Raw genomic sequence first — 144,179 nt, forward strand, 5'->3', positions numbered from 1 at the left:
CATAGAAGAATTTCACCCATTCAGTGAAGGTTATTCGGCCATTACTAGACTCGACATGAACTAATTAGTAAGCCTCGAAGATCTTCTGATAACTGGAAGGCGACTATTCTTCCCCCAAGTTAGCACGACCAAAGATGACTGAGTTCAGGGGACATGAACTCGTCATTCATGGCCTCGATGATCGGAAGGCCCCCAATAAAATGAAGATCTAGCAAAAACATTCCTGCTTCCCCATGCCCAAGAAGCCAGGTATTGCTAACATGGCTCCATGACTCTAGTAATACCTTCACAATATTGAAGCACTGATCATAATAGCTTCTCGAACACTGGACCGCTGCTAATAGAGAAGCACATTGAAGATTTCTTCTATGCGACACCAACACCTTCGCAGTCCAAGAAGAGTATCCCTTCAAAAATTGGTGCTCCCCTTATATTCACAGGCCTTTTGCTGACCACATCAGTAGCCCCTTTGCTTGTACCATTCGTTTCCCTAGGGTAGGCAAGATTTCTTCAGAAGCTATGTTCCTGTGCATGTAATGAAGGAGTGCCTTCCCTTCTTCAGTACTAACGTTGCCATCATTGCCCTCGCGTACTTCAAAATGAACGGTAATGAAAGTGACATGGAGAGGCCACTCTGGTTCACATACTGGCTTGGTCAACCAAATGGGCTCACCCCTCGATAAAACCTCGCTGGTAAAATCACGAGTGTCGACTTCTCCCCCTCTTGAAAGCCTCTTCACATCAGGAACCCGCCAGGAAGAATCAGCCATGATATAAGATTCACTCCCAAAATCAAACTGTTAAGGCAGTGGATCAGCTCCAGGCACCAAGGGCTGTTAACAGAAGAAACAAGATCGCTCAACCCGTAGTCGAGCAGGAATTTCTTAGGCCCCTTCCCCCATTGCCAACCTTGCTAAACTTCATCTCTGGCACAATATTTTTTCCTTCTTCATCCCGTCAAGAGGATGCTCTCGTCTCGTCTCGCACTCAGCACACGTCCAATGAGGGTGACGACGTTAAAAGCACTCCCCAAGGGTCTAAGTAAGGGAAAGACCTAAAAGATCTCCTACACACGTCCAATGAGGGTGACGACGTTAAAAGCACTTCCAATGATCTAAGAATGGGAAAGACTTAAAAGAATCCCTGCACTCGTCCAACTCTGGTGATGACATAAAAAGTTGCTCAGATCGGTCTGATGAGGGGAACAACCTTAAAAGTACCCCACCTTCTAACCCTACTCCCCCTTCTTCTCCTGCTTCTCATTCTTCCTTGTCTATGTCTCCTGCAGGTTCAACCTTGATATGTCCGGACTTCGATTCTCTCGATAGAGAATTTGCGGAATCAAACATAACAAAGATGCAACAGACATGATTGAGAAAGACCCTGGCGAAGGCAGCAGGATTCTTCACAATTGCTGATGCCCTAGTAGCTAAAGCCAAGGTAGATCCACCTTCTTCAAAGAAGCGCAAGAAGTCGAAGCCCAAGATACCCCAGTGGCCCCCTGAGCCTGACTTCAATCAGAGATTGAGAGAGTAGAGAGGGAAAAGCTTCTATTCTCAGGGAGCTTGCCACATGATGCAAATTTCAAGAGTAATACCCACCACGAGGTAGATAAAATCTCAAATCAAGGAGGACGCTGCAGCCTCCACTGCAGAAGTCGAGCACCTTGAACTTCTACAGTCCGCCACTGCCCCTTAATCCAAAGGGTACTCTGCCTATCCTACGGCTCCCTGGGCTTCTTCCTAATCGCAATACTTTAAACAATCCTCCTATTCTCCAATTTCCTGGGACCCCTTTTATCTCATGCACTCAGCCCCTTCCAAAACCTCAAACTTCCGTGACTCGAACCAAGCCCGCCATGCAATCAAGTCAGCCAGCCAACGACAATAAACCCACTTTACCCTTAACCCAATATACCCACCAAATCAGTGGCAGGTCCGGGGGTCAAGAAAAGGTGAAATATGGTGTGATAGGACATCTACGGAAGCTTCCATTCTCAGTGTCTATGACGTTCTCATGCTCTAAAAGGATTACCGGATGGCTTTGATTCACGCTCTCTCTGACCTAGAAGTGTACGAGGCCAAAGTAGAACCTATCGAGGCAAACCAAGCAATTCTTCTAGAATGTATGCCAATCACCTTTTCAGAAGACGATCTGCAGCTAGGGGAAAAGTTTCATAATCGCCCTCTCTTCGTTACTGGCGAATTACATGCATGCCGCATCAACCGAATTATGTTAGATGAAGGGTCGGCAGTCAACCTCATTCCAAGGAGGACCCTTACTTGATTAGGGTTGTTGAAGATCTTACCCCGACCCACGTCACAGTTCAAGGGTTCAACCAATCAGGGGCGAAGCAGGCTGGCGCGGTACGCATTAGTTTTAAGATAGGTGAGCTATACAATTATGCCCAATTTCACTTAATCAACACCGACACTTCTTACAATATCCTCATCGGTCAGCCATGGCTCGATGAATAGGGAGTGTTTCCATCAACGTTGCATCAATGCTTTAGATAGAGCTGAGATGGGAGACAACATACGATCTATGATGACAAAAGGCCGTTCCCTGTGACCGAAATTTACTACGCTGACGTTAAATATTACTTTAGAAGCCGAGTGATGAATGTCACGAGTCTACAAGCAAGACTGTGTCCTTGTCTCATGAAGATGTTGAGGATGTTGGAAGGACGCTAGTGAACATGTTCAAGGAAGAAGAAAGGCAGGGCAGAATTTACCCCTAACTACTCTTCATTCCAACATCCCTACAATTATCCCTCAAGAAACTTCCTCTTGGTTTGAAAAAGAGTCTTCACCTTCTGCCCCCAATTCTGAGCCACCTTGGCTGTAAAATTAACCAGAAGTCATTTTTAAGATTGAGCAAGCCATGTCCCGGCTCCAAGGATCACCTATACACCGGACCATCAGAAAGTCCTGCATATCCCCATTGCACTCTTGAAAGTTGAAGCAGTGCGACAACTGTCACAAAAGGTTTTTCAAAGCCCGGTTGCTACAAGTATAGAGCATGCTCCTCAGACCGTTGTCCAGCCAAAAGTTTTACTTTTTCCTGACCTCCCAGGAGAGAAGTTTGGCGAAGGGAAACTTCCTCCCCCTCAAGGATAGGATCCTCTAGAAAACTTGAGGACCGAAGTCCATAGTCTTCAGAGTCAATTGAAGGTCATGCGTATTGTTTCAAGGAATCTCAAAGAGTTTTGTGCCGGAGACTAAAAGCTATGATGAGCTTGAAGTAAACACGACACCAATAGAGGCCGATTCCCCTCCTGATTGGACTATCTATCACAGCCAGGCTCACCAAGTCATGAGGAAAATGAACTATGAGCCTTTGCCCAATCTGACATTGAAAGGACAAAAAGCAACGACTCCCTATTTCGAAGCTAGCCAAGCCGCAGTAGCCCACCATGGGGCTAAACAAGGCTTAGGGTATTAGTCTCTTGGGATAATGAAAGTATCGAGAGGCATTCAGAAGAATCACATGAAGCGCAACAAAAGTAAAGAGAGAATGAAATCATGCAGTAAAGTCATCCAAAAAGAGAAGCGCTATATTCATCACTCAAAACTTTTACAAGTACTGAAAAAAGGGGGAATGACATGCTCAGAAACGATCAATCATCTTAATGATCTCTGCGCTGCGTGCTTCAGGTGAAGTCTCAGTGCCTTGAACACTTGCCTTCAGCTCTGCCACTGTTTGAGTTGCCTCTGTCATGAACACAGTTTTCGACTCAATTGTGCCATCGAGTTCGGACAAATCTGCAACGAAAGAGGCCTCCATGGCCTTCCTTTGAGCCATCTTCATTGCGAGGTCCATGAATTCTTCTTTTAGTATTCGTATTGCTTCCTTGACTTCGATCATTCTCTTAAAGCTTCCTTGTGCCTCTCTCTTGAGGTCCTGCTGGTGCCCAGTTATTAAGGATTTCTTCTCAATACAAGCATCTACTCTTCCAAAGAGGATCTCCTTCTGGTTTCTTCCCCATGATGCAGTACTTCCCACCGCCAGTTCTCTAACTCGTTTAGAGTTGCACTAAAACGAGAAAGCACCTTTAGCACCGTCTCGACCGCAGAAGTAGCGACGGACTCCCTCAGCCTGGCCAAACCTTCTCCCAGCTCGTCAAAAGGCTCCCTCAAGCCCTGAAGGCTTGCTCTAAACATGCCTTCAATCATGGTAGAAACACCACCGAAAACAGGCCGGGATGGTGTTATTGGGGCCACAACTGCGGAAGACACCTCGACATCAAGGATCGGGCTTGTTGAAGTGATAGCCATATGAACCACTAGCTCCTCCGAAAGAAGGGCAAAGCCTAGAGCTTCTTGCTCTTCAGGCTCATAGGTGGCCCTGGCCTCAATCTGCACGGGCTCTTCGATGCCAACCTCACCGTCTTGACCCTCTCTTATGGGGACCTCTATTGCTATCCCAACAAGTTGTAGAGGAACCTATTCCCCTTGCCCTTCACCCTCCTGAGCTGTCACCTTAGCATCACCAAGTTCAGAAATTGCCTCTTCTCTTTGGCCTTCCTCAGCCGACTCATCTCTGACAATGGCTTCCTCCATATGGCCCTCGCCTTCAACAGCTAGAACCGTGGCCACAAAGAGCTCAGTCCCCCCATCTTCATGACTCAGGACCATGGGAGCAGCAACCTCTTAGTGCTGAGGCACGTCATCAACTTCAGGCTCTTCTCCTCGAGCCATAGCCCCTGCCTCGATCGGGGCACTAAACTCCTCATGCATGGAGGCCACATCAACAGCAGGGTCCCTATCTAGAGCAGTTGCTTCAAGGATTTCATCCTTTTCAGTCTCCACCTGAGCTGCCTCAGACTCAGGAACTACCTTGGGACTTAAGGGTGTCTCCCCAAGATCTGAAGTTTCCTCCCCATCAGAAGCAACGTCAATATGTTCATATATGTCAGAGTCGTTCGCCTCAGTTTTTAAAGAAAAAGAAAACATTTTAGCAGAATCAGAAGATGGTTAAGAAAGCAGAAAGGGTGATAGTAGAAGAATTCTTAAAAGATCAAAAGAGGAAGGGCTACCTCTTGTTTCTAACACCACAGGAGTTTGTCCCTCTTCTGCCATCCGATACGCCCACTAGCTGAAGATGCTGCAAGGGTGCCCGCAGAAGTCGGGCGCTTTCTTTTCTCTCCCCCTCCTGAAATAGGAGCTGTCACCTTAGATCCACCTCCCTGAGAAGGCCCTCCAGCCAATTTGCTGTGAGGACTGCTCCAGATTAGGACGTTCAAGTCCTGTGGTGGACGCTTCTCATAACCAGGGACTTGTCACCCCTCATCCCATTCAAAGATCGAGCTAAGATTGTCGAAGACACTCTCAGTCATCGTCTTCATTACAAGGAACTCTAACGAGGCCTCATCAGCAACTATCTCGCACGGAAGCCCCAAAGCCCACCAGTTATAGGGATAATCCAAGGCAAACACCATGTCGGGAGCAAGAGCATCCGCTAGCGTCCTTTGCCGAGTGTCCTGGCACAAGTTACCATTCACCCCTTTCTAAGGGTGATTCTTATCCCAATAGCCCTTACTGGTGAACCTCCACCAATTCATGTATGCCCTGGTTGTTCGAACTCTCCTACAAAAGTGAGGCAGCACATATTTGCTGATCTCTATCATTTCAAGATGTAGGTGTTCGAGAATAAGCCCCTAGCCACTCGTACACATAATGCACAGGGAATAGAGTTCTAAATCTCCAGGAAACGTTTCTCCTCCTACGATGTCATTCCCTCCCTCTTTACTCTTATAGGCTTTTCCCGGGAGATGGCTCCCAAGTCATGGTATATGTTGCACAGGACTGACTGAGCAAGGGCATACTCACACCCTCTGGCCATGTCGCATGCCACATATAGTACCCTTGGAAGAATATCGTCCCCCCAACCAGGGAACACGAATTTGCATAAGAATAAGGCCAGGTTAGCGGCCAGCAAGACACGGTCATCGCCGGTCTTGAGTTGATATATGGGAGGTGTCTCCTTAGCAACAGCTTTCCGTTTTCCCTTCGGAGTACCCTGGCCGCTCTCAAGATAATCCGCGCAAAAGAATTTCACCCATTCTGTAAAGGTGACTATGCCATTGATAAATCAGCCTACAATCGACTGATAGGTCTCAAAGATCTTTGGAAGACTTGCCGGTGGCTCTTCACCCCCAAGTTAACACCACCAAAGATGACTGAGTTTGAGGGCACAAACTCGTCATACATAGCCCCGATCATCGGGAGACCTCTAATGAAGTGAAGGTCAAGTAAAGAGATTCCCGCTTCACCATGGCCAAGAAGCCAAGTATTGATTACATGGCTCCACATCTCCATTAATGCCGTTACTGGATTGGGGCAACGGTCGTAGTAGCTACCTGAACACTGGACTGCTACTAATAGCGAAACACACTCAAGAGTGCTTCCATACGAAGCCAACACCTTGGCAGTCCAGTGTTCAGGCAAATATTGGTGCTCTCCTTAACTCCGGAGGCTTTTGCCAACCACCTAAGTAATTCCTTTGCCTGGACCATTCGCTTCCCCAAGGTGGGCAAGTTCTCCCCTGAAGATATGTTTTGATGCATCCAATGAAGAAGTGACATCCCTTCTTCAATACAGATGTTTCCATCATTGCCCTCCCGCACTTCAAAGCATACGGGGTTAGTAATGAAAGTAACACTAAGGGGCCATTTAGGTTCGCACACTGGCTAGGTCAGCCAAATGGGTTCACCCCTTGATAAAACTTCACCCGTAAAATTACGGGTGCCTATTTTTGCTTCCCTTGGAAGCATCTTCACATCAGGTATTTGGTAAGAAGAACCAGCTGTTACAAATGGACTTAGCGGTTCACTTTCAAAAGCTGCTAAGGCACTAAAACAGCGCCGGTTGAGCCTCTCAAACACTTATCGCCGGTGATCTTCTCAATACTCAGTGTCAGTTGCATATTAACGAATAACATAAGGTGAGTTTGACAAACACTCAGCACTGGTCAAGCTTCTCAGTACCTAGCACCGATTGAGCGTCAAACAACTAGCGTCGGTTAAATTCTTTCAACAGCAGTGCTGGTTGAGTGCCAAAAACTAGCATCGGTTGAGTCTTTCAACGCTCAACACCGGTTAAGGTTGCCAACACCCCAGCGACGGTTGAGTTGTCTTAGGCCAGCGCCGACTGTGATCAAATCTCTCGCACGTGCCATGAATCATAGTCGTGACATATTGAATTTAGCTACGCCGACTGACAACTGTCTCCATGTCTTTTGGCGCTGCCTCACACAAAGCGATTGATAATCACACGAATTCCAAGGATGAAGGACAAACCGTCACCAACCGTACGCTTCCCGTGATGGTTCACCTCTTACAATAGTACGACCCACCTCCTGCGACCGTCGGTCTCCCGCCAAAATTTTTCCTATACGAACAAAAACCCACTGAAGAACTTTCTCGCCCGTGTTTTTTGCCTGAGTGTTACCAGAACCTCACCGAAAAACTCCTACAAACTTCCCCTAAGTTGTCAGAAACTTCTGCAACACCACGAGCAGTGCCCAAAAACTTCCACATTCACCGGGAAACCCTTAAAAATATCTATCAGAAAGGAAAACTGAACCCGAAATTTCCTCTCTTTCACGAATAACTTCCCAGAGGATTCTCCTCTCCTTGCTACTCTCTTTGCAACTTCGCCAATTCTGGGCAAAGTCCACACGCCGAAAGTTTTCTCCGCAAGACCCTTGTCAAAATTCTGTTGTTTGCCGAAGAATCTTCCTTGCAAATCTCCTACTGAAGTCTTATTGCTTGCCGGAACTTCAATGGGGCACACCCTATCCTCATTGTAAAGAACATTGTTGCTTAAGGTTTTACCCTTGGTGAAATTAAGGGAAAAAGGGATTTCACCCCCTTATATAGACTATGCCGCCCTACAATGCCCCTCACAAACTAAAAATTCCAGTTGTGTCGAAGGGAAGAACAGGTCGGTGCTTCATAGCCTCGGTCCATGTTGCACGACCCTAAACTTCATAGCCTGAGTCCATGCTGCATGACCCTAAACTGCGCAGCCTCGGTCCCTACTGCACGCCCCTAGACTGTACAGCCTCGGTCCATGCTGCATGACCCTAAACTGCATCGCCTCTGTCTGTGATACATGACCCTAAACTGCACAGCCTCGGTCCGTGCTACATGACCCTAAACTACACAGCCTCAGTCCATGCTGCACTACCCTAAACTGCACAGCATCGATATGTGGTGCAAGACCCTAAACTGCACAGCCTCAGTCCGTGCTGTACAACACTAAACTGCACAGCCTCGATCCGTGTTGTACGACCCGAAACACATGCCCCTAAACTGCACGCCCTCGGTCCGTGCTGAACGACCCTAAACTGCACAGCCTCGGTCCATGCCGCAAGACCCTAAACAGCACAGCCTCCGTCCATGCCGCACGACCGTAAACGACACAGCCGCGGTCTGTGCTGCACGACCCTAAACTCCACAGCCTCAGTCCATGCTGCACGACCCTAAATTGCACAACCTCGGTCCATGCTACACGACCCTAAACTATACAGCCTCAGTCCATGCTGCATGACTATAAACTGCACAACCTCGGTCCATGCTACATGACCCTAAATTGAACAACCTCGGTCCGTGCTACATGACCTTAAACTGAACAGCCTCGATCCCAGCTGCACCACCCTAAACTGCATAGCCTCGGTCTGTACTACATGACCCTAAACTGCACATCCTCGGTCCGTGTTGCACGACCCTAAATTGCGCATTCTCGGTCAGTGTTGCACGACCCTAAACTGCACAGCCTCGGTCAGTGCTGTAAGACACTGAACTTCACAGCCTCGGTCCGTGCTGCATGACCCTAAATTGCACAACCTCGGTTCGTACTCCAAGACCCTAAACTGTATAGTCTCGATAGGTGCTGCACGATCCTAAACTTCACAGCCTCGATCTATGTTGCACGACCATAAACTGTACAGCCTCGGTCGATGCTGCACGACCCTAAACTCTACAACGTCGGTCCATGCTGCACGACCCTAAACTACACATTCGCAGTCCATGCTGCACGACCCTTAACTACACAGCCTCGGTCCATACTGCAAGACCCTAAACTACAGAGCCTCAGTCCATGCTGCACGACCCTAAACTCCACAGCTTAGGTCCATGCTGCACAACCCTAAACTACAAAGTGTCAGTCCCTGCTGCATGCGTCTAAACTGCACAGCCTCGGTCCGTGCTACATGACCTTAAACTATAAAGCCTCGGTCCATACTGCACGACCCTAAACGACACAGCTTCGGTCCATGCTGCATGACCTTAAACTACATAGCCTCGGTCACTGCTACAAGACCCTAAACTACACAGCCTCGGTCCGTGTTGAATGACCCCGAACTGCACAGCTTCGGTCCTTGCTGCATGACCCTAAACTTCATAGACCCAGTCTGTGCTGCACGACCCAAAACTGCGCAGCCTCAGTCCGTGCTGCACGAGACTAATCTGCACTGCCTCAGTTCGTGTTGTACGACCCCAAACTGCACAACCTCGGTCCGTGCTGCACTACCCGAAACTCATGACCCTAAACTGCATAGCCTCGGTCCGTGCGGAATGACCCTACATGCTGCACGACCCTAAACTGCACAATCTCAATCCATGCTGTATGCTAAACTGCACTGCCTTGGTCCGTGCCGCACGACCCTAAACTACATAGCCTCAGTCCATGCTGTACGATGCTTATATGCACAGCCCGTGTCCATGCTGCACAACTCTAAACTACACAGCCTCCGTCTATGCTGCACAACCCTAAACTACACAACTTCGGTCCATGCTGCACAACCCTAAACTGCACAGCCTCAGTCTCTGCTGCATGACCCTAAACTGCACAGCCTCTATCCGTGCTGCATGACCCCAAACTGTACAGCCTCGGTTCATGCTACACGACCCTAAACTGCACATCCTCGGTCCGTGCTGCACGATCCTAAACTGCACAACCTCGGTCCATGTTGCACGACCCTAAACTGCACAGCCTCGGTCTGTCTTACAAGACCCTAAACTGCACTGCCTCAGTCCGTGCTGCACGACCTTAAACTCATGACCCTAAACTGCACAACATCGGTCCGTGCTGCACGACCCAAAACTGCACGACCTTGGTTCGTGCCGCACGACCCTAAACTTCACAGCCTCGGTTGTGCTGCACGACCCTAAACTGCTCAGCCTCAGTCCGTGCTACATGACGCTATACTGCACAGCCTCGATTTGTGCTGCATGACCCTAAATTTCACTACTTCAGTGTGTGTTGTATGACCCTAAACTACACAACCTCGGTCCGTGCTGCATGACCCTAAATTGTACATACTCGGTCCGTGCAGCACGACCCTAAACTTCATGGCCTCGGTTCTGTTGCACGACCCTAAACTGCATAGCCTCAGTGCATGTTGCATGACTTTAAACTGCACAGCCTCGTTCCGTCTTGCACGACCCTAAACTACATAGCCTAAACTGCACTGCCTTGGTTGTGTGTTGCACGACCCTAAACTGCACAGCCTCGGTCTGTGCTGCACAACCCTATACGCCACAGCCACGATCTGTGCTACACGACCCTGACTTGCATAGCCTCGGCCCGTGTTGCATGACTCTAAACTGCACAGCCTCGTTTCATGCTGCACAACTTTAAACTGCACAGCCTCGGTCCGTGCTGCACGACCCTAACTTGCACTGCCTCGATCCCTGCTGCACTGCCTCGGTTTGTGTTGCACGATCCTAAATTGCACAGCCTCGATTTGTGCTGCAGGACCCTATACTACATAGCCACGGTCTGTGCTGCACAACCCTAACCTGTACATCCTCGGTTCGTGCTGCACAACCTTAAATGTCATGGCCTCAGTTCCTGCTACGCGATCCTAAATGGCATAGCATCGGTTCGTGCTGCATGACACTTAACTGCATAGCCTCGGTAGGTGTTGCACGACCCTAAACGGCACAGCCTAAGTCCAAGCTGCACGACCCTAAACTGTACAACCTCAGTCCGTGTGGCACGACCCTAAACGGCACAACTTTGGTCCATGCTGCATGACCCTAAACTGTACGTCCTCAATCTGTGCTGCATGACCCTAAACTGCACCGCCTCTATCTGTGTTGCACAACCCTAAATTGCCCAGCCTCGGTTCTTGTTGAACGACCCTAAACTGTACAGCCTCAGTCTGTGCTGCACAACCCTAAACTGCACTGCCTCAGTCCGTGCTGCATGATCCTAAACTGCATTTCCTCGGTCCGTGCTGCACAACCCTAAACTGAACAGCCTCAGTCCGTGATGCATGACCCTAAACTATACAGCCTCGGTCCATGCTGCGTGACCCTAAACGGCACAGCCTTGGTCCTTGCTACATGATCCTTATACAACCTCACTCAGTGTTGAACAACTCTAAACTTCACCGCCTCGGTCCACGTTGCATGACCCTAAACTGCACAGCCTCGGTCAGTGCTACACAACCCTAAACTGCATATCCTCAATTTGTGCTGCACTACTGTAAACTGCACCACCTCGATTCATGCTGTACGACCCTAAACTGCACAGCCTCGATCCACGCTGCACGACCCTAAACTGCACAGGCTTAGTCCATGCAGCACAACTCAAAACTGAACAGCCTCGATCCATGCTCGGCGGCCCTGAATTGCACAGCCTCGGTTCGTGCTGCACAACCCTAAACTGCACAGCCTCGGTCCGTGCTGCACAACCCTAAACTGCACAACCTCAGTCGATGTTACATGACCCTAAACTACATAGCCTAGATCCGTTCTGCACGAGGCTAAACTGTACAGCCTCGGTTTGTGCTGCACGACCGTAAACTACACGGCCCCGATCTGTGTTGTATGACCCTAAACTGCATAACCTCGGTCGATACTGCACGACCCTATACTACACAGCCTCGATCCGTTCTGCATGACACTAAAACTCCATAACCTCGATCTAGACTCACGACCCTAAACTGCATGGTCCGTACTAGATGGCCTTAAACTTTAGTGGTGGTATGTGCTACATGACTTTAAACTGCACCACACCATGGTTGAAACTATCATACTTTATACTGTAGTGGTGGTCTAGTTGCATGACCTTAGAATGCATGGTCCTAGTCGTATGAGCTTATATTACATAACTTTGGTCTAGTTATGTGACCTTAAACCATAACACCCATCCTAGCCGCATGACGTTAAAAGGCTCAGCAACTACGGTCTAGCTGTATGACCTTAAACCATAATGCAGGTCCTGCTGGCATGACAATAAACTGCTTTGCCCAGGTCATGGAGGCATGACCATAAACGTGCCCCCACATACGCGCACACGCCTTTACGTGCACCTTCATGCACGCGTTTCCTAACCTACCTGATAGTGTGCACGCACCACCTTCATTACCTCCTCAGTGAGTCCATTCATTCCATCACCATACCTCATTCCCCAGTGAGTCTCACTCATGCTCACAAAAAGGCGAAACATACTGCCATCCATATGTGTTGTAAGTTAGTGGGTCATCATCGTCCACTCACATTCCATACATCATCCATATCTCATAGGTGGCCCCGTGCCATCTCCCCAAGTGAGCCAAGTCACCACCATACTCACTCCATTGCCTTCATAGACTGTCATCCATCACCATCACGGTGCAGCTGTATGACCTTAAACCATGGTGCACGTCCAAACTGCATGACGTTAAACTATTTCGCACAGGTCCCAGATACGTCACCTTAAACATGCCTTCACAAAGAAAAGAGAAAAGAATAATGGGCATAGTTTATACCTGAACAAGGGAACACTATGAGTAAAAATAACAAATGGGCATGGTCACGAAACCATGACTAAAAGAGCTTCGTGATTAAAAAAATAGGCACGGTGAAAACCAGAAAGGGCATCGTGAGAAAGAATGAAAAAAAGGGTGGACATGACCAAAAGGTCATGGGTAAAATCGCCTCTACGATGCTGCTTTCTAAGACCAAGCGAAAACCCGTAAAGGATGTTTGAATCAATGAACAGGTTGATGCAGCACTAGCCTCAACAAACGACTTCAATTCCTCACATAAAAGAAGAAAATCCCTGGTTACATAAAAAACAGGAACATAAAAACATGAGCTTTAAGGAAAAGATTCCGACAGTCTGAGTCCAGTTGCAAAAGGAATTGAAAGACAGAAGACTCACCAAGACGGCAAGACAAGTCTCATGAGGAAGAACATTATTCTCACAAGGTCACAATTACACTCTAAGCAACAAACATTACAAAGGAAAGAAACTGACAAAGAAAGGGGAGAACCTACCAGAGGCTTCAGCTCCCCTAGGCGACAGGTTCTGACCTTTAGGACTGGCTAACACTACCCCCGACTTGACCCAGTAGTCAAGACTCAAAGTGGTACTCTAAACATCAAAAGCAAACCTAGTGTAGCAGCAAATAGCGCCTACCAAAGCAAATCAATGAACCCAAACAAAATGGGAACAATGCCCTTCGCCACGGCACTCAATTGTCAGATGGGTCCGATTCTGACTGACGAGGTTTGTACAAAATCCTCAGATTCAGAATCACAAACAGTCTGCACGAGGGTGAGGACTTCGACAGGATCCCTCAAAAAATTCTTTTCTCCCTCTAAAGTCTCCATGGGAGGACCCGCGAACAATGCATTCCTACGTTTGAGCAGCCTAGTTACACCATTACGTGACTCTCCTTGGTGTTCATGTGGTTCTGTGGCTAGGAGAGAAAAAAGTAAAAGGCGAAGGAAACTTTCTAAATGATTGTCCTTCTTACTTCTCTTGAAGCACAACATTTGGTGGGGCAAGCTGTTTGAACGTATTTTTTAGCACCTTGGTCTTTGGTAGGAAGTAGGTTAATAAAGCTTACAAAACAGTGAAAATTCTCGACAATCTCAGAATGGTGCCAGAATTGGTCAAGATCATCATCAACACTTTAAAATACCATCTGCCATGTTTTGTCGGATTCTGAAATGTTTAAGGCAACGAACACAAAGGAACAGTTTTCGAAAAAAGGGCATTTAGCACCCTGAAACGGACCCTACCACTGGAAATACATTTTCGTTGCTTTAAATCACTGTGGGACCACTGCCATTTGATTCAGTACGGTCGAAGACCCCTATGGACTATGTTTCGGCTTAATCGGACACTTCAAGACAAAGATATAAGCAAAACATTGAAACATGAGGGGCTGCACACTATTTCTGTGTGGCCTCACTGCACCAAAACACCAGAAAAGGTGGTTGTTTTTACAGTCATGGGTAGTTACTTTCGGGGCCCGTAACTCACTTGTTCTGAAGTAGGATCACTCCCAAATTTAGTGAGCGTATTCGTCTCATCAAGACGAACAATTAGATATGTGGCACGCCCCAAGACGATACTCGATCAGGGAGAAAATCTAGAGAGAAGTTTCCAATCCGTGAAGAAATTACAGAAAATTTAACAGCGACATGCCTTGCTCGATGGACCAAATGACGACGCTCGCGCAACGGATCAACACGAAACTAATTCCATTATGTGTGTAAGGTCTAAGCTTATCGTTGGTCCGAACCCCATACATGATGGACGGTCATATTTCATGCATGAAGTCGACAAACTAACTGAAATTTCAGCCCCCGGATTCGAGATTCCAACCAAAACTCAAAAGTTGCGAAATCTTCGTTCAGGCTCCAAATCACGTCTCGTTTGTTGTCACGCGATCATGAAGCCATGCTTAGTGCACTAAGATGAAACAATTATAGAAAAAAATCAAGGAATGAGTGCACTATTGATCCGAAGTTTTCAAGATTCACACAAATTTCAAGTCTCATGATTATGGCTCAAAAACCTGATTCATGGCTCAAAGTTGGTATCAAAATGATCGCCATGTCTAGCGCTACAAGAAAAAGCTAATCTTTCAATGAAACAGGCATAAGAGAAACCCCGTGTCAGCCACGGAAGATCATGCAAGTTTTTGAGCAGCAGTAGGGACAGTTCTGAAATTCCACACACTATTAAACAGGGGCAAAATAGTCCTTTTGCACCCATTTTTAGAATTCTTTTAATTCAATTAAATCTTAATTTTCAATAATTGGGTCTAATTTTGATCAATCGACCCATATTTGGGCACAATTCTATATAAATAAGCACTGCCTCATTGTAAACATGACCCCTCGACCTTCAGTTGATGGTTGGATGATTGAATAAAAATTTTGATTCCTTGCTTAAGCCTAAAGCAGAAAATAAAAAGAATACGAGCCAAGGGAGGCCATTTCGAGCCAATTTTATTACTAGACGGCGTTCTTCTTGATCTAAGAGGGTGCCCACGCGAGTCAGCCCGAGTAAGTCCAGAACGCATCTTCAAAATTCCTCTCTCACCGGTTGGTAACACTTGCCCCCATTTTCGAACGAGGTTTCCGAGAGAGTGATCTCATAAACGTCCCGGGTCTCCCCCGAAATCCGAGACGTGCGTCGCCCGATCCTCTAGGATCCAGAGGACGCGATCGAGGCACCTAACCACACTTAGCCGACACGCTCAGATCTTTGAGACCGGTTAACAAAACTACCCCCGACTGGACCCGATAGACGGGACCTATAGTGGTATTCTAAGTATCCAAAGCATACCTGGTGTAATAGCAAACAGTGCCGACCAAAGGCCCTTCAACACACCATCAAAAAAATCCTTGAAACGTGGCTCAACACTAGAGGATACATACAAACCCAGACCAAATGGGAACAATGCCCTTCGACATGGCACTCAATTTCCAGACGTGCCTAATTTTAACTAACGAGGTCCGTAAAAAATCCTCAGTTTCAAAATCACAAACAGTCGACATGAGGGTGAGGATGTCGACAAGATCCCTCAAAAAATCTCTTCTGCCCCTGATGTCTCCATGGATGGACCCACGAATAATGCGTCCCTACGTTTGAGCATCCTAGTTACACCATTACATGAATCTCCTTAGCGTTCATGTGGTCTTGTGACTAGGAAGGAAAAATGTAAAAGCTAAAGGAAATTTTTTTAATGTTGTCCTTCTCTCTTCTCTTGAAGCACAACATTCAGTAGGTCAAGCTGATCGAACACATTTTTCAGCACCTTCGTCCCCGATGTAGAATAAAGAGGGAGCAGGTCAATAGAGCCTACAAAACAGTGGAAATTTTGACAGTATCAGAATTACCCCAAAATTTTTCTAGATCTTCATCAACACTCCAAAAGGACACCTACCAAGTTTTATCATGATCAGATATATTTAAAGCAGTGAACACAAAGAAACAATTTCGACAAAATTAGCCTCTAGTACCCTAAAATGGACCCTGTAACTAGAGAGATATTTTAGGTGCATCAAACAGCTATGAGACCATAGCCATTGGATCCGACATGGTGGAAAATTCCTATGGGTCGAATTTTGGCTTAATCGGGCACTCCAGGACAAAGTTATTGATAAAATACCAAAAAGGGGTAGGCTGCACACTATTCCCGTGTGGCCACCTTGCACCAAAACACCATTAAAATTAGATGTTTTACAGTCACGAGAAGTCAATTTCGGGGCCTATATCTCACTTGTTCCTAGTTAAATCACTCCCAAATTTGGTGAACGTGTTTGTCACAACAAGACGAGTGATTGCATTGGTGGTACGCCCCGTGACGATACCTGAGCAGGGAGGAAATCTAGAGAGAAGTTGCCGATCCTTGAATGAAGATGCAAAAAATTTAACAGCAGCATGCCTCGTTCGAGTGGCCAAATCACGACGCTCGCATATCCGATCGGCTTGAAATCACTTGCATTACGTGCGTGAGGTCCGTGGCTATCTTTGGACTGGACCTCACGTACGATGAACGGTTGGATTTCACACATGGAGGCATAGAGAATGCTTTAATTTTTTATCGTCGGATTTTGAGATTCCGGTCAAAAACTCAAGACAACAAAATCTTCATCCGGACATAAAATCGAGCTGCGTTTGTTGCAACATGATCATGCCCGCATGCTTAGTGTGATTCGGCCAAGACACTAAAGAAAAACATCAAGGAACGAGCACACAATCGATCCAAAGTTTTCAATATTCTTCCAAAATTCAAGTCTCATGATCATGGCTTAAAACATGATTCATGGCTCGAAGCTAGTATCAAATCGACCGCCATACCGATCCCCACAAGAAAACAATCATCTTTCGATCAAACGGGCATCAGAACAACCCCGGATCAGTCATGGAAGATCACGCAAGTTCTCAGGCAGTAGCAAGGACTACTCTAAATTTCATTGTTAGGCAAAGGCAAAACAATCTTTTTGCACCAATTTTTTGAATTTATTTTAATTCAATTAAATTGTAATTATCTTCAATTCTAGGTAGTTTTTGAGGGTAAACCCATGTTTTATCTCAATTCTATATATACAGGCAATGCCTCATTGTAAAAAGGGTTGAATTCATTTTTTTAGATCAATCAATAAAGTTTTGAATTTTTCTTGAGCTCATGGGTACATCTCGGAGAGAGAGAGAGAGAGGAGAGAGAAGAAAAGTGTCGGTACCCTTCAATACGGTAACTTTCTCTCTCCTCCCCTCTTTCTCTCTCCTTTTCTTTCTTTCTTCTCATCTCTCTCTTCGTCTCATCGCTATCTCTCTTTCTCTCTCTTCTTCTCATCTCTATCTCTCTTCCTCTCTCTTCTTCTCATCTCTATCTCTCTTCCACTCTCTTCTTCTGATCTATATCTCTCATTATATCTCTTCTTCTCATCTCTATCTTTATCTCTTTCTTCTCATCTCTATCTATCTCTCCTCCTCATCTCTATCTCTCTCTTTCTCTTCTTCTCATTTTTATCTCTCTCTTTCTATCTCTTCCAGTTATTTATATCTCCCTTTCTGCTCTCTGATTAATACAGTCGGTGAAGCCTAGCACTGATTGCATCTCCTCTCACTTATTTGTCTGATATAGTTGGTGAAGCCTAGTGCCGACTGTATCTTCTCTTTCTAATATAGTACGTGAAGCCTAGCGACAGCTGCATCCTCTATCTCTTCTTTATATAATACAGTCAGCGAAGCCTAACGTTGACTACATCTTCTCTCTCTTCCCTGCCTAATATAGTTGGTGAAGCTGAGCACCGATTGCATCCTCTCTCTCTTCTCTGTCTAATATAGTCGGTGAAGCCTAGTGCCCTTCTCTCTCTTCTCTGTCTAATACAGTCGGCAAAGCTTAGTGTGGACTGCTTCTTTTCTCTTTTCTCTGTCTAATACAGTCAGTGAAGCCTAGCACCAACTATATCCTATCTCTCTTCTCTATCTAATACAATCGGCGAAGCTTAATGCTGATTGCATCTTCTCTCTCTTCTCTATCTAATACAGTCGGTGAAGCTTAGCACCGACAGCATCCTCTCTCTCTTCTCTGTCTAATAAAGTCGGCAAAGCCTAGCACTGACTATATCTTTTCTCTATTCTCATTCCAACTCAGTCAGCGATGCCCAGCGTCGACTGTCTGTTCTCTCCCCTCACTTCTTAAACACAGCAGACGAAGCCTAGCGCCGACTGTGTCTGTCTCTCTTTTCTCTTTCTAACCCAGTCAGCAATGCCTAGCATCGACAGTGTCTCCTCTCTCCTCACTTCTTAAACACAGTCGACAAAGCTTAGCACTGATTGTGTCTATCTCTCTCTTCTCTTTCCAACCCAACCGACGATGCCTAGTGCTGACTGTGTCTTTCACTTTCTTTTCTCCTTCCTTCGCTCTTCTCTTACACTCTTCTCCTTCTTTTTTTGACTTCCTCTCTTTCTCTTCTCTCTCTTACTATCTTACTTCTTACTCTCTCTTTATGACTTTCATTCTGTCTATTATCCTTTCGTTTGATTTAAGAAGGGTTGAGATTAGCCTCTTATGATAGTCCTGTCGTCTTGCCGTAATGTCGTGCCAAAATTACTGTGCCCACTTTATTACCACGACAAACTAACCATCGTGCCTAGCTAGTCAGTATCAGTATTGATGTCTTGTAGTAATTCTGTGAGTCAGTCTGAGTCATCGAGCCTGTTTTACTACAACATCAGGCGAATTATTCACCCGCTTAGTCACTGTAATGATCTCCCTGCCTGGTCAACTCTTCCTTCCCCCATCTTTCTTCTTTCATTCTTTCCTTCTTCTTTTGAATGTACACGCCCGTGTATATTCACCCAAAAGGCTAGGTGAGGTCTACTGACCCACCTGTCTTATAACATTTGCCATATATGTGTGATTGTAGAAAACAAGAGAATACAACCAAGGGAGGCAATTCCGATCCAATTTTATTACTGGGGGGCTTTCTTCTTGATCTAAGAGGGTGCCCACGCTAGCTCGCCCGAGTAAGTCCCAAACCCACCTTAAATTCCACTCTCACCAGTTGGTAATACCTGCCCTTATTCTCGAACGAGGTTCTCGAGGGAGCAATCTCAAAACGTGTCGAGCTTGCCCGAAACCCGAGATGCATGCCGCCTGATCATTTAGATCTAGAGGGTGAGATCAAGGCATCTAACAAGTGACGTGCTCGGGCTGACTTGCGTGGCCTATGGCCAGTTTGGATTCACCTCCCTTGACCTATTTTTCATCTTACTAGCAAAACACACACACACATTAGAGTACAGACAAGTGGGTCTGAGGATCCTACCTTATCATAGGGTGAACACACACGTACATGTGTACTTAGAGAGAAATGAAAGGAATAGCATAAGAGGGTCCATGTCAATTCGACAGCCTTATGGCGTCTCCTTAGTGAAGGACTTTTAGTAAGATCGTACAGTGAGGATAGAAAGAATGGGGTGAGATAGAGGAAATTACAGAGAGGAAATGACAGAGAGAAGGAGGAAGGATTTGAAGGCTAGTATGTCTTTCAACTAGTTTTTCAGAGAAAAGTGGGACGGAGGATGGATTGGATTTCACCTAACTCTTAGTGGCAAAGAATAGAGATTTTTGTGAAGAGAGGAGAAAAAAATGAATGAAAGAAATGATGAAGGTCTACTTGGCTCTCGCTGAACCTTCAAAGTTTGACTTGACGGCTAGGTGTGCATAGTGACAAGACTAGCGCGATGATTGGTTTGGCGCAGTAGCTAGACGGGCATGGTAACTGGACCAGCACAACAGCTAAACTACTCGACGATCAGACGGATGTGACAACGAATCTGACATACTGGCTAGTCTTGTGCGGCAGCTAGATGGGCATGGTAACAAGTCCGGCACAACAGCTAAACTACTCGACAAAAAGACCGGCACGACAATTGTCCTAACACATGACTAGTTTGATGCAGCAGCTAGACGGGCATGGTAACAAGTCCAGCACAACGGTTAAATTGCTTGACGTCATAACTAGCATAGCAATGCAAGGCTCACCCATCCCTCTAGTCAAACAAGTAAAAGGAGAAAAGAGAGAAAGGAAATTGGGCCCAACAGTGTGTGCTGACGTGCGCAGCAGAAAGTGGGAAGGGAGAAAAATCGCACTCGATAGTGTTCACTACCATGCACAACAGTGAGAGAGAAAGAAGGGAAGATCACGCTGGGCATTTGCACTACCGTGCGCAACAGTCAGAGAGAAAGAAGGGAAGATCATGCTCGACATTGGCACTGCAGTGCGCAATAGTCAAAGAGAAAGAAGGGGAGATCACGCTCAGCATTTGCGCTACCGTGCGCAATAATCAGAGAAGGAAAAGATTGTCACGCTCGGCAGTATGCGCTACCGCGCGCAACAGACTTAGTGAGAAGGAGATCACTGGTTTGGCGCCTCGATCTCGCCCTCCAAATCTTGATGATCTGACGGCGAGTCTCGGGTTTCAGGGGAAGGACTTGAGATCGCTCTCTCGGGAACCTTGCTAAAAAACAAGCATAGGTGGACAAACCGATGAGAGAGGAATGTAAGGTGGGTTCGGGACTTACTCGGGTTGGCTTGCATTGGCGCCCTCTTATATCACGAAGAAAGCCCCCCAGTTATAGAAGTGGTTCGGAATCATCTCCCTTGGCTTGTTTTCTCTTGTTTCTACAATCACACACGCATGGAAAATGTTTCAAGATAAGTGGGTCAAGGGACCCCACCTTGCCTTTGGGTGAAAGTACACAGACATGCACTTTCAAAAAGAAGAAGAGAAGGATGAGAGAAATAAGATTGGGATGAGAAGGATTTGACCAGGTGGTGAGATCGACATAGTGGCTAAACTAGTAGGTAACTGACTTGGCGTGGCAGTGAAACAGTCTCGGTAACTAGACTGGCTCAACAGAATTACTGCTAGATGACAATACCAATACCGACTAGCTTGACGCTATGACTAGTCTATCGTGACAGTAAAGCGAGCACAATAACTCTAACTGGCACAACAACATTACCGTTAGACGACAAGACTATCATGGAGTGCTAGTCTCAAGGCCCCTTTGATCAAACGAAAGAGTAAAAGAAAGAAAAGAGAATAGAAGGAGAGAGAGAAGAGAACATGGAGAAGAGAAATAAGGAAGGAAAAGAAAAGAAAGAGTGAGGTGAGAGAGAAAACAGTGAGAGAAAAAAAGAAGAAGAGAAGAATAGAAGAAAAGGGAGAGAGAGAAAAAAGAAGAAGAGCATGAGAGGAGATAGAGGGAAAAGAGAGAGGAAGATAAAGAAAAGAGTGAAAAGCAAAGACAAGAAGTAAGAGAGAGAAGGAAGAGAACATAAGAAACAAACGAAAATGAGATAGGAAGACACAGATGGCGATGAGCTTCCGTTGTTTGTGGGAGAAAGAAGAGCATAGGGAGAACACAAGTGGCGATAGGCTTCCACCGGCTATGAAAGAATAAAGAGGAGAGAAAAAGAACACAGGTGGCGATAGGCTTCTATCGGTTGTGATAGAACGAAGAGGAGAGAGAGAAAGCACAGGCTTTCGCCAGCTCTGACAGAAGTGGGGAAAAAGAGAGAGAACACAGGCGGTGATAGGCTTCCGTCGGTTGTGACAGAAGGAAAAGGAGAGAGAGAATACAGGTGGCGATAGGCTTCCATAAGCTGTGATAGAAGGGAGAGAGAACACAGGCGACAATAACCTTCCGCCTACTGTGACAGAAGGAAAAGAAAGAGAAAGAACACAGGCGGTGATAGGCTTCCGCCAGCTGTGACAGAAGGCAGAGAGAACACAAGCGAGATAGGCTTCTACCGAATGTGACAGAAAGAAAATAGAGAGAAAAAACCCAAGTAGCGATAGGCTTCCGCCAGCTGTGACAGAAGAGAAAGGGGAATTTTGACAGAGGCCCAGCCCGCTACTTAGGTTATGGCCCAACTCACTATTCATGTCTCAAAAGCAATAACATGTCACACCAAACGATAGGTCTGCCATGCGTGAATAGAGAAAAGAGAGAAGTGTAGGGAAAAAGAAAAGTGATAACCAAAGGATGAAGAGAGAGAGTGATAGGATGGAAAGAGAGAAGAAAGAAGAGAAAGAAAGAGATAAAGAAAGCAAGAGATTAAGACGAGAGAGAATATAAGAGAGAGAAAGATAGATGAAGATGAGAAAAGTAGAGAGAAAGAGAGATAATGATGAGAGAAAAGAAGAGAGAAAGAGAGATGAGAGAGAAAAGAGAGATAAAGATGAGAGAGAAAAGAAGAGGAGAGAAAATTACCTTATCGAAGTGTATCGACCTTTCTCTTCTCTCTCCTCTGTCTCTCTCTCTCTCTCTCTCCAAGACGAACCCACGAACTTAAGCAAGAATTGAAATCTTTATTGAATGGAAGAAGTTTTTTTACAAATAGGTTTTGCATGTTTATATAGAATTGGGCCCAAACATGGGTGTATGCCCAAAAACTACCTAAATTGATGATAATTACAATTTAATTGAATTAAAATAAATTCTAAAATTGGGTACAAAATGGTTGTTTTACCCCAGCTCAATAATGTGTTTAATTTCAAAACAGTCCCTGCTGGTGCCGTAGAACTTGTGTGATCTTTCATGACTGATCTGGGATTACTTTGCTACCCAGTTGATCGAAAGATGATTATTTTCTTGTAGGGCTCGACATGACAATCGATTTGATACCAACTTCGAGCCATGGATAGTGTTTTTAAGTCATGATCATGCTACTTGAAATTTAGATGAATCATGAAAACTTCAAATCGATAGTGCTCTCATTGCTTGATGTTTATCTTTAATTTATTCCTTGAATCACACTAAGCATTTTTTCATGATCAAGTGGCAACAAACACAACTCGATTTCACGTCCGGACGAAGATTTTGTCATCTTGAGTTTTTGACCGGAATCAAAAAATTCGGTGACCAAAATTTACAGTAGCTTCGATGCCTCCACGTGTGAAATCCAACCGTTCATCATACGCGGTGTTTGGACTAGAGATAGCCTCAAACATTACACACATAATGCAATTGGTTTCACTTTAATCGGGTATGCGAGTGTCGTGATTTGGCCACTCGAACGAGCCGTGCTGCTGCTGAAGTTTTTGCAACTATCTTCATGAATCATCAACATCTCTTTAGTTTTTCTCGCTGCTCAAGTATCGTCACTAGTCGTGCCACATATCGAAGTGCTTGTCTTGATGAGACAAACACGCTCACCAAATTTGAGGGAGATCAACTAGGGACGAGTGAGATACGGGCCTTTGAAGTTGCTGCTTGGGACTATGCATATCAGCCTTCTTTAATGGAGAATGGTGTAGGAAGGTCGCACGGGGAATAATGTGCAGCCTACCCCCTTTTGATCTTTTACTCATAACTTTGTCCTGGAATGGCTGATTAAACTGAAACTTGATCCATAGGGATTTTTTACTGTGCTGGATCCAATGACGGTAGTCCCATAGTTATTTGACTCACCAAAATAGAATTTTAGTTACGGGGTCCGTTTCAGGGTGTCAGAGGTTGATTTTTCTGAAATTGTTTCTTTGTCTACGTTGCCTTAGACATGTCGGAATACTGCCATCCATCACCACTATGGTCCAGTTGTATTGCCCTAAAACTAAAGTGCACATCTTGGCTGCATGACATTAAAAGGCTTCGCACAGGTCTCAAAGGCACGACTCTAAATACGCCTTCACATGGAAAAACGGGCATGGTGTACACCTGGACAAGGGAACACCATAAGTAAAAATGATGGTGGGCATGGTTATGAAACCATGAGTAAAAGAGTTCCGGGGAAAACAAAATCCAGGTGCAGTGAAAACTCCAAAAGGGTATCGTGAGCAAAAACGGATGAAAGTCGTGGACATGACCGTGAGATCATGGGTAAAAGAGCCCAAAAATAATGGAAGTTGGTGAAAACGGTCTTCACGGTGTCACTTCCCCTGTTTAAGTGAAAACCCACGAAAGGGTGCTTGAATCGACAAGATAGGCTGACGCACGACCATTGCCTCAACCTACATTCAATTTCCAAACAGTCACAATCTTGGCTAATGAGGTCTGCCTAAAATCCTCAAAAGCCAGCATCTAATCGCAACACCAGATGGATTGCCAAGGAATGAGAGCCGCATAAGATCTCCCAACGACATGGCTCATCAGGGAGTGAGAGCGGCATAAGATCTCCCTAGTTCAACAACAACAATAGTACTTGAGGGTGAGGACGATGACCAAAGATCCATTTGGAAATACTAAGAACCAACACGAAGGCAAGAAACTGATGAAATCAAGGTCTAACCTGCCACAGGCTTCAGGGTATGCCTCTCCAAAACCCCCTATCCAACATGTGACCAGACTTTTGGTTGGGTAAGAAGCCCCCGCTTGATAGGACCCACAGAGATACCCTGAGCATCAAAAGCAAACCTGGTGTAGTAGTGAACAATGCCGACCAAAGGTTCATGTATTTGGCCTTTAAAAAAGGCTTGGTAGTCCCTTGAGGGTGAGAACTTTGACAAGATCCCTCAAAATTCCCGAATGATTGCACTTCTTAATTCTCTTAAAGCACAACATTCGGTGGGGCATGCTAACATGGGGCCCCTGCTCAATAAAGCCTAGCAAACAATGGAAATTTGGGTAGTCTCATAATAGCCCTAGAATCATCCAAGATCTTCATAAGGTCTCTCAAAATTCCCTTGCCAAGTTTCTTCGCATTCCAGGTCTCTCAAATGTCCCCTCCCAAGTTTCGTTGCATTCCGACATGTCTAAGGCAACGCAAATTGAGAAACAGTTCCGAAAGAATCGACCTCTAGCACCATGAAATGGCCATTATAACTAGAGCTATACTTTTGGTGTCTTAAATTGCTATCGGACCACCACGATTGGATCCGATACAGTGAAAACCCCCAGGGGTCAAATTTCGGCTCAAATGGATACTCCAGGAAGAAGTTATAGGCAAAAGAGTGAAACAGGAGGGGCCACACGCTATTCCCATGCGACCACCCTGTAACTCCACACCATGGAAGGGGCAACAAGAATAATGGCTTTTGATGCTCATATCTTGTCGGTCTCAAGTCGGATCGCACTCAAATTCGGTGAGCATGTTTGTCTAGTCAAGACGAGCGATTCGATATGAGGTATGCCCCGTGACGATACCCGAGCATGAAGAAAATCTAGAGAGAAATTACTTATCCATGAAGAAAGTGCAAGAAATTCACCAGTGTCATACCTTGCACAAGCGGCCAGATTACGTCACTCGTAAGCTCGATCGACGTGAAACTAATTCCATCGTGTGCATAAGGGCTCGGGCTATCATTGACTCAAACCCCGTACATGATGAACAGTTGGATTATTCCCAGAAAGCCGACGAAGTGACTTCAAATCCTGTCACCAGAATTCCAGATTCCGATCAAAATTCCAAAGTTACAAAATCTTCATTCGGGCATGAAATCGAGCTGCGTTTATTGTCCCATGATCATAATGACATGCTCATTGTAATTAAGTGAAGAAACCACTGAAAAACATCAAGGAACGAGTACACTATCATTCTGAAGTTTAAAGATCTATTCAAATTTCAAGTCACATGATCGTGCACTACAAACACGATCCATGGCTCGAAGTTGGTATCAAATCAATCGCCATGCCTAGCCTTACAAGAAAACAATCATCTTACGGTCAATCGGGCATCGGAACGACCGTGGATTATCCATGCAAGATCACGCAAGTTCTAAGGCAACACAGGTACTGTTATGAAATTCAACGAATTGTTAGGAAGGGGCAAATCTATCATTTTGTGCCATATTTACAAATTTCTTTTAATTCAATTTAATCTTAATTTTCAGAAATTATGGTTACTTTTGATCATCCACCTATGTTTGGGGCAAATTCTATATATGCGTACAATCATTGTACATGTAGAGGACGAAAACCTTTCACAAAAGAGAGAGTTTTTACGTAATACAAGTTTCTCTTTCTTCTCATTGTTGGGTAACGTTTGAGAGAGAGAGTGTGGTGAGAGAAACTTTTGACTGGTACCCCTAAGTTCGAGGAAAAACCTTCTCTCTATTCTTTTCTCCTTCTCCTTCTTTCTCTTTCTTCTCTCATCTCTTCGCCATCTTCTTCGTCTAAGTTCTTCGCAGGGTTCATGCACGGCAGCGGCAATGCCGTGCATGCTTCCCTTGAGTTCACGCAGGTCATGCATGGCGATGGCAACACCACGCGCGAGTCTCCTTCTCTTCCTATTCTTCTGTCGACCTCTTTCAGTGAGGCCTATAGACGGTGCCGCCTATCGCCATCCACAGATGTAGTTTCGACGTCTTAGTGAGGAACCCCGGTGGCGAAACTTGCTACCTCCTGCAGGGGTCCCTCTTCATTGCACATCTATAGTAGACGACAATACCCATCATCGCCCGCTAAAGGCCTCGGCAATGCCTATCACCGTCTATGAGCTTTCTTCGCGTATTCGATGCTCATCATCGTCCTTCTTGCATCCCACGCCTATCGTCGTGCCCCTCATGAGGATTATTATTGTGCGCTTCACAAACAGCTATCACCACGCTCTTCTTCAGAGACTACCTCCACCCGCTCTGGGGCGTGTCATCTCCATATGTTGCCATGGCAATGCCTAGCGACGTCTGTAAATCATTTCTCACCCTTTGACCATGAGCAGTAGTGTAGTGTCTTGGGTCACGACATTGCTACTCCATGGTCGTGAGTGGCAACGCTTAGCGCAGTCGGGATCCCATCTCTTTACCATCTTGTGCCTTCTTTTCACTTTCTTTTCTCTTCTCACTTGATTGAGATTTAGCCTAGCGCTGCCACATCGGTCTCGATTTCGAGTAGTATTACCGTCGTGCTGGTCCTAAAGACTATGTCGATCTTGCTATCACTCCGAGTCGATGACTTCTCAGCTGCCATGCTAGTCTCTCTTCTTCATCAAGTTTTCTTCCCTTTTCTATCTTTATTTTAACTTTACGCTTCATCACCCTTTCGTATGAACGGACAGTGCCCTAAGACAAGGGTGGGTCTCTTTGGCCCACTTGTCTCGCAAATTAACTATGGAAGTGTTGTGTAGAAAACCAGAGGATTGCAGGTCATGAGAGGTGATTCCGAACTACCTAAATCAGTTGGTGGGCTTTCTTCATGACCTAAGAGGGCACCCAGGCGAGCCAGCCCGAATAAGTCCCGACACCTTGAATTCCTCTCTCATCGATTGGTATACCTGCCCTTGCTCTCGAGCAAGGTTCTAAGAAAGCGATCTCAAATCCTGAATTCATTAAAAACCTGAGATACATGCCGCTAGATCATCTAGATTTAGAGGGCGAGATCGAGGCACCTAACCACTAGCGAGAGTGGAGCTAGTCTTCATGTCTTCTCTTTCTCTCCATCGCTTGTTTAACCAGAGGGCAGGCTAAGTCTTGTGCTCACGCTTATCTCATAGTCGAGCAGTACTGCCACCATGCCAGTATGAGTTATCGTGCCCATCTTACTACCACGTCAGACTAGCCATTGTGTCAGACTAGCCATTGTGTCAGACTAGCCATCGTGCCAGTTTGGTCGTCGAGCAGTATTGCCGCCATGCTGATCTGAGTTACTGTGCCCATCTTGCAACCACGTTAGACCAGCCATTGTGCCAGGCTGGTCGGTGTTGATTCTATCGTCGAGTAGTATTGCAATCATGCCGGTCTAAGTTACTGTGCCCATCTTTCTACCATGTTAAGTCATTCACCATACTGGTTTAGCCACTATGCCATCCAAGCCACTTGGTCAAACTTCTTCTCTTATCTTAATTTTTCTTATCTCTTTGCTTCTCTCATTCTTTACGGTAAAATATGTATCGAGAGTCCCTTGTCAAGAAGATGCCGTGAGGCTGTCGAATTGACACGGCTTCTCGTGTGTTATTTTTCCTTTTCTTCCTCTAGTACACACACACGTGTGCGCTCCCACTATAGTAAGGTGGGGACTCATGCCCCAATCGTTTGTACTTTTAATGTGTATATGCGTTTATAGGAAAGAAGACATAGGTTAAGGGAGGCGACTCCATACTGGCCACAGGCCTGGGGGGGCTTTCCAACATGATCTAAGAGGGCGCCCACGTGAACCAACCCGGGAATGTCAGAGACCCACGTGAGGTAAGTCCCACCTTATGACCCTAATTCGTCTCTCACCGGTTGGTACTCCTACCCACGTCTTCTTTATGTGGTTCTTGAGAGAGTGATCTCAGGTCCTGGGTCCATCTCGAACTCGAAACCATGCCACCAGGTCAACCTGACCCGAAGTGTGAGATCGAGGAACCTAACCAGCCATGTACGATGAGTTCATTCCTGAGAAGTTGTTCATTTTTGGCAGGACGCCTCTGAGTCGTGAGACGACTCCTCCTGGTCTCAAAGAGTTGTTTGAAGCTTATGAATTTTTGCATCTTCACACTCACAACAGTTTTGTATCATTTGCTCAGTTGATAAAGTACTTCTTGCGAAGCTACCAGATGCCACGGAGAATGCTTATTTGGTTATTGGCGGGAAGGGAAAGGAAGTTGTGGAAGCTACTCCACCTATTTATGTGCGTCGGTCCGCGGATGACTCTGTTTATCTGACCACTTACTTGACCTTGTTCGTTTGCAAGTTCGCCCTACCAGGTGGACAAGATCCAATTCATCCTGGCTGCTTCTTCGTGGCCTGTGGCATGGTGAGAGGGCACCAGTATGCCCTTACACAACCAGTATTATGTGGCGTATATCACAGGCTAGGGGCGATATCTAGGGGGAAGCCTTTGAAGGGTGGAGGACAAGGTAAAGCTGCCACGGGTAACTTCAAAATGCCCTTCCCACTCCATTATGTTTTTTGATGGCTTGCGGCATCTTTTCCCAACACATATACCAAGACTACTGCCATGGAGGAGACCCTGTGCCCGCAGCTTGTAAAGATCACAGGTTAGAAGGTTATTTTTTGCACTGCTAGCCATGCAAGGAGCTTATTTGGTGATGATTCCTTCTTTATGAGTCATCTCCCATTTTCGATTAAGACTTATACTGATCGTGCCTTCATTGACAAGCTTCGCAAAGTTCTTGATGGGGCTTGCATAGGGATTCCGGAGCTCATGTTTCTTTTGAGTGTCAGAGAAAGCATCCTGCGTTACAGAACTGTGCATAGTGCGAAGCTTGAAGGCTACTACCCACACCTCTTTGCTCGCCAACATGGGTTGGACCAGGGATGTCCCTTCCCTATCCAATTTGAGAAGCGATATGGGTGGGTAAATGCTACGAAGGGAGGAGAAGGACTAGGGACCCTTCGTGAGTCATGGAGGAAAATTCACATCCGAACTGCTTAAGCCACCTATTTGGCGATCACTGAGTTGAGCAAGTTTGTGGTTCCTCACATTGGTCGGGTGGGTCATGCTACTAAGGCATACTAGCAATGGTGGAGAACTGCCAATCATTAATACTGGGAGATCAAGCACACTTGAAAGGCGATGAACAGCTCCTGTCGGCAAGATACTAAGCAAGGGAGGCATTTCGATTCTCCGCATTTTCGAGAGTTGTTTGAACTGGACTATCCTCAAGGCTGGGAGCAGCTTGGGGTGCCCCGAGAAATAACAGCTGACGAGAATTCTCCATAGATGCTCACATTAAGAGAGAGGATAGGGAGCGTATTTGATAATCTCTACTCGATTTTTTAGTGAAGCGAGGTTCGAAAGGTTCCAAGAAGGGACGGGCAACCAGTATAGGATATGAACGCTCTGATTGGTAGCAGTCCTCCTGCTCCGATGACCAGGTCGGGGGAAGTTTTGGCAAGACTTGCATCTGTAGGGGAAAGGAGGAAGGGAAAGAAGAGACTGCAACCCATGCGGTGTCTGAGCCCTAATCCGAGTACGATTCTAACCCTGAACTAGAGCTTCTTGCGATGCGAAAGAAAGCAAGATTTTCTGAGTCCCTTCCCGAGGACTCAGTCAGAAGATGGTACTTCATGTCCCCCCTAATCTGAAATTGATACGACCCCTATTACTGCTGAAAGAATTCCAATCTCTATTGCTACCCTCCCAGTTCATGACGTTAGCACTTCTAATGAGGAGACCGTGTCGGAAGGTGTTCAGGTGATGGAAACTACTACCCCCACCCGAGAAGGAATGTCATCTTTATCTTCCTCCATACGAAGTGTCAGTTCTGGCCCTATTATAGGGGGTAGTCCTTCACAGACGGCGGAGGTGAGTGAGCTTTTGAGTGGGGCTGCTGAAGAGTCTAGAGGCAATGAAGCATCTAATCATCATGAGGAGGTTGCGCATAGTGAGGGCCTCAGCACCGCTGGAGAAGAGGAATGTGTCGTCGTAGGAACCTTGAAGTGGCGGTTCTTACTAATGAGGATGTGGGCAGTGAAGGCTCTAGCAATCCTCAAGGGGAGGATTTTGAAAGTTTAGTGCTCATGGTTGGTCAGATGCCTCGATCACGACTCTCGGATCTAGGTGATCTGGTGGCACGTCTCTCGGGTTTACAGGAAACACAGGACCTGAGACCGCTCTCTCGAGAACCTTGTTCTCAGAACAAGGGCAGGTACCCCGACTGGTGAGAAAGGAATTTCAATGTGAGGTGGGGACAAACCTCACTTGAGTCCGTGACTTACTCAGGCTGACTCGTGCAGGTGCAGTCTTAAATCACGACGGAAAGCCCCCCAGTTCTTCAACTGGATTGGATCGCCTCCCTTGACTTGTATTCTCTTGTTTTACGCAATGCTTTCACATGGTTAATTTGCAAGAGAAGTGGTCTAAGGGACCCAACTTATCTTCGAACGAATGTATCCTAGAGTGCGCATTCGAATGGCAGAAGGGAAGATAAGAAACTTCAGGTGATAAAGAAGAAGAATATAATGAGGAAAGAAAAGAAGAAAGTTTGACCGGGTGACTAGACTAACGCAGGGATTGGATTAGCACGGTGACTAACTCAAAGTGGTAGCAAGATGGATACGGTAACTCAGACCGGCGCGATGACAATACTAGTCGAAACTAAGGTCAATACCGATCAATCTGGCACGAAGAGGTGCGTAGACGGCATTGAACTTCATCACTCGTGGCTGGAGAGAAAGGGTGAAGAGGCTCATAGACGGCGTTGAGCATCGTCGCTCATGACAAGAGGGAGAAGGTGAAAGGAAGTCAATGGACGGCAATGAGCATCGCTGTCTGTGACATAGGAGAGAGAAAATAAAAAGAAGTTTGTGGATGGTGATGAGCATCACCATCTGCAATAGGAGAGAGAAAAATGGAAAGAGTTCATGGACGATAATGAGCATCGCTGCCTGTGATAGATTTTGAAATTGAGACAGAAGCCTAGCCCGCCACTCCAGTTAAGGCTCGGCTCACTGAGGAAGATGTCACACACAGCAATGACTAACACCATGCACAATGTAGAAGAGAGAGAAAGGAAAGTGCAGAGAGAATAAGGAAAGAAGGGAGAGAAGGAAAGTGAGCAATGAGAGACAGGAAAAAGAAGAGAAAGAAAAGGAAAGAGAGGAGAGAGAAGCATGCATGACGGTGCCAACACCATGCAAGTTAGAGAGAGAAAAGAGCAAGAAGAGAGGACTTCATGCACAGTGCTGCCATCGCCACATCTGAGAGAAGACAAAACCAAGGAGGAAGACAGAGAGAGCGGGTGCAGGAAGAAGAAGAAGAAGAAGAGAGAGAAGAAAGAAAGAGGGGGAAGAGGGAGAGAGGCATGCATGGAACTGCCATTGCCATGCATGTCCTCAAAGAAACAAAGAGAGAGAAGAAAGAAAAAGAAAAAGAAAGAAGAGAGATAAAGGAAGAGAGGAAGAGTAAGAGAGAGAAAGAACAGAACAGAGAAAGAAGGAAGAGAGAATTACATTATAAGAGGGGTATCGGCCTTAATTCTCTCTCCTCTCTCTTCTGAAGACATGCCTCCAAAATCAAAGTAAAACCCTAAATTTTTATTGATGAATTGAAGGTCCTTGAATGTTGATTACAATGAGACATAGCATGTATTTATAGACTTGGGCATCAAACATGGGTGATGCAAAAACTTGCCCTAATTGCTTAAAAATATAATTTATTTGAATTAAAAATAAATAAGAAAAATTGGTGTAAAATTAAAGATTTGCCTCTGCCTAACAATTATAGAAATTCCAAAATAGTCCCTGTTGGAAACTTGGAACGTTCTTGATTATCCTTGATCGATTCGATTTTTCTTCGACACTTGTATGACCGAAACATGATTACTTTCACATTGTTCTTGGCATAACGATCATTTTGATACTAATTTCAACCCATGAATCACACTTTAAAGCCATGATCATATAAGTTGAAATTTGCATAAAACTTGAAAACTTCCAATCGATAGTGATCTTTTTTCTTGAGGTTTTTCTTTTGTTTCTCTACTAAATGGCACTGAGCATGCCGTCACGATCGCGTTGCAACAAGTGGGACGCAATTTGGTGCTCGAACGAAGATTTTGCAATCTTGGGTTTTGACCGGAATTTGGGATTCTAGTGGTTAGAATTTTGTAGTGACTTCAACTAGATTGTGTGCGAAATCCAACCTTTTATCATATGCGAGGTTTAGACTAGTGATAGTAACAGACCTTATACACATGATGCAACTGGTCTCCCGTCCATCAGGTTTGCGAGCATCGTGATATGGCCGCTCGAGTAAATCGACGCGCTACTGAAAATATGCAACTCGTGTCTTCAAATCACGAACAGCCCCTCAAGATTTTCTCCATGCTTGGACATCCTCAGGGACGTGCCACATATTAAAACGCTTGCCTCGATGAGGCAAACAAGCTCCAAAAGTTTGAGCACGATCCGACCTCGGACGAGTGAGATATGAGCATAGAAAGTTATTGTTTGTGACTGTCTAGTTAATGGAGATTGGTTACAGGGTGCCCACACGCGAATAGTGTGCAGCCTCTCCTGTTTCGATCTTTCGCCCATAATTTCTTCCCGAAATTCCTGTTTGAGATGAAATTTTGCCCCTAATTTCGACCGTTTTAAATCTAATCGTAGTGGTCCCACGGCCATTTGATCCCCTTAAAGTAGAGTTCAAATTATAGAGATCCGTTTCAGGATGGGAGAGGCTAATTCTGCCAAAACTATTTCTTCATCTGCACTACCTTAGACATGTTGGAATGCGAAGTAACATGATAGGTGGCCTTTTAGAGTCCTTAAAATGATCTTGATTCGTTCTGGGGCCATTCAGAGACTAGTGAAAATTCCACTGTATATCAGGCTTTATTAGCCGACTTCTCTTTATTCCGCATCGAGGACCCTAGGTGCTGAAAAATATCTTAAAACTGTGGTTCTAAGGAGTGAAGGTCCTGGCCCTGAGGGAGCCGAGCATCCTGAGGCAGAGGTTGTGGCTCTAAGAAGTGGACGTTAGGGAGAGGACCCAAGGTGCTGAAAAATGTCTTCAAACAGTGGTTCTAGGGAATGAAGGTCCTGGTCATGAGGGAGCCGAGCATCCTGAGGCAAAGATTGTGGCTCTAGGAAGTGGACGTCAGGGAGAGGATCCTGGCCCTGAGAGGGCTGGGCATTCTATGGCAGAGGTTGTGGCTCCAGGAAGTGGATGTCAGGAAGAGGAGCCTGGTCTTCAGAGGGCTGGGCAGACTTCAGACTCTATATCACTGAACACAGGGGCTCGATCAGGATCTAGGGGGCATGATCTGAGTTTTGAGGTTACCTTAGCAGAGGTGGTAGCATCCGTGACCATTGTGCAATCCAAAATAAATTCTAAAAATAGGAGGAAAATGATGATTTTGCCTCTACACCCACAATTTTTGAAATTTCAAATTGGTGCCTGTCATGGCCACTCTTGCGTGCGAACTTTCGATGACTGATTCAGGGCTTTTCTAGCCACCATTTGGCGAAAAGAATATTGTTTTCTTGATGCCCTCAAGAAGACAGTCATTTGAATATCCATTTCGATCCACAGATCGAGTTTTTAGATCATGATCCTGATATGGTAAAAACATGGAAAACGTGCAATTTTAGATTTAAGATTCAACTCATTTCTTAGTGTTTTTTCGTTGATTTCTTCGTTTTAGCGTGATTAGAAAATTTCCACTAGCGTCTTGCAAAAAAAACGGTTCGATTTGGTGTTCGAATGACCATTTTCCAAATTTGGAAATTTTGGTTGGAGTCGGGTTTCAGTTGCAGGAATTTTCTGCTGTTCCTCCCTAATTTATGAGAAATCTGGCCATCCATTATGCACGAGATTTGACCTAGAGTAAACTCTCCACCTTTTGGTTGTAAAGGGTTCAACCTCACGTCGATACGATGTTCAGATGTCCTGACATGAGCGTTTGATCGAAGGCAGGTACTGCTTGAATATTCCTGCTATATTTGGAATTTATCCAGTGATCTTCTCTCTTTGATTTCTCTCGGCTTAGGCCATATCATCGTGCGTGCCATATGTCAAATCAACCGAGTCGTTAAGACGAACGCGCTCTCAAAATTTGGGTGTGATCCACCCCGATATGATGAAGATATGACCCTTTGAAGTTCGCCCCTCCGAAATAGTGAAGCACAATTTCCATTAATGGAAACTGGTTCGCCGAGGGTGCACTGTAATAGTGTGTGACCTACCCATTTTACGTAAATAAGACATAACTTGCTCAAGAAGCATCGAAATCCGTCGAGAATTTGTACCCGGGGGTTCTCAACCATTCTGAATCCAATGGAAATTGTTAGGAGGCCATTTGAAACTTCAATAATGGTGTTGTAGTTCAAAGTGCATTTTCAGTGCGAAAGGAGCCGATTTCTCCGAAATTGTTTCTTTATCTGCACTGCCTTAGACATGTCGGACTGTGACGAAACTTGGCTGGTGTTCTTAAGAGACCCTTAGCCACATTTATGCATGTTTTGAGGCCATTCTAGGACTGATAAAAATTTCACATCTAAATCAGTGCTTATTATCCTATTGCTACTGTGCTTCTATTTTTATTCCGTATCGGGAACACATGTGATGAAAAATGCCTTCAAACAGTATACTACAGTTTGGGGTCATATAGTTAGACCATTGTGAAAAGCAATTTAACATCATGCGGCCAGAACATGTACTATAGTTTCGGGTCATACAACTAGACCGTAGTGCAAAGAAGTTTAACGTCATGCCGCCAGGATGTGCACTATAATTTAGGGTCATATAGCTTGATCGTTGTGCAATGTAGTTTAGCATCATGCAGTCGGGAGGTGTGCTATAGTTTAGGGTCATACAGCTTGACCATTGTGCAAAGCAGTTTAACATCATGAGGTCAGGATTTATACTATAGTTTAAGGTCATACTGCTGAACCATTGTGTGAGACACCATGTATGTGGGGTGGACTCACCCGGGGATGTGGTGTAAATGGGACTCCATGAGGGATGAGTCTGAGGGTGAAGGTCTGACTCACTGGGGAGGAAACGGCCCAAACCATTTATAAGTAGTTTGTTTAGATGATGAAGGTCACCCAGCAAGGATGGTAAGCAAAGGTGGACTCACTGGGATTTGATGAGGCCGTATGACTCTCTAAGGATGGAAATGTGACAAGGGTTGAGGCTTGTCGATGCACACATGAACGGGTCGGCTAGGGAAGGTATGCGTGGAAGCGCATGCAAGAAAGTGTGGGTGCAGAGGCAATAACTAGGATGGTGATGGCAACATGGGAACACCTTCGGCAAGCTGAACGTTCACGGTGGGATGTGTGCATGGCAGTAATTATGGGTAATACTTCTTTAGGTATCGCCCATTAATGGGAGGCATTGCATCCTCGCCATCAGGATGAGCCAATATATAAGCTCCATTTGGTGAAGATTTTTTTATTATGAGGCGGTCTTCCTACTTTGGCTCAAACTTTCCCTTGCATTGCTCATGCATGACGATCGGCCTTCTTACTGCTCGGACCAAGTCACTCCGAGTGAATGAGCAGACTTTGGCTGACTTGTCAAAAACCCTCATCATCCTCCCCTGGTGGAGTTCAATGTTCTGTTGAGCTTCCAATCTCTTTTCATCGAGTGCATCTAATTCTTGGTAGCAAAGCTTAATCCTTTAATTTTTGGTCAGACCTCGATGTAGGGCAATGCGAAGAGAGGGAAGGTGAATCTTGAGGGGTAGCACTGCTTCACCCCCATAGATTAAGTAATAAGGGGTAGAGTCGGTGGCATTTCTTGTGGTGATGCAATAGGCCCACAAGGTTTCAGGAAGCTTCTCATGCCAATTTTTCTTTGTTTTTGATGCTGATTTCCTTAAAACACTACACAAGGTCTTGTTGAAGGCCTCAGCTAGACCATTCACTCGAGGGTGGTACATAGTTGAGTATTTCCACTCAAAGCCAAACTGGCTAACCAAGTGGTCAATGTGTTGGCTTCTAAATTGTGGGCCATTATCTGATGTGATCCGATCAGGGACCCCAAATTGGTAGATGATATGGTGTCTCACAAAGCTGGCTATTGATGCTCCGGGGACATTCTTGAGGGGTATTTCTTCGGCCCGTTTAGAGAAACAGTCCATAGCAGTTAGGATAATGGCGTGGCCTAATGCTGAGGGAGGGTCGATGGGTCCTACAGTGTCCATGCCTCATTGGGAGAAGAGCCATGATGCCACTGTAGGGTGCAGAGGCTCTAGTGGCGGTTTGAATGCATCTGACACACTTGACACCTCTTGGCAGAGTTTAACAATCTGTAACCATTGACTGTCAGTAATACCTCAACTTGTGTATCCGTTTGTAGTGTTTAAGACCAGATTGGTTAAGTCCGCAGATTTCAGCATGAACTTCTGCCAGTACCTACCTTGCCCCATTTGTGTCAACACATCAAAGGAGAATATCATCAAAATATCGTCGAAAGAGAGCATCCCCATCAAGGAGAGTATAATTGGTAGACATTATTTGTACATTGTTGCGCTCAGTGCGTTCATCAGGTAACCAACCATGCCTGATAAATTGATTATGGGCTCCCTCCAACCTTCGACCTGTTCAATCTCAGCACATATCAGATCAAAGAATTTATTCTCTTGCTTCTCATATTAAAAATCCTGAGCTTGTACCGCCTCTCTTTCAGGTTTGATGGCATCTTTGGCAGTGAGGAGTGCCCCAAATGGATAAGGAGGGCATTTTAGAAAGATAATTCTCTTATCATCCCCATATATCTCTTTAAATAACACAATGTCTCCATTCTGCTACCCATATGGGTGTAGGTCCTGTTCTTTGAATGAATTTTTCGGCACCTTGGTCCCTAGTAGGAAGCAAGTCAATAAAGCCTACAAAACAATAGAAATTCTTGACAGTCTTAGAATGACCTCAGAATTGGTCAAGATCTTTATTAGCACTTCAAAAGACCACCTAGCAAGTTTCATCGCGATCAGACATGTCTAAAGCAGTGAACACAAAGAAACAATTTTAAGCAAAATAGGTCTCTAGCACCTTGAAATGAACCCCATAACTAGAGCTATACTTTTGGTGGGTCAAACAACCGTGGGAAAACTACCATTAAATCTGGCACAGTTGAAAACCCCTATGGGTCAAGTTTCGGCTTAATCGGACACTCCAGGACAAAGTTATGGGTAAAAAACTAAAAAGGGGTAGACCGTACACTATTCGCTTGTGGCTTCACTGCACCAAAACACCATTCAAGGTGGCTGTTTTTACAGTCACGGGCAGTCAGTTATGGGACCTATATCTCACTCATTCCAGGCTAGATCGCTCCCAAATTTGGTGAGCGTGTTTGTCTTATCAAGACGAACAATTCGATATGTGGTACGTCTTATGACAAAGCCCGAGCAGAGGGAAAAAGTAAATGAAAGTCGCTGATCCATGAAAGAAGATGCAGAAAATTCAGCAGCAGCACGCCTCGTTCGAGCAGTCAGATCGCGACTCTCGCATACTCGATCGGGGTGAAACCAATTGTATTATGTGCATGCGGTCCGAGGCTATCTATGGTCTGAACCTAGCGTACGATGAATAATTGGATTTCACACATGAAGGTGTCAAAGCTGCTGTAAATTACGGCTGTCGGATTTCAAGATTTCGACAAAAACCTCAAAATGACAAAATCTTCATCCGGACATGAAATCAAGATACGTTCATTGCAAGGTGATTGTGATGGCATGCTTAGTGTGATTCAATGAGGAAATCATAATGAAACATCAAGGAACGAGCATACAATCGATCCAAATTTTCAAGATTCATCCAAGATCCAAGTCTCATTATCATGCCAAAAAAACATGATTCATGGCTTGAAGTTGGTATCAAAATGATCACCATGCGGAGCCCTACAAGGAAACAATAATCTTTCGATCAAACGGGCATTAGAACAACCTTGGGTCAGCCATAGAAGATCACGCAAGATCTCGGACAGCAACATGGACTGTTCTGAGATTCCACACATTGATAGGTAGGGGAAAAACAATCCTTTTGCACCCATTTTTAAATTTTTTTTCAAATCAATTATATTTTAATTATCATCAATTTAGTTAATTTTTGGGCATCCACCCATGTTTGGGCCCAATTCTATATAAGCATGCAAACCTAAATTATAAAGGACGCTCGGTTCATTCGATAAAAATTTCCATTCTTGCTTGAGCCTGTAAGTATGTCTTGGAGAGAGAGAGGAGAGAGAAGAAAAGGCTTAATACCCTTTAAGTAGGTAACTTTTTCTCTCCTCCCCTCTTTCTCTCTCCTTACCTCTTTCTCTCTCCTCCCCTCTTTCTCTCTGCTTATCTCTTTCTCTCGCCTTATCTCTTTCTCTCTCTTTTTATTTCTCTCTCTTTCCCCCATCACAACTGGTGCAAGCCTAGCGTCGATTGGTTCTCCTCTCTCCCATTTCTAGCACCAGGTAGGGTTCTCTCTCCTCTTCCTCCATTCCAGCATTGAGTGGAGTTTTCTTTCTCCTCTTCCTCATCCCAGCATCGATTGGATTTCTCTCTCCTCTTCTTTCATTCCCAACTGGGTGGGGTTTTCTCTCTCCTCTTGCTTCAACCCAACATTGGTTGGATTTCTCTCTCCTCTCTTCCTTAATAGTCGGCGAATCATATCGCCGGTTGGATTTCCCTCTTATCTCTTATCACAATTAGCGAAGCCTAGTGCTAGCTCGATCTCTCTCCCTTACTTCTCTCTAATCATAACCAGTGTAAGCCTACACAATCGGTGAAGCCTAGCGTCAGCTGCTTTCTCTCTTTTCCTTTGAAATTGTCGACAATGTTTAGTGCCGACTGTATCTTCCTTCCCTCTCTCTTTTATCCTCTCGTCTCTTCTCCCTCCCTTTGTCTATTCCCTACTTCTCTTACCTCATTCTTTCCCCCATAGCTGCAACTCTGCTATTCGTTCGTTCGACTAAGAGGGATTGAGGTTAGCCTCTCATGGAAGTCCTGTTGTTTAGCCATAATGTTGGTGTGCCAGGATTACTTGGCCCGCTTTATTGCCATGACAGATTGACCATCGTGCTTAGCTAGTCGGTATGGGTAATGACGTTTAGTAGTGATCCCAAGAGCCAATCTTGGTACCGAGCCCGTTTTGCTACCATGTCAGGCCAATTACTTGCTAGCTTGATCCTTTCACTCAATCGAACTCTTCTCTCCCCGATCTTTCTTCTCTTCTTCTTTTGAATGCGCATGCTTGTGTACATTCATCAAATAGGAAAAGGGTGAGGTTAGACCCACCCATGTTACAACCTTTGCCATATATGTATGTGGTTGTGAAAAACAAGAAGAATACGAGCCAAGGGAGGTGATTTCGAACCAGTTTCATTACTGAGGAGCTTTCTTCATGATTTACGAAGGGGCCCACGCGAGCCAGCCCAAGTAAGTCCCAAACCCACCTTTAAAATTTGTCTCTCACCGGTTGGTAATACCACCCTAGTTCTCGAACGATGTTTACGAGGGAGAGATCTCAGAAGCATCCCGGGTCGTCCCTCGAAACCCGAGACTCGTGCCACCTGATTATCTAGGATTCGGAGGGTAAGATTGAGGCACCTAACCAGCTTGGCGACTCCACTAGGGACTTACTACCCCTTAGTTAGATCGTTCTTGTTCGGCTAGTTTCTTCTTTTTTTTTATGCTTTTATTATCTTTTCACATTCATTTATGGCTGTTGGGTTTTGTAACCCATTAATCCGGATCGGCGATTTTCTTATCCCCGTATTCGAGAGTATCCCTAGGGAACAAGTGCCTTCGACTTTGTTCCCAACCATCCTCTTGAGCAAAGACCCCTTGTCTAGCTCCCAGGTCTTAACCTGGACCAGTGTGAGGAGGGACTTGAAGGTCCCTCACTCCCCATCTCTTCACTATGGTGGAAACTTCACAAAGGCACCCTGCATAGGCAGCACTTGCCCCACATAGCATACACTCAGGCACTGATAAGTCACTTGTCAGTCAGGTTCCTGAGGTACGTCGGAAGGCTACCCAATCCCATTCTGTAAAAGGCAAGCAAGTTGCCATTGCTTCTGTGGGTTGCCATAAGGCTACCCGCAACATTTCTTCACCACTGGTATCTATCCCTTGAGGCTCAACACTTCGAGGTGGAAACCCCATGGTGTCCACCCCCCACACACACCACAAGGCTCATGGGCCACACACTTGAGCCACACCTCGGGGCAACTCTCCTATTACCTCGAGTCCATGGCCAAGATCGAACCTTCCAACGCCAGGTCCTCCATGCGCTACTCATATGCATCTCACAGGTTGGGGTAACACCATTATTGCGCCAACCCAAGTACATAGGAGATGACTTCCTCATCCTCCTATTATGCACATACTAGTGTACCCTGTAAGATGCAGGCCTACACCTGTTCTCTTATAAACACTTGTTCATAGTTCTCGGCCTCCTAAGGCAAGATCACCGGCATGAGCCCGGGTGGACTTCCATGTCCCCCGAAATCCTTCTTCAAGGGGTGCACACGTGTCACCATCTCAAGCCTCCCATCGCCCTCGACTCAGGAGCCCCCTCGCCGTCGACTCAGGCCTCGTCATGATTCAACCCTACCCCTGCCTGCTCTTCCATCAAGCAAGCACCTTCAGCCTTGATATTCGAAGGTTTTCCCCAAGAGTACCATCCTGAACCAGCCCCATCACTTAGGTTGTGTCTCTGGAGCTCATAAGAGAGCACGAGGCATGGACCGCATGGAAGATCGAGTCCTTCATCCTCCACAGCTCAAGATGACTCTAGTTCTTGGCCCTCATTCATTGTCGCACTTGATGGAGACAGCTCTCTCCAGTACAAGAAGAGTTAACCATCCGCGACCGAGATCGCAGTTTGGCGAGAGGTCCATCAGAACCTCAAATCTAAATGTGATAGAGGGCTGCGAATTTTGACTAGGGAGGAGACCAAGGCAGGCAAAATAGCCAATTTTGACGACCTTCTTCACCTGAATCCCTTCTACCCCCCTTCGAATGATGAAGCCTGAAGAAGAGATCCATGAGCCTAGTGTTATGGTTAATGTCACAAAAGAAGACCTAGCCACTCAACATCCACGGTCCCATGACCGTCTTGAACCGGCTCAACAGCCACAGTCTCAAGAACGTCATGAACTGGCTCAATAGCCACAGTCCCAAGACCATCGAAAACCGTCCAAACGTGATCTGCGAACAAGAGTCGAGTTCAGTCAGGGCATGCTGACTCGCTACGAAATGACTTGCCACGTACGACCCTTTAAGGTCGCAAGCCTTTAGTTGCCACTAACGTTGACCTCCCTAGAGAAACAGTCAGCGTAATGGTCGTAAGCGAGCCCGGTAAGATGCAGAAGGATCGCAAGAACAAGTTTGAGGATATGTTACATGCGATGATGGAAAAGATCGATCGTATTGACGCTGCACGCCAATCGGCTAACCAAGAGGTGAATTCCCATCACTTTGATGGCATACCTCCATGGCAGCCCCCTCCGTCTACCACATAGGAAAATTTTATTCCTCATCCGGTCTCTCAGTCAAATATTGACACTATGATCACCTATTGCCTAAAGAAAAGACAAATTCTAGGCATACAGGGTTCGACACCTTATCAAAGACCATACCCCTCCTATATTGATCAGGCCCTGTTCCCCTCAGACTAAAAGAAAGAGAAGTATCCTCTCTTCAGTGGAACCACCTCCCTAAACAAGCATATTGCCCACTTTCAGGTAGCATGTCGGGAAACAACAGGTGACGGGAAACTTCTTCTCCACCAATTCGTTGAGACCCTCGATGGCCCATCAATCCAATGGTATGCCTGACTTCCTCCAAACTCGGTGCATACATGGGAGGAGATGGAGAAACTGTTCTATGAACACTTCTATGAGGTCGAGAGAGAGGTTCAAACCATCGAACTACTCACCCTGACTCAAGACCCTGATGAGCCTGTGGAACAGTTCATATCAAGATGGGGAAACTTGGCTTCCTTCCATCCAAATCGTAGAAGGAAGCAATCCAAACTTGCATGCGGAACATGCGACCTGAAATTGCTCTACATGTCAAGGCCTCCAATCCGACCTCCATGTTAGAGTGGATCTCTAAATCAGTTTGCATAGAAAGTTTGTCACGTCATCATGGTGGGACACGACAACCATCTACAAGTTCACTAAACAACGAGGGCAATGTATCTCTCGGAATAATACATGGAGCAGCCAACAGAAAGGGGTAATCAATGTATCTGTCATGGTCATTGATTCAAAGAATTCTCCCTCCCAAACCTTGGACCTCTCTAAAGGGGTAAGCATGGCAAAGGTAACATCTCAGGCTGGCAAGCAACCGCAGTTGTACAATCGGGTACCTCCACCAGCCAACCTTAATCGGGGTGATTATTTCACTAGGCATAGGAACAAGGTCTATCCCTTCAACAAGAGTGGGTCCCTGCGCTGTTTCGGTTATTATTGGAACAGAATATGATCCAGCTTCTAGAAATCAAGTTCCTTGAGCACTCTGACCTTAACACTCAGGCAAATTAATGTGCTTACCATCGGAGGATCTATCATCCCACAGACTACTACTACACAGTGAAGGATATTATTGAGGCCTTGATTCAGAAGGGTCAGATAAAGCTTGAAGATTTAAAGATGGACTTCAGGGCAACTGAGGCCTCCCATGCCGTAACCATCCAAGAGGAGGACGAAATTCCTGGTATCCTCTACGGCTTCTTCATTATAATGCTTCAAGATGGCATAATCCCATTAAAGCAGGCAAGACAACCCCTTCGCCTTGTTAAGGGGACCGAATATCGTTGGTGCCCATACCATCAGATAAGAGGTCATTACTTGTCAGGATGCACAACTTTCCTTGATATATTCATAAAAAAGATGCCAGAGTGTCAATAATTTTACAGCCTCTCCGTAAGTGATCCTCGAAATGCTTCCCCATCAGGACAGGAGGATCTCGCAAAGCAGGACCTTCTTATCAGTGATTTAGACTCTGCAGAACCCTCGACTTCCCACCCATGGATAATCTACCATAACCGAAGCAGACTCAAGTCTTTAAGATGAGAAGCGGTTCACCAGGGTAGAGCGGTTTGCCACCCCAGCGAGACGAATCAGACATCACTTCAGAAAACCAAAAAGATGCTCCGATCTCATCTCCCATTGAGCAAACATCCGATGAGGGTGACGACGTTAAAAGCACTCCTCAACAGTCTAAGGAAGGGAAAACCTTGCACCCGTCCAATTTTGGCGATGATGCAAAAATCTGTCCAGAGCGGTCTGATGAAGGGAACGACCTTAAAACTCCCCCACCTTCTAACCTCCTTCCTCCACTGCTTCTCATTCTTCCTCGTCTATATCTCTTGCAAGTACAACCTTGATATGTCTGGACTTCGAGGCTCTCGATAGAGAACTTGAGGGATCAAACATAACTAAGGCACAACATAAATGATTGAGAAAGACCCTGGCATAGGCAGCAGGATTCTTAACATTTGCTGACGCCCTGGCAGCTAAAGCTAAGGCAGATTCACCTTCTTCAAAGAAGCGCAAGAAGTCGAAGCCAAAGAAACCTCAGTGGCCACCTGAGCTTGACTTTGAGTAGAGATTGAGAGAGTCTAGGGAGCAAAGCTCCTATTCTCAGGGAGCTTTCCACATGGTGCAAATTTTAGGAGCAATACCCATCATAGGGTAGATAAATCTCATATCAGGGAAAACGCTACAGCCTCCACCGCAGAAGTCGGGCACCTTAAAGTTCCCCAGTCAGCCACTACCGCCTATTCCAAAGATTAGTCTTCCTATCCTACAGCTCCCTAGGCTCCTTCCTAATCACAATACTCCAAACAATACACTTATTCTCCAATTCCCTGTGACCTCTTTGAGCGCATGCACTCATTATCTTCCAAAATCTCAAACCTTCGTCACTCAAACCAAACTCGTTGTGCAATCAAGTTAGCAAGTTGGCAAAAATAAATGCTCTTTACTCAAACTTGTTCCCCAACCCAATATATTCACCAAATCAGTGGTAGGACCAGGAGCACAAGGCCTTGATCAAGAAAAGGTGAAATATGATGTGATAGGGCATCTACGAAAGCTTCCAACCCCTCACAGTGTTTACGATGCCCTCATACTCTCGAAGGATTACTGGTCGGCTTTGGTTCAAGTTCTCTCTAACTCAGATGTGTATGAGATTGAAGTAGAACCTATTGAGGTAGACCCGGCAATTCTGCAAGGATGTATGTCAATCACCTTTTCGGAAGACGACCTATAGCTAGGGGAAAAGTTTCATAATCGTCCGCTCTTTGTTGCTGGCAAATTACATGCGTGCTCCATCTATCAAATCATGTTAGATGGAGGGTCGACCGTCAACCTCATTCCAAGAAGGATCCTTACTCCATTAGGGTTGGAGTCCCATGATCTTACCCCGACCCATGTCACTGTTCAGGGGTTCAACCAATTAGGAGAGAAGCTGGTTGGGATGATATGCCTTCGTTTTAAGATCGGTGAGCTAAACGATTATGCTTAGTATCATGTAATTGACAACGAGACTTCTTACAATATTCTCCTCGGTCGATCATAGCTCCATGACCAGGGGGTGGTTCCATCAACATTGCACCAATGTTTCAAGTATAGCTGAGACAGGAGACAGCATATTGTCTATGCTGACAAATGACCGTTCCCTATGGTCGAAACGCACTATGTAGAAGCAAAATATTACTTCACGGATTTGGTCTCGCCCCAAAAGCCAAACGATGGAGATCACAAGTTTGCAATCAAGACAGTGACTTCATCTCAAGAAGATGTTTAGGATGTTGGGAGAACACTGATGAACATGTTCAAAGAGGAAGGAAGGCAGGGAAGAACATTACCCCTAACCACCCTTCATTTTAACATCCCAACCATCATTCCACAAGAAACTCCTTCTTCCCTTGAAAAGGGGTCTTCACCCTCTGCCCCCAGTTCTGAGCCACCCTTGCCGGAAGATGATCCAGAGGTCATTCCTGAGATTGAGCAAGCCATGAGGATAGAATTTCTGACTCCAAGGATCACCTATACACCAGGCCATCAGAAAGTCTTGCATATCCCCATTGCACTCTTAAAAGCCGAAGCAACGCGACAAACGCCCCGAAGAGTTTTTCAAAATCCAGTTGCTATAAGTATAGAGGAGGCTCCTCAAATCAGTGACCAGCTGAAAGTTTTACTTTTCCCCGACCTCTCAAGAGGAGAGTAGTTCGATCAAGAGCAGCTTTCTTCCCCTCAAGGGCAGGATCCTCTAGCAAACCTAAGAACGAAAGTTCGTAGTCTCTAGAGTGCTGGAGGTCATGCGTATCGTTTCAAAGCATCTCAAGGAGTTCGTGCCAGAGACTAAAAGCTATAATGATCTTTAAGTAAACGCGCCACTAAAGGAGGCTGAAGCCCCTCCTGACTGGACTATCTATAGCAACCCGGCTCACCAAATCATGAGGAAAATGAACTATGAGCCCTTGGCCAATCATACATTTAGAGGAGAAAAAGCAATGACTCCCAATTTCGAAGCTATCCAAGCTGCGACAGTCGACCATGGGGCAAAACAAGGCTTAGGGTATTAGTCTCTTGGGGCAATAACAGTATAGAGAGGCATTAAAAAAAAATCATGCAAAGCGCAACAAAAGTAAAAAGAGAATGAAATCATGCAGTAAAGTCAATCAAAAGAGAGAAGAGCTTTGTTCAACAGTCAAAACTTTTATAAGTACTAAAAAAAGGGGAATGACATGCTCAGAAACGATCAATCATCCTATTGATCTCTGTGTTGCGTTCTTCGGGGGAAGTCTCGGTGCCTTGATCAACACTGCCACCGTTTGAGTCACCTCTGTCATCGCCACAGTTTTTGACTCAATTGTTCCATCGAGTTCAGACAAATCAGCAACCAAAGAGGCCTCCATGGCCTTCCTATGAGCCATCTCTGTCTCAAGGCCCACGAATTTCGGTTTCAGTATTCGCATATTTTCTCTTATTTCGATCATCCTCTTGAAGCTCCCTTTTGTCTCTCTCTTGTGATCTTGTCGACGACCAGTTATCATGGCCTTCTTCTCAATACAAGCATCTCTCTTCTCATGAGTCCGCAAGATCAACTCTTCCAAGGGGGCTACCCTTCTGATTTGTTCCTCATAACATAACACTCCCGACCGCCAGCTCTCCAACTTATTTAGAGTTGCATCAAAATGAGAAAGCACCTCTGGCGTCGTCCTAACCATAGTACTCGCAGCAAACTCCCTTAGCCTGGCAAACCTTCTCCCCGCTCATTGAAAGGCAACTCCCTTAAGCGTTAAAGGCTTACTCTAAGCATGCCTTCAATCACGTTGGAAACACCACAAAAAACAAGCCTGGACGGTGCTGCTGAGGCCACCACTACTGAAGACACTGTGACCTCAAGGATCGGGCTTGTTGAAGTGATGCCCATCTGAGCCACTGGCTCCTTTGAAACAAGGGCAAATCCTGAAACTTCTTGTCCTTCAAGCTCATAGGCAGCCCCAACCTCAACTGGCCCGGGCTCTTCAATGCCAACCTCGCTATCTCGACCCTCTCTTAGGAGGACCTCTACTTCTGTCCCAACAGGCTGTGGAGAAACTTGTTCCTCTTGCCATCATCCTCCTGAACTATCACCTCAGCTTCACCAAGTTCAGGAACTACCTCTTCTCTTTGGCCTCCGCCAGCCAGTTCATCCCTAGCAATGGCTTCCTTCATTCAGCCTTCACCTTCAACAGCCAGAACCTCGGCCACAAAGAGCTCAGTCCCCTTATCTTCATGACTTGGGACCATGGGGGCAGTAACTTCTTGGTTCTCATGCACTTCATCAACTCCAGGCTCTTCCTCTTGAGCCATGGTCCCTGCCTCGGTCGGGGTACTAAACTCGTCATGCATGGAGGCCACATCAACATCAGAGACCCTATCAGTTGCCTCAAGACCTTCATCCTCATCAGTCTCCACCCAAGCCGACTTTGACTCAAGACCTACCCCTGAACTCAAGGGCACCTCCCTAAGATCCGGAGTCACCTCTCGATCTGAAGCAATGTCAGTAGGCTCCGAGCGGCCAGAGTCAGTTGCCTCAGTTTCTGAAGAAAAATAAAATAATTCAGGAGAAGCAAATGGTGGTCCAAAGACCACAAAGGGTGATACTCGGGGAGTTCCTAAAAGAGAAGAAGAGGAAGGGCTACCTCCTGGTTCTAACATCATGGGACGCTTGTCGCTCTAGCATCTCCGAGTACGCCCACTGACCGAAGATGGTGCACGAGTGTCAGCAGTAGTCAGGTGATCTCTCTTCTTTCCCCCTACTGAAGGAGGAGATGCTGCCTCAGATCCACCTCCCTAAGAAGGACCTCTAGCCAATTTGTTATGGGGACCACTCCCGATTAGGACATTTAAGGCATGTGGTGGACACTTCTCAGAACCATGGACTTGTCGCCCCTCATCCCATTCGAAGATCGAGCTAAGATTATCAAAGACACTTCCAGTCCTCGTCTTCATTGCAAGAAAGTCTGGCGAGGCCTCATCAGCTGTTATCTCACATGGAAGCCCTAAAGCCCGTCAGCTGGAGGGATAATCCAAGACAAATACCGAGCCGGGAGCATGAGCATCCGCCAACCTCCTTTGTCAAGTGTCCTAGTGCCAGTTACCATTCACCCCTTTTCCAAGGGTGATCCTTATCCCAATACCACTTACTGCTGATTCTCCACTAGTGTAGATATGCCTTGGTCGTTCGAACTCTCCTACCGAAGTGAGGTAGCAAATATTTGTTGGTCTTTATCATCTCAAGACATATAGACCAAGCGGTTCGTATATGCTCCGGTAGCCAACACTCTCAGAAAGTTCCAAGCTCTTCTTCCCTCCCCATATAAACCTTACTCTAACGTTTTTTGAAAAATACCAAGAAGAGGCAGCCTTGATCAAGCCCGTGCTGACGAGCGAAGCAGTGGGGGAAATACCCCTATAAACGGGCACTGTGTGGAGTCTGATAAGGTAAGACCCCTGCTCTGTTGCTCAGCATAAAGGTGAGATCCTTAATTTTTGTGGGAGCACCATCAAGTTCCTTGCCCAACTCATCAATGAAAGCACGGTCGGTGAAGCTCGAGACTGGAAAGGGGACCAGCCTCATGTTCAAGGAATCATTCTCAAATAGGCCCCGAGCCTCCCTTGGGGTGTGAAATATAACCCTCTGGTTAACGATCCTTATTAAGAAGGGCCATAGTTTATTTCCTGAGCACTGATGTTTGACATAGGTGTCAGGGAAATAGGCCCTTAGCCACCCGTACACGTAATGCATTAGGAATGGGGTTTTAAAATCCTCAGGAAAAGAGTCTCCTCTTACGATGCCATTCCATCCCTCTTTTCCCTTGAAGGCCTTTCCACAGGAGATGGCCCCCAAGCCATGATATATATTACACAGGACTGGCTGAGCATGGGCATACTCATGTCCTCTGGCCATGTTGCATGCAACATATAGTATGCTTGGACGAATGTCATCCCCCCAGCCCGGAAGTACAAATTTGCAGAGTAAGAAGGCCAATTATGGAGCCAAGAAGACACGGTCATTGTCAGTCTCAAGTTGATATATGGGAGGCGTCTCCTTTGCGACAACCTTCGCTTTCCCCTTCGGAGTACCCTGATCGCCCTCGGGATAATCCCCACAAAAGAAGTTCACCTAGGTGACTCTGCCATTGCTAGATCGATCGACAATCGACTGGTAGGCCTCAAAGATTTTTTGAAGACTGACCGGTGGCTCTTCAGCCCCAAAGTTAGCACCACCAAAGATGTCTGGGTTCCTGGGCACAAACTCGTCATACATAGCCCTGATCATCGAGAGACCTCCAACAAAGTAAAGATCTGGCAAAGACATTCCCGCTTCCCCCATGACCAAGAAGCCTATTTATTACATGGATCAATGTCTCCAGCAACACTTTTACTGTATTGGAGCAACGGTCATAGTTATTGCCCGAACACTGGATCGCTGCTAATAACGAATCACGTTCAAGAATAATTTTGTATGATGCCAATACCTTGGCAGTCCACGAAGTGTACCCCTTCAGGTATTGATTCTCCCCTTGACTCTGGAGGCCTTGTCCTTACTACCCTAGTAATCCTTTTGCCTGTACCGTTCGCTTCCCTAAGGTAGGCAAATTCTCCCCGGAAGCTTTGTTACGATGCATAAAATGAAGAAGTTACATCCCTTCTTCAGTATTGACATTGCCATCATTACCCTCATGCACTTCAAAGAAAATAGGATCAATAATGAAAGTGTCACTAAGGGGCCACTCTGACTCCCACACTGGCTAGGTCAGCCAAATGGGTTCACCCCTCAATAAGACCTCACCTGTAAAATCACGAGCGTCGATTTCTCCCTCCTTTGAAAGCCTCTTCAAGTCATGGATTTGATAAGAAGAACCAGCCATTATAAAGGGACTTAGTGGTTCACTCCCAAAAAGTTGCTAAAGGCACTGGATCAGCACCGGTTGAGTTTGTTCAACACTCAACGTCGGTTGAGTCTTTCAACACTCAGTGCCGATTGAGTCTGTCCAACGCTCAACGCCGGTTGAGTTTCTCAAACACTCAGCGCCGGTTTCCTTACCAATACCCAGCTCGAGTTGAGTGCTAACAACTGGCATTGGTTGAGTCTTTCAACACCTAGTGCTGATTGAGATAGCCGACACCCAATGTCGACGGATCTTTTCAAAGGCCAGCACCGATTGTAAGTAAATATCTCACACGTGCCACGAATCCTAGATGTGACACCTTGAAATCAGTCATGCCAACTGACAATTGTTGCCACGTCTTTCGGTGCTGCCTGACACATGTGCGACGACTAATCTTCACCCTGCCTCCAACAACCGTACACTTCTCCACGACAGTTCACCTCCTGCAATCATACGGCCCACCTCATGTGACTGTTCATATTCCACCAGAACCTCTGTTATACAGTCAGAAACCGACTACGTTTTTTGCCCTGAGCATCACCACAACCTCATCGAAAACTCTTGCAAACTTCCCATAAGTTCCTGAAAAACCTCTGCAACACCACGAACAGTGTTGGAAAGTTACCACAACCTCCGGGAAAATCCACAAAAGATTCTCAAAAAACTCTCAAGATATGTAAACATACTCACTGTTGTGTTTCTCGCTTCCTCTACCAGAAAAAAATTACACCCAGATCCTCTTCTGTTTCTTGAAAAAAACCCCAGAGAACTCTCCTTTCCCCGTTGCTTTCTCTGCAACTTCATTGAAATCTTAGCGAAGTTTGACCGCTGAAGGTCTTCCCTACAAAACCGATGGAATCCCGCTGTCTGCCGAAGAACCTTCCCTGCAAAACATTTGCTGAAGTCTCACTACTAGCCGGAACTTCAACTAGGCACCCTCTCTTCACTGTTACAAAAAAAATTTGCTTTCAGTTTTTTTTTATCCTTAGTGAAGAGTGAGGGAAAATGGGATTTTACCCCCTTATATAGACTACACTACCGTCAAATGCCCTCACAAACTAGGAATTCCAGTAGTGCCCAAAGGAAGCCACGCGACGATAGATCGGGCTTTGAATCAAGGCCCGAGGTAACTCTAATCTATCCATGCCCAGCGTCGGGTGAGTTTCGAACCACTTTAGCATCAGTTGACTTAGCACCTGGTGGATTCCAAACAACCCTAGCATCGGTCACCTTGTGCCGGGGGAGTTTCAAATCACTTTAGCGCTGGTTGACTTAGAGCCGGTCGTGTTCAAACAATGTCACTGCCAGTTGTGTTTTTAAGAGCTCAGTGCCGGTTGGACATTCATAAGAAATCATGATCGCTACACTCGACGCTGGCTGTATCACAAACAGCCTATTGTCACCTACTCCAAGATAAAGTCGTGATGTGCCATCCCTAGTGGACTTACACCCAAGCCATTACACCCAAACCGAGAAATCGCCAATGGAGTCAGGAAGCTGTCACTCATCCCCCTGTAGAAGTCACACCCATATTGCAGCCCATTATTGCCATTGGAGTTAGGATCTTTTTTATTTTAGCTCTCCAATTCCCAGTGGATCTATCTCACATTATGCTAACTCATCCCCAGGAAGTCAGTCTCATCCTTCACCCCAGAGAGTACGCTTACCCCTTTAACCCCTGGTGAGGTCCACCTCTGATGGTCGCCGCTCATCAGGTCACCATTTCCCTCTGAGCCCTTTGCTTGTGTATGGCCTATACTATTTCATCCTCAGGGAGTCAGATTACCATCCACAAACCTATTACCAGCAGAACTCCATCTACTTAGCGACCAACACTATGGTCTAGATGCACGACCCTAAACTCCATGGCCCAAACTCTATGACCTTAAACTATAGCGATGGTTGTGATGCACCTAAACTCCATGGTCCGAATTATATGACCTTAAACTATAGTGATGGTCTAGATGCACGATCCTAAACTCCGTGGTATGAACTATATGACCTTAAAACTATAGTGATGGTCTAGATGCACCCTAAACTCCAAAGTCTGAACTATCTGACCTTAAACTATAGCGATGGTCTAGATGCACGACCCTAAATTCCATAGTCCCAACTATATGACTTTAAACTATAGAGATGGTCTAGATGCACAACCCTAAACTCCATGGTCTGAACTATATGATCTTAAACTATAGCGATGGTCTAGATGCACGACCCTAAACTCCATGGTCCGAACTATATGTCCTTAAACTATAGCGATGGTCTTGATGCACACCCTAAACTCCATGGTCCGAACTATATGACCTTAAACTATAACGATGGTCTAGATGCACGACCCTAAACTCCATGGTCCGAACTATATGACCTTAAACTAGTGGAGGTCTAGTTGCATGACTTTAAACTGCATGGTCCTAATTGCATGACTTTAAACTGAATAACCATGGTCTAGCTATATGACCTTAAACCATAGTGCACGTTTTAATCGCATGACGATAAAAGACTCAGCACCATGGTCCAAACTATATAACCTTAAACTGTAGCAGAGTTCTAGTTGCGCGACCTTAAACTGCACGGTCCTAATTGTTTGGCTTTAAACTGCATGATCGATGTCCAGCAGTATGATCTTAAACCATAGTACATGTCCTAGCCGCATGAAGTTAAAAGGCTCAGCACAACCATGGTCAAAACTATATGACCTTAAACTATAGCGGATGTCTAGTTACACGACCTTAAATTGTACGGTTCTAGTTGTATGAATTTAAATTGCATAACAATGGTCCAACAGTAAGACCTTAAACTATAGTGCGCGCCCAAGCCGCATGATGATAAACTACTTTGCACAGGTCCAGGAAGCCCGACCATAAACTCGCCCCCACATATGTGCACATGCTTTTACGTGCACTTTCATGCACGCCTTCCCTAAACTACTTGTTATTGCGCGTGCACCACCTTCATTACCTCTTCAATGGGTTCATTCACTTCATCACCACACTTCATTCCCCAGTGAGTTTCACCCGCGCTCACGAAACAGAGAACCATCGCGCCATCCATATTCATTGTAAGTTAGTGGGTCACCATCATCCACTCACACTTCATACATCATAGGTAGCCTCGTGCCATTTCCCCAAGTGAGTCAAACCACCATACTCACTCTAGGGCCTCCACAGACTGCCATCCATCCCCATTGTGGTCTTAGCCACATGACCCTAAACAGCAAAGCCATGGTCCGAACTATATGACCTTAAACTGTAGTAGAGGTCTAGTTGTGCGACCTTAAACTGCATGGTCCTAGTTGTATGACTTTAATGCATAACAGGCATGGTGTATACCTGAACAAGGGAACGCCATGGGTAAAAATGACGGACGGGAATGGTCATGAAACCATGACTAAAAGAGTTTCGTGAATAAAAATCGGGCACGGTAAACCCCGAAAGGGCATCGTGAGTAAAAATGGAAGAAAAGGGTGGACATAGCCAAAAGGTTATGAGTAAAAGAGCCCCAAAATAAAAAGAAGTTGGTGAAAACCATCTCTACGGCGCCGCTTCCCAAGTTCAAACGAAAATCTGCAAAGGATTCTTGGGTCAATAAATAGATCGATGCAGCACACGTCTCAACAAACGGCTTCAGCTAGCACTCCCTCCATCATCAAGATGTCCAATAGGGTGTAGATGTTAAATCATCCCTCATCTTCCTGGGTGAACAGGTAGCCCACTCGACTTCCTTCTTCAGTTCTGGGTGAATAGGTAGCCCAGACGACAGTCTTCTTCAGTCCTGGGTGGACTGGTAGCCCAGTCGACATCCTTCTTCAAGGCTGGGTGACAACGTAGCCCTGTCATTATCCCTTCTTCTAGGCTGGGTGACAATGTAGCCCAGTCATTGTCCCTTCTTCAAGGACCTTCTCCCCATTCATGAAATATGCACGCCTTCTCTTTCTCTTATGGACCTTCTCCCCATGCATGAAATGTGCATGCCCTCTCCTTCTCTTATTATGGACCTCTCTCCTTGATGCTAGGTGAAAAAGTAGCCAAGTCATCATCCTTCCAAGCCCTGAAACTGACAAAGCCAGGGCAAAAGCTACCAGAGACGTCAGCTCATCTAACCGGCACGATCGGACCTTTGGGATCGGCTAATAGAACCTACCCTAGACTGGACTTAGTAGACGAGATCCGTAGTGGTAGTCTGAATGTCAAAAGCAAACCTAGTGTCGCAGCAAACAAACATCACGAAAAAAGTCTCTTCTCCCCCTAAAGTCTCCATAGACGGACCCCGAACAATGCATCCCTACATCTGAGCAGCCTAGTTACACCATTACGTGAATCTCCTCGACGTTCACTTGGTCCTGCGACTAGGAAGAAAAAAGTAAAATCTAAAGGTAAATTTTCAAATGATTGTCCTTCTCACTTATCTTAAAGCACAACATTTGGTGGGGCATGCTTTTTTAATATATTTTTCAACACCTTGGTCCCTGGTAGGCAACAGGTCAATAAATCCTACAAAACAGAGGAAATTCGTGACAGTCTCAGAATGGCCCTTAAAATTGGTCAAGATCTTCATCAGCAGTTCAAAAGACCATCTGCCAAGTTTCATAGCGATCAGACATGTCTAAGGCAGTGAACACAAAGAAACAATTTCAGCAAAATCAGTCTCTACACCTTGAACTGGACCCCATAACTAGAGCTATACTTTTGGTGCGTCAAATAACTGTGGGACTATCACCGTTAAATCCCGCACGGTTGAAAACCCCTACGGGTCCAGTTTCAGCTAAATCAGGCACGACAAAAGACTAAAAAGGGATAGGCCACACACTATTCCAGTGTGCCCTCACTGCACCAAAACACCATTGAAGGTGGCTGTTTTTACGATCATGGGTAGTTACTTATGGGGCCTATATCTCACTCATTTCAAGTCGGATCGCTCCGAAATTTGGTGAGCGTGTTCGTCTCATCAAGACGAACAATTCGATATGTGGTTCTCCCCGTGATAACACCCGAGCAGAGAGAAAAACTAAATGAAAGTTGCTTATCCGTGAAGGAAGTTGCAAAAAATTTAGCAGCAGCACACCTCGTTCGGGCAGCCAGATCACGACACTTGCATACTCGATTGGCACCAAGCCAATTGCATTATTTGCGTGAGGTCCGAGGCTATCTCTGATCCAAACCTCGCGTACGATGAACGATTGGATTTCACACAATAAGGCATCAAAGCTGTTGCAAATTTCGACCGTTGGACTTCAAGATTTCGATCGAAAACTCAAGACAACAAAATCCTTATCCGGATATGAATTCAAGCTATGTTCATTGCAACATGATCGTGACGGCATGCTCAGTGTGATTCAATGAGGAAATCACGAAAAAACATCAAGGAACTAGCATACAATCGATCCAAAGTTTTCATGATTCATCTAAGATTCAAGTCTCACGATCATGCCTCAAAAATATGATTTATGGCTTGAAGTTAGTATCAAAGTGATTGCCATGCCGAGCCCTACAAGAAAACTATAATCTTTCGATCAAATAGGCATCAGAACAACCTCGAGTCAGCTACAGAAGATCACGCAAGATATCGAGTGGCAACATGGACTGTTATGAGATTCCACACATTGACAGGCTGGGGCAAAACAATCCTTTTGCAACCATTTTTAGAATTTATTTAAAACCAATTAAATTATACTTTCATCAATTTAGTTAGTTTTTGGGCATCCACCCATGTTTTGGCCTAATTCTATATAAGCATGCAAACCTAAATTGTAAAGGACGCTGGGTTCATTTGCGAGATCATGCAATAGAAATTTCCATTCTTGCTTGAGCCTGTGAGTATGTCTTGGAGAAAGTGAGAGGAGAGAGAAGAAAAGGGCCAATACCCTTCTGACAAGTAACTCTCTCTCCTCTTCTCTTTCACCGTCTTCTTCTCATTTCTCTCTCTTTCCCCTATTACAACTGGTGCAAGCCTAGCATAGGTTGGTTCTCCTCTCTCTCATTCTCAACATCGGGTGGGGTTCTCTCACCTCTTCCTTCATCTCAACACCGGGTGGGGTTTTCTCTCTCCTCTTCCTTCATCCCGGTGTCGATTTGATTTCTCTCTCCACTTCCTTCATTCTCAACATCGGGTGGGGTTTTCTCTCTTCTATTCCTTCATCCCAATGCCGATTGGATTTCTCTCTCCTCTCTTCCTTAACACTCAGCGAACCCTAGCGCCAGTTGGATTTCCCTCTTTTATCTTGCCACAGTCGGTGAAGCCTAGCATCGGTTGGATTTGTCTCTCTTTTATTGCAGTCAGTGAAGCTTAACGCCAGCTCGATCTCTCTCCCTTACTTCCCTTCGATTGCAACTAGCGTATGCCTAGCGTCAGGTGGTTCTCTTCTCTTACTCTCTTCTCATCGACACAGTCGGTGAAGCTTAGTGCTGACTGATTTCTCTCTTCTCTTCTAAAACAGTCGGTAATGTTTAGGCTCAACTGTATCTTCCTTCCCTCACTCTTTTATCCTCTCGTCTCTTGTCCCCCCCACTGTCTGTTCCCTTCTTCTCTTACCTCATTCTTTCCCCCATGGCTGCCACGCTACTATTCCTTCGTTCCACTAAGAGGGATTGAGGTTAGCCTCTCAAGGAAGTCCTGTGGTCAAGCCGTAATGTTGGTGTGCCAGGATTACATGGCCTTCTTTATTGCCACGACAGATTGACCATCATGCTTAGTTAGTCGGTATGGCTGATGATGTCTATTAGTGATCCCATGAGCCAGTCTTGGTATCGAGCCTAGTTTGCTATCACATCAAGCCAATTACTCATTAGCTTGATCCTCTCGCTCATTCGAACTCTTGTATCCCCCATCTTTCTTCTCTTCTTTATTTTGAATGCGCATGCTCGTGTACGTTCATCAAAGAGGAAAAGGGCGAGGTCTGACCCACCCATCTTACAACCTTTGCCATATATGTGTGTGATTGCAGAAAACAAGAAGAATATGGCCAAGGGTGACGATTTTGAACCAGTTTCTTTACTGGGGGCTTTCTTCGTGATTTAAGAGGGCACTCACGTGAATCAGCCCGAGTAAGTCCCGAACCCACCTTTAGAATTCCTCTCTCACCGGTTAGTAACACCTGCCCCCGTTCTCGAACGAAGTTCCTAAGAAAGGGATCTCAGAAGCATCCAGGGTCATCCTTTGAAACCCGAGACGCTTGCCGCCTGATCATCCAAGATCCGGAGGACGAGATCGAGGCACATAACCACCTATTGGTGATATTTGGATAGTAGCACCAAGTTTAGCAAGTGCATCTACTTTGAAACTCAACCTTCTGGGGACATGCGCTAAGGAGACATCATCAAATTGTGTCATAAAGGTTTTAGCAGTGTCGTCATAAGGCTTGAGAGTATCCTTCCTCAATATACCCTTGAGTTTCTGTATGACCAGCTCGGAGTAGCCAAAGATAATGAGCTAATCCAAATTTAGGTCCAAGGCAATTTAAAGGCCTTTTATGAGGGCTTGATATTCCGTTTCATTAAGTGAGCCAGCCTCTGCAAGAGAAAACGATGAGGGGATGACACCATCTTGGGGAGTCGTGAACACCACCCCGGTGCCCCCTCTCTTTGATTGAAAGGCTCCATCAAAATGAATCTTCCAAGCCTGGGCGAGCTCTGTACCAAACATTTCTTCATCAGGGAGGTCACTCGACAGGGGAGATTCTATTGGCACAGGATGTGTTGCAAGAAAATCGGCCAGAGCGTGACCTTTGACAACTTTTAGTGGTATGTATGTGATGTCGAATTCTATTAGTATTAGCACCGGCTTCGTCAGGCATCCTGATAGGCAAGGATGCATCATGAGGAACTTTACAGGATCATCTCTTGAAATGAGTTATACTTCGTGGCTAAACAAATAAAGGTGAAGCTTTTGGACTACAAATATTAGAGCCAGGTGGTTAGGTGCCTCTATCTCGCCCTCCGGATCTAGATGATTTGGCGGCACATATCTCACGTTTTTATCGAACCCGAGATTTGAGATCTTTCTCTCAGAACATTGCTCGAGACCCAGCCTTATCTTAAGGCACTATATGTTCATATGAGATGGCGATGAAGCGTAAGGTTGAAATAAAGATAACAAAGGGAAGAAAACTTGATGAAGATGCAAGGCTAGCATGGCAGCCGAGAAGTCATCGACTCGAAGTGGTAGCAAGACAGGCATAGTCTTTGGGACCAGCACGGCGACAATACTACTGAAAACCGAGATCGAAGTAGCGGTGCTAAGCTAAGTCTACCCTCAGTCAAGTGAGAAGAGAAACGAAGTGAAAAGAAGGCACGAGATGGCAGAAAGATGGGGTCTTGACGGCGCTAGGCATTGCCACTCACGACCATGGAGTAGCAGTGTCATGGCCCTTGGGCGGCGCACTACACTACTGCTCATGGTTAGAGAGTGAGAAATGAACTACAGATGGTGCTAGGCATCGCCATGGCAACATAAGGAGATGACATTCCCCTTGTGCAGGCAGCAACAGTCTCTGATGAAGCGCGTAACGATAGCCATTTGTGAAGTGCTCGACGGTAATCCTCATGAGGCGCATGACGATATGCGTGGGATGCAAGAAGGACGGATAAGCACCAATTGCACGAAGAAAGCATGCGGATGGCAATAAGCAGCACCGTTTACAGGCTTCACTAGAAGAGGAAGATAAAAGGATAGAAAGAGATGGAGACTCGCGCATGGCGCTGCCATCGCCATGCGTGACCTGTGTGACCTCTGCGGAGGTATGCACGGCACTGCCACTGTCGTGCATGACCCCTGCGAAGAACTTAGACGAAGAAGAGGGAGAAGAGAGAGAGAGAAGCAGAAGGAGAAAAGAAGAGAGAAGGTTTCACCTCAAACTTGAGGGTACTGATCAAAAGTTTGTCTCCCCTCACTCTCTTTAAAACGTGACCCAACAATGAGAAAAAAGAGAAACTTGAATTAAGTAAAAACTCTCTCTTTTGTGAAAGGTTTTTGTCCCCTGTGCCTACAATGATGGTACGTATATATAGAATTTTCCCCAAATATGGGTGGATGATCAAAAGTAACCCTAAATTATAAAAATTAAGATTAAATTGAATTAAAAGAAATTAGAAAATAGAACAGAAAATGAAATATTTGCCCCTTTTGAACAATTTATGGAATTTCATAAAAGTCCCTGTGTTGCCCTAGAAATTGCGTGATCTTGCATGTATGATCCGGGGTCGTTCAGATGCCCGGTTGATCATAAGATGATTGTTTTCTTGTAAGGCTTGACATGACGTTCGATTTGATACCAACTTCAAGCCATGGACCGCGTTTTAGTGCGCGATCATGTAACTTGAAATTTGAATAGATCTTGAAACTTTGAATCGATAGTGTACTCGTTCCATGATGTGTACTCGATTTCTTCAGGGAATTATGCTGAGCATGTCGTTATATTCGCGGGGCAACAAACGCAGCTACATTTCGTGTTCGAACGAAGATTTTGTAACTTTGGAATTTTTGCCCGAATCTGTAATTGCGGTGACTTAATTTGTAGTCACTTCATCAACTTCGTGTGCAGAATCCAACAGTTCATCATGTATGGGGTTCGGGTCAATGATAGTCGGAGACCTTACACACACAATGGAATTGGTTTCACATCGATCGGGCTCATGAGTAGTGTGATCTTGCCGCTTGAGAGAGTCATGATGTTATTGAATTTCTTACACTTTCTTCACGGATCAACAACTTCTCACGAGCTTTTCTTTGCGCTTGGGTATCCTCACCGGACGTGCCACATATCGAATCGCTCGTCCTGACTAGATGAACATGCTCATTGAATTTGAGCGCAATCTCACTTGGGACGAGAGAGATATGAGTGTTGAAAGTCACTATTCATGCCTGCCCCTTCCATGGTGTGGAGTTGCAGGGTGGCCACACGAAAATAGCATGTGGCCCCTCCTGTTTCACTTTTTTGCTTATAACTTCTTCCTGGAGTGTCCGTTCGAGCTAAAATTTGACCCTTAGGGGTTTTCAACAGTGCCAGATCCAATGGTATTGGTCTCATAGAAATTTGAGACACTAAAAATGTAGCTCTCGTTATAGGGGCCGTTTCAGTGTGCTAGAGGCCGATTCTGCCAGAACTGTTTCTCAATCTGCACTGCCGTAGACATGTTGAAATGTGACGAAACTTGACAGGGGACTTTTGAGAGACCTTATGAAGATCTTGAAGGATTCCAATATTATTCTAAGAATGTCAGAATTTGCACTGTTTGCTAGGCTTTATTGAGTAGGGGTCCCATGTTGATGAAAAATACCTTCCAACAGCATGCCCTGCCGAGTGTTATGCTTCGAGAGACTTGAGAAGTGTAATCATTCACGAAGTTTGAGGGATATTGTCAAAGTCCTCACCCTCAAGGGACTACCAAGCCTTTTCTGAAGTCCAAATGCTATGAACCTTTGGTCGGCATTATTCGCTTCTACACCAGGTTTGCTTTTGATGCTCAGGGTATCCCTATATGTCCCGTCTAGTGGGGTCCAGTCGGGGGCTTCTGACGTAACCCAAAATTCTGGTCCCATGTAGGCTAGGGGGTTTTGGCGAGGCATACCCTGAGGCCTGTGGCAGGTTAGACCCTAACTTCGTCAGTTTCTTGCCTTCATGATAGTCCTTAGCATTTTCAAAGGGATCTTTTGGTCATCGTCCTCAGCCTCAAAGACTCTTGTTGTTGTTGAACTGGGGAGATCTTATGCGGCTCTCACTCCTTGAAGAGCCATGTCTTTGGGTGATCTTATGCGGCTCTCACTCCTTGATAAGCCATGCCGTTGGGAGATCTTATGTGGCTCTCAGTTCCTGTTGAGCCATTTGGTGTTGCGATTAGATGCTGGATTTTGAGGATTTTAGGTAAACCTCATTAACCGGGATTGTGACTGTTTGAAAATTAAATGTCGGCTGAGGCGATGGTCGTGCGTCAGGCTGTCTTGTCGATTCAAGTGCCCTTTTGTGGGATTTCAGTTGAACAGGGGAAGTGGCAACTTAAAGACTGTTTTCTCCAACTTCCGTTATTTTTGGGCTCTTTTACCCATGACCTCGTGGTCATGTCCACTCTTTTCATCCATTTTTTCTCACGATGCCCTTTTGGGGTTTTCACCACACTTAATTTTGTTTTCCATTGAACTCTTTTACTCATGGTTTTGTGACCATGCCCGTCTGTCATTTGTACTCATGGCATTCCCTTGTCCAGGTGTATAGCATGCCCGTTTTTCTATATGAAGGCGTATTTAGAGTCGTGCCTTCGAGACCTGTGTGACGCCTTTTAACGTCATGCAGCTAGAACGTGCACTATAGTTTTAGGGTCATACAACTGAACCGTAGTGGTGATGGATGGCAGTTTATCAAGGCCATAGAGTGAGTTTGATCATGACTTTGACCCACTTGAGAAGATGGCATGAAGTTGCCTTGTGAAGAGTTGATGATGAATGGATGGTGGGTGAAGAATGGTGACCCACTAGCTGACGACGAGTATGACTCACAGAAGGGTACACCGTTTGGCGAGTACGAGTAAGACTCACTAGGGAATGGTGAAAGATGGTAACGATGAATGGGCTCACTGGAGAGGTAATTAAGGTGGGGCGCACACACAAATGTGTCAGTTAGGGAATACGTGCATGAAGATGCACATAAAAGGGGTGTGCACATATGTGGAGGAATCTTTAAGGTGATGCCACCTAGACCTGTGCAAAGTAGTTTAACGTCATGTGGCCTAGATGTGCATTATGGTTTACGGTTGTATAGGTTGGACAGTGGTTATGCAGCTTAAAGTCATGCAATTAAGACCATGCAGTTGTAAGCTCGTGCAACTAGACCTCTGCTATAGTTTAAGGTCATATAGTTTGGACTGTGACTGTGCAGTTTAAGGTCATGCAATGTGGACCATGGCTGTGCAGTTTAAGGTCATGCAATGCAGACCATGGCTGTGCAGCTTAAGGTCATCCTATACGAACCATGTTGTACAGTTAAAGGTCATGTAATGCAAACCATGGTTGTGCAGTTTAAGGTTATGCAATGCAGACCATGGTTGTGCAGTTAAGGTCATGCAATGTGAACCATGGCTGTGTAGTTTAAGGTCATGCAATGCGGACCATGCTGTGCAGTTTAAGGTCATGCAATGCGGACCATACTGTGCAATTTAAAGTCATCCAACTAGACCTTCGCTACAGTTTAAGGTCATATAGTTTGGACCATGGTGGTTCAGTTTTGAGTCGTGTGATGAGGACTTAGTAGTTTAAGGTCGTGCAACTAGACCTCTACTACAGTTTAAGGTCATATAATTTCAACCATACAGTTTAAGGTCATGCATCTGAACCGTGGCTGTGCAGTTTAAGGTCAAGCAATGCGGACCGTGGCTATGTAATTTAAGGTCCTAAAATACGGACTATGGCTGTGCAGTTTAAGGTCGTGCAACTAGACCTCCACTACAGTTTAAGGTCATATAGTTTGGACCATGGTCGTACAGTTTTGGGTTGTGTGATGAGGACTTAGCAGTTTAAGGTTGTGCAACTAGACCTCCACTACAGTTTAAGGTCATATAATTTGGACCTTACAGTTTAAGGTCGTGCATCTGGACCGTGGCTGTGCAGTTTAAGGTTAAGCAATCTGGACCATGGTTGTGCAGTTTTAGGTCATGCAATATGAACCATGGTTGTGCAGTTTAAGGTCATGCATCTGGACTGTGGCTGTACAGTTTAAGGTCATGCAATGTGGACCATGGTTGTGCAGTTTTAAGTCATGCAATGTGGACCATAGATATGCAGTTTAAGTTCATGCAATGGATACTATGGCTGTGAAGTTTAAGGTCATGTAATTTGGACCCTGTCATATAGTTTGGACCATGCAATTTAAGGTCGTGCATCTGGACCGTGGCATGGTAAGGGAATGTGACTTCATAGGGAATAGAGCCATCACTAGAGACTGGACTCCCAAAGGAGTGAGATTGTGATGCAAGGAATGAACTTCTTGAGGATGCAAGACTATGGTCCAGATCTAAGTGTCAAGGCATGCGCGTGGCACTAAGTGTTGGATGACGCACACGGCATTAGCTTAGATGATGTGCACATGACTTTAGGTTCCCTGTTGTAGCCCTTGACGAGGCATGCGGCGATGACGTTTTTTCGAAGGCGTGTGGCGATGGCCTCTGGAGGAAGGCATGCGGCGACAACTCCTTTCGAGTCTCGGGCTTGACCCACTGCGACCTGGTCGTCCTGTCGTCTAAGGCTAGGGATTGGGGTGTCATTTCATGTTTGTCGAGGGCAGTTTGCGGCACTGCTGGGTATAAAAGGGGGAAAAACCCCTTTTTACTATTTTACCGAAGGGTAAAATAGTTGAAGAGTTTTCTTAGAGAGAGGGCCAAAGCTTTTGCTGAAGGTTTTCCGACGAGAACTTCTCAGTAAAAGTTTGTAGGGGTAGGAAGTTAGGAACTTTTCTGTCGAGCTTCAAGAGGTCGCGTAGCTTCGTGTTGTGATTGTGAATTTCTTCAGGAAGTGCCGAGCTTTCCTTAGCAAGGAATAAGGTTTCTCGGGACGTTACCAGGATGTGCAGAGGTACCCTTCCGGGGTTCGAGCGTTGCTCTAGTCATTCTATTATTGAAGAGGAGGTCACAGAGAGTTCAGAGGGCTCTTGTCAGTTCTCTGGTCATTATGAAGGGAGAACAACAGTGGGCTCACCGGTAACTCACTAAAATTTTGGTGAGCTTGTGGCGAATTGCTGAAGTGAAGAGGCAGGCAGAAGGGAAGCCCGCGATGGATGATTTTGGGAGATTCCAGGTGGTCCTCTGACCCTTCTAATAACGAGTGGAAGGTGGAGCAGTGTTTTTGCAGTGGACGGAAATGGATTCCCGATGAGGAGGGGAAACGCCAGTGGCAACCCGAAGGGCTGTGGGATCAATGAAAAGTCATGAGGAGGTGGACAGTCGTTGCGGGAAGATCACTAGTGAAATCGAAGAAACACAAGGGTTAATGCCCCCTAGGAATTGGCGATGGTGGGAACTGAGGCACGACAAGGACATGTGCATCATTAAGTCGTATGCAGCGCCGACTTCGCACATCCCTAAGCCTCGCTCGACGATAACCACTTTCCGGAGTATGCTGCTCACGGTAATGGTATCGCGAGTCATTGGCCTACCCATGGTGATGGTAGGATGCGACATTGTGTTGTGCACGACGATGACTGCGCATGGTGCTGAGTTGCGTGCGGCGATGACCATGGATGGCGATGTCTCACGAGGGTCAAGAGTGATGGCAAACGAGGAAGCCTTACCGCTGTGCTCTGTTGGAAGCCAAGTCCCTCAGCACAACCGTGAATTCCATGTTATTCCAGCATGGGCCAGCTCCTTGGAAGCTTGCCATGCCTCGTCAAATGAATTAATGCTGACTCGAAGATGGTTGGGGCTTCTTCTTTTGGCCTGCCACCATCCTCTTTCGTGGTGCTAAAGCTAACTTCTCCAAGTGGTTTTGCTTCTACTTCATGAGGAGAGCATTCCTCTGGTGGGTTTTCTTCTTCTTCATGAGGAGAGCATTTTTATGGTGGGTTTGCTCCTTCTTTATGAGGAAGACATTTCTTTTTCACCTGTAATCGTCCTCTTATCTCCAAACACAAGAGTTTTATAGCCTCCCTAGAAATGGGATTTTGATTGTAACTTGTAACTCTTTTTAATGCCATGAAAGGAAAGAACTTCTTTTGGACTTCCTTAATGTTCTTCTTTTCCATTTCCTTCTCTTCTCGCTGTGCACTCCGCATTTTGGGGATACATCAGGGATATTACTTCTTTAGGTATCCTCCATTGATAGGGGGCATTGCCTTTCCTCCATTCGAGTTTGTTAGTACATAGACCCCATTTGGTGTGACCTTTTTCACTATGAACGGACCTTCCCACTTGGGCTCGAATTTTCCTTTGCGACGCCCCTGCATGATGAAAGGTCACCTGACTGCTAAGATTAGATCCCCCTGAGCGAAGGAACGAACCTTGACAGACTTATCAAACCCTCTCTTCATTCTTCCTTGATTAAGCTAGAGGTTATGCTGGGCTGCTAGCCTTTTTTTGTCAAGGGAATCCAACTCTTGGTAACGGAGATTGACCCTCCCATCGTCAGTAAGTCCTTGATGTATAGAAACACGGAGTGAGGGTATTTTAACCTTGAGGGTTAGGACCGCCTCACCTCAATAGACCAGGGAATAAGGAGTGGAGTTTGTTGCATTTCGAGTGGTGGTGCGATAAGCCCACAGAGCTTCAGGCTGCTTCTCGTGCGCATTCTTCTTTGACTTTGAAACTGACTTTCGGAGCACCTCGGACAAAGTTTTGTTGAACGCCTCAGTCAAACCATTTTCTCGAGGGTAGTATATAGTTGAGTACTTCCACTCGAAGCTGAACTGGTTGGCTAGGTGATCAACATGATGGCTTCTAAACTGGGGGCAGTTATTATAGATTATCCGATCCGGAACTCCGAATCGGTAGATGATGTGATGACACACGAAGTTGGCTACCACGGTCCCTAGAACCTGCTTGAGGGGGATTGCTTCACCCCACTTAGAAAAGTAGTCTGTTGTTGTTAGAAAGAAGGCATGACCCAAGGCAGAAGGGGGATCGATGGGTCCTACAATGTCCATACCCTACTGTGAAGAGGGCCACAATGTCACTATAGGGTGCAGAGGATTCGAGGGTTGATGAATGAGGCTTGAGTGGATCTGGCACACCGGGCATCTATTGGCATATTTTTTGCCGTCAACAATCATGAAAGGCCAGTAATAGCTGAGCCTGTTGTTGGAACGAAATTTTCATCAACATGGGGCCCCCACTCAGTAAAGGCCTAGCAAGTAGTGAAAATTCCGACAATCTCAGAATAATCGCAGAACTGATCAGGTTCTTCATGAGATCTCTCAAGATTTTCTTTCCAAGTTTCATCACATTTCGACATATCTAAGGCAATGCAGACTGAGAAACAGTTCTAGCTGAATTGACTTCTAGCACCCTGAAACAGACCCTTATAACTAGAGGTACATTTTCAAAGAAGAAGTTATAGGAGAAAGAGTGAAACAGGAGAAGCCACATGCTATTCCCGTGAGGCTACCCTATAACACTACACCATTGAAGGGACAGTCACGACTAGTTAATTTTTAAGCCCATATCTCACTCATCCTAAGTCGGATCATGTTAAAATTTGGTGAGCATGTTCATCTAGTCAAGATAAGCAATTCGATACGTGGCACGCCTCGTGACGATACCCGAGCATGAAGAAAATCTAGAGAGAAGTTTGTGATCCACGAAGAAAGTGCAAGAAATTTAGCAGTGTCGTGCCTCGCTCGAGTGGCCAAATTACGTCGCTTGTGATCCCGATCAATGCGAAACCAATTCCATTGCGAGCGTACGGTCTTGGACCAGCTCTGACATGAGCCCCATACATGATTAACGGTCAGATTCTACACACGAACCCGACGAACAGACTGTAAATTTTGTCATTGGAATCCTTGATTCCAGCCAAAATTTAAAACTTGCAAAATCTTCGTTCGGCCACGAAATCAAGATACGTTTAGTGCCCCATGATTATAGTGGCATTCTTAGTGTGATTCAGTGAAGAAAACACAAAAAAACATTAAGGAATGAACACCCTATTGATCCAAAGTTTCAAGATCTACTCAAATTTTAAATCACGTGATCGTGCACCAAAAACATGATCAATGGCTCGAAGTTGGTATCAAATCGATCGCCATGCCGAGCTCTACAAGAAAATAATCATCTTATGATCAACTAGGCATCAGAACGACCCCAAATCAGCCATGCAAGAACACGGAAGTCCTAGGGCAATATAGGAACTGTTTTGGAATTCCACAACTTGTTAGGAAGGGGTAAATCTATAATTTTTCACCTAATTTTCTAGATTCCTTTAATTCAATTTAATCTTAGTTTTTAGCAATTAAGGTTACGTTTGATCATCCACCCATGTTTGGGGCAAACTTTTATATATACATATCATCATTGTACACAAAAAAGAAGAAGAGACAGAGGCATCCACACACAAGAGAGAGTTTTCACTTAATACAAGTGTTTCGTTTTTACCATTGTTGTGTCACGTTAGAGAGAGAGAGTGAGGTGAGAGAAATGGTTGACCGGTACCCTTAGGTTTGAGGTAAACCTTCTCTCTCTTATTTCTCTTTTCTTCTTCTCTCTCTCTTCTCCCATCTCTTCTCCTTCTTCTTCGTCTGAGTTCCTCACAGGGGTCATGCACGGCAGTTGTAGTGTCGTGCATGCCTCTCCCTTGGTCTCATAGGGTTCGCATGGCAATCGAAGCACCAATCGTGAGTCTCCTTCCCCTTCTACTCATCTGTTTCTTCATTCAAGTGAGGTCAGCAGAAGGTGCTGCCCATCGCTGCCCACAAACGTAGCTTTGACGTCTCGGTGAAGAACCCAAACAGCAAGGTTTGTTATCACCTATAGGGGTCTCTCCCTATCGTTCCTCTAATGTAGCTAATGATAGCTATCGCCAACCACTAGGGGCTTTGGCAAGACCTATCACCTTTCGTGAGCCTCCTCCCCATGCTTGATGCTCGTTGCCACTCTCCCTTCTTCCGGTGCCTATCGTTGTGCGACCTAGGAGAAACTATTTTCGTGTCCCTCATCAGGAGCTAGCACCGTCCACAAGGGTTGCGTCGTCTCCTCGCATTGCCCACGGCGATGCCTAATGACATATGGATTTCCCCTTCTCTTTGGCATCTCATTCTTTCCTCTTCACCTCTGTCTCCTCTCACTTAGCTGAAGGTAGACCTAGCCTATCACTGACGTGCCGACCTCGATTTCGAGTAGTATTGTCATTGTGCAGGTATTGAGAACCATGCCCATCTTCCTACCTCATCGAGTCAGTAATTTCTGATTGTCATGCTAGTCTCACCCCTACGTCAAGCTCTCTTCTCTTTTCTATCTTTCATTGAACCTTACACTTCATTGCCTTCTCATGTGAACGTGCATTGCTCTAAGACAAGGGTGGGTCCCTTCGACCCCCTTGTCGTACAAATTAATCAAAGAAGTATTGTGTAAAAAAACAAGAGGATTACAGGTCAAGGGAGGCGATTTCAAATCAGCTCAAGTAACTAGGGGGTTTTCTTCATGATCTAAGAGGGCGCCCATGCGAGCCAGCCCAAGTAAGTCCCAAACCCACCTAAATTCCTCTTTTATTGGTTGGTATACCTGCCTTTGCCCTCTAGTAAGGTTCCGAGAGAGGGATCTCAATTACCGGGTTCACAAGAAACCTGAGACACGTGCCGCAAGATCATCTAGATCTGGAGGGTGAGATCGAGGCACCTAACCAGCTTGATGACTCCACTAGGGACTTACTACCCCTTAGCCGGTTCACTCTTGTTTGACCAATTTCCTTTTTTCTTTCTGCACCTAGTTCTATGGCACCTGCGTTGTTCAACCCGTTCATCCGAGTCGGGGACTTCCTTATCCCTGCACTCGTGGCTGCCCCAGGGAAGCAAGTAGCTCAAGCCTCCTTCCATACTCTCCTTCTGAGTCAAGCCTCACGATCTGGCTCCCAGGTTCTCACCCGGATTGGTACGAGAGGGGACATAAAGGTCCCTACCTCCTCGCTTTCTTGCCCTGGTGGACTCTCAACCAAGGCCCTTTGCATGGGTAGCACTCCTGACAAATCTCCCACCAGTCATACTGCTACGGTACGCCGGAAGGCTACCCTATCCATCCTTGTGAAAGGCAAGCAAACTGTCATCGCTCTTGAGGTTCGCCGCAAGGCAACCCCCTGTGATCCTTCACTACTCCGAGCCTCCACAACTAGAGGGTCGGTACATAGATGCCAAGGTTCTGAGGTCTTCACCCCTCGCACACACTCAAAGGCTCATGGTCTATCCACTCGAGCCACACTTTGGGGCAACCCTTATGTTGCCTTGAGGTCGCATCCAGGGCCAGGCTTTCTCAGGCTGAACACTACATGCGCCATGCATTCGCTTTCCACAGTTCAGGTCAGTGCTGGCTCTATGCCACCTCGAGCACAGGTGGGTCGACCATTCCGTCTTCCCTCCTGACACACATAGCTTCACCTTATGAGAGATATGCTACAGCCTCGTCCCTCACAAACACATGCTCGTGGGTCTCAGCCTCCTCAGGTCGAACCCATTGACAAAGCCCGGGCTGATCCCCAAGTCACCCGGATGGCTAACCCTAAAGGTGCACACGCACCATCTTTCCAAGTCCCTCTCAAATCCAGACTCAGAAGTAGTCACTAACCAACTTCTTCCTTTGTCGCTTCCCCGATGTCAGGAAAGCACCTCGAGCCTTGGTACTCAAAGGTTTTCCTAAGAGTACCATCTTGAGCCTGCCCCGGGTAACCTGAACACCTGGGCCTCACAAAGGAATTCAGGGCAACGACTTGATGTCAGAAAAAGGCCTCCAACCTCCAAGACAAGAACCCAATCTGCCCTTCATCCTTGGGCCCCACTCCCTGCTCTAGCACATAGACATGGCCCTAGCCTGTTCGAAGAAAATGGGGCAATCCAGGTCTCAGGCTCAGTTCTGAAATGAGGTCCACAACTTCCTCAGGATCAAGCAAAAAAGAGGCCTGCAGATCCTGATCAGATAAACCTCCAAGGGAGTCGAGGTCACCACCCTTGACGACCTCCTACCTTGTAATCCCTTCTTCCCTCTTCAAACTCTAGAGCGTGAGCAAGTCCAGGAATACTGTTCGATGATCACCACCTAGAAGTCACGGTCCCAAGATCGTCGAGAACCGATCCTCACAAGATCGGAATACAAAGCCCGAGTCAAGTCGGGGTAAGATGAGCTCCTCAAGACTGACTTGCCACGCACAACTTGCCAACCACGACAGTCCACTGCATCACCTGACTCTGACCTCCCAAAAGAAACGGTCAGTGTCATGGTGATCAATGACCCGAACTCTGCTCAAGAGGAGCAGATTAGAAAGTTCGAGGAAATGATGCAAGCCATCCTTGAAAAGATGAGAGCCTAGAGGCCTTCAGGTCCCCTTCTTCGTCTGATTCCCCTACCGGTTAGGCCACAGCGCCTAGGCAGACTCGCCCTCCTATCTCTCAATAGAGCTCCTCTTCTCGTGGGGTCTCCCAAACCGACATAGATGCTATGGTGGCCCATAGCCTCAAGAATAAGGTCCCGAGCATGCAAGAGACGTCATTCAACCAAAAGTTGTATCCTTTGTACGTTGACCAAGTGTTGTTTACCCTGAACTACCAAATTGGAAAACTCCCCTTGTTCAATGGTACCACATCTCCTCACCAGCATACGGCCCACTTCCAAGCAGCCAGTCGAGAGGCGACAACTGACAGACGTTTCCTCCTCCACCATTTCATTGAGACTCTCGAAGGACCAGCCTTCCAGTGGTATGCTCGGCTGCCTCCAAACTCACTGCACACTTGGCAAGAAATGGAGAAGTTGTTCCACCAACGCTTCTACGAAGTCCAAATGAATGTGGAAACCATCAAGCTCCTCACCTTGACGCAAGACCCTGGTGAGCCGGTTGACAAGTTCATCACTCGAGGAGAGAGTTGGTGACCTTTCACACCACTCCCATGACCGAGAAGGAAGCAATCTAAACCTACATACGATACATGCTTCCTGAGATAGCCCTACATGTCGAGGCATCCAATCCACCCTCTATGTCAAAGCTCATCTTGAGGGATTGTTCAAGCATCACGACAGCCCTCATCAGCTATCCTCCCACTCAAACTCTTGCTCCAGCAGTTGGGGCAATCAAAAGGCAGTGATCAGTACGGTCGTCACCATAACTGACACCAAAGGCACGACTCGCCAAACTCTTGCCCTCTCTAAAGCACAGACGCTTCAGATCGGGGGCAAGCAGTAGTCCTACAATGCGGTCCTGCCTCCTAAAAACAATAAACAGAACGACTACTGGACCCAGCACTAGAATGAGGTTTACCCCTTTGACATGGAGTGGGCCCCGGCACTGCTCCAACTGTTGTTAGAATAGAACATGATCCAGCTGCCAGAGGTCTCCACTGTAGAGTCGCCGAGGTAGGAGTTGAATGAGAAGTATTGCGCCTATCATAGGAGAGTAGCTCACCCCACTCGCGACTATTGTAAGCTCAACGACACTATCGAGGCCCTTATCAACAACGGCCAGTTAAAGCTTGAAGAGTTGAAAAAGGCATTCGAGGCGGCTGAGACATCTCACATAGTCCCATTCCAAGAGGACGACGGGGCATCCGCTTTCCTTCGTTCATCTTTCTCTATAATGCTCAAAGAAGGGATCACCACCCCAACGCCGACAACCTTTCGTGCGCGTACCACCAGAAATGAGGTCATGACGTCAGCGAGTGCACTGGCTTCCATAAACAATTGGCAGAAAAGATGCAGCAGTGTCAGGAGGTTCAGGGTGACCCAGCAAGACACCATGAGGTCCCTCTTTTGCCTATGCAAGAAGACCCTGTGTAAGACCCTCTGCAGGCCCCCTTTGAGGCAATGTTCCAACAGGGTCTTGTCACCCCCAAGTCAACCAGACAGCCTAAGCGTCTTTGCTCGAGGCACAAAACAACTCCGGTACCCCTATCACCAAGTGTGGGGACACGAACTCAATGAGTCACTCGGTTCGAGGCCATAGTCGCAGAGAAAGTCCAGCAATGCCACATTGTCTGTGCAGTTCTCTCAGGACACATCCAAGCAATTGCTTCCATTCGAGAGGAAGCCTAGCTACAAGCCCCTAATGAACATGCATTGGTCCTTTCAGAGCCCTCGACCTCTCAGCCCTGGGAAGTCTACCATGAGCGAAGTAGGCTCAAATCCCTGAAACATGAGGCAGTCTACCATGCTAGGCCACTCACTAGCTTGATACGATGGTCCAAAAACAGCCTCAGGGATCCTGAAGGTGACGGCGAGCACTTTAGTCAGCTTGCTGAAGGAATCATCTTCCTCAGCCACTAGTCGAGGAAGAATTCCTCATGCCCCTTCCTCTGCGGCCGACCTTGCGGGACATCATCACAGGTGCAGCTCGCCTCATCTTATAGTCCAATAAGGCAGACGGCCCTGAGTTATTAATATCTTAGGAGTCGACCAAAATGGGTGATGATGTTAAAAGCACCCTACAACGGTCAAAGCCAGGGCATGATCTTAAATACCCCTGCAAAGGTTCATTTCTAGGAACGACATAAAAAGCTGCCTAGAACGTTCTAACTCTTCTTCTCCTTCCCCCTCCTCCATTCCTTCTGTAGGTACAACTCGACGGTGCCTAGATTTCGACACTCTAAACAAAGAGTTCGGAGGTACCAACTTTACCATGTCGTAGCAAGATCACCTCAGAGAAATACTGGCTCAGGCAGTAGGATTCTCAACAGCCGTCAACGCTCTGGCAACATGGGCCAAAACTGAACCACCTCGAGCTCCTTCTCTCACAAGGCCTGTCACATGATCCAAGTACACGAGGCATCGCCCAGGTCGGGGTATGTACCGAGTGAGCCCAATCATGAGGTCATGGACCCCCCGCTTGAAGCCAACCCTTCCACCGCCTAGACTAGCCAGAGACCAGTCCTCTCCCACGTTGTGCCCCTCCTTGAGGCCGAGATGTTAGGATCATGGGTGGTCACATTTGAGATCAAAGAAAACCCTTGTGAGTCCCCCGATGACGAACTCCAGGAAGCTCCCGAAGAGTGGGAAGCTGGCAGACAAGCTACGGTTGATGAGTTTGAAGAGATCAACTTGGGGGATGAGGCCAACCTAAGGCCAACCTTCATCTCAGCAAAAATGTCCTTCGAAGAGAAAGAAAACTATATCTCCCTCCTTTGAGCAAATTCGGACATCTTCGCCAGGCATTGTCATGAGATGCCCGGTTTAGACCCCCAGATTGTTGTCCATCGCCTCGGTATTAATCCAACCATCAAATGCAACAAAAATCAAGGAGGATTAGGTCCGACCTCGAGATGCAAAACGATGTTGAGGTGAACAAGATCAGGGACGTTGGATTCATATGTGAAGCCAAATACCCAAGATGGCTGGAGAATGTCGTCCCAGTCAAGAAGAAGAATGGCCAAATCAGGGTCTGCATTGACTTTCGTGGCTTGAACATTGCTTGTCCCAAGGACGATATCCCCCTGCTGTTCACTGAGATGATGACGCAAGAGGATGTGGAGGCCACTATGTTCTTAACTCTAAAAGGTGTCTTTGGTTACACTGTGATTCCTTTTGGGCTAAAGAATGTTGGCGCCACGTACCAGCGAGCTATGAAAACCAAGATTCAAGCACATGATTCACAAAGAGCTTGAGTACCATGTCGATGACTTGGTGGTAAAGTCTGAAACAAAAGCCCTTCACGTGAAAGAACTTAAAAAGGTGTTTAAGCTGTTTCGGCGTCACCAGCTCAAGATGAACCCCTTGAAATGCACCTTTGTGTACTCTCAGGAAAATTCTTAGGGTTTATCGTGAGATACCATGGGCTGGAGCTTGAGCCAGTCAAAATCAAGTTAATTCAAGACCTACAACCCTCCATGAACTGCGGTCTCTCTAAGGACAACTCGCCTACATTCGGAGGTTCATTTCGAACCTTTCAGAGTGATGCAGACCCTTTTCACACCTCATGAAGAAGGACACTCCCGTCATATGGATTGAAGCGTGCCAAGATGTGCTCGAAGACATCAAGTAGTACTTGTTGAATCCATCAGTACTCTCTACGCTAGTGTAAGGAAGGCCGCTCATTTTACATGTGACCGCCCTCGATGAGTCACTCGGGGCACTATTGACGTAGAAAAATGCTGGAGGGACAGAGATAGCGCTCTATTATCTCACCTGCAAAATGCAGAGGGCCGAGAAGAATTACCCTCCCATCAAAAAAAATGTGCTTAGCCTTGATCTTTGAGGTACAAAAGCCCCGCCATTACTTGCTCGGCCATGAGGTCAAGTTAATCTCCAAGGCGGACCCAGTCAAGTTCCTTATGACTCGGCCATGCTTGTCAGGACATTTGGCCAAGTGGGCACTATTGCTGATGGAGTTCGACATCACGTATGTACCACAGAAGGCAGTTAAAGGTCAAGCCCTAACAAACTTCCTTGCGGCTCACCCAGTCCCTTCAGAATCTCATCCGTCAAGCGATCTCCTGGATGAAGAAGTTTTCTATGCAGCACTAACTTGACCATGGGAAATGTACTTTGACGGAGCATTCCAGTTTGATAGAGGGGGGGCGGAGTTGTGTTCCTGACTCTTGATGGAGGAATAATTGCTCTATCCTTCTCACTTGCAGAGGCGTTTTCTCATAAGGAAGCCGAGTATCAAGCCCTCATAATCGGGCTGGAGATCACCCAAGAGCTAGACTTAGAGCAGCTAAATATCTTCGACGACTCGAAGCTGGTCATCCAGCAGCTGAAGAGGATTTATGATTTAAGGAACGTTACTTTCAAGCCTTATCTTAGATGGCCCAGTTCGATGACTTCTCCCTGAATCATATCCCTAGAAGGCTAAACTCACAGGCTGGTGCGCTCTCAAAGCTTAGCGCCACAATCCAATTGTCTTCAATGGGGCTCACACCAGTCGGGGTAACCAAATTGGGACACGTTGACTTGGGAACCGAAGTTGACTCAGACGATGAGAGGGATGTCTTCCCTGAGTGTGCACCTTACCCATTCGGGGCACTTCTTGCTGCTAGGGATGTCATCAAGATAGAACGAAAAATTTCCCAAGGAAAAGAATCCAAGGCCAGGAAGAAGGAGCCCAGATTCCTCGCCTATCATGGATGTTGTAAAACATGGGAGGTTGCCTCAGGATCGGGCGGAAAGGAACGACGTATGATAGATGTCCACCAAGTACACCTTTCTCGATGGGGATGTCCTCTTTCGTCGATCATTTGACGAAATCTTCCTCAGATGCATTAATGCACAAGAGGCAAGCAATGTACTCGAAGAAGTACACTCAGGCATTTGCAGGCTGAATCAGTCCGGCCCCAATCTTTATGAGTGCATATGCAGACTCGGCTATTACTGGCCTTCAATGGTGGCCGATGCCCAAAACTACGCTAAAAGGTGCCAGGTGTGCCAAATTCACTCAAGTCTCATTCATCAGCCCCCAGAGCCTCTCCATCCTACAGTGACATCATGGCCCTTTTCTCAATGGCCCATGAACATTGTAGGACTCATCGACATGCCTTCATCCTGACGGCGACAGATTACTTTTCTAAATGAGCTGAGGCAGTCCCTCTCAGATAGGTTCCAGGGACCGCTGTGGCTAACTTCGTGTGGCACCACTTCATCTACCAGTTTGGGGTCCCGAATCGAATAATTTCTGATTCGGGACTGAGTGAATTTGGCACACCTATTGTACTACCCTCTGGCTTAGCTGAGGCGATCAACAAGACTTTGTGCGAGATGCTCAGGAAGGCGGTGTCAATGTCAATGAAGAACTAGCACAAGAAGTTGCTTGAGGCTCTATGGGCCTATCGCACTACAACTCGCAATGCTACAAATTCCACCCCTTATTCCCTGGTTTGTGGGGGTGAGGCGGTCCTACCTCTCAAAATTCAAATACCCTCACTCCGTGTTGCTATACATCAGGGACTAATTGTGGATGAGAGGGTCAGGCTCCGCTACCAAGAGCTGGATGCCCTTGATGAAAAGGGACAAGAGGCCCAACAGAACCTCGAGCTTAATAAAGGAAGAATGAAGAGAGCCTTTGACAAGTCTGTCAAGGTTCGTTCATTCGCTCATAGGGACCTAGTTCTAGCAGTCAAGAGACCGATCATCATGCATGGGCGTTGCAAAGGAAAGTTTGAGCCTAAGTGAGAGCCATTCGTAATCAAGAAGGTTACACCAAGTAGGGCATATAAACTGCTGAACTCTAATGGAGAAGAGGTGATGCCCCCTATCAACAGGCGATATTTAAAGAAGTATTATCCTTAAAACGGTAATAAAGTGCGGTGTGTGCAATAAAAAGATAGAAATGAAGATGGGAAACATCAAGCCAACTCAAAGGAAATTCATTTCCTTTATTGCATTAGAAAAAGTTGCAAGTTACAACTGAAGGCCCATTATCAGGGATGTTACGAAGCTCTTGCATCTGAGGAAAAGAGGACAGTTACAAATCAAAGCCAGCGGTATTGCTCTTCATTTGAGGATAAGAGGACAATTACAAGCCAAGAGAAACTCTCTCCTCATATAGAAGAAGCAAACCCACCAAAGAAATGCCTGCCCCATGTGTCACACCCCAAGAATTTACAGTACTGTTATTCCTGAGATGTGACAGACAAAACATATATACATCTATTGATAGGACAAATTTATAGTGGCGAGGTCTTACAAAGTAAATAAAGAAAGCTAGTACAACAACAGTATCTTCCATGGTTGATCTTGACTATCACTCAAAATGAATCCGCAGTTATCCTGAAAAAATGTTTACCATAGTTTGATGAGTTTGGCTACTCAGTAAGTGATCATCATAATCCTAAAAATAATCATGATTGAAAGATATCAATATTTTCCAAAATGAGATCTATTAACAGAAATGCATCAACAATTTCACTTTCAATAAATGCATAATTAAGTATAATCCGTGTAATTGAAATGCTTATAACACTTTTAACGGCAGTACATAATTCAAAGGATTTCACAAAATACCCTACTGGCGTCCCAAGTAGGTCACCTATATACCCCATCAGCGTCCTGATGGGTCCACTTAATCCCTATCGGCGTCCCAGATAGGTCCACTTAATCCCTGCAGGTCCACTTGTACCTCACCGGCGTACCGGATGAGTCCACTTAAACCCTACCGGCATCCCAGATAGGTCCACTTATACCTCACCGGCGAACCTGATGAGTCCACTTGCATACTTAAATTATTTCTAAATCTCTTTAAACATTCGAAAGCAGCAATATCATGTACTCAACATATCACTGAAACCATTAATATGAATTTCACTTAAGCCATTAATAACAGTCACTCTCTATAACATTTCAAAAATAACCAATCAAATATTTTGGTCTCAAATTTAGAAAGGTAGCAGTTTGTAAAGGCATTCTAGCATAATTGCTAATTTAATATGTATAGAAAAACTCTTATAAAAATTCAAGAATACGGAATTATCACAATTTATGGAATATCAATTCACAAATAATCATTTCACAACAATACTATAATCCATTGCAAAAATGTCAATTTTTAAATAATAAGGCAGTCATTTGCACATGAATTTTACAATGTCTAAATATTCAAAACAGTAGAAAGAAATATCACAATTTTACTAAAAGCAGAAATATCACATTTATTTCTAACAATAGGCAAGAAAAATAAATAAATTTATTTTTCTAATTTACAGCATTCAAAATTTCTAACATAGATAAAATATCACAATTTTTATTAAAAAGATTATTTTTCAAGATAATGAGGTCACGTGCGCATAAAATTTATCGCGCCTAAAATTCATGATAATAAGCAAAAATAATTTAAGTATGCAAGTGGACTCATCCGGTTCGCCGGTGAGGTATAAGTGGACCTATCTGGGATGCCGGTAGGGTTTAAGTGGACTCATCCGGTACGCCGGTGAGGTATAAGTGGACCTGCAGGGATTAAGTGGACCTATCTGGGACGCCGATAGGGATTAAGTGGACGCATCAGGACGCTGATGGGGTATATAGGTGACCTACTTGGGACGCCAGTAGGGTATTTTGTGAAATCCTTTGAATTATGTACTGCCGTTAAAAGTGTTATAAGCATTTCAATTACACGGATTATACTTAATTATGCATTTATTGAAAGTGAAATTGTTGATGCATTTCTGTTAATAGATCTCATTTTGGAAAATATTGATATCTTTCAATCATGATTATTTTCAGGATTATGATGATCACTTACTGAGTAGCCAAACTCATCAAACTATGGTAAACATTTTTTCAGGATAACTGCGGATTCATTTTGAGTGATAGTCAAGATCAACCTTGGAAGATACTGTTGTTGTACTAGCTTTCTTTATTTACTTTGTAAGACCTCGCCACTGTAAATTTGTCCTATCAATAGATGTATATATGTTTTGTCTGTCACATCTCAGGAATAACAGTACTGTAAATTCTTGGGGTGTGACACCCATAAAGAAGTGGAAAAACCACTTGGAGAAGTTAGCCTCGGTCCCGTCAAGGAGAATGGTTACGGGCCAAAAGAAAAATCCAACCAGTTTCGGGTCAGCTGCAATTCATCTAACGAGTACATCAAACATACAAGGTAGACTTATCTAGCAAGGAACTGGCCTATGATGGAGAGCATACCTTATTCACAATGGACGCCCTTCCATAGAACAATATATGTACTTCATGGTTGTGCTGGAGGACTCGGCTTCCAACACACCACAGCGGCAAGGCCTCCTCGTTTTCCATCACTCTTGACCATTGCAAGACGTTGCCGTCCGAGTTCATCGTTGCGCACAACACAATGTCGCATCCTATCATCACCACGGGCATGCTAACGCCACACAGGAATATCGCCGCGAGCCTCATGCCCCCAAGCGTGTCTATCATCGTGTGTGACCAAGGGACGTGCGAAGGCGGTGTTGCATGTGACTTAATGGCATTCGTGACTTTGAAGCACCCCAGTTCCCAATGTTCCCAATTTCTTGGGGGCATTAACCCCTCTTCGGTTCCCCCAATAGTGAGCCCTCGTCGACGGTCCTCACAATCCTTCGGGTTTCAACAGAAACACACCTCCGCCCACTGGGAAAATCCTTCCCACCTTCTGCTCGTTGCTAGAGTTAGTTAAAAACCACCAAAAATCCCCAGAAAAGGCTCCCCTAAGTCCCTGCAAATTGCCCTTCTCCTTGGTTTCCCAATACAATAGTTCACCAAAGCTCACTGAAATTCCGCTAAGTTTCCGGTGAACTCAATGCAGCCCCTTCTCTTTCTCCTTCAACAACCAGAGAGCTGAGAAAGCCCTCTGAACTCTTTGCGACCTCCACTTCAGTTGCTGAACGGTCAGAGCAGCACTCAAACCTTGACAGGGCACCTTTGCAAATTCTACTAAGGCCTCAAGAGACCCTCTTCCGTGCTCAAAAGCCTCATTGAAAAGTCTTCGTAATCACATTGTGAGGCTTTGCACCACCTAAAGCTCATCAAAAAAGTCCCTAAGAACCTGTCTCTGCAAGTTTTGGCCAAGAAGTGCTTGCCGAAAAACACTCACCAGAAAGCTTTGGCTCTCTCCCTCTCTCTAAAAAGCTTTTTACTATTTTAAACATTTGTAAAACAGTAAACTGGGGTTTCTCCCCTATTTATACCCCACAATACCGCGAACTGCCCACGACAAACACTAATAGACGCTCTAGTGCCCAGCTCTTGATGGCGATAAGGCCAAGCCGGGCCGAGCCAAGCTCGAGACCCAAAGCATTATCACAACGCGCCTGATCAAGGCTATCGCCGTGCATCTTGTCCAGAGATTATCGGGGCGCGTCTCCTCCAGGGGTCTTCACCGCGCGTCTCGTCCATAGATCACCGCCGCACGGAACGTCAAGGGATACTCCCACGTGCTTCACCAAGGGACTTAACGCATCACCTAGGCTTAGTGATGAATGTGCCACTCCACACTTAGTGTCATGCATAAGACTTGGCACTCCCCTTTAGACCATCATCTCTCATCCTCAGGAACTTCATTCCCTGCTTCACAATCTCACTCCTTAAGGAGCCCAGTCTCTGGTGACGGCTCTATTCCCCCATGGAATCACATCCCCTCAACTACCACCACTGTCCGCGCTGCATAACCTTAAACTGCACTGCCACGGTCCGTACTGCATGACTTTAAACTGCATTACCACGGTCTACGCTGCATGACCTTAAACTGCACTACCACGGTCCACACTATATGGCCTTAAACTGCACTGCCACAGTCCGCGTTGCATGACCTTAAACCGCACTGCCACAGTCAATGCTGCATGACCGAACCTGCACAGCCATAGTCCTTGTCACATGACTCAAAACTGTATGACCATGGTCCGAACTATATGACCTTAAACTTTAACAGAGGTCTAGTTGCACGACCTTAAACTGCAAAGTCCTTGTCACATGACTCCAAACTATACGACCATGGTCTGAACTATATGACCTTAAACTATAGCTGAGGTCTAGTTGCACAGCCTCAAACTACAAAGTCCTTATCACATGACTTTAAACTTATGACCGTGATCCAGATGTGTGACCTTAAACCATAGTGTGCATCTTGACCGCATGACGATAAAAGGCTTAACACCATGGTCCAAACTATATGACCTTAAACTGTAGCGGAGGATTAGTTGCACGATCACAAACTGCATGATAGCTGTATGACTTTAAACTGCATAGCCATGGTCTGAGCTACAGGACCCTAAATCGATAATGCAGAGTGCGACAAATAGTCCATACACATAACTCCAACTAGACCCCCAATGGAGTTAGATTTATGCAAGGGTCGTACTCACCCCGTCATCTCCATAGAGTTAAGGCCATTCTTACCCATTCAACCCACGGTGGGGTTCATCAGTGCTCTGGTCTGTCAGAGTTCATGCACATCGATATTCATTATCCCCGAGGAGTCACACTATCCCTCCTAATCCCTGTGAAGCCTCTCCCATTTACTACTCCTTGTAGGGTCGCCACCTTCATCTACATCTCTTTGCATGTGTATAACCTTAGCAATCTTTATCCCCAGGGAGTCAGATTGCTATTAGCATACCTACCCCCATCCCGCCCTATTGACATGGCAATTTGTACTCGGTCCATGCTGCATGACCCTAAACTGCATAGCCGTGGTCCAAACTATATAACCTTCAACTATAGCGGAGGTCTAGTTGCACGACCTTAAACTGCACAGTCCTGCTTGCATGACCTAAAATTGCATAACTACAATCCAAGCTATATGACTTAAACCATAGTGCGCGTCCTGGTCGCATAATGTCAAACTGCCTTGCCCAGGTCTAGGATGCACGACTTGCCCCTGTTAACTGCACACCTCTTTCAAGTGCGCGAAAGTGCATGCTTTCCCTAACCGATCCATTTGTGTGTGTGTACCCCCTTCTTATCCCCAGTGAGCCTACTAAGGCGCACACATCCTTTATGTGAATCTCCACGCATGTCTACCTAGCCGGCCCATTCATGTGCGAGGGCCACCTTCACCATCTTTCATCATTCCCATGTGATTCTTACCCATGCTCACCAAATGGCAAGCCATCTTGACACCCATATTCGCCATCAACTAGTGGGTCACCACCTTTCACCTACCATCTAATCAACTCTCCACATGCAACTTCATGCCATCCTCCCAAGTGAGTCAAAGTCGTCACCAGACTCACTCTGTGGCCTCTACAGACTGCCATTCCTTACTGCTATGATCCTATTGTATGACCCTAAACTATAGTGTGCATCCTACCTGCATGATGTTAAAAGGCTCTGCACTGGTCTCGAAGGGCAAGGTGTACACCTACACAAGCGAACACCATGAGTAAAAATGACTGACGGGCATGGTCACAAAACCATGAGTAAAGAGTTTCGTGGAAAATGAAACCCAGGCATGGTGAAAAACACAAGTGTGCACTATGAGAATAAATGGATGAAAAAGGTGGACATGACCAAAAAGTCATGGGTAAAAGAGTCCAAAAATAAGAGAAGTTGGTGAAAATCGTCCTCACTGTGCTACTTCCCATGTTCAAGTGAAAACCCGCGAAAGAGCACTTGGGCCGAGAAAGCAGGTTGATGCACTTCCACAGCCTCAGCCAACTCCTCGGTTTCATGGCTCATCGGGGAGTGAGAGCACATAAGATCTCCCCGGTTTCATGGCTCATCAAGGAGTGAGAGCCTCATATGATCTCCCCAATTTCATAACCTCATCCGGGAATGAGAGCCGCATAAGATCTCCCTTGTTTCATGGCTCCTCAGGGAGTGAGAGCCTCATAAAATCTCTCCGATTTCATGACTCATCAAGGAGTGAGAGCCTCATAAGATCTCCCCGGTTTCATGGCTCATCAGGGAGTGAGAGTTGTATAAGATCTCCCCAGTTTCATGGCTCATCAGGGAGTGAGAGCCTCATAAAATCTCCCTGATTTCATGGCTCATGAGGGAGTGAGAGCCTCATAAGATCTCCCTGGTTTCATGGCTCATCAAGGAGTGAGAGCGGCATAAGATCTCCCAAGTTTCATGGCTCATCAGGGAGTGAGAGCCTCATAAAATCTCCTCGCTTTCATGGCTCATTAGGGAGTGAGAACCACATAAGAGCTCCCTAGTTTCATGGCTCATCAGGGAGTGAGAGCTGCATAAGACCTCCCCAGTTTCATGACTCATCAAGGAGTGAGAGCAGCATAAGATCTTCGCTGTTCAACAATAACAAGAGTTCTTGAGGGTGAGGACGATGACCAAAAGATCCCTCCGAAAATGTTAAGAGTCATCATAAAGACAAGCAAAAGATGAAGCCAGGGTCTAACCTGACACAGGCTTCAGGGTAGTCATTGCCAAACACACTAGCTTATTAGGGACAAGACTTTCGGATTGGGTCAAAAGCCCCCGACTGGACCCCGTTAGATGGGACCTACAGGAAATACCTTGAGCATCAAAAGTAAACTTGGTGTAGCAGCAAAGAACACCGATCGAAGGTTCGTACCATTTGGCCTTCAAAAAAGGCTTGGTTCTGTAAGAGGAGGTCTTGACAAAGGCCTCATGCTCCAAAACCACGGATAGTCTTTTGAGGGTGTGGACTTTGACAAAGATCCCTCAAACTTCCAGAATGATTGCACTTCTCAATTCTCTCGAAGCACAACATTCAGTGGGGCATGCTGTTGGAAGGTATTTTTCATCAACATGGGTCCCCACTCAATAAAAGCCTAGCAAGTAGTGGAAATTCTGATAGTCTCAGAACAGCCTCAGAACTAGCCAAGATCTTCAAGAGGTCTCTCAAGAGTTTCTTAAAATTTTCGTAGCATTTTCACATGCTTAAGGCAGTGCAGACTGAGAGACAGTTTTGGCAAAATTGGCCTCTTGCACCTTGAAACGGACCCCTAAAACTAGAGTTACATTTTCAACATCTCAAATTGTTGTGGGACTACCACCACTAAATCCGACACGGTTGAAAACCGCTAGGGGTCAAGTTTCAGCTCAAACAGACATTCTAAGAAGAAGTTATAGCGACAGAGTGAAACAAGAGAAGCCGCACGCTACTCCCGTGCAGCCACCCTGTAACACTACACCATGGAAGGAACAGTCATGACCAGTGAATTTTGACACTCATATCTCACTCATCCTAAGTCACATCGTGGTCAAATTTGATGAGCATGTTCATCTAGTCAAGACGAGTGATTTGATACATGTCACGCCTTGTGACGATACTCAAGCACGAAGATAAGCTAAAGAGAAGTTGTTGATCCGTGAAGAAAGTGCAGGAAATTCAGCAACATCGATCCTCGCTTGAGTGGACAAATCACGCCGCTCGCAATCCTGATCAACTCGAGACCAATTCCATTGCAGGCATAATGTCTCGGGCAAAATCTGACCCGAACCCCATACATGATTAACGGTCGGATTTTTCACATGAAGCCAATGAACGGTTTGCAAATTCTGTCATCGGAATCCTTGATTTTGACGAAAATTCCAGGCTTGCAAAATATTTGTTCGACCACAGAATGGAGCTGCGTTTGGTGTCCCATGATCGTAGTGGCATTCTCAGTGTGATTCAGTGAAGAAAACACAGAAAAACATCAAGGAATGAACACACTATCGATCGAAAGTTTCAAGATCTACTCAAATTTCAAGTCACATGATCGTGCACCAAAAACACAATCCATGGCTCAAAGTTAGTATCAAACCGATCGCCATGATGAGGCCTACAAGAAAAAAATTATCTTACTATCAACCAGGCATCAAAACGACCCTAGATCATTCATGTAAGATCACGTAAGTCCTTGAGCAACATAGGCACTGTTTTGATATTCCACAACTAATAAGGAAGGGGCAAATCTGTCATTTTTCACCCTATTTTCTAGTTTCTTTTAATTCAATTTAATCTTAATTTTTAGCAATTAGGATTACTTTTAATCATCCACCCATGTTTGAGGCACACTTCTATATATACGTACCATCATTGTACGTAAAAAAAAAAAAAAAAGAGAGAGAGAGAGGCATACACAAACAAGAGAGAGCTTTCACTTAATACAAGTTTCTCTTTCTTACCATTGTTGTGCCACACTAAGAGAAACTTTTGATCGGTACCCCCAGGTTTGAGGTAAAACTTATCTCTCTTATTTCTCTTTTTTTCTTCTCTCTCTCTTCTTCCCTCTCATCTCCCACTTCTTCGTCTGAGTTCCTCCCAAGGGTCATGCATGACAGTGGCAGTTCTGTGCATGCCTCTCCCTTTGTCTCACAGGGCACTCTTGACAATGGTAGTGCCATGCGTGAATCTCCTTCCCCATCTATTCGTTTGTTTCTTTCTTCAAGTGAGGTCTGTAGACGGCGCTGCCCATCGTCGCCCATAGATGTAGCTCTGACATCTTGGTTAAGAACCCAGACGGCAAGGTTTATTGTTTCCTGCAGGGGTCTCTCCCTATCGCACATCTAATGTAGTCGGCGATACCTATCGCTGCCCGTGAGGGGCTTTTGCAACACCTATCCACATTCGTCACCCTCCTCCGTGTGCCCGATGCTCGTCGTCATTGTCTTGCGTCCCGTGCCTATTGTCGTACAACTTAGGAGAACCTATTGCCGTGTGCCTCATCAAGAGCTAGCGTCCCCATGCATTGCCCACCGTGATGCTTATTGACATCTAGATTTCCTCTTCTATTTGCCCTCTCGTTCTTTCCTCTTCACCTCTTTCTCCTCTCACTTGACTGAGGGTAGACCTAGCCTATCACTGACACACCGACCTCGATTTCGAGTAATATTGTTGTCATGCTAGTTTTGAGAACCATGCCCATTTTTTTACCACTTCGAGTCGGTAATTTCTGGTTGTCATGCTAGTCTCACCCCTACGTTAAGATCTCTTCTCTTTTCTATCTTTCACCGGACCTTGCACTTTATCGCCTTCTCATGTGAACGCATATTGCCCTAAGACAAGGGTGGGTCCCTTCGACCCATGTGTCTTGCAAATTAACTATAGAAGTGTGGCGTAGAAAAAAAAAAGGAAGCCCCAAAGCTACCAAATATCCTCTCTCATTATTTGGTATACCTGCCCTTGCCCTCGAGCAAGGTTTTAAGAGAGTGATCTCAAATCTCTGGTTCACTAAAAACCCGAGACATATGCTTCCAAATCACCTAGATTCAGAGGGCGAGATCGAGGCACCTAACCACCTGCATATACGCTCGTAGAGCTTAGGGCCAGACTGATGCTGGCCTCAGATGCCGGAGTTCACTTCCTCGAGCACTTTACTTGCTTCTTGTGTGTTGACACATTTGAGGAGACTTCCATCAAATGATCGACAGAAGAGAACATCCCTGTCAAGAAGGTGTACTTGATAGACATCTGTCGTATGCTGTTGCATTTCGCCTGATCCTGAGGTAGTCTTCCATGCTTTATATAGTTCATGATAGGCTTGGTTAGGTGCCTCGATCTCACCCTTTGGATCCCTCGAGGATCGGGTGGCACGTGTCTCGGGTTTCGTGAGAGACCCGAGACGTTGGCGAGATTGTTCTCTCGTTCGAAATCTGGGAAAGGTATTGGGATAGGTGGGTCAGGCATTTACTTTTCTGTAATCACACAGATATATGGCAAAGGTTATGGGATAGGAGGGTCAAGCCTCACCCTTTTCCTCTTTGATGAACATACGCGAGCATGCGTATTCAAAAAGAAGAAAGAAAGACAGGGGGGGAGAAGAATTCAACCAAGCAAGAAGATTAGAGTAGTGACTAGGCTGGTGGATAATCGGCATAACATGACAGCGAAACGAGCTCGATAATTGAGACCAGCTCACGGGATCGCTACTAGACATTATTGCCAATATCGACTAGCTAAGCACGATGGTCGGTTTGTCGTAGTAGTCAAGCGGGCCGAGCGAACCTAGCACAACAACATTACGGCTAGACAACAGGACTACCATGAGATGCTAGCCTCAATCCTTCTTGGTCGAATGAAAGAGTAGCAGATGAATGGTTAAAGAGAAGAAGGGAATAGATGAATAAGAGAGGAGAAGGAAGAGAGGAGGGAGAAGAAGGAAGAGGAGATGCATTCGACGCTAGACATTACCGACTGTTTCAAGAGATGGGAGAGAGAAGAAGCAGTCAGCTTTAGTCTTCGTCGACTATGTTAGATGAGATGAGAGGAAGAGAACCAACTGACATTAACTCTCTCCAACTGACAGAAGAAGAGAGAGAAAACCAGTCAGTGCTAATCTCATCGATAGGCAAAAGAGGAGAGAGAAGACCAACTCGCACCAAGTCTCACCGACTGATAACGCTAGGTCTTGCCGACCTATATATGAAGAGAGAGAAGATCAACCGACACAAGGTCTCATCAACCGATAGAAGAAGAGAGAGAATACCAACTAGCATTAGGTCTCACCAACTGATAGAGGAAGAGAGAGGAGACCAATTGGTGCTAGGTCTCACCAACTGATAGAAGAAGAGAGAGGAGACAAATCCACATTAGGTCTCACCAGTTGAATAAGGAAGATAGAGAAGACCATTCGATGCTAGGTCTCGTCGACTGATAGAAGAAGAGAAAGGAGACCATTCGGCCCTAGGTCTCGCCAACTGATAGAAGAAGAGAGAGGAGACCAACTGACGCTAGGTCTCGTCGACTGATAGAAGAAGATAGAGGAGACAAACCGGTGCTAGGCCTCGCCAGTTGACAGAACAAGAATGAAGACCAACTCGCGCTAGGTCTCGCCGACTAATAGAAGAAGAGAGAGAAGACCAACTGGCACTAAGCCTCACCAATTGATAAAAGAAAATAGAAAAGACTAACTGGTGCTAGGTCTCGCCAGTTGACAGAATAAGATAGTGACGTGAAGAGAAGATGAGAGAGAAAGAGATAGAGATGAAGAGAGAGAAAGAGAGAGAAGAGAGAAAGAGAGAGGGAGAAGAAAGAGAAATAGAAGAGAGAGAAAGAAGAGAGAGAAGGGAGGGAGAGAAGAGAGAGAAAGAGAGAGAAGAGAGAAAGAGAAGAGAGAGAAGAGAGAGAAAGTGCGAGAAGAGAGAGGAGAGAGAGAGTGAGAGAGAGAGGAGAGAGAAAGTTGCTTGCCCAAAGGGTATCGAATATTTCCTTCTCTATCCTCTGTCTCTCTTTAAGACGTACTCATAGGCTCAAGAAAGGAATCAAAATTTTTTATTCAATCTTTCAAGCATTAATTGAACGTCGAGGGGTCTGTTTACAATGAGGCAGTGTGTGTTTATAAAGAATTGTGCCCAATCATGGATGGATTGATCAAAATTACTAAAAATTAAGATTTAATTGAATTAAAAGAAATTCTAAAAATGGGTGTAAAAGGATTGTTTTGCCCCTGCCTAACACTGTGTGGAATTCCAAAACAGTCCCTACTATTGCTCGAGATATTGTGTGATCTCTCATGACTGACCCGAGGGTGTTCTGATGCTCATTTAATTAAAAGATTATTATTTTCTTGCAAGGCTCGGCATGGCGATCGTTTTGATACCAACTTCGAGCCATGAATCACGTTTTTTATCCATGATTACGAGACTTGAAATTTGTTTAAATCTTGAAAACTTTGAATCGATAGTGTGGTCGTTCCTTAATGTTTTTCTGTGATTTCTTCATCGTAGTGCACTAAGCATGCTGTCACGATCACGTGACAACAAACAGAATGCGATTTGGAGTTCGAACGAAGATTTCACAATATTTGAGTTTTGGCCAGAATCAGGAATCCAGTGACCAGAATTTTAGTCACTTCGTTGGCTTCGTGCATGGAATATGACCGTCCATCATGTACGGGGTTTGGACCAATGATAGCAATGGACCTTAGGCACACAATGAAATTGGTTTCGCATGGATCTGTTGTGTGAGAGTCGTGATTTGGTCTATCAAGCGAGACGTGTCACTACTGAATGTTCTGCAACTTTTTCATGAATCGACAACTTCTCTGTAGCTTTTCTCCTTGCTCGGACATTGTCTCGGGGTGTGACACATCAAATTTTTCGTCTTGATGAGACGAATACGTTCACCAAATTTGGGAATGATCTGACTTAGAAAGAGTGAGTTATGGGCCCGAAAAGTGACTACTCGTGACTGTAAAATAGTCACCTTTAATGGTGTTTAGGTGTGAGGCCACAGGGGAATAATGTGCGGCCTCTCATGTTTTAATATTTTGCTCATATCTTTGTTTTGGAGTATCCGATTAAGGTGAAACGTGGCCCATAAGGTTTTTCGACCATGCCGAAGCTAATGGAGGGGTTCCCACAGTGATTTGAGACACTAAAATGTAGTTTCAGTTGTAGGATCCATTTCATGGTGTTAGAGGCCATTTTTTCAAAAATTGTTCCTTTGTGTTCACTGCCTTAGACATGTCAGAATGTGAAGAAACTTGGAAGGTGGTATTTTGAAGTGCTGATGATGATAATGACCCATTTTGGGGGCATTCTCAGACTGTCGAGAATTTCCACTGTTTTGTAGGCTTTATTGACCTACTTCCTACCAAAGAACAAGGTACTGAAAAATACATTCAAACACCTTGCCCTGCCAAAGGTTGTGCTTCAAGAGAAGAAAGAAGGATAATCATTTTGAAATTTTCCTTCGGCTTTTACTTTTTTCCTTTCTAGCCACAGGACCACGTGAACGTTGAGAAGATTCACGTAATGGTGTGACTAGGCTGCTCAGACGTAGGGATGCATTGTTCAAGGCCCGTCCGTGGAGACTTTAGGGGGAGAAGAGACTTTTTTGAGGGATCTTATCAAAGTCCTCACCCTCGTACGGACTGTTTGTGAATCTAAATCTGAGGATTTTGTATGGACCTCGTCAGTCAGAATCTGGCCCATTTGGCAATTGAGTGCCATGGTGAAGGGCATTGTTCCCATTTGGTCTGGGTCCCTTGGTTTGCTTTGATAGGCACTGTTTGCTGCTACAACAAGTTTTCTATTGACGTTCAGAGTACCACTTTGGGTCTCGACTACTGGGTTTAGTCAAGGGTAGTGTTGCCAGTCCCGAAGGTCTGGGCCTGTTGGCTAGGCAAGCTGAAGTCTCTGGTAGGTTCTCCCCTTGCTTTGTCAATTTCTTGCCTTTGTAATGTTTGTTTCTTAGAGTGTAATTGTGACCTTGTGAGAAAATGTTCTTCCTCATGGGACTTGTATTGTCGTCTTGAAGAGTCTTATGTCTTTCAAGTCCTTATGCAACTAGACTCAGACTGTTGGAATCTTTTCCTTGAAGCTCATATTTTTGGATTCTTGGTTTATGCCACTAGGGATTTTTCTTCTTTTGAGTGTGGGCTGAAGCTGCTTGTTGAGACGAGTGCTGCATCAACCTGTTTATTTATCCAAGCGTCCTTTACGGATTTTTGCTTGAACTTGGGAAGCAGTGTCGTAGAGAAAGTTTTCACCAACTTCTTTTTATTTGGGGCTCTTTTACCCATGATCTTTCAGCCATGTCTACGCTTTTTGTCCATTTTTACTAACGATGCCTTTTCGGGTTTTTACTGTGCCCAGGTTTTACTCACATAACTGTTTTACTCATGGTTTCCTGACCATGCCCGTCCGTCATTTTTAGTTATAGCGTTCCCTTGTTCAAGTAAACGCTATCCCCATTTTTTTTGTGAGGGCATGTTTAAGGTCATGCCTTTGAGACCTATGCGAAACAGTTTAACGTCATGCAGCTTGGACGCGCACTATGGTTTAAGGTCAAACAGCTGGATCGTAATGGTGATGGATGGCAGTCTATGAAGGCCATGGAGTGAGTATGGTGGTGGTTTGGCTCACTTGAGGAGATGGACGATGTATGAAATGTGAGAGGATGATGGTGACCCACTAAGTTACAATGAGGATGGATGGCAGGATGATTCACCATTTTGTGAGCATGGGTAAGACTCACTGGGGAATTATGTAGGATGATGAAAGGAATGAACTCACTGGGGAGGTAATGAAGGTGGTGCACACACACTAACTGGTTGTTTAAAGAGGCATGTGTGAAAGTGCATGAAAAGGCGTGTGCGCATATGTGGTGGAGAGTTTATGTTCATGCCTCCCGGATCTGCACTAAACAGCTTATCGTCATGCGGCCAAGATGAGTACTATGGTTTAAGGTCATATCCTTGGACCGTGGTTATGCAGTTTAAAGTCATACAACTAGGACCATGCAGTTTAAGGTCGTGCAACTAGACCCCCACTATAACTTAAGCTCATATAGTTCAGACCATGGTGCTGAGCCGTTTATCGTCATGCGGCTAGAACATGTACTATGGTTTAAGGTCATACAACTGGACCATGGTTATGATGTTTAAAGTCGTACAACTAGGAACATGTAGTTTAAGGTCATGCAACTAGACCTTCGCTACAGTTTAGGGTCATATAGTTTGGACTATGGTGCTGAGCCTTTTATCGTCATGCGGCCAGGACGTATATTATGGTTTAAGGTCATACAGTTGTACCGTGGTTATGTAGTTTAAATTCGTATATCTAGGACCATGCAGTTCAAGGCCGTGCAACTAGACCTCCGCTACAATTTAGGGTCATATAGTTCAGACCATGGTGCTGAGCCTTTTGTCGTCATGCGGCTAGAACGTGTACTATGGTTTAAGGACATACAGTTAGACCATGGTTATGCAATTTACGGTCATGCCGTATGGACCGTGGTTGATCATTTTGGGGTCTTGTAGTATGGACTGAGGCTGAACATTTTGGGGTCATGCAGTATGGACCGAAAGTAAGAAGTTTAGGGTCATGCAGTATGGATCGAAGCTGAGCAGTTTAGGGTCGTGCAGTATGGATCGAGGTTGAGAAGTATAGGGTCATGTAGTACGGACCGAGGCTGAGCAGTTTAGGGTCATGCAGCTAAGACTAAGGCTGAGCAGTTTAGGGTCATGCAGTATGGACCGAGGCTATGAAGTTTTAAAGTCATGCAGTCATGACCAAGGTTGAGTAGCTTAGGGTCATGCAGTGTGGAGCGATACTGAGCAGTTTAGGGTCATGTAGTATAGACCGAGGCTGCACAATTTAGGGTAATGCAGTATGAACCGAGGCTACACAGTTTAGGTTATGCAGTATGGACCGAGGTTGAACTGTTTAGGGTCATGCAGTATGGATAGAGGCCGAGGAGTTTAGGGTCATGCCACTAAGACCAAGGCTGAGCAGTTTAGGGTCATGCAGTATAGACCGAGGCGAGCAGTTTAAAGTCATGCAGCTAGGACCAAGGCTGGGTCACCATGTAGGTGGAGCATCATGAGTAATAGGTCTGTGGATGGCAACCTGACTCCCTGGGGATAAAATGCTTAATGCCTATACACAACCAAAGGGCTAAGCTGGAATCGGTGACCCGATGAAGGATGGCTAAGAGAAGTGCACTTCACTGGGGATTGGGGGGCAAGTGTGACTTCCTGGGGTAAAAGATGAGACTTTATGGAGAATCAACTTATGGCAGGTAACCCGACTCCTTGGGGATAATGTATCTTAGTGTGAAGCTGACCCACTAGGGATTGGGGAAGTAGGAATGACCCTAACTTCACTGGGAATGATGGGCCACACTATGGTTGTGACTCCTAGTGGGGGATGAAAGACAGCTAATGACTTCATTGGGGAAGTCATAATTTAGGTGCAACGGCCTGGGTGCAAGTCCACTAGTGATGACAGGTCCTGGCTTGGGTACACAACTCCACTAGAAATAGTGGTAGAGCATACACTGCTTGAAAATATGATCGGCGCCATGTGAAGCACTGATGGTTTATTGCAAATATTCAACCAGTGCTGAGTTCTCACAACACATCCTGCACTGTTCAGTTGTCTTTGTGAATGATATTATCTTAAGACAACTGGCGATGAGTTAACTAGCATTGGAGTCGTTTTGGAGACACACCCTGCGCCAAGTCAATCAATGCTAAGGTTATATTTGGAAACGCATCCAGCGCTAAGTCAACGGCCGCTAGGGTTGTTTGGAGACACACTCGACGTTAAGGTTGTATTTGGAAAACACCTGGTGCTAAGTCAACCGGCACCAGGGTCGTATTTTGAAACACACCCAACGCTAAGTCAATCGGCGCTAGGGTTGTTTAGAGACACACCAGTCGATCGATGCTAGGGTTGTTTGAAAATTCACCATGCGCTGCGCCAACCAGCGCTAGGGATGGATCGATGAGAGTTACCTCGAGCCTTGTGTCGGCGCCCAACCCGGCTCATTGTCTGCCTTCCCTTGGATGGAACTGGTATTTCGAGTTTGTGAATGGCTTTTGAGGGTAGCGTAGTCTATATAAGGGTGTAAATTCCTTTTTCCTCTTATTTTCACTAAGGGTAAAAAAGTATAAGCAATAGTTTTCTTCAACAGTGAGGAGAGGGTTTGCCCAGGTGAAGTTTCGATGAGCAGTGGGACCTTAGCAACAGTTTCTGCAAGGAAGAATCTTCGATAGACAGCAGGATTCTGGTAAAGGTTTTGCAGAGAAGACCATTCGACAAACAAACTTCGCCAAGAATTCGGTGAGTTTGCAGAGGAAGTGGCGAGGAAAGGAGAGCTTTTTGGGAATCTTTTTGGGAAGCAGAAAAGGATCCAGCTGTCTTTTTTCTTTTTGCAAGAGGCGGGAAACACATCAGTGAGTATATTTGCACGTCATGAGTGCTTTTCAGGGATTTTTATGGGGTTTCCCAGTGATTATGGAAGTTTTTCGGCACTGCTCGTGGTATTGGAGAAGTTTTCGAGCACTTTCAAGAGGTTTATCGGGGTTATCTCCACTTTTCAACACTGTTAGTGGTGTCGCAGAGGTTTCTGAGCGAGGTTCTGGTGAAGTCCAGGCCAAAAGACGTAGGCGGGAAAGTTTTCCTATGAGTTTTCGACGATGTGGGAGCAATTCTAGCAAAAGTTGAACAGTCGCATGAAGTGGGCCGTACGATTGGCGTACCGTCACGAGGAAGGCGTATGGTTGCTGGAGGCGTGGTGATGATTGGCTTTCATCCTTGGAAAGTGTATGACCATTAAGGAGGGGTGAAAACTTAAGTTTTGAGAAATGAGGAGTCTCGAGAGGCAAACAGTCATGACAGAGCCAGCGCTAACAGAAGCGCAACTGGCGCTGAGGCAACCGGTGTTGATGGTTTGGAGTGCCGACACAACCGGAGCTGAACCTCAAGAAAGGCAACCGGCATTAAGGGAAAGGAGTACAACCGGCGTTGGCCTTTGGAGAACACAACCAGCGTTGGCTTCATTCGGTGCTCGTCAGCACATGTGACTTATCACAATGCAAAGAAAGACATTCGCATATGGCAGTAAGTCACATGCGGGGTTCGCGACGCTCTGAGATAAGCTACATACAGCGATGTTCATGGGTCAGCAAAAAGTGGAGAAGGATGGGACATGGCTTATGGTGCCTGTTGAAAGCTAAATCCTCCAGAATAACAGTGAGGTCCATGTTGTTCTATGGAAGGGCATCTACTGTGGACATGGCATGCTTTCTGTCATAGGCCAGCTCCTTGCTAGGGCAGCCCCTCTTGTATGTTTGATATACGCATCGACTGGATCCCACGTCGTATGTTCGACATACACGTCAGACTACGTATCTGGCTTGTATGTTTGACATACACGTCGGATGGACTGAGGCTAACTTCTTGGAGTGGCTTTGCTTTGTCTTCTGGTCTGTAACCATCCTCTTACTCATCAGATGAATTAAAGCTAACTCTCCAAGTGGTTTCGCTTCTTCTTCATGAGGAGGTCCTTCCTTTTTTGACTGTAAAGGGACCTTCCCACTTAGGAAGAACTAATATGTAGGCTCTGTTGGGTGAGACCTTTTGACTGTAAAGGGACCTTTCCACTTAGGCTCAAACTTCCCTTTGCGCTGGCCATGCATGACAATAGGCCTCTTGACAACTAAGACTAGATCACCACAGGTGAATGAGCGAATCTTGACAGACTTGTCAAAAGCCCTCTTCATTCTCCTTTGGTTGAGTTCAAGGTTCTGCTGAGCCTCTAGCCTCTTTCCGTCAATTGCATCCAATTCTTCATATCGGAGCTTGACTCTCTCATCTTCGGTTATTCCTTGCTGAATAGCGACTCGAAGTGAATGGATTTGTATTTAGAGAGGTAAAACTGTTTCACCCTCATAGACTAGAGAGTAAAGAGTGGAATCAATAGAATTTCGTGTAGCGGTATGATAAGCCCATAGTGCTTCAAGTAGCTTCTCATGTCAGTTCTTCCTTGTTTTTTATACTGACTTTCTTAAAACATTGAACATAGCCTCAGTTAATCCATTCGCTTGAGGGTGGTACATAGTCGAATACCTCCATTCGAAACAGAACTAGTTAACTAAGCGATCAATGTGATGACTCCTAAACTGAGGGTTGTTGTCATATATTATCCGGTCGGGCACTTCGCAGTGGTATATGATATGATGTCGAATGAAGTAAGCCACTGTTGTCCCAAGAACTTTCTTAAGGGGGATTGCTTCAGCCCACTTAGAGAAATAATCTGTTGCAGCTAGGATAAAAACATGGCCCATTGCGGAAGGAGGGTCAATAGGCCCTACGATGTCCATACCCCATTGTGAGAAGGGCCATGATGCAATCGTAGGGTGTAAGGGCTCTGGAGACTAGTAAACCAAGCTGGAATGTATTTGGCATACTTAGCACTTTTTAGCATAGCTTAAGGAATCGGCTATCATGGAAGGCCAATAGTATCCCAACTTGGGTATTCATTCATAGAGCTTGGGGCCAGACTGGTGTAGTCCACATATGCTTGAGTGGACTTCTTCTAACACCATACTTGCTCCTTGGATATCAACGCATCTAGGAAGAATGCCATCAAATGACTATTTGAAGAGAGAATCTCCTTTGAGGAGGGAATACTTGGTGGACATTTTAGTATGCTATTGCATTTGGCACAATCATCCGGAAGCCTGCCATGTTTCAGGAAATTGGTGATGGGCTCTCTCCAATCTTCTACGTACTCAATTTCCGCACACATTAGGCCAAAGAATTTTGGTCCCCTATTTTGACTCTTAGCTCCTTGACTATGTGTTATTGCTTGTTCAGTTTTGATTACTTCTTTAGCCAATAGAAGTGCTCCAAATGGATAAGGAAAGACACTCGGGGAAGATATTTCTCTCGTCATCCGCATCGACCTCGGTTCTTAGTTCGATGTGTCCCCATTTGCCATCCAAACGAGTGTAGGCCCTGATGAGGACAACTGAATTGCAGTGCTGAGTTTTGTGAGTGCATCGGCCTGTGAATTTAGCGTCCTGGGGATGTGCCTCAAGGATACGTCTTCAAACTGGGCTATATACGGTTTTGCAGTATCGTGGCTTGAGAGTTTCTTTTCTCACGTCATAGATCCCTTTGAGCTGCCGGATAACCAACTTAGAGTCACCATAGATCTTGTGCTGCTCCAAGTTGAGATCGAAGGCTATCTTTAGTCCGATTATAAGGGCTTGATATTCTACCTCATTATGAGAACCGGCTTGAGCGAGAGAGAAAGAAAGTGGCAATACTCCTCTTCTCGAAGTCAGGAATACTACTCTAGCACCTCCTCGATCTAATTAGAAAGCTTCGTCGATGTATAATTCCCACGTATGAACAAGATCAGCACATAATACTTCTTCATCGGGGGGGGTCGCTTGATAAAAGAGATTCTGCCGGTACGGGGTGTGCCACGAGAAAGTTAGCCAAAGCCTGGCCCTTGACGGGCTTCTGTGGGACATACACGATGTCGAACTCTATCAACAATAGTGCCCACTTAGCCAGGCGTCCCGACAAGCATGGGCGTGACATGAGAAACTTTAAAGAATTTGCTTTCGATATAAGTTTCACTTCATGACCGAGCAAGTAATGGTGGAGTTTTTGTACTTCAAAGATCAAGGCCAGACGCATTTTCTCAATAGGGGGATAATTCTTCTCGGCCCCTTGCATCCTGCGACTGAGATAATAAAATGTGATTTCTTTTCCTTCTTCATTGTTTTGTGCTAACAACGCTCTGAGGGACTCGTCTAAAGCAGTCACATATAGAATAGGGGGTCATCCCAATACTGGTATCAAGAGTACTGGAGGATTGAGTAAATAATGCTTGATGTTGTCAAGGGCTGCCGGACATGCCTCATCCCAGATGAATGGGGTATCTTTCTTTAGCAGGTGTGTAAAAGGTTTGCAACAACCTGAGAGGTTCGAGAAGAACCTGCGATGTGTCAGTTTCTCTTGGACAGAGCACAGTTCTTGAAGTGAAATCGGTGACAACATTTCTTGGATTGCTTTGATCTTAACTGGCTCAACTTCAAGCCCTCAATGTCTGACGATGAACCCCAAGAATTTTCCCGAACGCATACCAAAAGCACATTTCAGAGGGTGAATTTTTAGCTGATGGAGATGCAAGCACTTGAACACCTTTTCAAGATTTCTCATATGAGCATCCTTCTCTTATTTACTACCAAGTCATCCACATAACACTCCACCTCTCTATGCATCATGTCTCGAAAAATGGTTGTCATTGCTCTCTGGTATGTGGCGCCGACATTCTTTAATCCAACAGGCATCATTGTGCAATGAAAGACCCCTTTCAGAGTTAAAAATGTTGTGGCGTCTTCATCTTTGGGCACCATCCTTCTCCCATTATACCCGGAGCATCCATCCATGAAGGAAAGATTTGACAATGAGTTGTGGAGTCAATGAGCATCTCGGTGAATGGTAACGGGAAGTCATCCTTGGGACAAGCGGTATTCAAATCGCGACAGTCAAGACAGACCTTGATTTGACCATTCTTCTTCTTGATCGGAAAGACATCTGCTAGCCATTTCAGGTACTTGACTTCACAGATGAAACCTGCTTGTCTAAGTTTGGTTATCTCAGCATCTATCTTCATTTCAAGATCAGGCCTGAACCTTCTTGATTTCTGTTTGATAGGTTTGACAGTCGGATCAACCGAGATGGTGAACAACGACTTGAGGGTCTAAACTAGGCATCTCATGGTAATGCCAAGCAAAGACGTCCCGGTTCTTTGTCAAAAAGGCAATGAACTCCTCTTTCTCATCTAGAGACATTCTTGCTGAAATGAAGGTAGGTTTGGGGTCTGTTTCATCTCCAAGATTTATTCTTCGAGTTTGTCAGCTGTGGCCTGACCACCTTCTTCCAATTCGTCTGGAGCCTCTTACAACTTTTCATCATTGTTTTCAGGGATCTTGTGATTGACCTCAAATGCGGAGACCCATGATCTTGACAACTCTGCTTCTGATAGAGGCCCAGAGTGGATTATATTTTTTGCATCATTCCCCATTTGAGGAAGGGAGGGGTCTTCCATAAACAGGGGTTGTTTCTCGAACTGCAATAGCTCGTCTTGAAGATCGCAAGGAATTTGGGATTCAACGATCGTAGTGCAAGAAGTATGCCAATGCGAATCACTCGGCCTTTGAGCAGCTATCTGCAGTGTTTGGTCCACACGGGTTGGTGCTTCACAGACTTGTATCATGTGGCAAGTTTCCTGAGAGTAGAAACTTTGCCTCCTCGACTCTCTCAATCTCTGCTCAAAGTTAGGCTCAGGTGGCCACTGGGGTTTCTTTGGCTTCAACTTCTTGCACTTCTTTGAAGAAGGTGGCTCTGCCTTGGCTTTTGCTGCCAGGGCAACAACAATTGTTAAGAATCCAGCTGCCTGCGCCAAGGTCTTTCTCAATTGCTTCCGTTGCATCTTAGTTATGTTCAATCCCTCAAGTTCTCTATTGAGATCATCAAAGTTTGAACATATCAAGGTTGTACCTGCAAGAGACATAGATAGGGAAGAATGAGAAACATGAGATGAAGGAGGAGTAGGGTTAGAAGGTGGGGGACTTTTAAGGTCGTTCCCCTCATCAGACCGATCAGGGCAGCTTTTTACGTCACCGCCAGAGTTGAACGGGTGCAGGAGATCTTTTAGGTCTTTCCCTGGCTTAGACTATTGGGGAGTGCTTTTAACGTCGACACCGTCATTGGACGTTTGCTTAGTGGAAGATGGCATAGGGATGTCCAGGATGAAGAAGGCAAAAGGATTATGTCGGGGATGAAGTCAAGAAAAGTTGACAACAGAGGAAGGGGCCTGAGAAATTCCTGCTCGACTTTGGGTTAAGCGATCTTGTTTCTTCTGCGAGCAGCCCTTGGGGCCCATCTCTTTCTAATTTTCTGAGGTTCCGTTTGATTTCTATCACTGGCTTCGCGATCAATGCTGGCTTGGTGAACAGCTTGTTGCCTCAAAGACTGAGGTCTGCTTCGGCCATGATAGATCATCTATGGCTGGGAAGTCGAGGGTTCTGCAGAGTCTGAGTCATTGATCGGATGGTCCTGTCTTGTGAGATCTTCTTGCCCCGATGAGGAAGTGATTTGGGGATCACTTATGGCGAGGTTGTAAAATTCTTGACACTCCCCCGACTTCTTTGCAAATATGTCAAGGAAAGTTGTACATTTTGACAAGTAATGACCTCTTATTTGATGGTATGGACACCAGTGATCTTCAGTCCCTTAACAAGGCAAAGGGGTTGCCTTGCCTGCTTTAGTGTGATTATGCCTTCCCAAATCATTATAATGAAGAAGGCTTAGAGGATACCTGGCATTTCATCCTCCTCTTGAATGGTTACGGCATGGGAGGCCTCAACTGCCCCGAAGTCCTTCTTTAAATCATCAAGCTTTATCTGACCTTTCAAAATTAGGGCCTCAATGATGTCCTTCAACGTGTAGCAGTCATCTGTGGGATGATTGATCCTCCGATGGTAGGCACAATAATTTTCTTGAGTGTCAAGGCCAGATTGCTCAGGGAACCTGGCTTCTAGAAGTTGGATCATATTCTGCTCCAATAATAATTGGAACAGCGCAGGGACCCATTCCTTCTTGAAGGGATAGACCTTATTTCGATGTCTGGTAAAATAATCACTCCGATCAAAGCTGGTTGGTGGAGGGACCTGATTGTACGACTGTTGCTGCTTGCCAGCCTGAGGTGTTACCTTCGCCATGCTTACCTCTTTAGAGAGGTACAAAGTTTGGGAGGGAACCTTCTTTGAATCAGTGACCAAAACGGCTGCACTAATTACCCCTTTATGTTGGCTGCCCCACGCGTTATTCCGAGAGCCACCACTGCCCCGGTTGTTTGCTGAATTTGTAGATGGTTGTCGTGCCCCACCATGATGACGTGACAAAGTTTCTATCCGAACTGATTTAGAGATCAACTCTAACATGGATGTCGGATTAGAGGCCTCGACATGTAGAATGATTTCAGGTCGCATGTTTCGCATGAAAGTTTCGACTTCTTCCTTCTCAGGCATAGGATTAGGATAGAAGGAAGTCAGGTTTCTCGATCTTGATATGAATTGATCTACGGGCTCATCAGGGTCTTGACTCAAGGTGAGAAGCTTGATGGTTGAGCTTCTCTCTCGACCTCATAGAAGCATCGATAGAATAGTTTCTCCATCTCCTCCCATGTATGAACCGCGTTTGGAGGAAGTCGGGCATATAATTGGAAAGTTGGGTCATCAAGTGTCCCAATGAACTGGTGGAGAAGATGCCTCATGTCAGCTGCTGTTTCCAGACATGCTGCCTGGAAGTGGGCTATATGCTAGTTTGAGGAGGTGGTTCCGCTGAATAGAGGAAAGTTCCCTTTCTTATAGTCTGAGGGGAGCGGGACCTGATCAATATAGGAAGGATATGGTCTTTGATAAGGCATCGCACCCTTTATGCACGAAAGTTTTCTATTCTTTAGGATATGGGTGACCATAGCATCAATAACTAACTGAGAAACTGGATGATGGACAGAGTTGTCCTGTATGGTAGACGGAGGAGGCTGTCGTGGAGGTACACCATCAGAGTGATGGAATTGGCCTCATGGTTAGCCGACTGACGTGCAGTGTCAATACGATAAATTTGTTTCATCATCGCGTGCACCATGTCCTGAAACGTGCTCATGCAATCCTCCTGTGCATCACCGGGCTCGCTTACGACTATCACGCTGACCGTTTCTCTAGGGAGGTCAATGTTAGTGGCAGCTGAAGACTTGTGAGCTTGACAAGTTGTACATGGTAGGTCAGTCAGTAAGGGGTCAGCATGCCCTGACTGAACTCGAATTTTGTACGTAGATCGTGTTCGGACCAGTTCTCGACGGTCATGGGACTGTGGCTGAGGAGCCAGTTCACGACAGGCTTGGGACCGTGGTTGTTGAGTGGCTGGATCTTCTTCTGTGATAGTAACAATAGAACAGGGCTCTTTGAGCTCTTCTTCAGGCTTCATCGTCTGAAGGGGGTATAAGGGATTCAAGTGAAGAGCGTCATCAAAATTGGCTGTTTTGACAGCCTTGGTCACCTCCCAAGTCAAAATTCATAGACATCTATCGGGTTTAGTCTTGAGGTTTTGACGGGTCTCGTGCCAAAACTAGGATCTAGGTTGCAATTGGTCAACTCTTCCTGCACAGGAGAGAGTTGTCTTTATCAGGTGCAGCAATAGATGAGGGCCAAGAACTGGAGTCATCTTGGGCCTAGGAGGATGAAGGACTCGATCTTCCATGAGGTCCATGCCCGAGCTCTCTTATGAGCTCCAGAGACATGACCAAAGTGTTGGGGCTGGTTCAGAATGGTGCTCTTGGAGAAAACCTTCGAGCACCAAGGTTGAAGGTGCTTGCTCGATGAAAGAGGAGCAGGCAGGAGCAAGGTCAACTCATGAGGATGCCTTAGTGGAGGGGATGTCTAAGAGGGTGACACGTGTGCATCCCTTGAAGAAGGATTATGGGAGACATGAAGGTGAAGCCCGGCTCCTGCAAGTGATCTGGCCTTAGGAGGTCGAGAACTACGAGCAGGTGTCTATAAGAGAACAGGTGCAGGCCTACCCCTTATAGGGTGCGCTTGTATGTGCATAGGAGGAGGACGAGAAGGTCATCTCCTGTGTACTTGGATTGGCGCAATAATGGCATTGCCCCAAGCACTGAGATGCACATGAGTGGCGTGCGCAAGATCTGGCCTTGGAAGGTTCGATCTTGAACACAATCGCTAGGTAACAGACCCCGAGGTGTGACTTGAGTGGGTGACCCACGAGCCTTGTTGTGTGAGGGATGGAGACCATGGGGTTTTCGCCTCAATGTGTTGAGCCTCTAGGGATAAAGACCAATGGTGCAGGAATGTGGGGGGTGGCCTTATGGCGATCCACAGGAGCAATGAAAACTTGCTTGCCTTTTGCAAAAAGGGATTGGGCAACCTTCCAGCGTGCCTCAGGAACTCCACCGGCAAATGACTCGCCGGTGGCTGGGTGTATACTGTGTGGGGCAACATAAGTGTTGCCCATGCAAGGCGTCTTGAGAGATGTGGAGTGAGGGACCCTCAAGTCCCTTATCACACCAGTCCATGTTAAGGCTTGGGAGCTAAGCAATCGTTCTTTGCTCGAGAGGATGGTAGGAAACGAAGTCGAAGGAGCTTGTTCCATGGATACACTCTCGAATAAGGGGATAAGAAAATCCCCGATCTGGAGAAATGGGTTACAAGACTCAATAATCATAAGTGAATGTGAAAAGAAAATGAAGGCAGATAATAAAAGAAGAGACTAGCCAAACAAGAACGATCTGCCTAAGGGGTAGTAAGTCCCCAGTGGAGTCGCCAAGCTGGTTAGGTGCCTCGATCTTGCCCTCCAGATCTATGGAGGATCGGGCGACATGCGTCTCGGGTTTCGGGAGAGACTCGGGACGTTGATGAGATCGCTCTCTCGGGAACCTCATTAAAAAATGGGGGTAGGTATTACCAACCGGTGAGAGAGGAATTTAAAGGTGGGTCCGGGACTTTCTCGAGCTGACTTGCATGGGCGTCCTCTAAGATCACGAAGAAAGCCCTCCAATAATGAAACTGGTTCGGAATCGCCTCCCTTGGCTCGTGTTCTTCCCATTTTTTGCTTTTCTACAATCACACACATATATGGCAAAGGTTATGGGATAGGTGGGTCAGGCCTCACCTTTTCCTCTTGGATGAACATACACAAGCATGCATACTAAAAAAGAAGAAAGAAAGATGGGGGCAGAAGAATTAGACTAAGCAAGAAGATCAGAGCAGTGACTAGGCTGGTGAAAAATCGACGTAACATGACAACGAAACGGGCTCGATAACTAATCAGCTCATGAGTTTCCTACTAGACGTTATTGCCAATTTCGACTAGCTAAGCACGATGGTCGGTTTGTCGTGGCAGTAAAGCGGGCCGAGCGAACTTGGCACAACAACATTATGCTAGACGACAGGACTATTATGAGATGCTAACCTCAATCCTTCTTGGTCGAATGAAAGAGTAGAAGTGGAATGGTTAAAAAGAAGAAGGGAATAGACGAAGGAGAGAGGAGAAGGAAGAGAGGAGGAAGAAGAAGGAAGAGGAGATGCAGTCAGCGCTAGACATTGTTGACTATTTCAGGAGATGGGAGAGAGAAGAAGCAGTCGACGTTAGGCTTCGTCGACGTTAGTCGCTAAGTCTCATCAACTGACAGAAGAAGAGAGAGAAAACCAGTCGGTGTTAAGTCTCATCGACAGACGAAAGAGGAGAGAGAAGACCAACGGGCGTCAGGTCTCGCTGACTGATAGCGTTAAGTCTCGCCGACCTATAGATGAAGAGAAAGAAGACCATCCGATGCAAGGTCTCACCAACTGATAGAAGAAGAGAGAGAAGACCAACCGGCGCTAGGTCTCACCCATTGATAAAGGAAAAGAGAGGAGACCAATCAGCACTAGGTCTCATCGATTGATAGAAGAAGAGACAGGAGATCAATCGGTGTTAAGACTCACTGATTGACAAAAGAAGAGAGAGAAGACGAACCGGTGTTAGGCCTCTTCGATTGATAGAAGAAGAGAGAGGAGACCAATCGGCGCTAGGCATCGCCAGTTGATAGAAAAAGACAGAAAAGACCAACCGACACTAGGTCTCGTCAGTTGTTAGAAGAAGATAGAGATGAGAAAAGAAGATGAGAGAGCAAGAGATAGAGACGAAGAGAGAAAAAGAGAGGGAGAGAGAGAAGAGAGAAAGAGAGAAGGGAGAGAGAGAAGAGAGAGAAGAGATAGGAAGAGATAGGGAAAAGAGAGATAAAGAGAAGAGAGAGAAGAGATAGGAAGAGAGGGAGAGAAGAGAGAGGAAAGAAGAAGAGAGAGGGAGAGGAGAGAGAAAGTTGCCTACCTAAAGGGTACCAACCCTTTCCTTCTCTCCTCTCTCTCTTCAAGACATACTCACAAGCTCAAGCAAGGAATCAAAATTTTTTATTCAATCTTCCAATCATCAACTGAAGGTCGAGGGGTCTGTTTACTATGAGGTAGTGCCTGTTTATATAAAATTGCGCCCAAACATGGGTGGATTGATCGAAATTACTTAAAATTAATGTTTAATTGAATTAAAATAAATTCTAAAAATTGGTGAAAAGAAATGTTTTACCCATAACTAATAATGTGTGGAATTTTTGAATAGTCCCTGCTACTGCTCGAGATCTTACGTGATCTCCTATGGCTAACCTGAGGGTGCTCCGATGCTCATTTAATCGAAAGATTATTGTTTTCTTGTAGGGCCCAGCATGGAGATCGTTTTGATACCAACTTCGAGCTATGAATCATGTTTTTGAGCCATGATCACGAGACTTAAAATTTGTTTCAATCTTATGAACTTTGGATCAATAGTGTGGTCCTTCCTTAATGATTTTTTATGATTTATTTGTCGCAGTGCACTGAGCATGCATCACGATTGCGTTGCAACAAATGGGACGCGATTTGAAGCCCGAACGAAGCTTTCGCAACTTTTGAGTTTTGGCCAGAATCTGGAATCTGGCGATTGGAATTTTTGTCACTTCATCGGCTTCGTGCATGGAATCTGACCATCAATCATGTACAGGGTTCAGACCATTGATAGCCCTGGACCTTATGCACAAAATGGAATTGGTTTCGTGTCGATCCGTTGCGCGAGAGTCGTGATTTGGTTTATCAAGTGAGGCGTGTTGCTGCTGAATTTTCTGTAACTTCTTCATGGATTGGGAACTTATCTCTAGCTTTTCTCCCTACTCAGACCTCGTCTCGAGGGGTACCACTTATTGAATTGTTCGTATGGATGAGACGAATACACTCACCAAATTTGAGAACGATCCGATTAAAAAGGAGTGAGTTATGAGCCCCAAACGTGACTGTCAGTGACTATAAAACAATCACCTTTAATGGTGTTCTGGTGCAGTGAGGCCATACAGGAATAGTGTGCGACCTCTCCTGTTTCAATGTTTGGCTCATATCTTTGTTTTGGAGTATCCAATTAAGCCAAAACTTGGCCCATAGGGGTTTTCGATCATACCAGATCTAATGGGGGTGGTCCCGCAGTGATTGAGACACTGAAAATGTAGTTCTAGTTGTAGGGATCCTTTCTGGGTGCTAGAGGGCCATTTTTCTGAAAGCTGTTCATTTGTGTTCGCTGCCTTAGACATGTCGGAATGTGACAAAACTTGGCAGGTGGTCTTTTGGAGTGTTGATAACGATCTTGACCCATTCTGGGGGCATTCTGAGATTGTCAAGAATTTCCACTGTTTTGTAGGCTTTATTGACCTGCTTGCTACCAAGGACCAAGGACCAAGGTGCTGAAAAATATGTTCAAACAAGGATCGCTTCATTTTTCTGCTTGTTTTATATCTGCACACATCGGGTAGAAGAATTTGGGTTCTTGCTCCCTGACCTTTGATCTTTTATCTTGGGATTTTTCCTGTTGTGCCTTAATAACATCCTTGGCTACAAGGGGTGCCCCGAATGGGTAAGGCGGGCATTCAAGGAAGACATCCCTCTCATCATCTGCATCAATTCAGTTCACAAGTCGACATGTCTCCATTCGATCACCCAGATTGGGGTGGGTCCCGAGGAAGACAATTGAATGGTGGCATCGAGATTTGAGAGTGCATCAGCCTGCGAGTATAACCTTCTAGGGATATGACTCGAGGAGAAGTCATTGAACTGGGCCATGTAAGTTTTGCCCATGTCATGATAAGTCTTGAGAGTATCCTTCCTTACATCATAAATCCCTTTAAGCTGTCGGATGACCAGTTCAGAGTCGTTGAAGATGTTCAGGTGTTTGACGTCTCACTCTTTGATGATTTCCATTCTGATTATGAGGGCTTGATATTCAGCTTCATTAAGAGAAAATGCCTCTGCATGTGAGAAGGATAAAGGATTATCCCACCATCGAGAGTTAAGAACACTACTCTGGCATCTCCTCTATCAGACTGGAATGCTCCATCAAAGTACATTTCCCACAGTAGAGTTATCACCGTACAGAAACTTCTTCATCGGGGAGGTTGCTTGACAGGGGAGATTCTGAAGGGATAGGGTGAGCTGCAAGAAAATCTGCTAGGGCTTAACGTTTAACTGCCTTCTGTGGCACATACGTGATGTCGAACTCCATCAGTAATAATGCCCCCTTAGCCAAATGTCTTGACAAGCATAGCCAAGTCTTAAGGAACTTGATCGGGTCTGCCTTGGAGATTAATTTGACCTCGTGATCGAGCAGGTAATGGCGGAGCTTCTGTACCACAAAGATCAAGGCTAGGCACATGTTTTTTATGGAACGGTAATTCTTCTCGACTCCTTGCATTCTGCGGCTAAGGTAATAGAGCGTAGCCTCTTTCCCTCCTTCATTGTTATGTGCCAGGAGTGCCCCGAGTGACTCATCAAGGGTGGTCATGTATAGGATGAGAGGCTTCCTAACACTGTCGTAGAGAGTATAAGTGGATTCAACAACTACCGCTTGATGTCATTGAGCACAGCTTGACACGCTTCATCCCATATGAAGGGAGTGTCCTTCTTCAACAAGTGTGAAAAGGGTCTGCATCGTCCTGAGAGGTTTAAGATGAAGCTTTGAATGTAGGCGAGTTGTCCTTCGATTTCGATCTCTAGCCCACGGTACCTCACGATGAACCCTAAGATTTTTCCCGAGCGTATGTCAAAGGCAAATTTCAAGCAGTTCATCTTAAGCTGGTGACACAGCGACCGCTCAAACACCTTTTTAAGGTCTTGTATGTGAGTGGCTCTTGTTTCAAACTCTACTACCAAGTCATCTACATAGCACTCGACTTCCTTGTGAATCATGTCCTTGAAGATGGTTGTTATGGCTCATTGGTACGTGGCACCGGCATTCTTCAACCCGAAAGCCATCATAATGTAGCAAAAGACATCTCTTGGATTTAGGAATGCACTGGCTTCCTCATCTTGTAATGCCATCTTGATTTGATTGTAACCAGAATATCCGTCCATAAAGGAGAAGATCTGGCAATGAGCTGTGGAGTCGATCGGCATCTCGGTGAATGGCAGGGGGAAGTCATCTTTGAGGCAAGCGTTGTTCAAGTCGCAAAAGTCGATACAGACCCGAATTTAGCCATTCTTATTTTTGACTAGGATGACATTCGCCAGCCATCTTGGGTATTTTACCTCACGTATGAATCTAGCTTGCCTGAGCTTGTTCACCTTAGCATCGATCTGTATCTCGAGGTTGGGTCTAAACCTTCTCGATTTCTACTTCATGAGTTTGATGGTTGGATCAATACCAAGGCGATGGACAGCAATCTGAGGGTCTAGACAGAACATCTCAAGTTAATGTTAGGAAAAGACGTCTCGATTTGCTCAGAGGAGGGAAATGTAACTTTCTTTCTCTTCTTGGGATAGTTTTACTAAAATTAAAGTTGGCCGCAGGTCGGCCACATCCGCCAGGTTGATTTCTTCAATCTCATCAATCGTGGCTTGACCACCTTCTTCCCACTCTTCAGCAGCTTTCTAGACTTCCTCGTCTAGCGGCTTGCAAGGATTCTCATTGACCTTGCACGTGGAAACGAATGATCCTAACATCTCGGCTTCTAAGAGGGGCACAATGTGGGAGAGGACCGGTTTCTGGCTGGTCCATGCGATAGAAGGGACAGTTTCGAATGGGGAGTCCATAATCTCTTGACTGGGATTACTTAGTGCTTGCCCTAAGCTAGGTGCTTCATGCACTTGGATCATGTGGCTGACCTCTTTGGATCAGGAGCTTGAAGATGACTCGGTCGGTGCTCGAGTTGACAGGGCATTGGCGGCTATCATGAATCCACCCACCTGGGCCAGCATCGTTCTGAGGCGCCCTTGCTGTGGCTGGTGCCTCTGAATTCTCTCTTAGAGTGTCGAACTCTGGGCACCGTCGAGCTGCACCTGTGGAGAAAATAGAGGAAGAGGGAGGAGAAGAAGAGTTAGGATGTTCTAGGTAGCTTTTTACGTCGTCACTGGAATTGAACACGTGCAGGGGGTATTTTATGTCTTGCCCTGGGTTTGACTGTTGTGGGCAGCTTTTAGTGTCGTCACCCATATTGGAGGAATCCTAAGCTACTGATGGCTCGGGGATGTCTGCCTGATTGGACGATAGGATGAAGCGAGTTGCGCCTGCGAATTGATGCCTCGACATGCAGGGCGATCTCAGGAAGCATGTTCCGTACGCAAGTTTGGGCCACTTCCTTCTTAGCCATGGGAGTGGCATGGAAGTTTGCCAACTCTCTCCATCGGGTGATGAACTTGATAACCGGCTCACCAGGGTCTTGCATCAGGGTGAGGAGTTCGATGGTCTCCACGTTCCATCGTAGAAGCGTTGGTAAAACAACTGCTCCATCTTACCATGTATGTACTGAGTTGGGAGGCAGCCGAGCATACCACTGTAAGGCAAGCCATTCAAGAGTCTCGATGAACTGGTGGAGGAGGAGTCGTTTGTCAATTGTCGTCTCTCGACATTCCGCCGGTAGTGAGCAGTATGCTGGTGCGGAGACGTAATACTATTGAGCAAGGAGAGCTTCCCCTTTTGATAGTTTAGAGGGAAGGGTACTTGGTCAATGTACGAAGGATATGGCTTTTGATAGAGCGGTGTCTCTTGCATGCCTGGGACCTTTCTCTTGAGGCTATGGGCCACCATAGCATCTATGTCGGTTTGCGCGACCCCGTGGGAGCCAAAGCCATCTTGAGAGACCGATGGGGGAGTTTTCCTAGCAACTGTGTCCTCACCGATAAGGGAATTGGTCGAAGAAGGGGACCTAGAGGCCTCTAGGCGTTCCATTTTTCCTAGGATGCCCTAAATCATTTCCTCGAACTTGTTCATCTGCCCCTCCTGAGCGTCGTCTGGGTCATTGATCACGATGACACTAACCGTCTCTTCTGGAGGGTCAGAGCCTGGTGGACCGTTGCTTCTGGGTAGTGATGACGGAGCAGTATTCTTAGACTTGCTCAAGTTCTATAGTTTGGAGAGGGGAAAAGGGATTATGAGGCATGAGATCACCAAGAGTGACCTCAACTACCTTAGAGGCTCCTTTTGTCAGGATCTGGAGACCCCTCTTCTACTTAACCTTGAGACAGCTGTGGACCTCATTCCATAACCGAGTCAAAGAGTTGGTCTGCACCTCCTTTGAAATTGTAAGGGTCGTGTCTATGAGTTTGAGCAAGGAGTGGGGTCCAAGGACAGGAGCTAGCCTGGGCTGCTGCCTTAGAGGTTAGAGTCCTCTGTCTGACATCAGGCCGCTGCCTCGAGTTCCTTTGTGGAGTCCAGGTATACGACTGACCTAAGGCTGGCTCAAGATGGTACTTTTGGGGAAAACCTTTGAGTACTAGGGCTCGAGGTGCTTGACTGGTGTTGAACGAGCGACAAAGGAAGTAGCAGGTTTATGACTCCGCCTGAGTCTTGATCGGGGATGAACCTGCGAGAGCGGCGCGTGTGCGCCCCTAGGGTTAGCCGTCTGGGTGACTTGGGGGTCAACCCGGGCTCAATCAATTGGTTCGACTATGAGAGGTCGAGACCCACGAGACTGTGTTTGTGAGGGTAGAGGCAGAAGCTCATCTCACATAGAGTGGGGTCGTGTGTGCTAGGAGGGAGGACGAAGCGGTCAACCCTCATGTGATCGAGGTGACATATAGCTAGCACTGCCTCGAGCTGTGTGAAGCTAATGCATGGCGCATGTAGGGTTTGGCCTGAGAAGGCCTTGCTCTGGATGTGAGCTTAAGGCAACGTGAGGGTTGCCCCGAGGTGTGGCTCGAGTGGATGAACCACGAGCCCTTGGGTGTGTGCGAGGGGTGGAGGCCACAGGGTCTCTGCCTCGGTGTCTGAGCCTCTAGGTCTAGAGGTTCAGAGAGGTGAAAGGATATGAGGGGTTGCCTAGCGGTGAACCTCAGGAGTGACGACAACTTGCTTGCCTTTCACGAGAATGGACAAGGTAGTCTTTCAGTGTACCTCAGCAATATGACTGACAGTAGATTCACCAGTAGCAAGGTGCGCAGCAGCAGATGTGCTATCCATGGAAAGGGGCCTTGGTGGAGAGTCCACCAGGGAGGGAAAGCAAGGAGGCAGGGATCCTTAAGTCACCTCTCGCACCGATCCAGGTGAGAACCTAGGAGCCGGACCGTGAATCCTGACTCAAAAGGAGAGTGGGGAAGGAGGCTTGAGCAGCTCGCTTACCCGAAACAGCCACAAGTGCGGGGATAAAGAAGTCTCGGACTTTGATGAATGGGTTGAACAACCCATATGCCATAGAGATAAATGCAGTGGAGTCGTTAAGCTAGTTAGGTGCCTCTATCTCACGCCCCGGATCTAGATGATCTGGCAGCACGTATCTCAGGTTTTTAGCAAACTTAAGATTTGAGATAGCTCTCTTAAAACCATGCCGGAGAGCAAAGGCAGGTATACCAACCGATGAGAGAGGAATTGAAGGTGGGCACCCTCTTAGATCATAAAGAAAGCCCCCCAGCTGATTTAGCTGGTTCGGAATCGCCTCCCTTGACCTGCAATCCTCTTATTTTCTACGGAACACTTCTATGGCTAATTTGTGAAATAAGTGGGCCAAAGAGACCCACCCTGGTCTTAGGGCACTGTACGTTCATACGAGAGGGTGAGCGTAAGGTTCAAATAAAGATAGAAGGGGAAGAAAACTTGACGAAGAGGCGAGACTAGCATGGCAGCCGAGAAGTCATCAACTCAGAGTGGTGATAAGACGGGCATAGTCTTTAGGACTAGCACAGTAGCAATACTACTCGAAACCGAGGCCGATGTGGTGGCACTACGGTAAGTCTACCCTCAGTCAAGTGAGAAGAGAAAATAAAGTGAAAAGAAGGCACGAGATGGCAGAGAGATGAGGTCCCGACAGCACTAGGCGTTGCCACTCACGACTGTGGAGTAGTAGTGTCGTGCCCTTGGGCGGATAAGCGGTATTAGCCAACTTGTCTCTCCTCTCACTTTCCTAATATAAATAGGAAGTTATGGATAAAATTCATATACCAAAAGGATCACCATATATAACATAAAATCTCTCCTCCAATTCCTTCTCGTCGAACCTCTCGATCTGTCATTATACCTCAAGAAGTAGAAAGAATTACAACCCCCATTCCACCTGAAATCCTAGGAATTCTTTGATAGTTGGAATAGATTCGTAGACCAGATCTGCTTATATGTTTTAAAGTCTTTCTATACGTCCCTTTCCTATTCCTTCTATGTCGCAAGGTTAAAAACAGGAAATTTTTGTTGTTTTCCCTATGTTTCCTAACGTTTTCAATAAAACCTTCTTGTATAATTATTTTAACAATGTTTTCGGTTATATTGGTAGATGTTATTCGAACCATTCTTTTTTTTATCCATGTCAGCATTTCTTATGCAAGTTATTATATTGGCAATAGTGTCCCTACCCATGACACACTATAATTATTAGTATCTCCTGAATTTGATATGATCGACATGTTCCTTATTTCTTTATTTTTTATGAAATGCAAATGAAAGGTATATGAGTGAGACACAATCCACTAATTGATTGATCCGTTTTAGATACTATACCATTGTCTCATCTACTATCATTAGAATACTTCGAGAGCTAATGATACTATCTTAGTGAAATTCAAATGTCTCAATTCCCCAGCGATCGAACCAAAGACTCGAGCTCCTTTTGGATTTCCCTCTTGATCAATAACAACTGTTGCATTGTCATCATATCGTATTATTATACGCACTACACTACTGCTCATGGTTAGAGAGTGAGAAATGAACTACGGACTACACTAGGCATCGTCGTCGCAACATAAGGAGACGACATGCCCCCGCATGGGCGGGGGTAGTCTCTGATGAAGTGCATGACATAGCCGTTTGTGAAGTGCATGACTGTAATCCTCACGAGTCATACGACGATAGGCATGGGATGTAGGAAGGACGACGATAAGCACTGAATATGCGAAGGAAGCTCGTAGACTGCGATAGGCGTTGCCGAGGCCTCTAACCGGCTGCAATGGGCATCGCCATCTACTATAGATGCACAACGAGGAAGAACCCCTTCAGGTGGCAACAAGTTTCACTGTCTGGGTTCTTCACTAAGACATCGAAACTACGTCTGTGGGGTCGCGCGTCTTCAGGCCTCACTAGAAGAAGAAGATAGAAGAACAGAAAGAGAAGGAGACTCGTGCATGGTGCTACCATCACCATGCATGACCTATGTGACCTCAGGAGAGGCTTTCACGGCACTGCCACTGCCGTACATGACCCCTGTAGAGAACTTAGATGAAGAAGGGGAAGAAGAAAGAGAGACAAGGAGAAGGAGAAAAAAAGATAGAGAAGGTTTTACCTTGAACTTAAGGGTATCGATGAAAAGTTTCTCTCACCTCACTCTCTCTCAAATGTGACCCAACAATGAGAAGAAATAAAACCTTGTATTAAGTAAAAAGTCTCTCTTTTGTGAAAGATTTTCGTCCCTTGTGCGTACAATGGTGGTACGTATATATAGAATTTGCCCCAAACATGGGTGGATGATCAAAAGTAACCCTAATTTCTAGAAATTAAGATTAAATTGAATTAAAAGAAATTAAAAAATAGGGCACAAAATGACAAGTTTGCCATTCCTAACAATTCATGAAATTCTAGAATAGTCCCCGTGTTGCCCTAAGACTTGCATGCTCTTGCATGGATGATCTAGGGTTATTCTGATGCCTGGTTGATCATAAGATGATTGTTTTCTTGTAGGGCTCGGCATGGCGATCGATTTGATACCCACATTGAGCCATGGATCTTGTTTTTAATGTGCGATCATGTAACTTGAAATTTGAATAGATCTTGAAAATTCGGATCGATAGTGTACTTTTTCCTTGATTTTTTTTGGTGGTTTCTTTGCTAAATTACGCTGATCATGACATTACGATCATGGGGTAACAAACGTAGCTTAATTCCGTGCCCGAATGAAGATTTTGCAACTTTAGAATTTTGGCCAGAATTTGGAATTTCGGTGATGAAATTTACAGTCACTTCATCGGCTTTCTGTGCAGAATCCAACCATTCATCATGTATAGGGTTTGGGTCAGTGATACCCAAGACCTTACGCACATGATGGAATTGGTTTCACGTCGATCAGGCTTGCAAGTTACGTGATCTGGCCTTTCGATCGAGGCACGATGCTGTTGAATTTCATGCACTTTCTTCACGGATCAGTAACTTCTCTCTAGCTTTCTTTGCACTCGGATATCGTCATGGAGCATGTCACATATCGAATCTCTCGTCTTGATTAGATGAACATGCTCACCAAATTTGAGCACGATCTGACTTGGGACGGGCGAGATATGAGCATCGAAAGTCATTGTTCGTGACTGCCCCTTCCATGGTGTGGAGTTGCAGGGTGGTCGCAAGGGAATAGTGTGCGACCCCTCCTGCTTCACTCTTTTGCCTATAACATCTTCCTGGAGTATCCGTTCGAGTAAAACTTTGACCCATGTGGGATTTCAATCGTGCGGGATCCAATAGTGGTGATCCCACCACAATTTGAGACACCAAAAATGTAGCTCTAGTTATAGGGGTCGTTTCAGGGTGCTAAAGGCTGATACTGCCGAAACTGTTTCTCAATCTGCATGGCCTTAGACATGTCGAAATGCAACGAAACACGGCAGGGGACTTTTGATAGACCTTATGAAGATCTTGGAATTTTCTAGGGCTATTATGAGACTGCCAAAATTTCCACTGTTTGCTAGGCTTTATTGAGCGAGGGCCCCATGTTGATGAAAGATACCTTTCAACACCAGACACATCTTCTCACTAGGGGATATTTCTTTTTAGCCCCTTACATCCTACGGCTGTAGTACATAGCAGTTTCTTTCCCTTCGTCTTTGTTTTGTATCAGAAGGGCACTGAGTGACTCATCAAGAACGGTCACATAAAAAATGAGGGGCCTTGCACCAATGGGTTTTATAAATATTCTTCGATGTCATCGAAGACTGCCTGACATGCTTCATCCCATAAAAAAGGGACATCCTTCTTCAACTGGTGTGTAAAAAACTTACAACAACCTGAGAGATTGGAGATGAATCTTTGAATATATGCAAGCTGACCTTGAAGAAATTGGAGCTCTCAGAATTTCATTGGGGGCGGCATTCCTCGAATTGCCTTGATCTTGGCAGACTCGATCACCAATCCACGATACCTGATAATGAACGTTAAGAATTTCCTTGAATGCATACTAAAGGTGCATTTCAAGGGGTTCATTTTGAGCTGGTGACGGCGAATGCGCTCGAATATCTACTCGAGGTTGCGCATATGAGACCTCTTCTTTTTAGATTTCACCACCAAGTCATCTACGTTACACTCCACCTTCTTGTGCAGCATATCTTTAAAAATGGTGGTCATTGCTCGCCGATACCTAGCACTTGCATTCTTTAACCCAAATGGCATCATTGTGTAACAAAAAACCCCTTTCGGAGTAAGGAAGGCAGTGGCCTCCTCATCCTCTGGTGCCATCCTCATTTGGTTGTACCCTGAATACCCATCAATGAAATAGAAGATTTGACAGTAGGTTGTGGAGTCGATAAGCATTTTTGTGAATGGTAATAAGAAGTCATCTTTTGGACAAGCGACACTTAAGTCACAAAAGTCAATGCAAACCCTGATTTGCCCATTTTTCTTTTTAACTAGGACAACATTCGTAAGCCATTTTGGGTACTTGACATCTGGGATAAAACCAGCCTCCCTGAGTTTACACACTTTGTCATCAATATGAATTTCGAGGTCTGATAGAAACCTTTTGGATTTATGCTTTATAGGCTTGAAGGATGAGTTAATAACAAGTTGATGTACCACAACTTGGGGGTCAAGACCGGGCATCTCATGATAATTCCAGGCAAAGACATCTCAATTTGCTCACGGAATGCAATATAACTTTCTTTTTTATCTTGGGACATATTGGTCAAAATGAAAGTTGGCATTGGGTCAGTTTCATCTCCCAAGTTTATTTCTTCGAGATCGTCAGCTGTAGCTTGCCCACCTTCTTCCCATTCCTTTGAGGATTCCTGAATTTCCCCATTGTCATCAATTGGTGGTCCAAAGGATGTTTGACTGACCTCGAATGCCCCGACCTTTGAATCCAGGGGTGACCACGTTGGTGACATCTCCTCTACGAATGAGGCTTTGATGGCATGAAACATGGTAGCCACCTCGGGTTCATGCTTGCTCAAGGAAGAGTCGGCTTCAAGAAGAGGAAGTGTAGAAGATTGGGGGGCCGAATCTAAAGCACCTAGGTTGATTGGGAAGAGCAAGACTCAGAAGGTATGAAGTGAGGGCCCTGTGATTTAGCGATCATGGCTACAGTCACTCCATTACATTTATCTCTGTCATTGTCAGCCCTTTGAGCTCCTGGGTCTACCACAGATTTAGATGGTATAGAAGATTGTGGGTTAAGCTTAGGTGATAGAGGTTTGTTTTGGGGTACCGGCTGACTTTGCTATTCAACCGGTATGGTTTGGATAGGCTGTGAGGATTGGATGGGAAAAGGTTAGTTGCCGACTGGTCAGGTTGAGCAGTTGATTCTGATGTGGATTGGTGGAGTGAAGGTTGATGGAGGTTAAGGTTTTGGAAATGGTTTAGTGTGTGGGACCAAGGGTGGTCCTGGGTACTTAAGGAGAGATGGTTTGGTTGGGGTGTTAGAGTAAGGAATGAGTGGTGGACCAGAATACTTCAAAAGCTTGGGCTTCTGCATGGGCGGCTATAAACTCTTCCCTGACCTTAAACCGATTGGGTCAATGTTGGTCGCTACTTCAGAGATCTGGACGATATGGCATACTTCATGAGGATAGAAGCTCTACCCTCTTGACTCTTTCAGTCCTTGCTCAAAGCCAGGCTCAAGAGGCCACTGGGCCTTCATGGTCTTTGGCTTCGTATGTTGCTTAGTGAGCCCCTCACTAGTGGGAGGAGACTTCACATTGGCTTTAGACAACAAGGCATCCATGACAGACAGGAACCCGGCTGCTTGGGCCACCATTTTCTTCAACTGCTTATGATGTCGTACACTAATGTTGCATCTTTTCAACTTCTCATCAAGAGCCTCAAAGTCTAGGCATTCGAGAGTCTAACGTACAAAACGAAGGTTAGAAGAAGAAGAAGAAGAAGGGCTGGAAGAATCGGGGATAGGAGACAGGGAAGAGCTCTTAAGGTCATCACTCAGAATGGATCGATCCGGGTAGCTTTTAGCATCATCACCAGAATTGGACTTGTGCAGGGGTTCTTTTAGATCTTCACCCTGCTTGGACCACTGAGGGCGCTTTTAATGTCATCACCCTTATTGAACATGGTGGGAAACTGAGCGGAGGTAGACTAAAGAGTGCCCTCATGGTTGGACTGGGGATCTTGGTCAGCAGAAGCAGCTGACTTGGGGAAGAAATCCCTTAAGGTCGGTAATGGGGGAAGAGGCTCGAGGAACTCCAACTCGACAGGGGCTTGAGGGACTTGTCTTCTTCATCGAATTCGTACTATTTCACCCTTGATAGACTTGCCATGGCTGAGAAGTCGAAGGTTCATTATAATCAAAAGGTTCGGGCAGTGCATTCTCACAGGAATCCTGAGTATGGATGACGTCTTATGTGGGAGACCTTGTGGTTCGAACGTCATTACCAGTGAGGTGTCTTCCTCCTTCCATCTCTGTGACTATGGCTTGGAAGCCGAAACACCCATCTAAATCATGGCCTCGTATCTGGTGATACAGGCACCAAAGACTCTCGGTCACTCGAGCGAGGAGTCTAAGATGTCTCGTTGGCTTTGGCGTGATGACCCCTACTTGGAGCATCATACAGAATAGTGCTTAGAGAAGATCTGGCGTTCATCAAAGAGATATTGTTGTTCACCTCCTCTTGAACTGTCACCACATGAGATGCCACAGTTGCCCTGAATGCCTTCTTGAGGCTATCGAGTTGTATCAGACCTTTCTGGATTAGGGCCTCGATATGGTCCTTGAGAGTGAAGCATTCTTGAAGGGTGAGCCCTAACCTCTTGTGATAAGCACAATAATTCTTACGTGTGTCAAGACCTGCAGCTTCTGGCTTCCTCATTTCAAGCAGTTCAATCATATATTGTTTTAGCATCATCCGGAGCAGGGCAGGGACCCACTCTTTGTTGAAGCTATAAACTTTGTTCTTTTGTTCTGCCCAGAAGTCCTTTTTGTAGAGGTTTGGTGGCGGAGACACTCTGTTGTAGGACTGGGGTTGTTGTTGACTTACCTGCACTGACCCTTGAGCATTTATAGGGTTCACCCCCTTGGAGAAGTCCAGGGTTTTGGGGGGAGCCTTTTTAGGATTAGACACGGTGACAACAGTACTGATTATCCCTCTCTGTTGCTGGCCCCAGGAGTTGGGACGGGCATTACCAGGATTCTAAGCATTTCCCCCTTTTGAGGTCTGCGACTGAGGTCCACCATGATGCTTGAACAAGCTTTTTATTCAAACTGCTTTGGAGATCAGGTCTGATATAGAAGTCGGGTTTGTGGCCTCCAGATGCAGGGAGATCTCCGGCCGCATGTTACACACACACGTCTGAACTGCATCGATTTCAGGCATGGCCATAGCTTGATGCACAGCTAGATCTCTCTATCTTGCGGTGAATTGATCAACCAACTCATCTGGATCCTGAGTCAACGTTAGAAGCTCAATAATATGAACTTCTCTTTTGGCTTTGTGGAAGCGTTTGTAAAACAACTACTCCATTTCCTCCTAGGTTTGGACTGAATTTAGAGGACGTCGGGCGTACCACTTAAATGATGCCCCGTCCAGTGTCTCAATGAACTGACAGAGAAGAAGCCTTCCGTCAACTGCTGTCTCTTGACATACTGAATAGAAGTGAGCAATGTGTTGGTGAGGTGAACCAGTGCCATTGAAAAGCGGGAATCTCCCCTTCTGATAGTTAAGAGGGAATGAGAGTTGGTCAATGTAAGAGGGATATGGCTTCTAGTAAAGCGACATACCCTGCATGCCCAGGATCTACCTATTCCTCAAGCTGTGGGTGACCATAGAATCGAAACGTGACGAGGATAGGAATGATCATGTGAAGGTGGTGCATGCCTCTGAACAGGATCGACCGGTCTAGGAGAATTAGCTTCTTGTTGAGAAGAGCTCCCAGGGAGCCGGGAGATTTCCATTAGCTCAATCTTTTCCATCATCCACCTCATCATCTCTTCGCACCAATCCATACGATCTTCCTGGTCATTGTCGGGGTTATCAACGACCATTACACTGACCATCTCTTCGTGGAGGTCAGCCTCTTGTGCAGGCAGGATCCTATGCGCCCGCCAAACTGGGAGTGGCAGGTCAGTCAGGAGGGGTTCAGCATGCCCCGACTGAGCTCGATCCTTGTATGCCGATCGAGTCAAGAACGGTTCACGATGATCTTGGGACTGCAAGGGTTGCGAGGTTGGGTCATCTCTTACAACGGTGACGATCATGTAGGATTCTGACACTTGTATCCCAAGCTCTGTGTCACGACCCCACCTCTTGCCTCCCCTTTGTTTGTTTTTTTTTAACTAACAGGAGGGCAACAGGGTGCGGGACTGTGATCATGAGGTTGCGAATGCCACTCAAATCGGAGTGGCTGAATGCTATATAAAATGGTAATCAGTGCAAATGACAAAAGCATCAAACACATACAACCACCCAAAAAGATGGACAATTAATTCCAAACCATCATTAAAGCTCCAAAGTATAACAAATGTGTCCAAGGCTTCTACGGCTTAAAAACAATACATAATATCAAAATCCTAACAACTATATAGCCAAACTACCAACAAAACATAGAAGCAGAAAAGGGCACCCTCGTCAAGCTCCGAGCTCCAACCATCATCTGTACTCACCAAACCGCTCCCCTTCCACCTGCGAGCTATCACTCTATAGATAGAAAAATAGTGAAACGAGTTATAAAGCACAGTAAGTAGATCAAAGCACCATGCATCCCTACTTACATACAATAACTCATACTCATACTCTAGATTTATGCAAGTATAAGTAACCTGAAACCATGTAACTTCTATTTGAAAATGTATCATGGTTGATTCCTTTCATGGTGGAACAATCACAATTCAAATATCAGCTATCATATGAATTAGCAGTTCAATGATCCTTTCCTTTATGAGTATCATCACAATTCATCATTACTATGAATTTGTCAATATCATACATTCATTTATAACTGAGCATGTCTTACAACATGCATCCTTATCACAACGGAGCATACTTTCACTTTATAATAGAGCATACATTCATTCCTCAGCAATTACAAGGTCAGGCCATGCAATACACTCAAAAGATGCACCTCACTGGTATCGTTCACATAATCAGGCCTTGCAACACTCTCAATGCAGGCACCTCACTAATATCAATCACATAGTCAGGCCCTAGAATACTCTCAAAGCAAGCACCTCACTAATATCAATCACACAATTAGGCCCTGCAATACTCTCAAAGCAGGCACCTCACTAATATCGATCACATAGTTAGGCCCTACAATACTCTCAAAGCAGACACCTCACTAATATCAATCACATAGTTAGGCCCCTCAATACTCTCAAAGCAGGCACCTCACTAATATCAATCAAAATCATGTGATATGCACAAAGCATGTCAAAGAAATCACATAGCACTCATCACTTCAGTCACACTACCAATGGGTGTCCCATTGCGTAGTGATTCATACCACAAAAGCATTTGTCACCCGGACGAACACACGGGTCCCATCACATGTCACATCAGGTGGCAAGTCCACATTATGCTTACCATGTCATAACAGAGCAGGTCTCATATCGTGCATTCATATCATAGCTGAGCAAAGCATGTCAAAGAGTCATTTAACACGTATCACATTTCACATTACACTACCAATGGATGTCCCATTGCATAGTGATTCATATCACATATCGTACTACATCACATCACATTACCAATGGATAACCCACTGCATAGTGCCCCTTATCACATAACACATACACATTTCATATCATACTTTCATTTCTGGAAATACTTTCATTTCATAAGCATGTCATATTACAACATGCACATTCAATATTTCATAAACATTCACTATTTCATAAACATTCAATGCATCACAAGCACTTCTTAATACAACCATGCACATTTACTAGTTCATAAACATGTCTTATCACATTATGATTGCACATTATATCACACATCGTGCGGCAAGTCCATGCTCACACATCATATCTCATCATGCTCACGCATTATATCATATTATGCTTACACAACATGGCCATGCTCACATATGAAATCACAACACTTATCACATATCACTTATCACTTAGCGCTTATCACATAACACTTATCACATAGCACTTTAGAATCATGTACACATATCATTGAGCATGTCTCACAGCCATGCATTCATATCACGACAGAACACACATCATAATCATACTTCCATATCATAGCAGAGCATAACTCATTATCATGTATTCATATGACAACAGGGCATGTCATACTACATACATTCATATCATAAGAGGGCATGTCATGCACTCATTTCTCATTAACAACACTTTCTAAGCTTATATAAAACATCAGTCATTCATACGTGAAATCATACCACCATGCTCCTTAACTCAAAAGGCATCATCATACAAGGTCCACTTTTAAAAGCGTATCAGGATATTAAAAAACCATTTGGACTTGAGATTACTTTTATGACAAAACTAAGCTCATAAAAACACAATCTTCATGAAGGGAGTAACCCCAAAATTTGGCTTAAAGCTTATCAAACTGGTTGGTGTTCTTTGGATAAAGTTCATGTCTTTGCAGCAGAAAACACAGTGTGACATCCTCATAAAAATTGGGCATAACTTTCAAAATACATTGAACATGCTTCCAAAACCATTTTTATGATAGACTCATTTATCTTTCATTTATAAGTTGTTTGAGCTTATTCTAATATATTTTAGTTAGTTAACAGTGGTCAGATACCTCGATCTCGCCTCCCCCTATCTGGGAGATTGGGTGACACATGTCTCGGGTTCAAAAGACCTGGGACTTGAGATCGCTCTTGTGGGAACCTTCTTCACAAAACAAGGGCAGGTGCTCAATTAGTGAGAGGAATTTTAAACGTGAGGTGGGGACCAACCTCACTTGGGTCCGTGACTTACTCGAGCTCACTCACGCGGGCACCCTCTTAGATCACAATAGAAAGCCCCCCAACTACTTTAGCTGATTCAGAATCGCCTCCCTTGACTTGCAATCTCCTTGTTTTCTGCATAGCACTATCATGGTTAATTTTCAAGACAAGTGGCCCGAGGGACCCACCCTTGTCTTAGGGCAATGAACATTCATATGGCAGAGAAGATGAGAAGTTAGGGTGATGAAGAAGAGGGTTTGAATAAAGAGAGAAAAGAGAACATGATTTGACAAGGGGATGAGACTAGCATGATAGCTGGACTAGTACAATGACCCACTCGAAATGATAGCACGATGAGCACGGTAACTTAGACCGGCACGACAACAACACTACTTGAAACCAAGGTCGATATGACTCTCCTAATCTGGTGTGGCAGCAAGACGGGTATGGTGCTCAGGACCAGCATGACGGCAATACTGCTCGACAGCCAAACCACTATGACAGTGCTAGACTGAGTCTATCCTTTAGTCAAGTGAGAAGAGAATAAAAGAGAAGAAAAGAGGACAAAGAGAAGAAGCGAGACAATGAAGAAGGAAGGTCCCGACGACGTCAAGCATCACCACCCGCAGTTTGACCGTTCGTCGTCCCACAGCGATTCCTCACCTCCTCAACCGTTACGGTCTCGCGACCCTCTGGGTCCCCTCAAGCGTTTCCCCTCTTCATCGAAAACACACTCCCTCCCCCCGGGAAAATCCTTCCCACCTTCTGTTCATTGCTGGAGTTAGAAAAAAACCACCGGAAGTCCCTAGAAAAAGCTCCTCTAAGTCCCTGCGACCTTACGACTCTGCGAATTGCCCTTCTCCCTGGTTTCCCACTTTAGCAGTTCACTAAAGCTCATCGAAATTCTGCTAAGTTTTTGGTGAACTCAATGTAGCCCCTTCTCCTTATCCTTCAACAACCAGAGAGCTGACAAAGCCCTCTGAACTCTCAGCGACCTCCACTTCAGCAGCTTAATGGCCAGAGCAACACTTGAACCCCTACAGGGCACCTTTGTAAATTCTGCTAAGGCCCAAGAGACTCTCTTCTTGGCACAAAAAGCCTCGACACTTGCTAAAAGTCTACACAATCATGCTGCGCAGCTTCACACCTCTTGAAGCTCGTCAAAAAAATCCCTAAGGACCTGTCTTTGCAAGTTTTGATTGGGAAGTGCTCGCCGAAAAACCCTCACCAAGAAGCTTTGGTCCTCTCTCTCTCTAAAAAGCTATCAACTGTTTTACCCTTTGATAAAACAGTAAACTAGGGTTTCTCCACTTTTTATACCCCGTAGTACCGAAGACTGCCCCCTACAAACTCAGAATGATGCTTCAGTACCCAGCTCTTGATGGCGATAACACCAGGCTGGGGCGAGCCAAGCCCAAGACCCAAAGCATCATCGTCGCGCGCCTCGTCAAGACTTGCATCTTGCCTCATCAAGAGGCTAGCGCTGCGTGCCCCATCAAGACTTTTACCGAGCACCTCAACCAAAAATTATCATCGCGCATCTCGTCTAGAGATTATCGCCAAGGGCTACTACCACATGCTTCGCCAAGGGACTTAACGCATCACCTAGGCTTATTGATGAATGTGTCACTCCACACTTAGTGTCATGCACAGGCCTTGGCACTCCCCTTTAGACCATCGTCTCTCATTCTCAGGAACTTCATTTCCTGCATCACATTCTCGCTCCTCAGGGAGCCCAGTTTCCGGTGATGGCTTTATTCCCCCATGGAGTCACATCCCCTCACCGCTACCACCACGGTCCGTGCTACATGATGTTAAATTGCACTACCATGGTCCACGTTGCATGACCTTAAACTGCACTGCCACGGTTCCTACGGCATGACTTTAAACTGTACTGCCACGGTCTGTGCTGCATGACTTTAAATTGAACTGCCACAGTTCGTGCTGCATGACTTTAAACTGCATTGCTACTGTCCGCGCTGCATGACCTTAAACTGCACTGCCACGGTCCATGCTGCATGACCCTAAACTGCACAACCATAGTCCTTGTTACACGAATCAAAACTGTACGACCATGGTCCGAACTAAATGACCTTAAACTATAGCGGAGGTCTAGTTGCATTACCTTAAACTGCAAAGTCCTTGTCACATGACTCAAAACTGTATGACCATGGTCCAAACTATATGATCTTAAACTATAGAGGAGGTCTAGTTGCACGACCTTAAACTGCAAAGTCATTGTCACATGACTCAAAATTGTACGACCATAGTGGAGGTCTAGTTGCACGAGCTTAAACTACAAAGTCCTTGTGACATGACTCAAAACTATACGACCATGGTCTGAACTATACAACCTTAAACTGTAACGGAGGTCTAGTTGTAAGACCTTAAACTCAAAGTCCTTGTCACATGAATTTAAACATACGACCATGGTCCATATGTGTGACCTTAAACCATAGTGTGCATCCTGACCGTATAACGATGAAAGGCTTAACAACATGGTCAAAACTATATGACCCTAAACTATAGCAGAGGTATAGTTGCACGATACCACAAACTGCATGATCCTAGTTGTCTGACTTTAAATTGTATAGCCATGGTTCGAGCTACAAGACCCTAAAATTGTAATGTGTAGTGCGACAAATAGTCCATACGCATAACTTCAACTAGACCCCCAGCGGAGTTAGATGTATGCAAGGGTCGTACTCACCCAATCATCTCCATAAAGTTAAGGTCATCCCTTCAACCCACGGTGGGGTTCACCTGTGCTCTGGATTGTCAGAGTTCCATGCACACCGATATTCATTATCCCCTTGGGTCACACTGACCCTCCTAATCCTCAGTGAAGCCTCTCTTGTTTACTACTCCTTATAGGGTCACCACCTTCATTTACATCTCTTCGCATGTGTATAGCCTTAACTATCTTTATCCTCAGGAAGTCAGATTGCTATCCACATACCTACCCCCCATGCAGCTCTACTGACATTGCGATTCGTACTCGGTCCAGGCTGTATGACGTTAAACTGCATAGCCATGGTCCAAACTATATGACCTTAAACTATAGTGGAGGTCTAGTTGTACGACCTTAAATTGCACGATCCTGGATGCATGACCTAAAACTGCATAACTACGGTCCATGTTGCATGACCCTAAACTGCATATCCATGGTCCAAACTATATGACCTTAAACTATAGCGGAGGTCTAGTTGCACGACCTTAAATTACACGGTCCTGGTTGCATGACCTAAAACTGTATAACCAAGGTCCAAGCTAGATGACCTTAAACCATAATGCGTGTTCTGGCCGCATGATGTTAAATTGCTTTGCCAGGTTTAGGAGGCACGACCTTAAGACATGCCCCCGTTAACCTCACACCCCTTTCACGTGCATTTTCATGCATGCTTTCCCTAACTAACCCATTTGTGTGCATGTACCTTCTTCTTTTCCCTAGAGAGCCTACGTAGATGCATACACCCTTTACATGCATCTCCAAGCACGTCCTCCCTAGCCAGCCCATTCACCGTCTTTCATCATCCCCCAGTGATCACCTACCATCCAATCAACTCTCCACAAACAGCTTCATACCAACCTCCCATGTCAGTCAAAGTCATCACCAGACTCACTTTGTGGCCTCTACATACTGCCATTCCTTTATTCTAAGGTCCAACTATATGACCCTAAACTATAATACGCGTCCTGATCGCTTGACGTTAAAAGGCTTCGTACAGGTCTTTAAGGAAAAACCCTAAAACATGCCTTCTCAAAAAAATGGGCATGGTGTACACCTGGACAAGGGAACGCCATGAGTAAAAATTACGGAACGGGCATGGTCACAAAACCATGAGTCAAAGAGTTCTATGAAAAAAGAAACCCAGGCACCGTGAAAAACCTAAGAGGGCACCGTGAGCAAAAATGGATGAAAGGGTGGACATGACCACAATGTCATGGATAAAAGAGCCCAGAAATAACCGAAATTGGTGAAAATCGTCTTCACAATGCCACTTCTCCTTTTCAAGTGAAAACCTACGAAAGAGTGCTTGGATTGACAAGACAAGCTGGCGCACGACTATCGCCTCAGCCGACATTCAATTTCAAAATGGTCACGATGCTACTGTGGTCTGCCAAAAATCCTCAAAAGCCAGCATTTAGTCTCAGGCTAGATGGCTCGTCATGGAGTGAGAGCCTCATAAGATCTCCCCAGTTTCCATGGCTCATCAAGGAGTGAGAGCCCAACAAGATCTCCCTAGTTTTCATAGCTCGTCAAGGAATGAGGGCCCCACAAGATCTCCCAAGTTTCCATGGATCATCAAGGAGTGAGAGTACATAAGATATACCCAGCTTCATGACACAGGGAGTGAGAGCACATAAGATCTCCCTGGTTTCATGGCTCATCAGGGAGTGAGAGCCTCATAAGATCTCCCCAGTTTCATGGCTCATCAGGAAGTGAGAGCCACATAAGATCTCCTCAATTTCATGGCTCATCAGGGAGTGAGAGCGGCATAAGATCTCCTCAGATTCATGGCTCATCAAGGAGTGAGAGTCGCATAAGATCTCCTCAGTTCAACAACAACTAGTGTCCTTGAGGGTGAAGACAATGACCAAAAGATCCCTCCAAAAATGCTAAGAGTCATCGTAAAGGCAAGAAACTGATAAAGCCAGGGTTAAACCTGCCATAGGCTTTAAGGTAGTCTTCGTCAAAACCCCTAGCCTTCATGGGACCAGACTTTCAGGTTGGGTCAGAAGCCCCCAACTGAACCCCTCTAGACGGGCCCTATAATAGATACTTTGAGCATCAAAAGCAAACCTGGTGTAGCAGCAAACAACACCGATCGAAGGTTCGTAGCATTTAGCCTTCAAAAAAGGCCTGGTTTTGTACACGGAGGTCCTGATAAGGGCCTTATGCTTAAGAACAACAGATAGTCTCTTGAGGGTGTGGACTTTGACAAAGATCTCTCAAACTTCTCGAATGATTGCATTTATCGATTCTCTCAAAGCACAATATTCGGCGGGGCATGCTGTTAGAAGGTATTTTCATCAATGTGGGGCCCCCGCTCAATAAAGGCCTAGCAAGTAGTAAAAATTACGATAGTCTAAGAACAGCTTTAGAACTGGCCAAGATCTTCAGGAGGTCTCTCAAAGTCTCCTACCAATTTTTTTCACATTCTGATGTGTCTAAGGCAGAACAGACTGAGAAACTATTACGGCAGAATTGGCCCTTAGCACCCTGAAATGGTCCCCTATAACTAGAGCTACATTTTTCAGCATCTCAAATTATTGTGAGACTACTACCATTGGATCCGGTACGGTTTAAAACCCTCAGGGGTCAAGATTCAGCACAAACAGACATTTCAGGAAGAAGTTATAGGTGAAAGAGTGAAACAGAAGAAGCCACACGCTATTCTTATTCGGGCACCCTGTAACATTACACCATAGAAGGGACAGTCATGACCAGTGAATTTGATGCTCATATCTCACTCATCCTAAGTCAGATCGTGGTCAAATTTGGTGAGCATGTTGGTCTAGTCAAGACGAGTGATTCTATATGTGGCACAGCCCATGACGATAATCGAGCGTGAAGAAAAGCTAGAGAGAAGTTGTTGATCCGTGAAGAAAGTGCAAAAAATTCAGCAGCATCGTGCCTCGCTCGAGTGGCCAAATCACGCCGCTCGCAAGCCTGATCGACGTGAGACCAATTCCATTGTGAACGTAAGGTCTCGTGCCATCATTGACCCAAACCCAGTACATGATTAATGGTCAGATTCCGCACATGAAGCCAACGAACAAAATGCAAATTTTGTCACTAGAATTCTTGATTTCGACCAAAATTCCAAACTTGTAAAATCTTCATTCGGCCATGGAATCGAGCTACATTTAGTGCCCCGTGATCGTAATGGAATGCTCTGTGTGGTGAAGAAAACATAGAAAAACATCAAGGAACGAATGCACTATCGATACAAATTTTCAAGATCCACTTAAATTCAAGACACATGATCGTGCACCAAAAATACGATCCATAGCTCGAAATTGGTATCAAATCGATAGCCATGTCGAGCCCTACAGGAAAACAATCATCTTGTGACTAACCAGGCATCAGAACAACCCTGGATCAGCCATGCAAAATCATGCAAGTTCTAGGGCAACATAGGGACTGTTTTGGAATTCCACAACTTGTTAGGAAGGGGCAAATCTATCATTTTGGACCCTATTTTCTAATTTCTTTTAATTCAATTTAATATTAAGTTTCATCAATTAGGGTTACTTTTGATTATCCACCCATATTTGGGGCACACTTCTATATATACGTACCATCATTGTACGCGAAAAGAAGAGGTAGAGGCCTACACACACAAGACAGAGTTTTTACTTAATATAAGTTTCTCTTTCTTACCATTATTGTGTCATGCTTGAGAGAGGGAGTGAGGTGAGGGAAATGTTTGACCGGTACCCTTAGGTTTGAGGTAAACCTTCTCTCTCTTCTTTTTCTTTTCTTCTTCTCTCTCTCTTCTCTCCTCTCTTCTCCTTCTTCTTCATTTGAGTTCCTCACAGAGGTCATGCACGGCAGTGGCCGTGCCGCACATGCCTCTCCCATGGTCTCACAGGGAACGCATGGCGATGGTAGCACCATGCACGAGTCTCCTTCCCCTTTTACTCGTCTGGTTCTTCCTTCAAGTAGGGTCTATAGGCGGCGCTGCCCATCACCGCCCATAGACATAGCTTTGACATCTCAGGGAAGAACCTAGACGGCAAGGTTTGTTGCAGCATGCAGGGGTCTCACCCCATCATGCATCTAGTGTAGACAGCGATACCTATCGCCGCCCGCTAGGGGCTTTGGCAACACCTATCGCCATCCGCGTGCCTCCTACATGTACTTAATGCCCGTCGTCGTTCTCCCTACGCCCGTGCGTATTGTCGTGCGACCTATGAGAAACTATCGCCATGTGCCTCGTTAGGAGCTAGCGTCATCCATATGAGAAGCGCCATCTCCTTGACCACCATGATGCTAATTAATGTCTAGATTTCCCCTTCTCTTTGTCGTCTCGTTCTTTCCTCTTCACCTCTTTCTCCTCTCACTTGATTGAGGGTAGACCTAGCCTATCACTGACGCGCCGACCTCAATTTTGAGTAGTATTACCGTCGTGCTGGTCCTAAAAACCATGCCTATCTTGCTACCACTTCGAGTCGGTATTTTCTGGTTATCATGCTAGTCTCACCCCTACATCAAGCTCTCTTCTCTTTTCTAACTTTCACCGAACCTTGCACTTCATCGCCTTCTCATGTGAACGTGCATTACCCTAAGACAAGGGTGGGTCCCTTTGACCCACTTGTCTTATGAATTAACCATAAAAGAGTTGTGCAGAAAAAAAAGAGCATTACAATTCAAGGGAGGTGATTTTAAATCAGCTCAAGCAGCTGGGGTGCTTTCTTCGTGATCTAAGAGGGTACCTGAGTAAGTCCCGACCCCACCTAAAATTCCTCTCTCATTGGTTGGTGTACCTGCCCATGCCCTAGAGCAAGGTTTCGAGAGAGCGATCTCAAATTTCGGGTTCACCAAGAACCCGAGACATGTGCCGCCAGATTACCTAGATCCAGAGGGTGAGATTGAGGCACCTAACAAGTCATATTTACCCCATTAATCCCCAGTGCATCCACTTCTCACCGAGCCACTATCTTCATCACCCAAGGAACTTTATTTACACGGCGACCCACACAATGGTATGTGCTGCATGAGCTTACACTGCACAACCACGGTCTAAGTACATGACCCTAGACTGCATTGTCCAAACTATATGACCTTAAACTGTAGCGGAGGTATAGTTGCATGACCTTAAACTGCATGGTCCTAGTTGCATGACTTTAAACTACATAACCACGGTGTAAGATATATGACCTTAAACCATAGTGCACGTCCTGACCGCATGACAATAAATTACTTTTCACAGGTCCCAGAGGCATGACCTTAAACATGCCTCTTTGAATGTATTTTGCAGCACCTTGGTCCCTAGTAGAAAGCAAATCAATAAAGGCTACAAAATAGTGGAAATTCTTGACAGTCTCAGAATAGCCCTAGAATTAGTCAAGATCTTCATCAACACTTCAAAAGACCACCTACCAAGTTTCATCGCGATCAAACATTTCTAAGGCAATGAACACAAATAAACAATTTCAGCAAAATGGGTTTCTTACACCTTGAAATGGACCCCGTAACTAGAGATATACTTTTGGTGCGTCAAATAGCTGTGGGATCATCATCATTAAATTTGGTACGGTTGAAAACCCTTATGGGTCATGTTTCGGCTTAATCAGGCAGTCCAGGACAAAGTTATGGGTAAAAGACGAAAAAGGGGTAGGCCGCACACTATTCCCGTGTGGCCTCACTACACCAAAACTCCATTGGAGGTGGTTGTTTTTACAATCACGGGCAGTCATTTTCAAAGCCTATATCTCACTCGTTCCAAGTTGGATCGCTCCCCAATTTGGTGAGCGTGTTCGTCTCATCAAGACGAACAATTTGATATGTGGTACGCCCTATGAGGATGCCCGAGAAGAGAGATAAACTAAATGAAAGTCGTTGATCCGTGAAGGAAGTTGTAGAAAATTCAGCAGCAGCACGCCTCGTTCAAGCAGCCAGATCATGATGCTCGCATACCCAATCGGCATGAAACCAATTGCATTATGTGTGTGAGGTCCGAGGCTATCTCTAGTCCGAACCTTGCGTATGATGAATGGTTGGATTTCATACATTAAGGTGTCAAAGCTTCTATAAATTCCGACTGCCGGACTTCAAGATTCCTATCAAAACCTCAAGACGACAAAATCTTCATCCGGACACGAAATCAAGCTATGTTCATTGCAACATGATCGTGATGGCATGCTCAGTGTGATTCAATGAGGAAATCACAAAGAAACATGACGGAACGAACATACAATCGATCCAAAGTTTTCAAGGTTGAAGTCTCATGATCACGCCCCAAAAACATGATTCATGGCTCGAAGTTGGTATCAAAAAGATCGCCATGCCGAGCCCTACAAGAAAACAATAATCTTTCTATCAAACAAGCATCAGAACAACCTCGGGTAAGCCATGGAAGATCACGCAAGATCTCGGGCAGTAACAGGGACTGTTCTAGGATTCCACACATTGTTAGACAGGGACAAAACAATCTTTTTGCACCCATTTTTATAATTTCATTAAAATTAATTAAATTGTAATTATCATCAATTTAGTTAGTTTTTGGGCATCCACCCATTTTGGGCCCAAATTTATATAAGCATGCAAATCTAAATTTCGGTTCATTCTTTGATCATTCAATAGAAATTTCCATTATTGTTTGAGCCTGTGAGTATGTCTTGAAGAGAGAGAGAGAGAAGAGAGTAGAAAAGTGCTGGTACCCTTTGGGCAGGTAACTCTCTCTCCTTCCCTCTTTCTCTTCACCTCTTTTTTCTCTCTACTTTTCTCTCTCTTATTATCTCTATCTCTTTCTACCTCTTCTTCTCATTTCTCTTTCTTTCTCCCATCACAACTGACACAAGCTTAATGCCAGTTGGTAATCGTCTCTCTCATTCCCACCATCGTGTGTTGTTCTCTCTCTTCTTCCTTCATTCCTAACACTGGGTGGGGGTTTTCTCTCTCCTCTTCCTCCTTCATCCCAACATCGGGTGGGGTTTTCTCTCTCCTCTTCTTTCATTCCAACACCATGGGGTTTCCTCTCTCCTCTTCTTACTTCATCTTGATGTCTAGTGGGGTTTTCTCTCTCCTCTTCCTTCATTCAACATCGATTGGATTTCTCTCTCCTCTCTTCCTTAACAGTCGGTGAACTCTAGTGTCGGTTGGATTTCCCTCTTCTCTCTTGTCATAGTCGGCGAAGCCTAGTACCGAATGGATTTGTCTCTCTTCTGTTGTAGTCGACGAAGCCTAGTACCGACTAGATCTCTGTCCCTTGCTTCTCTCTAATTAAAACCGACGTAAGCCTAGCACCGAGTGGTTCTCTTCTCTTCCTCTCTTCTCATCTGGCAAAGTCGGTGAAGCCTAGGACCAGCTACTTTCTCTCTTATCTTCTGAAACAGTCGGCAATGTTTAGCGCCGACTGTATCTTCCTTCCCTCTCTCTTTTATTCTCACATCTCTTCTTCCCCTCTCTGTCTATTCCCTTCTTCTCTTACCTTATTCTTTCCCCCATAACCACCGCGCTGCTTTTCTTTCGTTCGACTAAGAGGGATTGAGGTTAGCCTCTCATGAAAGTCCTATCGTCTAGCCGTAATGTTGGTGTGCCAGGATTACTTGGCCCACTTTATTGCCACGATAGATTGACCATCGTGCTTAGCTAGTCGGTATTGGTGATGATGTCTAGTAGTGATCCCACATCAGGCCAATTACTCACTAGCTTGATCCTCTCCTATAGAGTGATCTCAGCAGTGTCCCGGGTCTTCTCTCGAAACCCGAGACGCGTGCAGCCCGATCATCCAAGATCCTCGGGGTGAGATTGAGGCACCTAACCCGCTTGATGACTCCACTGGGGACTTACTACCCCTTAGTCGGATCGTTCTTGTTTGGCTAGTTTCTTCTTTTATTTTCTGCTTTCATTAGCTTTTCACATTCATTTATGGTTGCTGGGTTTTGTAACCCATTTATCCGGATCGGGGATTGTCTTATCCCCATATTCGAGAGTGTCCTTAGGGAACAAGTTCCTTCGACTTCATTCCCAACCATCCTCTTGAGCAAAGACCCCTTTTCTAGCTCAACCTAGACTAGTGTGAGGAGGGACTTGAAGGTCCTTCACTTGCCATCTCTTCGCTCTAGTGGAAACTCCACCAAGGCCCCCTACATGGGCAGCACCCATGTTGCTCCACACAGCACGCACCCAGCCACCTGCAAGTCACTTACCAGTCGTGTTCTTGAGGTATGCCAGAAGGCTACCCAGTCCCTTTCTGCAAAAGGCAAGCAAGTTGCCATTGCTTCTGTAGGTTGCCATAAGGCTACCCCCCACATTTCTGCACCACTGGTCTCTATCCTTAGAGGCTCAACACTTCAAGGTAGAAACCCCATGGTCTCCACCCCCCACACATACCACAAGGCTCATGGGTCACCCACTCGAGCCACACCTTGGGGCAACCCTTCTGTTACCTCGACTTTGTGTCCAAGATCGAACCTTCCAAGGCCAGGTCCTGCGTGTGCTACTCATATGCATCTCACTGCTCGGGGTAACGCCATTATTGTACCAACCTGAGTGCACAGGAGACGATGTCCTCGTCCTCGTATTATGCACATACCAGCGCACCTATAAGAGGCAAGCCTACACCTGTTCTCTTACAGACACTTGCTCATAGTTCTCGGCCTCCTAAGGTCAGATCACTGGCACGAGCCCGAGTGGACCCCCGGGTCCCTCGAAATCCTTCTTCAAGGGTCACACACCCGTCGCCATCTCAAGCATTCCCTCGCCCTTCACTTAGGCCTTCATCGAGCAAGCACCTTCAGCCTTGGTACTCAAAGGTTTTCCCCAAGAGTACCATCCTGAACCAGCCCCGTCATTTGGGTCATGTCTCTGGAGCTCATAAGAGAGCTCGGGGCATGGACAACATAGAAGAATGAGTCCTTCATCCTCCCCGGCCCAAGATGACTCCAGTTCCTAGCCCTCATTCATTGCTACAAGAGGTCCATCAAAACCTCAAAGCTAAACGCGATAGAGGTCTGCGAATTTTGACTAGGGAGGAGACCAAGGTAGTCAAAACAACCAATTTTGACGATCTACTTCACCTGAATCCCATCTACCCCCTTCAAGCGATGAAGCCTAAAGAAGAGCTCCATGAGCCCTGTGCTGCAGTTACTGTCGCAGAAGAAGACCCAGCCACTCAACAGCCACGGTCCCAAGACCGTCATGAACCAGCTCAACAGCCACAGTCCCAAGACAAGCGAAAACGTGCCCAAATGCGATCCATGTACAGAAGTCAAGTTCAATCAAGGCATGCTGACCCCCTACTGACTAACCTACCATGTACAACCAGTCAAGCTCGCAAGCCTTTAGTTGCCACTAATGTTGACCTCCCTAGAGAAACGGTCAGCGTAATAGTCGTAAGCAAGCCCGATGATACGCAGGAGGATCGCATGAATAAGTTTGAGGATATGGTACACGCAATGATGGAAAAAATCGATCGTATTAATGTTGCATGCCAGTCGGCTAACCATGAGGTCAATACCCATCAATTTGATGGTGTACCTTCACGGCAGCCCCCTCCGTCTATCTCACAGGACAATTTTGTCCCTCATCTGGTCTCTTAGTCAGATATTGAAACTATGGTCACCCATAGCCTAAAGAACAGAGGCATACACGCCATATCAAAGACCATACCCCTCCTATATTGATCAGGTCCCCTTCCCCTTAGACTATAAGAAAGGGAAGTTTCCTCTATTCAGTGGAACCACCTCCCCAAACCAACATATCGCCCACTTCCAGGCAGCATGTCGATAAATAGCAATTGATAAGAGACTTCTTCTCTGCCAGTTCATTGTGACCCTTGATGGCTCAACATTCCAATATGCCCGACTTCCTCCAAACTCGGTGCATACATGGGAGGAGGAGAAATTGGTCTATCAACGCTTTTATGAGGTCGAGATAGAGGTTCAAACCATCGAACTTCTCACCCTAACTCAAGACCCTGATGAGCCCGTGGATCAGTTCATATCAAGATGGAGAAAGTTGTCTTCTCTCCATCCTAATCCTATGCCTGAGAAGGAAGCTGTCCAAACTTGCATGCGGAATATGCTACCTGAAATTGCTTTACATGTCGAGGCCTCCAATCCGACCTCCATGTCAGAGTTGATCTCGAAATCAGTTCTCATAGAAAGTTTGTCACATCACCATGGTAGGACACGACAATCATCTACAAGTTCACCAAATAATCGAGGCAATGGTTACTCTTGGAATAATACACGGGGCAGCCAATGGAAAGGGGTAATCAGTGCAGCCGTCATGGTCATTGATTCAAAGAAGGCTCCATCCCAAACCTTGGACCTCTCTAAAGGGGTATGCATAGTAAAGGTAACATCCCAGGCTGGCAAGCAACAACAGTCGTATAATCAGGTACCTCCACCTGCCAACCTTGAGCGGAGTGATTATTTTGCCAGGCATAGGAACAAGGTCTATCCCTTCAAGAAGGACTGGGTACCCTGCACTGTTTCAGTTATTATTGGTACAGAATATGATCCAGCTTCCAGAAATCAAGTTCCCTGAGCAATCTGACCTTGACACTTAGGCAAATTATTGTGCTTACCACCGGAGGAGCAATCATCTCACAGATGACTGCTACACGCTGAAGGATATTATTGAGGCCCTGATTCAGAAGGGTCAAATAAAGCTTGAAGATTTAAAGAAGGCCTTCGCGGCAGCGAAGGCCTCTAATGCCATAACCGTGCAAGAGGAGGACGAAATGCTTAGTATCCTCTGCGCCTTCTTCATTATAATGCTTCAGGAAGGCATAACCCCACTGAAGCAGGCAAGGCAACCGCTTGGCCTTGTTAAGGGGACTGAAGATCGTTGGTGCCCATACCATCAGATAAGAGGTCATTACTTGTCAGAATGCACAACTTTCCTTGATATATTTGTGAAGAATATGCGGGAGTGTCAAGAATTTTACAACCTCTCCGTAAGTGATCCCCGAAATTCTTCCCCATCGGGGCAGGAGGATCTCAGAAATCAAGACCTTCATATCAATGATTCAAACTCTGTGGAACCCTCGACTTCCCAACCATGGATAATCTAGCATAGTCGAAGCAAACTCAAGTCTTTAAGATGAGAAGCAGTTTTCCAGGCTAGAGCAGTTTGCCACCCCAACGAGACGAATCATACATCACTTTAGAAAACCAAAAAGAGAAGGATATCAATGGCTGCTCGCCGAAAAAACAAGACCACTCAACCCATAGTCGAGCAGGAATTTCTCAGGCCCCTTCCTCAGTTGCCAACTTTGTTAGACTTCATCCCTAGCACAATCCTTTTTCCTTCTTCATCCTGTCAAGAAGATGCACCCGTCTCATCTCCCACTCAACAAACGTCCGATGAGGGTGACGATGATTAAAGCACTCCCAACCGCCAGCTCTCGAACTCGTTTAGAGTTGCATGAATGGGAAAGCACCTCTGGCACCGTCCCAACCTCAGTAGTCGTAGCAAACTCCCTCAACCTAGCCAAACATTCTCTCAACTCATTGAAAGGCAGCTCCTTCAAGCCCTGAGGGCCTGCTCTAAGCATGCCCTCAATCATGCTAGAAACACCACAGAAAACAAGCCTGGATGGTGCTGGTGAGGCCACCACTGCTGAAGACACCTCGACCCTAAGGACCGGGCTTGTTGAAGTGATAGCCATCTGAGCCACTGGCTCCTTTGAAATAAGGGCAAACCCTAGAGCTTCTTACCCTTCAGGCTCATAGACAGCCCCAGCCTCAACTGGCCCAGGCTCTTCAATGCCAGCTTCGCTGTCTCGACTCTCTCTTAGGAGGACCTCGACTTCTGTCCCAACAGACTATGGAGAAACTTGTTCCTCTTGCCCTTCGTCCTCCTGAACTGTCACCTCAGCATCACCAAGTTCAGGAACTGGCTCTTCTCTTTGGCCTTCGCTAGCCAGTTCATCCCTAGCAATGGCTTCCTCCATTTGACCTTCACCTTCAGTAGCCAGAACCTCGGCCACAAAGAATCCAGTCCCCTTATCTTCATGATTTGGGACCATGGGGGCAGCAACTTCTTGAGGCTTAGGCATGTCATCAACTTTAGGCTCTTCTTCTAGAGCCATGGTCCCTGCCTCGGTCGAGGCACTCAACTCCTCATACATGGATGCCACATCAACATCAGAGCCCCTATCTGGAGTAGTTGCCTCAGGACCTTCATCCTCATCAATCTCTATCCGAGCCAACTCTGACTTAGGAACTACCCCTGGACTCAAGGGTGCCTCCCTAAGATCCGGAGTCGCCTGCCTCAATTTCTGAAGAAAAAGAAAATAATTCAGCAGAAGAAAATGGTGCTTCAGAGACCACAAAGGGTGATACTCAGGGAGTTCCTTAAAGAGCAGAAGAGGAAGGGCTACCTCTTGGTTCTGACATCATGGGAAGCTCATCGCTCTTGCGTCTCCGAGTACGCCCATTGACCGAAGATGGTGCATGAGTGTTGGCAACAGTCGGACGCCTTCTTTTCTGGAGGAGGAGCTGCTGCCTCAGATCCACCTCCTTGAGAAGGCCCTCAAGCCAATTTGCTGTGGGGACTACTCTTGATTAGGGCATTCAAGCCTTGTGGTGGACGCTTCTCTTAACCAGGGACTTGTCTCCCCTCATCCCATTCAAAGATCGAGCTAAGATTATCAAAGGCTATTCGAGTCCTCGTCTTCATTGTAAGAAACTATGGTGAGGCTTCATCAGCTTCTATCTCACGTGGAAGCCCTAAAGCCCCCCAGTTTAAGGGATAATCCAAGACAAATATCATGCTGGGAGTAAGAGCATCCGCCTGCCTCCTTTGCCGGGTGTCCTGGTGCCAGTTACCATTCACCCCTTTCCAATGGTGATCCTTTTCCTAATACCCCTTAATACAGTTCACATATGCCTTGGTCAGTCGAACTCTCATACCAAAGTGAGGTAGCACATATTTGCTGGTCTCTGTCATCTCAAGACATATAGACCAAGTGATCCGTATAAGCTCCAGCAGCCAGCACTCTTAGAAAGTTCCATGCTCTTCTGCCCCCCCTTATACACCTTACTCCAGTGCTTTTCAAAAAATACCGAGAAGGGGTAGCCTTGATCAAGCCCGTGCTGATGAGCGAAGCGGTAGGGGAAATACCCCTCTAAATGGGCATTGTGTGGAGTCCGATAAGGTAAGACCCCCCTCTGATGCTCAGCATGAACATGAGTTCCTTAATTGTTGTGGGATCACCGTGCAATGTCCTTCCCAAACTCATCAATGAAAGCACGGTCGGTGAAGCTCCCGACTGGAAAGGGGACCCACCTCATCTTCAAGGAATCATTCCCAAATAGGCCCCGAGCCTCCCCTAGGTTGTGAAATATATCCCTCTGGTTCGCGATCCTCTTAAAGAAGGGCCACAGTTTATTTCCTGAGCACTGATGTTTGACATAGGTGTAAGGGAAATAGGCCCCTAGCCACCCGTACACGTAATGCACAGGGAATGGGGTTTTTAAATCCTCAGGAAAAGATTCTCCTCCTACAATGTCATTCCCTCCCTCTTTGCCCTTGTAGGCCCTTCCACGGGAGATCGCCCCCAAGCCATGATATATAATCCACAGGACTGGCTGAGCAAGGGCATACTCACGTCCTCTAGTCAGGTCGTATGCAACATATAGTATGCTTGGAGGAATGTCATCCCCCAAGCCAGGAAGTACGAATTTGCGCAAGAATAAGGCCAAGGATGCTGCCAAGAAGACATGATCATCGTCAGTCTCAAGTTGATATATGGGAGGCATCTCCTTTGTGACAGCCTTCCCCTTCCCATTCCCCTTTGGAGTACCCTGACCGCCCTCTGGATAATCCCAACAAAAGAAGTTCACCCATTCTGTAAAGGTGACCTTGCCATTGTTAGATCAGCCAAAAATCGACTGGTAGGCCTCAAAGATCTTTTGAAGACTGGCTGGTGGCTCTTCAGCCCCCAAGTTAGCATCACAAAAGATGCCTGGGTTCACGGGCACGAACTCGTCATACATAGCCCCGATCATCGCGAGACCTCCAATAAAGTAAAGATCTAACAAAGAGACTCTTGCTTCCCCATGACTAAGAAGCCAAGTATTTCTTACATGGTTCCATGTCTCCAGTAACACCTTTAATGTATTGGAGAAACAGTCATAGTAATTGCTTGAACACTGGACGACTGCCAATAGGAAGCACGTTCAAGAGTACTTTTGTATGACGCCAATACCTTGGAAGTCCAAGAAGTGTATCCCTTCAGGTATTGATGCTCCCCTGGAATCCGGAGGCCTTTTCCGGACCACCTTAGTAATCCCTTTGCCCGTACCGTCTGCTTCCCTAAGGTAGGAAAATTCTCACTGGAAGCTATGTTTCGATGCATACAATGAAGAAGTTCCATCCCTTCTTCAGTACTGACATTGCCATCATTACCCTCGTGCACTTTGAAACAAATAGGGTTAGTAATGAAAGTGACGCTAAGGGGCCACTCTGGCATGCACACTAGCTGGGTTAACCAAATCGGTTCACCTCTTAATAAGACCTCGCCTGTAAAATCATGAGCACTGATTTCTCCCTCCTTTGGGAGCCTATTCATGTTAGGGATTTGATAAGAAGAACTAGCAATTATAAAGGGACTTAGTGGTTCACTCCTAAAAAGTTGCTAAAGGCACTGGATCATCGCTGGTTGAGTCTATCCAATACTCGGCGCTGGTTGAGTCTTTGAACACTCAGAGCCTGTTGAGTCTGTCCAACACTCAGCCCCAATTGAGTCTGTCCAACACTCAACGTTGGTTGAGTTTCTCAAACACTCAGTATCGGTTGACCTTGCCAACTACCAGCTCTGGTTGAGTCTTCCAGCACCCAGTGCCGGTTGAGATTGTTGACACCCAACACCGGTGGAGCTTTTCAAAGGCCAGCATTGGATGTGAGTGAATCTCTCACATGCTGGGACACCACTTTTCAAAGGCCGCATGATGATAAAAGGGTTTGCACAGGTCCTGAAGGCATGACCCCTAAACACGCCTTCACAAAAAAATGAGCATGGTACACACCTCGACAACAAAACGCCATGAGTAAAAATGACAGATGGGCATGGTCATGAAACCATGAGTAAAAGAGTTTCGTGCAAACAAAAACCCAGGCACGATGAAAACCCCAAAAAGGGCACCATGAGCAAAAACGGATGAAAATGGTGGACATGACCTCTAGGTCATGAGTAAAAGAGCCCAAAAACAAAGGACGTTAGTGAAAACCATCTCTATGGTGCCACTTCCCCCCTGTTCAAGTAAAAACTCGCAAAAGGGCTTGGACCGACAAAACAGGTTGACGCACTACCACAGTCTCAGCTAACACTCAATTGCCAAATAGGCATAATTCCATTAAGGTCTACCTAAAACCTCAACTGTCAGCATCCAATCACATCACAAAATGGCTCATCCAGGGATTGAGCCACATAAGATCTCCCACACTTCAACATCAAAAATAATAAGAGTCCTTGAGGTTGAGTACGATGATCAAAAGATCCCTTCAAAATGCTAAAGACCATCACGAACGCAAGAAACTGACGAAGCCAAGGCCTAACCTGCCAGAGGCTTCAGGGTTATTCCTTGCCATGAGATCGCCTCGCCTAAAACCTTCCTTAGCCAACAGGCCCAGACCTTTTGGACACGGCAAGATGAGGCCCATCAAGCCGCCTCGCCAAAATTCCCCTAGCCGACAAGCCCAGACTTTAGAGATAGGTCAAAAGCCCCCAACTGGACCCCACTAGATGGGACCTATAGAGATACCCTGAACATCAAAAGAAAACCTGGTGTAGCAGTGAACAATGTCGACCAAAGGTTCATAGCACTTGGCCTTTAGATAGGCCTGATTTTAATCAATGAGGTCCCTACAAAATCCTCAAGCTATCATAATCATGAATAGTCCCTCAAGGGTGAGGACTTTGACAGGATCCCTCAAAGGTTTTGCTCCCCCTAAAGTCTCCACGGATGGACCTATACATTGTGTTCAAATGTCCAAGCATCCTAGTCATGACATTGTGTGGACCTCCTCAACGTTCGCGTAGTCCTTGGCTAGCCCGAAAGAAGTTTTCAAAATGATTGCACTTCTTGATTCTCTTGAAGCACAACATTCAGTGGAGCATATTGTTGGAAGATATTTTTCATCATCATGGGGACCCCACTCATTAAAAGCCTAACATACAGTGGAAATTCTGACAGTGTCATAATAGCCCCATAACTGGCCAAGATCTTCATAAGGACTAGTCTCCTGCCATATTTCGTCACATTTTGGCATGTCTAAGGCAATGCATATTGAGAAACAGTTCCAGCAGAATCAGCCTCTAGCACCCTGAAACGGACCCTATAACTAGAGCTATATTTTTGGTGTCTCAATTTATTGTGGGACCACCTTCATTGGATCTAACATGATTGAAAATCCCTAGGGGTCAAGTTTCAACTTGAACGGACATTCCAGGAGGAAGTTATAGGCAAAAGAGTGAAATAGGAGGAGCCGCACGTTATTCCTGTGCAGCCACCCTGCAACTCAACTCCATTAAAGGGACATATATGAATAGTGACTTGCAACACTTATGTCTCCCTCATCCCAGATCGAATAGTGCTCAAACTTGGTGGAGCATGTTCATCTCGTCGACACAAGCATTTCGATATGTGGCACACCTCGCAACGACGCCAGAGCACGGATAAAAGCCACAGAGAAGTTGTTGATCTGTGAGAAAAGTGCAGGAAAATCAGTAGCAACGTGCCTCACTCGAGTGGCCAAACCATGCCGCTCGCAAGCCTAATCGATACAAAACAGGTTCTATCGCGTGCATAAAGTCTATGGCTACCACTGGTCCTAACCTCACGCATGATGAATGGTCGGATTCTACACACAAGGCCGACAAAGTGACCGTAGATTCCATTGCTAGAATTCTAAATTTCAGCAAAAACTTCAAACTCGCAAAACCTTCGTTCAGGCACGGAATCAAGCTACATTTGTTGCCCTACAATCGTGGTGGCATGCTCAACGTGATCAAGTGAAGAAATCACATAAAAACGTCAAGAAATGAGCACACAATCGATCCAAAGTTTCTAGATTCATTCAAATTTCAAGTCACATGATCGTGCCCTAAAAACACGATCCATGGCTAGAAGTTGGTGTCAAATCGATCGCCATACTGATCCCTACAAGAAAATAATCATTTTTTGATCAAACGGGCATCAGAACGACCCCGGATCGTCCATGAAAGATCATGCAAGTTCTAGGGTAGCACAGGGACTGTTCTGAAATTCTAAAAATTGTTAGGAAGGGGCAAATCTCTCATTTTGCACCCTATTTTCTAATTTCTTTTAGGTCAATTAAACTTCAATTTCTGACAATTAGGTTTAACTTTGATCATCCACCCATATTTGGGCACACTTCTATACATACCTCGTACCATCATTATACGTAAAGTGAGTTTTTATTTAATAAAGTTTCTCTTTCTTCTCATTATTGGGTCACATTTGGAGAGAGAGTAAGGAGAGAGAAAATTTTGGACTGGTACCTCTAAGCTCAAGGTAGGTTTTTTCTCTCATCTTTTCTCTCTCCTTCTTCTTCTTCGTCTGAGCCACACTTAGAGGTCATGCACGGCAGTGGCAGTGTCGTGCATGCCTCTTTCTTTCCTTTTTCTCCTTCCTACAATTCCATAGGTCACGCATAGCGATGGCAGCATCACGAGTGAGCTCCTTTTCCTCTTTTGTTTGAGCGTCTCCATCTCTCGGTGAGATTAGTAGATGGTGTTATTCATCACCGTCCACAGGTACGTCCTCGATGTCTCATTGAGGAACACAGGTAGCGAAGCTTATTGTCGTCCACAGGGGCTTCACCCTGTCGCGTGACTATCACAGGCAGCGATGTCCATCACCGTCCACGAACTGTCGTTGCAATACTCATCGCCATCTGCGAGCCTCTCTTTTACGCCTGGCACCTATCGTCGTGCGTAGGCTTCTTCCATTGGCTCGGTGCCCATCACCGCGCGCAGGCTCTTTCTGCTCCTATCGTCGTGCGCAAGCTTCCCTTGTGCCCCACGCCTATCGTCGTGTGCTCCAAGAGAGGTAATCTCCACATGACCCATGAGAAGTTATCGCCGTGTGCTTCGCAGAAGCTTTCACTGTTCGCAAGAAACATGTGGCCTTCTCGCATGGCCAACGGCGATGCTTCTTGCCATCCATGGATTTCTCTCGTGTCCCACGTCTAGCGTCATGTGCCTCATGGGAGCTATCGTCGTTAGCCTCACTAGAAGTCATCGCCGCCCGTAAGGGATGTGGTACCTTCTAGTGATGCCAACGGCGAGGTCTATTGTCGTCTGGATTCTTCCTCCCTCCGCCGTCTCACTCTCTCTCTCTTCATTCCCTTTTCTTATCTTCTTTCTTTTCTCTTATCACTTGGCTGAGGGTAGACTTGGCCTAACACTGCCATATCAGCCTCGGTTTCGAGTAGTATTACCGTCTTGCTGGTCTCGAGTACCATGCCTGTCTTGCTATCACTTCGAGTCGGTAGCGTTCCAGCTGTCATGCCAGTCTTGCCTCTTCATCAAGATCTCTTCTCGTTTCTATCTTTATTTGAAATTTCCACTTCATCACTCCAACTTCTCACATTCTTAGCCATGCGAATGTGCGTTGCCCTAAGACAGGGGTGGGCCTTTCAGCCCACTTGTCTTGCAAGTTAACCATAGTAGTGTTGTGCAGAAAACAAGGTGATCACAGGTCAAGGGAGGAAATTTTGATCCAGCTAAAGCAGCTGGAGGCCTTTCTTCATGATCTAAGAGGGCGTCCATGCGAGCCAACCCGAGTAAGTCTTGAACCCACCTTAAATTCCTCTCTCATCAGTTGGTATACCTACCCTTGCTCTTGAACAAGGTTCTTGAGAGAGCGATCTCAAGTCCCGAGTTCACTAGAAACCCGAGATACGTGTTGTCAGATCATCTAGATCCGGAGGGCGAGATTGAGACATCTAACCAGCGGCAAGTCAGTCTGTAGGGGTTCAACATGCCCTGACTAGACTTAAGTCTTGTACGCCGACCATGTGAGGACCAGTTCTTGACGGTCTTGGGATCGTGACTTCTTAGCTTGGTTATTTCCTGTGACGACAACCAACGATCAATGTTCTTGGATTTCTTGCTTTGATTCTGGAATTCGAAGAAGGAAGAAGGATTGTGAGGCAGGAGGTCATCAAGAGTGGTAACCTTAACTGCCTTAGGAACCTCTCTAGTCAGGAGTTGCAAGCCTCTCTTCTGCTTAATCTTGAGGCTGCAACAGACTTCAGTCTAGAATCGAGCCTGAGATTTAGATTGCCTCGTCTTTCTTGAGCATGTGAGGTTATGTTCATCAGCTGGAGCAGAGAGTGAGGTTCAAGGATAGAGGGCAATCTGGGCTGCTGCCTTAGAGGCTGTAGGTTTCTATCTGACATTAGGTCGTTGCCTCGAATTCCTTTGTGAGGTCAGGGTGCATGGCTGACCTGAGGTGGCTGATTCAAGATGGTACTCTTAAGGAAAACCTTTGAATATCAAGCCTTGAGGTGTTTTCTTGGCAAAGGAAGGGTGACAGAAGAAGGAAATAGCTTGCGATTCCACCTGAGTCGGGATTGGTGAGGAACCTATAAAGCTGGTGCGTGTGCACCATTAGAGTTAGCCGTCCGGGTGACTTAGGGGTCTGCCAGGACTCGGTCAGCTGGTTCGACCTTAGGAGGCCGAGACCTACGAGCTCGTGTCTGTAAGGGACCGGGTAGGAGCTTAACTCTCACAGGGTGAAGCTGTGTGCGGAGGGGGAGGATGAAGTGGTCGACCCTCGTGTGCTCGAGCAGGCGCCGAATTGGCGTTGCCCCGAGCTGTGAGATGCAGATGCATGGCACATGCAGGGTTTGGCCTGAGAAGGCCCATCCTTGGACGCAAGCTCAAGGGAGAATGAAAGTTACCGTGAGGTGTGGCTAAAGTGGTTAAACCATGAGCCTTTAGGTGTGTGCGAGAGGTGGAGGTCCCAGGAACTCCGCCATACTATATCGAGCCTCAAGGCATAGAGGTTTAGGGTGGTGAAGGAGTACGAGGGGTCGCCTTACGACAACCCTTAAGAGCAATGGCAAACTACTTGCCTTTCACAAAAGTAGAAGGGGCAACCTTTCTACATACCTCAGCAATGTGACCGACAAGGGACTTGCCGGTAGCAGGGTGCGTGCTATGGGTGGTAGCAAACCTGCTACCAATGAGAAGGGTCTTAGTGGAAGGTCCAACAGGGCTAGAAAGTGGGGAGTTAGGGACCTTCAAGTCCCTTCTGGCACCAATCCAGGAAAGAACCAGGGAGCTGGACTGTGAATCCGTACTCAAAAGGAGGGTAGGGAACGAGGCTTGAGAAGCTCGCTTCCCTTAGATGGTCATGAGTGCGGGGATGAGAAAATCCCCAACTCGGATGAATGGGTTGAATAACCCAGATGCCATCGAATGTAGTGCAGAAAATAAAAGGTAATGTCGATCAAGCAAGAGCAAACCAAAAAAGGTGTTGCAAGTCCCCAGTGGAGTCGTCAAACTGATCGGATGCCTCGATCTTGCCTCCCTGGATCTAGGTGATAGGGTGACACATGTCTCGGGGTCAGAAGACTCGGGACTTGAGAACGCTCTCTCGGGAACCTTGTTCACAAAACAAGGGCAGGTGCCCAATTAGTGAGAGAGGAATTTTAAACGTGAGGTGAGGACCAACCTCACCTAAGTCCGTGACTTACTCGAGCTGACTCACACGGGTGCCCTCTTAGATCACGATAGAAAGCCCCCCAACTGCTTTAGCTGTTTCAGAATTGCTTCCCTTGATCTGCAATCTCCTTATTTTCTGTACAGCACTATCATGGTTAATTTGCAAGACAAATGGGCTGAGGGACCCACCTTTGTCTTAGGACAATGCACATTCATATGGTAGAGAAGATAAGAAGTTAGGGTGATGAAGAAGAGCATTTGAATAAAGAGAGAAAAGAGAAGAGAACTTGACAATGGGACGAGACTATCATGATAGCTAGACCAGTACAGTGACCGACTAGGAGTGGTAGCAAGACGAGCACGGTAACTCGAACCGG

This window comes from Amborella trichopoda, chromosome 12, assembly GCF_054954075.1.
Source record: "Amborella trichopoda isolate Santa Cruz 75 chromosome 12, AtrichopodaSantaCruz75HAP2 v2.0, whole genome shotgun sequence".
Classification (NCBI taxonomy): domain Eukaryota; kingdom Viridiplantae; phylum Streptophyta; class Magnoliopsida; order Amborellales; family Amborellaceae; genus Amborella; species Amborella trichopoda.